The sequence below is a fragment of the Xiphias gladius genome, chromosome 3, assembly GCF_016859285.1.
Source record: "Xiphias gladius isolate SHS-SW01 ecotype Sanya breed wild chromosome 3, ASM1685928v1, whole genome shotgun sequence".
In the NCBI taxonomy this organism is placed as follows: domain Eukaryota; kingdom Metazoa; phylum Chordata; class Actinopteri; order Istiophoriformes; family Xiphiidae; genus Xiphias; species Xiphias gladius.
The window spans coordinates 24,162,951-24,305,134 of record NC_053402.1 but is presented as its reverse complement, the minus strand read 5'-3'; the positions used below and the strand labels follow the sequence as shown (position 1 = coordinate 24,305,134).

The following is a 142,184-nucleotide window of genomic DNA, read 5'->3' as shown; positions in this document are numbered from 1 at the left end:
AATCACCAACTCGGGCAATAATCACATGGCACGGACTCAACCTGATCAGTCCGCTGTTCTTGGCGACGTTTGTCACAGAAACACACCTCCAGCTTCGTGCTGTAAACCTCGGTTAGACTGACGTGTGACCTTGCGGATCCACGGGTCAGTGATGGTCTGTGTTTTAGCCATGCTAGAGGCATTGCTCTAGGCATGGCGGTGTCAGTCTGTCAGTCCACCGCTTTAGTCCAGAAATATCTCGACTGCTGTTGGATGGATTACCATGAAATTTGCTACAGACATTCATGGGCCACAGACAATGCCTCCTAATGACTTTGGTGAGGCATGGACTTCTCCTCCAGCGCCACCATGAGGTTTACATTGACAATAAAATAAAACTAAAAACTATAAGATGGTCATTAAATTTAATTGACATATTCGTGTTCCCCTCAGGATGAATTGCTAGAGCTTAATCAGGTCAAAATGTTAATTTATCCAATACTTTGGTTTATGACCAAATACCTGCAAAACTAATGACGACTGTCATCCAGACGTTTACTTTCACTGCAGAAAAGTCTGTCCACTGCCACTTTATTCAAAGGCCCGTTGCGTCGTATTGACACTGTGCAATATGATCCCTTTAGCTCAGATGGAAGATGTAAAAAAAGCTGTTGTTTAAATTTGCACAGTGAACTATCACGCATGACTAAAAACTACATTGTATATTTGTACTGGTGATAATATGGAGTGGTGTCTATGTAGACACCCAATCTCAATTTCTCATCGTCCTATAATTCATCCACACCTGAAATTTACTTTTGATCATTTAAATCGCTGAAACATGTCACACTTTAAAAACTCCTCCGGCAAAAACATAACATGTTGTCATCTGTTTGGCCACAGTAAGAAGAACTAGAATTACCGCCTTGCGGTTCTACGCCTCCGCCAACCAGTCAAGTTGCAGTTTACATCCATGTCTGTCTAGACTCATGTAATATATGTAGCGAAGACTGCGAAGGACTTTAGAAAAACGGGTTTTGTGAGGTCACAGTGTGCGTGACCTTTGACCTCCAAAATCAGATCAGTTCATTCTTGAGTCGAGAGGAACATTTGTGCCAGATTTGAAGAAATTCCCCTCAAGGTGTTTTCTGAGACATTGCGTCCATGCGAACGGGACCTACATAAGGACGTATATGTCCTATTCGCATACGTACATTTGTACAAGTGTTTTGTTCGTACGTTCGAACGGACAACCCGAAATGCAAAGTGCCTCCGGCAACAGCTGTCACCAGCACGGAGGCATGAACACACACCATCAAAACATAAAACGGACTCATGCATTGTACTGTACCTTCCCGATTGTTTTTTCTTTCTTTCTTTCTTTTTTTTTCGTTAGCACTGTTCAAAGTATTTTGCCCTTTAACGGATACATGTCTAGGATGCAATAAAATGTTTTAACGATGCATCTCATTTTTTAAAGAATGCAAAATAATCTTCCATTTAGGGGAATTGGAGTGACTCCATGTCACTCTGTTTGGGAAAGCTGGACCAGCTTATTTAGCTTCCTCCTCCAAATGAGAGAAAACAGCTCAGCTCCGGTGTGTTGCCTGAAGCAGACACAGCACATTCAACCAGCCACTCCCTGCATGTAGTCTGAGCTTTAAGCACACGGCTGGAACCTGGTGTCGTCCTAATGAGTAGACAGGACAGAAGACAGACAGATCACTTTGATTGCATTTGATTACAGTCGTTAAGACGAACCGCAGGCATGCATGTGTGTGTTCATGAGTTACTGACACACATAAAACTCTGTGCTGTGATTTTGCAGCTATTTTATCTACATCTGGTCATATGTCACACAAGCCGTTTCTCATCTCGGACTTTTTTGGGTGCAAATTCTCATCTTTCAGATTGTCATAGTTTGGTGGGAATCTTCACGTGTTACCCTTTCCCCTCCAAAAATGCATTAAGACTTTGGGTACTCAGAGCTTCCAAATTTGTGTCTGTCTACAAATTTGATAACAGATGTGGACTGACCCACATTGATGATAATGCAAGTCACCAAATTTGCTTTCAGATACAAATATTAATTTTGGCCTTTTTTAAAAGCTGAAAATAAGGAACAGAACCCGATACTATTCAAAATCAATATGTGAAATATTGTTCATTTTCCTGTCAGTTATCAGGGCCTGTATTAATCAAACTTCTAAGAATTACACTTGAAAATGCTGTAAAGAGCCAGAGTAAAAAGGTTCTTTACTGAGTGTGACATACTTACCGAACTACTTACTCCTTCTTACAGAGAAACGTAAGAGTATCCTCTAAGAACAAATCTCAAGTGATCACATGAAAATCACAAGTATGCTCAGAGCATGAATAGCCAAACAGAGGCAAGGATTTTCCCTCCATCCACCGTAAGAATAATTAGATGCAATAAAATAACATGTCAGCTTTATCCTTTTTTGTTTTCCCCTGATAAAATTTAAAAAGTGGTCTAATTTCACTTTGAGTACATTCCCTGATCATAACCCAGATAAAATTCTGTTTGACGTTTAAAAAGTTTATGCAACCGTCTCTTTGCAGTTCAAGAGAAACACAAACACACACATACTGTATTGTTCCATTGACTCACACTGCCTGTGCCTTAATGACGTCACAGCTATCGATGGTGTGCTGCTAATGCTGTGGCTGTGTTATGGATTTTGGCTGGAAGGGCGTTCAAACGGTCACTTTGATGGGAGGACAGTAGAGAACAGATCCGTGTGAGTGTGTGTCTTCTTGCATTTTTATCCTTATGAGGAGTACTCACAAGAACAGAAAGATGAAGAAGAGTCCTCAGGATTAAGACACCAATTCAGTCTGTACCTCTTCGAAGAGGGTTTAGTGGCGCAAAGAAGTAGCTCCGCAAAATCTAATGGGAGTTTACAACAGAGTTCGGTTGATAAGTTTCAACTTTGTTTTTACTTCCAAATGATTTGGTTTAGGTTATAGGGTTTAACTGGGGATTTGTTTAAATCCTGACCTCAGCTTTAAAGGTGTCCGGGGGTGGGCTGTAACCACATTCCCAGATCTCCGCAATTGGGCTTATACACAGTAGAACAGAAATAATTAGTTAATTCATTAATTAACAGAAAATGAATTAGCAACAAATTTGACAAGAGGTTGACCTTAAGAGGCAAGTCTGATATCAGCCATGACATGACCAATCTACAATCAATGCAGCATCTTTATCAAGTGCTCAGTTAGATTCAGACCACAACAATCATTGGCCTCGTGTTACCTTACATAATGTGATTGCAATGAGTTCCACGCAGCGTGATACAGATATAGAGGTATTAAAATCAGTGTCGGGTGAGAAAAAGTTTCACTGGTGCATTCTCAATTCGAATACAACGACTGGGACGTTGTAGTGGCAATTTTTCACCTTTTTCTGATAAATTATAGAACTAAATATTACTTGATAATAAAAAAAAATCATTGCCACCGTTGTATGTGTAATATTATTACAACTGATAGAGTTGATCAAAAATAAGACATAAGGTAAAGAATGATTTTTACCAACTCAACAGGACTGGTCTAGTCCGGAATGACAAACTAGGGGCAAGTAGGCTTTAAATAAGCCAAAGGAACTGTACCAATTTCATGAGCCCAAACCTTGTGTCTTACTGGAGCTGATATTCGGCACAAATCACACATATATGGCTGCAGAGATCTAGAAACTCCATAGAGGTCAAAAACAGCTCACACTTGCTCCTAATTTTCCAGAACCCTGCCGAACTTGCCGATATTCAGCAACAGGCGTGACTCAGATGGTTTCTTGGGAAGGACACAACCGACCCGACCTCTTTAAGAATCGCAACATCTCTGCACCTCTAACAACAGATCAGTCGGCAGTGAGCCAAACACAAGACTGACCATATCCTCCACAAACCTCTTTTCTTTTCTGCTGCAACTACAGTGAGTTAATCATCAGTCAGTATCTCCACTGATCACAGCCAAGCGCTTTAACAATAAAGATCTCCTCAAATCCCCAAGCAGCAAGAGAGCCATTAAAGGGCTCTGCTTCAAAGCTATAGACTCCCAGTCCATGCAGAGTCAATGCACTTGTCGTCTATTGGCCACATAAGCTGATCCGTAAGACCTTAAACAAACCATACACGGCCAACAGGACTGCAAAGCCACTGGTTAGTGGCCATTAGCTGACACGGTCCTTCAACAAATCAATGTGCTGTGTGTTTGGCAGGAGCTTGACATGATTGGTAAATCTCCTAGTCTTTTGCAGTGCTATATAATGAGAACAATTTTTAACAAAACCTTTATGGATCAAAGGCTGTCTGACCAATAAAAGCTCTGTTTAGAGACTATTTCCGCAAACAGTTTTCCAACCTGCTTTAATACTTTTTCTGTACAGCTTCCTTGTTTAAGAAAAAGTAAACAATAACAGGCCTAAAATAAATAATCAGCTACTACGTCCCTTTTTATACTTTTTTTAAACCAAAAGAAAAAGAGAGAGGCCATGGTTGTCAATACTTATTTTAGGCCGGTTATCTTTATATTAATATGTTTTTCATCTTTAGTTTACCAAAGCTGTTATCCAAACATAACGGAAGGCAAAATTTGAACCCTGAACATTTGAACTATTTGCTTGAACTAAAATATGCTTGCAACCAAAAAGTAAAATCAATCACATTACTATAGGTGATTGTTCTGCTGTCTGCATCTTCTGACTGACCCGTTCTCCTACCTGATGGGGTAGTCGGCAGCGCTCAGGTTGATGAAGAAGTCCCAAGACCAGTCGGCCATTTTGAGAAGGTCCTCCATGCTGCGTAGGTACATGGTCAGCAGGCTGGCCCCGCCCCAGATGGTGGCCATCCGCCAAGGAGTTACCCGGACGTTCGGAAACTGGCTGGCCAGAGACAGGATCTCCCTGTGAAGGTAGTTGGACCTCTGAAAAGGAGAGGGGAAATGGGAGTAAAACAAGGAGGAAGGTTATAAGTTCGTTTTAAATCACCATTAATAAATGTGTTGATATCAACTCTAAATCAAACAACTTGAATCTCACAGAGAACTAACACGTCTCAAATATCCAAATTGTCATTCACATCTCCAGTTTTTTTTTCTTTGCAATTCAAATATATCTAACTACTGTTAACTGCTGCTTCCACATTTGAAAAAACAACTGTACCAACTAGAGTTTGGCTGTTTTCTGTTTGGAGGGACGAGGTTATTTTGCTCTAATCCATCAGCAGTGACTGATCCATTAGTGAATCTGTTCCATCGTCAATTTCGACTAAAAAAAGTTCTGACTGACAGTGCTCTCACCTTATCTACGTGGATGTAGTAGTAGTGTGAGGTGTGGTAGATGGCTTTGAAGAGACGCTGAAACTGTCGCGAGGCTCGGCCGTGGACGACCAAGACGAAGGCGATCCGCACCGGCACAAGCTGGGCAGCGTCTAAGGGTCCCTCATTCCACTGTACGTTCACATTAGCCTTACCTGGACAGAGAGGATAAGGACGTCAGCACAAAAAAAGGAATGCATTGTTCAAGGCGCAGTTAACGTGACTCAAATATAACGGTAATTTTAATGATGATCACATCCTGCTGGAAATTCAGTTCATGTCAGCACTCAGGTGGTGAATACAGCCTGAGAACTAATTTCTTTCTGCCTTTTCCTGAATTCTTCAACAAGGCAGTCAATCGCTGAAACTGATTAACGGATTAGTCTATAGACAGAAAATGAACTGGCAACCATTTTAAAAAATCAACCAGGTTATTTTTCTCTGGTCTCTGGTTTCAGCTCCTCAGATGTGAGGATTTACTGCTTTTCTTTGTCTTATACAGTACGATAGGAAAATTAATATTTTTGGGTTTTGGTCAGTTGGTCATACAAAAAAAACCATGTAAAAACATCAAATTGGGCTCTGGGAAATTATAAAGTGCGTTTTTTTTCTTTATTCTAAAATTAAAAGATTAAAGACAGACACTACTTGGTGGATTTTTTGTTTCTTGGTCTCAAGAGTGGGTTGTTAGACAACGACACTATCAGCATTTACCCTGTCCTCCACTCCTCTACCTTCACTTCCGTCTTTCCTGGAAGTTCTGTGTCTTTGGTTGGCTGAGCTAAATCTGCCTCTTGTAAATGCTAACCATATGACAGCCTAATGCTTCTCCATCATCACACTCACTCTAAAGATGGCACGGGTTGAGGCCTGCTTGGCCTAATTAGTGACTTTCCCAGGCTGTGGGGCATGCTGGGATTGGAGTTTGAGGAGAAATAACTGTAATCATGCGGCCCAGTCGAGCACTGCTGTGCAGACAGAGGGAGGCAGGGGGAGTGAAATCGTGTACGGCCATGGATATGCCCTCATGTCTGCATACGCAAAGAAACACCAAACTTTGTTTCAACAACCCTCTTGTTCTCTTTAAAAGACTGAGTGCATGTCAGTCAAACTCGAACATCAGACCAAACCAAATCATCTTTTACTGCTTCTCCAGCCCAGCTTCATTCTGTGGATATAATGACTAGTGTATCATCAAAGCAACCTATAATCATATAAATTAAACCTCAAACGGCCCTGGGTGGTTCTGAGAGCACGACTACAAGTAAATCATTAGTCAGCCATTCCAAAAATAAGAATACAAACTGCTTGTTTAATTAGGGTGCAATTATGCTGGATGAGTATCATCCTTGTGGTGACCAGCCTCACTGTGTCCATTCATGCTTTAAAATCCCTGAAAATAGTATTGGAAACCAATTGAATGTCTCTTCATGGCTCTGACACGTGCCGGGGTTAAAAATGTTACTCGATGGGTAAATTTAGAAGGAAAAATTTTCAAAGCAGCCGCCTGCTTGTCCCATTCCTTCGCTTTCTGTCTGTTGATCTGTCACCCTTTCATTTGTTGACTGACTCAATCATTATGTTAACACGAAGGGATAATTCAGTCCTAAAATCATAGGTTTATACATTTGAACTACGTATAAAATCTCCATATGCCGATACTCTGGATTACTCCCAAAAACATGTTCTACTGTATCTTGGAAATATACTTTATCAGACCTTGTACAAATTTAGTCTAACAAAAAATCATGGAGATCACACACATAATTAGCATGAGGCTCCACCGCGAATGGGCACAGCCATTTTTTTCTTTGACAGACATCTCTCCTGTAGTGTCTTCTTGACTATATTCCACACAAATATTTGGACCATTGTTCAATGAAGAACACACTGTGCCCTCGGGATGTCACGAGAAGAGATAACAAGTTGACGCCAAAATTCTGAAAATGTGATGGTACTAGTTCTTCTACAGGCGCCAAAGGTACCGTAGATGCTGTAGGTACTGGAGGTGTGATTCTTCCGGGACTGAAGGTGGCAGCATAATAACCCTACAGGTGTTCTAGTCCGACGTCGGATGCATAGAAGAAGGAAGTCAGGCACAGTAACAGTAACAAGGGAGATAAGTTATAGACGACCAAAAGCCAGCATGCAAATGGTGTCACGGGAGCATTTCAAACAAAAGGGGGAAACACCTCAAACTTATCTAAGCACCTCAAAGAAAGGCATCCGGATCTGTAAAACAGAACTGAGGGGGAGTTTAATGTCGTCAAAATCTTCATATCTTGAAATGTTACCGTTACACTATTGGTACGTCATCATGTTGGTCAATTTAAACTCCTGCTTGCAGAATGACTATATGGAGGTGTGTGTGTGTTTACTTGCATTTTTATATTTATAAAGACCAGTTTGAGTTATTGCCCTTGTGAGGACATTTTGGCCGGTTCTCTCAACTTCAAAGGGCTGTTTGAGGGTCAAGACCTGGTTTTAGGGTTCAGGTTAGAATAGGGTTTAGGTTAAGGTTAGGGTCAGGGGCTAGGGAATGCATAATGTCAATTAGTGTCCTCACAAGTAATGTACGACACATGTGTGTGTGTGTGTTGCTTTTACTGTGATGCGAGAAAAACAAGCAGAGGCCGTACATCACAAAGCAGAAGCTGCAAATATAATGTGTGAGGCGACTGTTTAAACCCTCTTCTAGTAACTACATTGAGAGACGAGATGCGTCAGGGTTCGTCTGAGGTGACTGATAATACAGTATGTTTGCCTCACAGTGGTTAATCGGAGCAGCACACTGCAATATCAGGAAAGAAAAAAAACTTCTGAGCTTTAACAAGCTGGGAGAAGTCGTAATCAACTTCCCAATCAGTGTCAACCAGAGAAAAAAAACTAATCTCCGCAGGTCAGACACCAGGCTGTAGTTAGTTTGATACATGTTTGTTTGCATAAAATTGAAGTTAGTTTAAAGCCCCTGACAATCTGCTTCTGCTTCTTCAAGATAGCAGACAACTGTCATCACGCAAGATCCGATTGCTCATTGTAAGAAGTTGATTTAGCAAATAGGTTTTCGGGGCCTTTAAAGCTCATATTGACTAACTGGACTTAATGGCTGTGATCACACAGTAGGACACCGTGAAATTTGTACTTGTCTCAGCACTTTTTTGTCTCTGGATCAGTGTACAAAATCACTAATGGGACATGAAAAATATCGTTATCTCAAATTACATAAAGTAATAAATGAGCTGGGAAATATTTTGTTTTCCTGACACAGCAAACGCAACCCATTCGTTGCAGGGTCTATACTTATGGACACATTTTACAGTTTTACGTCAGTTAGACTGTATCTCACAATACAAAAACCCAACAAGTTTATCATTGACTTACCGTTACTGATTATTTTATAATCAATGTTATCTGTATAATGCATCCTCAGGCAGCTGGTCTCACCTTCTATGGGGCAGTAGCGAGGCACTTTCTCAGGCATCAGCGCTCTCTCCTTGTGCTTACAGTAGACCTCCGCTATCTGATGCCGACACTCCCGGCTCTTGGCTCTGGACAGAGCGGAAATGGCTTCCTTCCCACTGATCTCACACTGCGGCCGCTCCTTCTTCGGCTCCAGACTGACCGACTTCTTCGACTGGTAGAACGGTGGATCCCGATTGGACCCCTGGACCAGTGCCGGGACGGTCGGCACCTGGGGGTGGGGTTTACGGATGTGGGTGTGGTTGTGATTGTGCCCGATCGCTTGGGGTTGGACGGGAGGGAACTTGAGGACCTCATTAGCAGATTTTCCCAGCATGCTTTGTACTTGGGCCTTGTCCAGCTTACGTTTGCTGTTCCCGACTGGAACTCGTTGGCGCGCACCCAGGTTGCTGTTGCTGTCGATGGAGTCAAAGTCTTTGGGGACAGAGTTCTCGTTGTTGTTGCTTTCCAGGCGAAGTTTCTCTTTGGGGCGGTGGGAATGGTATACGTCCTGTGAGGGAGAAAAATTAATAAATATAAAACCGTGACACACACACACACACACAGACAGAAAGACACACACACAAAAATCTTAACCCCTTCCCACAGGGAAGATAAACACTCAAACATGGCTGTACTGATATCTAATGAAATAAAACTGCAAATCAAACACGTGGTTAGATATCCAAACACTCCTTTCAAAGTTATGATTACTTCAAGATCTAGCAGCGTGGCTCTAGGTATGGCAATGTCACTTTCACCACCTGCAGACTGATTGGTCATGAAGTTTAGCACAGACATTCATGGTTTCCAGAGGATGAATCCTACGGGCTTTGGTGATCCTCTGACTTTTCCTCTAGCTCCACAAGCAGGTTGATATTTGTTGTCTTGAGTGCAGTGTCTCAACAACTGTTGGATGGATTGACAAAACAGTTTGGAACAGACATTCATGTCCCAGTTAGGATGAGCCGTTACAACACTGACGACCCTCTGACATTCCCTCTAGCGCCATCATCATCAGGTCAACATTTTTATTTGTCCAGTTCTTCAGCTTATGACCAAATACCCGTAAAACTGATGACATTCTCATCAGCCTCGGTTGTATTTTGTGTTAAGAGCTAATAAGTAAATGTCTGGATGTTAACAGGCTGACCTCCGATGGTGAACATGTTAAACATTAAACATGCCTCGCATCAGCATGTCGGCATGCTGATGTTAGCATTTAGCTCAAAACACCACTGTTCCTAAGTACGGCCGCAGCAGAGCTGCTAGCAGGGCTGTAAACTTTAAGTCCTGTTTAAGTATGTTTAATGCAAACTGAACGCTTCCGGCTGCTGTTTCACATTAAAAGCTTTCCATATGCAAACCAAGAAGTGCTGACTTTGTTACAGAGGTCAGGCGCCAACTGCTAAATTCTGGTATTGCTGAAATTGCTCTACATCATTTTTTTTTTTATGTCGGTGTACATTTTATAAATTGGAAAAGAGGAATAGTGAATGAAGAAGCAGCCAAAGGGAAATAGATGTAGAGTACGGATCAAATTATTTTACACACAGGGACATTTCCCCGCTGGTACTTTTCTTAAACCACATCCAGAGAAAATAATTACGCTTCAGCCTGTACAACACATTAAAACTGCCGGCATGTAAGTACATGTATGATATCTGAGGGTGTAAGTGAGCCCTCTTATTTCTTTTGGACTGAATGATTGTCTCGTTCCTGTCCTTCACAATAACAGTTCAGGCTGAAAGTTTGGAATGCAGCTCCACCTGCTTGAGAAGGAGGAGCTGAATCAGTACTGTATATTAACAATGGATCAAATGACTAAGTTTAGCAAGAAATGTGAGGAAAAAAAATTACCTCAGTTTCGGAGGCAAATTATGATTCTAATTTTCATGCAGAACTGTTCCGCTCTATTTATTCTACAGTGTTTATTTTGGTCCTGTAAAGTGCCCTTTTTGTAAGAAATTCCCAGACAATCCCTGAAATCTACATGCGGGGATTTCAACGACGTTTCTTTTCTAGGAAAAAAAAGAAAAGAGCTGAGAAGAGACAGAGGAAAGGAAATGAAAGGAAAAAAATAAAAGAAGTGACTTTTGACCCCAGAGACACAGGCAGCTGTGGCCTTGGCCTTGACCTATTAGAGTCAGGTGTTGATATGTGTATGTGTTTGTGTTTCAGTGGGAAAGCCGCATGACCTCAATGGGTATTTTAATCCCACAGATCGCCCTACATCTGTCTTTTCCAGGGATAAAGCGTGTGTTTCTGAGTGTGTGTTCGTACATCAGCCTCACACATATACACACACACACGCTATCAGAATGCCTGTGGGAAGGCAGTAATATCAGCTCTTGCCACCTGCTCCTCAGACAACCTTTCATTATCTCATCTATAATATCAGCTTAGTGGAATGTATGTGTGGGTGTGTGTGTGTGTGTAGAGACATAGTGAATATTTTCAGCTCTCCTGCTTTTATTGTGAGTGTAAAATACAGTAGAAAACAAGAATAAAACCTACGATGTACAGAGAGAGATAAAAGGCTCTCTTTCTCTCTCTCTCACACACACACACACACACACACACACACACACACACACACACACAAGACCGAATTAACATACAGGATATTTGTCTATTCTTAAAGCCTTACCAATACTGCTGTTCAACATGTACAGTTTGCTTGTGGTACTGAAGGAAATATGTCCAATACTTTTCCAGGAATTTGGGTCAGTCAGCTGATCTGTTGCTGTTGACTAAAGGGTTAAAATCTGCCTATTTTTTCTATTGATCAATGAATCGTTTCGTCTATCAACTGACGGAAAATGGTGAGAAATAACCATCACAACTTCCCAAAGCCCAAGCCGACTTATTGCCATTTCTTTTTTGTCTGGCCAACAGCCCAAAGCCCAAATATATTCTTTTTACTATCATAAAACATTAACTAAACCAGCCATTGTTTTAGATTTGAGAGACTGAAACCGGTGATTTTTGCATCAAAATCGTTGCCCATCAACTTTCTGTTGATCAGCTAATAAAATAATCGACTAATTGCTTCCGCTCTCTCTCTTTGATGTACTCACTAAAAATCTTTTCTCAGCAGTGTCCACTGTCCTGGTGCCATGATCCAGGTGAGAGAAGCTCTGAGTGGATAAAAATGTTGATATGCTCATCTACACTCCCTTAATTTACTGCCGTTTGCTCGGGGCAATGAGAGCTACGAATGCAGGGAGTTTTTGGCTTTTTTTTGCCACGTATTTTTGCCTTTTAGGCTTCAACCAAATGGTTGGTGGAGTTCGTGGGGGCCCCACGCAGCCTAAGAGGAAGATCTGCAGTCACTACTCAGGGACTCAAACATTTTTTTTAATCAACTGACAGACAATCTTTTTCAATGCTTCTTTTGACTGATGTGTTACTGATCTTAGCCTCTCAAATTTGAATATTTGCTTGTTTTCTTAGGCTTCTTTGGGTTTTGGACGGCTGGTTGGATAAAACGAAGAAATTTTGAAGACGTCACCTTGGAATTTCAGTATTTTTGACACCTCAGAGACCAAATGATTAATCGATTAATTGAGAGAATAATCCACATATTAATCAATAATGTTAATTTTCATTTGCTGCAGACCTATTATCGTTACTATCAGTCTTTAAAAAACCCATCCATCAAATTATTATTCACACACATTTCCACTGTCATTCATTTCTCCGTCAAAAAACTGACCGAGTGTACACAGGACACTCGGTCAGTTGAATGTCCTCGAGCGATTCTGGTTGTAATTCGCTCGACAGAATAATACAAACGGGAGTTTCTCTCTCCTTCACAGATCTTTCTAAAAAGCTGTGCGTTTTTCCCAGAAGCCTGTGCATTCCATGGAGACCGGCCACAGCTAAAATACTACCACTTACCTACAAAGACATTATTCTTTATACTCATGCACACACACACACACTGAGCCATTGCTTTCTTGTTTTGTTCTTGTGTGAGTCAGTTTGCTCTCAGCCTCTCTCCTCCTCAGCAGGTTCTTATTTAAGTTGTCTACGCTGCCTTCAGACCTCCTGCTGCTCGACGATAAAGGCGACAGAAAAGAGACAAGAGAGCCTGTTCCCTCAGGCGCCCGGGGCGAGAGACATTAAAAGAGGTTAGAGAGAAGAGAGAGCGATGGGAAGGCTGGAAGAAAGGAGACCTGTTGCTTTGACATCTGTTGATTATAGGCCATGTTCACACTGATGAGGATAAATCTGACGCTAGCATTCTAGATTGTTTCCTATGTTTTATGTCTAAAATGAAATTGCAAAACAGTAAATTTTCTTCTTTTAGCTTAATGGTGGTTTAGAAATGACAGAACGTTGCATCCGTGCCACCATCTGGAGAGGAGCCTGGTTGGACTGATGAAGCGTTTCGACAAACACGGCCAGTTCCTCCTCCTCAGCACAACCAGTCCAACCGTACGTCTGGTGATATTCTATCTTTTTCCTCGTGTCAAAAACCCCAGGTGCAGACTGAAAACAAAACTGAATGAACTCTTCTTCTAACAAGAACCGTGTGTGAATCCAAAGCCTGATATATTCCTCTGAGTCACAGATGCTCCATCGTTGCCCAAAAACGATTAAAAACACATCAGGGAGCAACACTGTTGCGCTGGGTGACATGTTCCGTCATCACCATGAACACACACACACTGTAGTTAATTTCGACTCAGTCCCACACACACACCGTCCTGCTGTCACAAATACTCACTAGCACCAAAGGAAATTAGTCCACAAAAAATGCACTATTTCCTCCTGTTTGAGTAATGTTTGATTGGAAAAAAAAAAAAAATCTACTTCAAAAACTACAGTGAGCAGCTGTTAACAAATTTAAAAAAAATGTAATAAAAAAAAAGAAACTATGTATTAGTGAAGGTGTTTTTAAAGATTTATGTCGACCGTAGGAACCGGTGGATCTGGAGCTGAGAGCCACAGACAGAGGAGGGAAGTCAGAGAGTGTTGAGAGACGAACTGACACGTTGTTGGTTTCGGTCTTTTTGTGAGATTAGTTGAGGAAAAATATAGAAGATTACCAGCTTGTGTCTGACTGAGCTGCCTTGACCTTTCTCCTACCTTGTGAAAACTTTTTCCCCCTGATATCGCAACATCCAGCTCTGATCAATTACTCCTAAATGAATGTACAATGTGATGGATCAATTACTGAGCTGAATCAGAAAGATCCTGACCCACGTTATCGATGTACTTTGATGACATGATAAATGGCTACACGATGTAGTGCCACTGCTCATTTGCCCTTAAGCGACGCACACTTTTTATTTCATAAAAATAAAATGATTTCTTCTGACGTTACCAGAGGCCTTCTTTTTTTTGGACATGGAAGCATGTTTCCACTATAAAAGTCTGCAATAAAATGTAAAAAAAAAAGCAAAGCCTCAGATTTAAGGGGCTGGAACCAGAGAATGGTGGTCGCCTTTGCTTAAGAAAGGACTGAAACAATTAAAAGGTTCTCAAATTCTTGAGTTTAGGGGACATTAGCATGGAGAGTGTTGCTTTTAGTAGAGCTGAAAAAATAAGTTGATTTGATCAATTAGTCGGTTGGTAAACTCAACAATGCAAACACTGTAAAATACATTAGACCCCACAATATGAAGATGTGTGAGGAAAACAACAATATTCTGATGATTTAGCTGCTCCTTGAGTGAAGAGAAAACCACATCAGAACAGCATTTCAGGGATCATGACTTAAATGTCTAATTATCGTGGAGTACGTCGTTCATACACCGGGGTCAAATAAATACGATTTCGCTAATGAACAGAACAGAACAGAGTGAATAGTAAACTGCTAAATGATGTGGCAGTTTCCTCTGAACTTCCTGCTGTCAAACCCCTAACTGTATGTGATGATTGTCATCTCCTTTACCTCTCACCTCCTCCGAAAATGGAGCGAAAAACAGACAGAATCTAATCAGGAGCACCAGGAGCTCCAGGAAAAAAAAAAAGAAGAAACTATGTATTAGTGAAGGTGTTTTTAAAGATTTATGTCGACCGTAGGAACCGGTGGATCTGGAGCTGAGAGCCACAGACAGAGGAGGGAAGTCAGAAAGTGTTGAGAGACGAACTGACACGTTGTTGGTTTCGGTCTTTTCGTGAGATTAGTTGAGGAAAAATATAGAAGATTACCAGCTTGTGTCTGACTGAGCTGCCTTGACCTTTCTCCTACCTTGTGAAAACTTTTTCCCCCTGATATCGCAACATCCAGCTCTGATCAATTACTCCTAAATGAATGTACAATGTGATGGATCAATTACTGAGCTGAATCAGAAAGATCCTGACCCACGTTATCGATGTACTTTGATGACATGATAAATGGCTACACGATGTAGTGCCACTGCTCATTTGCCCTGTTTAAGCACACTTTTTATTTCATAAAAATAAAATGATTTCTTCTGACGTTACCAGAGGCCTTCTTTTTTTTGGACATGGAAGCATGTTTCCACTATAAAAGTCTGCAATAAAATGTAAAAAAAAAAGCAAAGCCTCAGATTTAAGGGGCTGGAACCAGAGAATGGTGGTCGCCTTTGCTTAAGAAAGGACTGAAACAATTAAAAGGTTCTCAAATTCTTGAGTTTAGGGGACATTAGCATGGAGAGTGTTGCTTTTAGTAGAGCTGAAAAAATAAGTTGATTTGATCAATTAGTCGGTTGGTAAACTCAACAATGCAAACACTGTAAAATACATTAGACCCCACAATATGAAGATGTGTGAGGAAAACAACAATATTCTGATGATTTAGCTGCTCCTTGAGTGAAGAGAAAACCACATCAGAACAGCATTTCAGGGATCATGACTTAAATGTCTAATTATCGTGGAGTACGTCGTTCATACACCGGGGTCAAATAAATACGATTTCGCTAATGAACAGAACAGAACAGAGTGAATAGTAAACTGCTAAATGATGTGGCAGTTTCCTCTGAACTTCCTGCTGTCAAACCCCTAACTGTATGTGATGATTGTCATCTCCTTTACCTCTCACCTCCTCCGAAAATGGAGCGAAAAACAGACAGAATCTAATCAGGAGCACCAGGAGCTCCAGGAAAAAAAAAAAGAAGAAGAAGTCATCATCTCCCCAAGGAAAGGAATGAAGTTATCTGTCTAAACAAAATGCTGAAAATAGAGCTGGTGAGACAAAGGAAAGGAAAAACAGAGCCAGATGGAGAGACAGTAAGCTAAACGCACTGTTACGAGGGACGGGACGGTGCTGTGAAACCTGGCTGTAGTAGCCCGGCACCCACAGGACGACCCGGGATTAAAGCGGGGATTTAAAGCTATGCCAGATTTAGCGAGAATTATCCAAAAGAAAACAGGAAAAAGAAAAACCATAAAGCAGCTTTCTGGGTTTAACATCAGTGTGTTGTGCTAAATCACTAATAGAGCGAGTAACATGCCAGCATGATGTTTGAACAGAGGGAAACATCTGAGACACGAAGCCCCGAAGTTCTGACTGAAAGCACTTCGATGCTGCACCTTCATGACGACAGGCCAACGAATCAAACATTATAAAATCATATGGTCGAGAATCACATATTCCTCTGTTCTCACAAACACGGAACTCTGAATGAACACGCAAGTATATTTCAGAAAATAGTAGGAAGAGTTAGGAAAAATGCATTTTACACACATTTTAAAAACCCCTTTTTTCTAGAAAAGTTTCCAACACAATCAGCCAAATTTCACAAACATCCGTTTTTCACAAACTATTTTTATTACCGCTGTCATCCTTATGATCATTATTACTACTAACAAGCCCTGCAGGGTCTTCACCTGTGCGAGGTAACTTGTGATAATCCTATAATTCATTTATGTCTGAAACAAAACCCCATTCCCCTTGGACCTCCTACTCACTGGATAATTTGTAGTTTCATTTTCATGCCATCCTGCTGGCATGGATACAGATGTGCTGTGATAAACACAACTGATGGTGAGGTGAGGTCTGTGGATTTTTACACAGTAACTGGGACAATATTTCCTGAAAGAGAAAAGATAAAGTTTTTCAAAAGCAATTTTTAGGTGCTTCGGAAAACCTTGGAAAACCTTTACAACCGTCACAGCTGCATGCCGGATGCCCCAAAAATATTCCTGCTCCCGAGGTCTAAACATTGATCTAGGTCACTTTTGGGGACATTACGTAGACCTGTAGATCTACCACTTACCCTGACCACTGACCCAAAAATCCACTTTTTCCAAATGGGGACACGACTTCTGTCCCCAGTTGAACAAGCCATCCCCAATTAACTGGTCTTTAGCCTGAAATTGGTCCCAAAAAGGAGCGTGTGACACACACACACACACACACACACACACACACACACACACACACACACACACACACACACACTATTTAGGGATTATTGGACAATCTAAACTAGATTAGAAGGTATAAATCCCATCAGAGAAACCTGATCCAAACCAGTCCTCTAATCTGATCTGATCTGTCTGTTAGGATTTGAATCGGCTCTGATGCACACATGTGGTGAGCACTGTGTGTGTGTGTGTCCGTCCCCTGAAAGGTGTGATGAATGTAAGAGTTGTGCGCCTGTGGCGCCATCCACGACTACTGCAACCACACTCCAACACCTGTAAACACTCCCTTCCTTCTCTCTGTGGTCTAGCTGCTGAAAAGCTGAACACTGCTGGTATTTCAGTGCATCTGTGAGGTGAATGTGTGCATTCAGGAAGCCGCTGCAGCGAAAGCAAAAGGCACACACACACACACACACACACACACGTACTTGTCTTACATGTTTTGTCAGGACACTAATTGGCATAGTACATTCCCTAGCCCCTCACCCAAACCTCAACCATCACAGCTAAATGTCCAACCCCAACCCAGAGCCTAACCTGAACCTGACTCTAACCTCAACCCTAAAACCAAGTCTTAACCCTCAAACCTACCAAAATGTCCTCACAGTGGATTGATGGTTCCAAACCAAAATTTGTCCACACAACCACAGAAAGACATGTACACACACACACAGACACGCACAGGGTGCATAGGTGTTTCAGTTTTACTGAGCTCCTTCAAATGATGTCTAGTCTTTTATTGGAAATACGATGCTCCTTCCTGCCAATAAACACACCCAGGCGCACACATTTATCACACCAGACCATTAGGTGTTTCCCGAATGCCTCAGGCTGTCTGAGTGGCAGATTAATTACAAATTTGTTTGCTAAAATGTTCTGAAGTACAATTAAAATCTGAATTGGTTGAGGGCTCTAAGGAGGCTCCAGTGTTTTCAATGGGTCCGGTCTTACAGACGAGACCTGTGTCAAAATCTAGATTTGATATCATATTTCATGGGAAACAGTATATTCTCTTTTTCTTTCAAGAAATTTGTGTCACAAACTGAATTTTTCTCACTCTGCTCTCTTACTCTGTCGCGTTCTCAAAACCTTAGTTTGAGAAATGTGTTTTTCTACAAAACCCCTATAATTCATTTACAAATTACACCAATACAAATATGTTCGGCGTTGTCATAACACCAGGGTGGCAGCCAACAATTATTTTAATTATGAATCAAGCGGCAGACTATTTTTCCAATTAATCGATTAGTCGTTTAATCTATGATTCATTCATTCTTGTGGCTTCCATGTGATAAGCTCCATTGCTTTACGAGGGTCCCCCCCTCCATGTGAAACGCGAAGTCGCAGGGTAAGCCAATGTGAATCTGATGTCGAGGTCATGAAGTGTCCTCCTGACGTCAGCCAACCTCCTCCTCTTCTCAACCACTTCTTTGGTCCTGCCAGGACAAACGGAGTCATTCCAGATAATTCCCCTCTGGTCTCAATATCTTTGTCTTGCGGCCACGAGCACCCTCTCCCTCTCCAAATAACCGCGACAATGCATAACGATCGACCCCGGTGTCGAGCCTCATCGGGCACCGGAGCCGGGGAGCGGTGTGCCCGCTGAAACTCGGTTTCTGACGGGTCTACTTCCAGTGCTTCTCCCGAACTCCCTTCGTTTCCCCGTTGTCCGAGCGCTCTTTCACACCAACAAGCTAGAGGTTGAGAAGTCTGTCTCTGCTTGCGATGTCCTGCACTGCTCTCTGTAGGTCCTGGCATTGTCGGTCTCTCTTTAACCACTTTATCCAAATCCATAATTGGAGCATTTGCTTGTTTGAGCATGTCGTTGACATTATCAACATCTGTCTCCATTTTGGCCTGCGAGGTTTTCACCACTGAAACATCTGCTCGTAGATCCTGCAGAATACTGCTAACCCGAGCCATTTCACACAGAGCCTGTAAAGTGGCTTGTAAACCTGTCAGGACCTTCATTGCCACAGGGTTAGGCGTGCCCGCTTCTGGGGTCTATGTGGTGTTAGCCAGCTTGTTGCTGCTAGCCACGCCAGCATTACCAGCAGCCTGTTTCGCCATTCTCGTTTCGGGGTTCGATGTCGCCATTTTCCAGTCTTGTCGTTGAATTTAGTGATGCAAATGTACAGGCCTTGTTAGACAACTACTACGTAGGAGAAATAACTACGAGGGAAAGTGAGCGATTCGACGGAAGTCTCGGTCTAGGTGGTCATCATGGTCAACGGTCCCAAAAGACTCCCTGTTCCCTAATGTTTTAAAGTCTAAACATTGAATTAATATGATCGATAATGAATATATCAATAATAATAATCGTTGCTGCCGTACTTCAAATGTCTTGTTTCGTCCAACCAAAAGTCCCAAACCCAGAGATAGTCATCTTCATAGGAGACTAGGTAGCCACGTTCTAGAAGCTGGAACCAGTTAATTTTGACATTTTTGCTTGAAATTGACTTAAACAATTAATCAATTATCCAAAAGCTTCCGTATCATTTTCTGTCATGTCCTGTGCTTTCAAACCAAGGTTTCCGTACGTCACACACATGCTACATTCTCGGTGCCGAGGACACATTTCAGTTGATACTCAAGAAGTTCTGAGGCTCAATGCCCAGGTGAAGACATCTGTGGCTAGAACGCACTGAAAACTGCGAGCGTTCCCCCGTCACTGACCTTCGCTTGAATCTCAAATACTAAAAACTTTTTTGACTAAATAACGGTTTCAACCATCATTTTCCTGAGCCCAAAATGACGACTTCAAATATCTTGTCCTGTCCCACAGTCTGAAACCTAGCCTTCATTGCATCTCCCCCAGACCATGGATGGCTTATGCCAAAGTGGTCCTCTGGGCACAAACAGGTAAAGGCCCCCCAAGACTGAGAGACTCAAAAGGAGGGGGACATTGTTTTTAATCATTTTGTGGTAATTTTTCCGTCTCTCTGTGTCTCTTTGTGATCACTTTGTGTCCTGCTGTGGTTGTTCTGTGTCTCTTTGGGATCGTTTAGCAAGAGGAGAGGACACAGTTAACAGTCACTTCACACATGCTCTGGCCCACCAGTGCCCCAGACCGGCCTAAAAACCCGGCGCCCTTCCTCCTCCCACGTTCACGCCCCCTCGCAGAAAAACAGGTTCATGCCCAGCGACGCTGGTCTTTATCTAAACCAGATATACGGCACCAGTTGGTCTTGTGTACTCACACACTCTCGCTGACTAATAACACACTGCCGCTGTTCCCCTGCTCAGCCATGTCCTCAGATCTTTCTAATTACTCATTTAGCTCTCACGTCGACCTTCTGCACCCACTGCTTTTCTTTCATTACATCCTGTTTTCTCTCCTCTTCCATCTCTCTCACTCTGTCTCTCTTCACCTCCTAAACTCTCGTCCTATGAAAAGTGCATGTGCATGTATCTCTAAGGTTTTAAAAGCCGCCAACTGCCAGGACAAATCAGCGCTCTCACACACACACAGGGAAGATCACAGAGCCTCCGGTTAACTGTAATGAAAGGCCGTAAAAATGGATCCCTGCAATATAACCCAAGTCTCTCTCACACACACACTAACACACACACTGAGCAGCGTGTACAGTATGTTCACGTGTTAAGAACACGTTAGAACACCTGGATCCCACCAGGTAAAAACCAACACACACACACACACACACACACACACACGGATAATATTATTTTCTGTGGAATCCCTTCCAGATCATAAAGGTGTGCTGCACACGAATCCACATTACAGGGACATAAATGTAAGATACACACACACAATTACAGAGCGGGAAAGCTTGACAGGTGATGAGAGGATGTCTGGAAATCAAATGACATGAATGGAAGCGAGAGAGTCATGAAAGTGGTTCGACGAGAAAAAGGAGGAAAGAAGAATTTAGCTTGAATTCGGGGAGCAACAGGACGGAGAGGACCGAGTTCCATTCATAAAAATGTTCTACAGTGTCAGTTCAGCCCGGTAGTTTCTCCGAGACAAGGGTTTGAGTTACCAATCTTATTCTGGTCAGGTACCTGGACACGAACATCTGGGATGGGTGTGAAGGTCTAGAATGAACCGATTCGTAACAATATGTTGACCTCCTACGTGAAAAGCGGCGAAAGTGACGCGCTAAAAGTGAGACGCTCCTGTCGATCGAGTGCGGAGCCGTCGCACCAAACTCCCTTAACGAATCAGACAATTACAAACTTTCGTAGTTTTCGAGAGACTGACACGTCGGAGAACGTGACCGAAGATGCTCTGGGACCGTCGCTCCGTCATTCTCACATTCGGCGGATACATCATCAATTTTATTTGCGTTCATGCTTCTTCTGTCTTCCGTTACGGGGTATTCATGAAAAGTGGGGGAAACCAGCACCTTGACTCCAGCTTAAAGTTATACATTTATCTAGATGCTGTTGGTAAGTCGGATGTGCGTACACACAGACTAACAGTAGCGAGGCGTGAGTCGTTATGTGACCCGGGCTACTGGCCATTAATCGACGCCTTAAATGGACTGATTTTAGAATGAAGTGTGGCCTCCCGACCCGTCTCTCCATACCGGGGACGGTAGCTGGCAACCGCGCTGATGCAAATGCCCGAACAGCGGGCGAGCAGCTGCGGCCGGTCAGTAGCATCTACCACGCGGCTTCCCTCGGGAATATCCGCTCGTTGTCCGCTCGGTGGAAGAGACACACGTGTGAAACGTTTCATTAAACTCACACAACGAGGTTCACCGTGAATACTGAGGCACACGGCAGTCAAACCTACCGCTTGCAGCTTGTGCCTGACGGCCGCCTTTCCGAGCGGCGGCGGCGGGTTGCCCTTCTTCTGCAGCCCCCTCCGCGGGTGCTCCCGATCGGCTTTGTTGAGACCCCCGGCTCGGTCCTCTCTCTTCTCCCGGCTCCTGGCGCCGCCGTCCCCGGCGGCAGAGTCCAGGCTGCTGAAGTTCCACACGATGAGAGTCTGGACCAGCAGGACGGCCAGAGCGGCGAGCAGCAGGGCGGACCTGGAGCGCCGGGCCAGCCTGCGGGCACACGGGTTACCGTTCATCTTTCTCCTCCTCCTCCCTCCGGCTCAAGCCGAGAACCCCATCCGCTAAACGCCGACAGCGGGGTATGAACGCTCCCCTACGCGGACTAAGAGGCGCTACTGGCAGCCAGAGAGGAGGAGGAGGAGGAGGAGGAGGAGAGGGGAGGAGGGAATTTGGCAAAGGCTCGAAATGAGGAGAGAGGTCTGGAGGTCTGCAGGCAGCGGAGAGGACAAAGGGGCCCTCATGCGGCCACTCACGAGTCAACAGTTTGGAAAAAGCCTTTATTTTCTCCTTTGGATCAAATGACGTCGCTGCAGTTTGTGAACCGGCCAAGAGCGGAAGCATCAGGTGTCTCCTCCGGGGCCGGACCCCGCATTTCTACGGCCCCGGGCAGCAGTCCCCGACCCACACAGCATGCAGCCAATGCTCCTCCTACCACCGGCAGTGCAGTAGCAGTAAAACATGAAAGAATAAAAGAAACAGCCAGAAACAGTCTTTTATTTTCAAAATGCTTTATTCATCCCTCAAGAGGCAGTTGGAAACTCACACTCAGACATTTCACGGGGTTCGTGACGGTGGCTCGTGAAGTCCCTAGTATCTACAACCACAAGGGCAGGTGGTGTCAAAAAGTTCAGAAGTGCAAGTGCGTCCATCCATCCAAGGGAGACCGGCAACTTTCTGTCTAAATTTAAGAATTCTTTACCCGGCAACCGAGCCGCCTTCGTGGGAAAACCGCATCAGATGAATCAAATAAACGGACGAACGTAAAATGATGAATAAAGTCCGGTCTCCACGTGCAGCCAGCCTCGAGGCGATTGGTGCAACTGATGGGAGACAATGAAAAGAAACCTAAGAACGACTCAGTATGATACACCTTTGGTCCACGCGCCAGCACACGAGGACCCCCATCGTCGTCTCGTGGTTCAAATGCGAGTGGGTACGTGCGGAAAACGGCGACACATCCCAAGAAAAGCAAGGCAGTCAAACGAAACGAGGGGCCCCCTGCGGAGGCCCTCGAGAGGAAAGTCCTCAAGAAAAGGAAAAACGTAGCGCGGAAGTAAAAGGGGAGACGTGTGCAGGGGGAGCGGTCTGGTGAAGCCACGCGTCGTGCCACAGACGCGGAGGAACCTTTAGAGGTTCACCGGACGACCCGGTAAGTCGGAGGTGGCTGCAGCGGTGTTTGCGTAAGAACGCGCACAGTCACGTCACGACCGGCATGCAAATAAACGAAGCCTCCGTCATACGGGCTCAGGAAACGATCACTGCTCCGAGCATTGTGCGTCTCCAGCCGCGCAGTGAACACACACGCAGATGCAATGGGCTCCAGCGGGTCTGTGCATCTTCCTCTGCTCCGTCACTGCTCGCGCTCGACTACACTTTCCACCAGATGAGTCTGATTTCATGCATATTGCGGAGAAGTGCAAGTGATCTAATCGAATGATGATCTAAAAACAGAGAGGATTCTTGCTCTCTCTGTCCCCTTCTCCTTCCACGTGCCTTCATTCAGACGTCTTGGGTCTGGATCCTCACCCTCCAGGAGACCTGTGTCCTTGGCTTTTGTCTCTTGTGTTCAGTTTTTCCTCTTTCCAGGGCCTCAGGATGAAGAGGAGGTGGTGTGGCTCAGGTCCAACCTGGATTTCCCTCAATCCTTAGTCGTCATATTTGCGATATGCCTACCGGATACTGTCCTTCTGTTTCTCCATAGTGGAACTTTACGTGTGTTATATCCGTCTCCTCCGCACTGACGGCTCCTGTTCTATGTCAGTCCTTCCTGGAATTCGAGATTCAAGTTTCAACACTTCTTTGTTTTGGCGAGATCACGTCAAAAAAAACTTGGCAACAGTCGTATTCTTCTTCTTCCCTCCTGTTGACTTTTTTCCTCCATTAAAAAGCTTTTTTTGGGGAAGTTATTCCTTATCTGTAATGAGGGTCCAAGGTGCCATGTGCTTACAGATTGTTAAACCCTTTGAGGCAAAGCTGTGATTTGTGTTTGATAACTATATAAATAAAAATTTTGAAGTCACTGTCATGTCACGGCTTTTGACCAAGGACTACTTCAATTTAACCACCAGAGATAGTGGTTCAAATAATAATAATAATAATGATAATAATAAAAAAACAAAGTTGGGTTGTCTCGTGAATTTAAATTCCAACTTCAAGTTTTGCATGTTTGCAAGAGCTCATTCTAGTTGGTCTTAAAATGAACTGGCAACTTGCTGCAGTAACACAATCCATCTCCTGTATCTGATACTCAGTGTCACATTTGTTTTATTCTGAGTTCATTCTGACTGAATCTTTTTATTTTGAGCCGAGTTGTGTTTTCCCCAAATCAAAATTTGAATGAACGGACACAAAGTGCTGGTGAAGGAATGGAACGAGGGGTTTGCCTGGAGTGGAGAAGATCCAAAGCGTCAGTGGATCCGGTCCTTGGTCGGTCGTTCGTTCGTTCGTTCGTTCGTTCGTTCGTCTACTGCTGCCCTCCGACATCGCTGTGCTCTCAGCTGCTTACATCCTTTTCTTCCGCAATCCGTACCTTCAGAAATCCGTGCGTGCACCAAAGGCAAATCACCGGTCCCGCAATCAAAAGGGGAGGTCGGTTCAGATTTGGCTCCTTCCTGCAGAAACAGATCGATGTACGAATATGTATTAAGACTTACAATCACGTGCTCATTTTAGAGCAGTAATGATTAGTCAGTTAATCGATCAACAAAAAAATGAGCGGTTATTTCGATCCTCGATAATCGGTTCAGTCATTTTTGAAGGAAAATCGTCAAACGCGATCTTGAATGTGATATTTCTGCTGTTTTTCTTTTCCCCCTTTATTACAGATCATTCAACATCCCTGGGCTTTGGACTCTTGGACGGATGAAACAAGATATTTGATGAAAACGTTTCGGGGCTCTAGGACACTGATGGACCTTTGTCACTGATGTTTCACAGACCAAACGATGAATTGATTAATCACGAAACTAATCATCAAATTAAGAGAGAATAAAGTAACTGCGCCTTAATGTGTTTGACATATATCCAACATCATCATACATGTGATATTACCTATTGTCTCATTTCTCGTGTTTAACAGCACATGCAACCTGCTGGATATGTCCAGGTTTGTACGTGATGTTCTCTTTCTACAGATCTGTGTGATCGGAGGTGAATCCATGGTATGTGACCACATGATTCTATAGTGCTGGTGTGTAAAATAACCTGAATAGGGTACATTCATACCTGAGGGTGAGTAACTGTAGCTGAGAAGCTGGGGGGCAGGTGTGTTAACCATGGAGCGACTGCGCCACCTGGACATAGCGACGTGTATTACACACCTCAGTTTACATGGTCACCAGATGTAGGCACACATACAGTAAAATATAACTGTGCACATTAATATGAAAAGAGGGAATATACCAGATAATGTTTGTTTTGTATGAACATATAATGTATGTAATATTCATGCATTTGTTGGCATGTTTTTTTTTTAAAATATGAATAAACCTACAATAAGCTGACATTTAAAAGAATATGGGATCACTACATATATGGATTCACACGTCAACATATTTCACATCCATCAGGTGTGGCCCCGGCTGTTATTCTAACACGGCATCACATCAAATCACTGTATATATGATGACACATGCAACAATTACTACGTATCACATCGCAAATACAGTATATGCATTTGTGGCTGTTGCAGCCATTGTGTATGAACAGAGTACGGTAATTACCATGATGGTCCTTCACTCACAGATAATTATATTTATGATCCAACGTGTGTTTTATGGAGCTCCGCAGTGTAATTCTACATCATTCAAGCATATTCACTGCCGTCAGATTTACTCCGTCTCCGCGAAAGAGGAAAGTGAGGAGTTTTCTACCAAATTACGGAAATGGCCACGCAGTTTGATGCAGCAACATGGACTACTGTGCAAAAACGTCCTTCTGAAAGAGACAGAGAGACGGCTGTGTTTTGTCATGCGGGCACCACTTTTTTTCTTTTACAATGAATCAAATTCAAGGATTAGTCAGATCTGATCGATTAGTGTGGTGATCATTGTTATTGTTCACCTTCTAATACCATCGTGTGATGACTGGGTTCAGACTGGGCGGTTTAAAAGCCTGATGCTCGTGTTCCTTTGGCCCCGGTAAGGATGATGGCTGAAGTACGACGAGAGATCGACAGACCGATGAGGAAGGACTACATAGTCACAAAGCGGAATATATGAGACAACTAAATCAAGCTACAGCCACCAGTCCGTTATCTTAGCTTAGCATAAAGACTGGAAACAATGGGAAACTGCTAGCCTGGCTTTGTCCAAAGGTGACACAATCCACCTACCAGCGGCTCACTGGTGAACACGTTGCTTTCAATATAAATAGGCAACAACTCAGATTTAAAATGAAACATTTATTTTGAGGGTTGAATTTGACATGGTAACAAAATAATGCGATGTCATTTACTTTTTATCCAAATATATAAAAATACATTTTACCATACAAAATAAATCGGCAACAGCTGGTAGTGCTCACATGTAGCCCCCTGCACCCGATCCATATTTGATTTGGCATGGTTTAATGATATCAATGATCTGGACTCGGTTGGGATCCCAGACACAATCCTCCTCCAATCCGCTCTTCACCATTCCACACCCGGGTGGCACCCAGGCGGTGTCGTACACCTCGCCGTATCTGGGGTCGTGCCAGGTCGTCTGACGCGGGTGGCCCTGATAATTGATGGCGATCACTTTCCCCACGTCGGCCACAACCTTAATGACGACCCTGTCGGACTCAGGGTGGTTGAGTGGATAGCGGCTAGCTTTCTCCAGGTCTCTGCTGAGGTAGACGCCGCGGCCGAGCATCCCGCCCGTAGACTGGTAAAAACCTTTGGCCTGGATGGACTGAGCATTTCTCCTGGTGGTGCCGTGGTACATGAGGTATTTTTTACCATTCACTGGCGCTGAGAGGCCCAGTCGAGACACCCCCGCCGGCAGATTAAAGTCATCCTCAGCCCACTGGAACTGGCTCATGTCGGTATCGGTATCACTGTAGGAAAGAGAGGATTAGTGTTAAGACTTTAGGAGGATTTAATGCAAAGAAACTAAACATCACCGCGAGTGAAACCATACAGACTTGAAACCAGATTATGAGACACGAAAGTCCACCAAGTCCAGTTTGAGTAATAAACCCACGAGTCCGATGGCTTTTCAGATGCAAAAACACTGCAGAGGGGTTTTTATTTTTGGTTTCAATGATGCAATGACTAGGCAAAGAGTCAAAATACAACCAGGTACGCGTGCTTGCCCCTTGACGGAAGCCTGCTGAACATCAGTATAATAACATTGTTGGAACAGATGGAAATCTTGTGAGCTGGTTAACTTGTGAGGATGCCTTAAGCAGGCAGCATCTACTGAAGCTCCATGTGGAGGAGAACCGAGATGAGCACCGAGAACCCAATTCTGAGAGTCATCTTCTACGTTCTGCGTCATGGCTGCGAACTCCCTCAGTCCCGTGCCACCTTGGCCGCCTATGGCAACTGCTATCGGGACGCAGGGCCAGCTGTGCCCTCGCAGCCATTCCTGGGATCAGTGACTCGCTAATATCACCCGAAGGCCCAATGAAGGGAAACATTTAGCTCAAAGCCCCGCCGAGCCAAGTGGGAGTCTCCAGCCTCGGCATGAAATAAAGGCAGAAATGCAGATGTTGCGTTCACTGGGTCCAAAAAGACTTGAAAAGACTTTAATTATTGGTGCCATTTGAAATGCCGCACGATCCCACGTTATTCTTCTGTATTAGTTCGCGGTTTTCTAACCCCGACCTCATCAAACGTCGTTTCCCATTATTTATAATGGCGTATGGCAAAATCTAACTAAAAGCACAAGTTTGGAGAAAATCGCCGTTGGGCTTCTCACCGGGTTTAACCACAGTTTGAACCGGCGATTGCTTAGGCCCGCAAACGCCAGGGTTAAACTGCTTCTCCTCGGTCAGGAAACTCTCAGCTGAGTCGGGCACATCCACGTATTCTACTGAAGGATTAATAGGGAACCTTCCACCAGAATAACTTCATCGGCTCATACGTATTGTATTGATGATATTTACCGTAACAATACAGACTTTTGAAGGACAGAACAAACTGTGTTTACGTACCTTTCTCTCGCTCGCTCGTCCAAGCTGTGGGTTCACTTTGCTTCACGTGGTAATAAGGCATCTTCAGGGACGGAAATACCATAAATGAAAATCCATTTTTCAGTTTCGTTTCACTTCATGCATTGTTCGATGACTTTCGTTAACAGTCAGACACGATATGTTGCGGCCGACCAGAGCACAGATGTTGGTATTCTGGAACCAGTCCCTTCAGGTAGATGTGAACATCGGACTTTACGGGGCTGCCGGTTTGTCTCCCTTTGTGGTTCTTTTATGGACTTTTGACTGGACAAGAAATACGAACAGTCACTTTGAACAGTGGCTCTGGCCTGTGGGCTCCCTGACCCCCTCAGACCCCTGGGCCTGTGCACTGTCCTCAAGCACTTCACAATGTTGGAGGGAACGCCATTTTTAATGGTTTGTGAACACATTTGATAGAATAATGCTAACAAGACATCACATTCTTGTCAAGGTGAAGAAAAACAGAATTTTCCCTCGAGCTGGTCCTGAGGAAGGACCAGGAGGAGAAACATCATCCGTGTCCCTCCTGTGTTGCAGTGAGTACCTGTTCTACAACAAGCCCCCTGTCAACACGTGGTAATTGATCATCGTCTTCAGTAAAACAGAATAAATGTCATTTTACCTGCCCAACAACTACAAGAAGGTGTAGCTGAGACCATCAGCCGCTGCAGATCTGAAGATTGCATGAGAAAGTTGATGAATAAGAGACGCGTCGTCAGGGCTGTCAGGTTGTCTGAGAATCCTGCACATCTGGCCACCGAGAGTTTGGACTTTCCCTCTGCAGAATGTGGACTGTGGAGGTTTACACACCAAGCGCTTCACCTTGGTGCCCATGAGAGAGTCATGTTAAACAGACCGTGGCTGATCATCAGCTGTGACTCATCCTGAAACAAACAATCGCTCTGAGGATGAGCATGAAGTGAACAGATGTTCTTTGCTTGTCTATAACCTGTTTTCACTCCTGCTCCAAGTTGTTTCTGTCTGAACAACGTCCTGCTCTAATTTGATTTCTTAAGCCTGAGATGTCACCTGAACTGAACGTGGAACTGACGAAGAGAGAGAAATTCCGCTCACGTTACGAAACTCAAATAATTTAAAAAAGAAACCTACGATTCCGTGAACAATGACTCAGGGGTCGGGGAAGGACTGATGTTAATTAAACTACCTCTCTACGACCAGTCTGACAGATTTTCCAGCTGGATTTTTACGATTTTCGTCTCACTTTCTGTATATTTTGGGATTAAATGAGATTAAACTTTCCAACGTTGTTTGAGGTCAAACTGGAAGTCAGTTTTTTTTTTTCCTAAGAAATCAGTGATTACACGAGTAAAACACACTGGAACCTAGTTGTTTTATGTGTAATGGTCAAAAAGTCGAACTGAAATTTGAACTGAATTGTTGGAGCCAACAGGGGTACACCTAGTTAGAGCTAAAGCAGTCTACTACGACAGTCCTGGGATAAATCCTCCTTCATGAAGGTTCTAATGTTCAGTTCTTCTGTGAAACTGCTTTGAATCGTATTTAGCGAAACTCAAAGGTGTTTCCATTACTTTGTCTACTCTGTTTATATCAGTGAGTGGGGGTTAAATAGCAGACACACTTCTCTGTATAATGCATTACAGTTGAGCAGCAGCACAAACTACAGCCTCCGGAACTATCACAGTTGACTACGCAGCTCTTTACCACAGTTTAGAAACAAGCCGGACGCTGGAATTTATCGCAGTGCTGTTGGATCAGAGGGACTTGGTTTTAGCTGCTGGGCCTAGTGTTTGAGTGCATATCCTGCTTGCTCCAAGAATTCAGCTCAAATTTCAGCTGGATCTTTTGACCATTAAATATAAAACAAGTAGGTTCCAGTGTGTTGTACTTTTTGTGATGGTGGAGAAATCGGTCTTGCTCTAGAGCACAAGGCCGGACCAAGTTATTTTGTTACAGGGACACTTTATCCATAATCAACCTTTCAAGTGTTGAACTCTCACCTCCTGCATCGTGGCTGTAAAAAGCCTGTAGCTTCCTCCTTTATGTATAACAGCAGCCGTAAACAGCCTGAACCCAGGGCAGGTAAAGTGCATCTGAAAGTAGACGTGAAAACACCAAGAGCAGAGCAGGCGACAACTTCACTTCAAAGATGCGTGAGCAGATGAATGTGATGACAATGGTGACGACAAATGACATTTAAAAAGACATGGTTGATCACACTCCGTGTTTTCTGTGAGTTTCACTGCATCGACCGATGACACATAAACCTCTTTTGTTTCTGCCCGAATTCTCTGCTGCGCATTTACCAACAAGGTAAAATGCGACTGTGATTCATCAGCGCTCAAGTTCAAAAGCCCCTGTTAAAGGTCGGCGATGTCGCACACGACAGGCTATAAATATCCTGGGAACATCGCATGCTTACTCTTTTATTTTATTTTATTTTTTCAGCCCAGAACGGTAGCACTCTGTTCCATGGGGGCCATGTTGTCTGGCGGCCCAGATGTTTACCGTCGCGGATTTGATGGTCAAAACGTTTAGTTCTCCGCATCACAAACTTTCCCTTTAGGAAATATAAAGCGGTGGATTGAGAGCAAGTCACGTCCGAGGTCAAGTCCTGTCTAAAGAGATGTGGCAGACACCAAATGAGCACATCCATTCTGAGGATAGCGAAAGCAATATTTCAGCAGACACAATCTGTTTAAAACGAAATGAACAATCACTGAAGAAACTCAAACAAAAATGCCTGCTTTGACCAGGGACTCTTCTATTTTTTCCTTCCAACGCTGAGCCCCTGCAGGGCCATAAAGGTCTCAGAGACCTCAGTTACACCCCGACAGTCCACATTTCCAGAGGACTTTTATTAACATCTTGGCATTAGCGTGATCTGATGAGATCTTACTGATAACCGTGTTTAAATCCTCGTCGGCCACAGGCACGTTGTGAGTACACTGCAATCAGAATACACAGAACTACTGTAGATACAACATCAGAGTGAACTGTCGGTGTGGGAGAGTTGAACCAAGCTGCAAATAATGTCCTGTTGTAGTGATCTTTAAAGGAATTTCTTCGTTGCACAGTACATAACAAGCATACAGCAGGCGGAGGGTATTTAACATGACGCAAATGCGCAATTTTAACACCAGAAAATGTATAATTAAAGCGTTTGACAACTAATGAATCATGTCGTCAATGACACAGTAGATTAAAAATGAAAGTAAAAATATATTTGCAAGAGGAAAATGTTCCAAAAATATAAAGTATATGCAGTGAAAAATCTGAGTGAAATTATGAAAATAGAAATATAGGCAGTATATAACAAACTGGAAAAGCTGGCACTGCATCTCTTTAACATCGCTAACAAAAATATACAATTATTTTACAGATATAGTGATTCTGAGCTCTAAACTGTCCCCACCCTCTAATTGCGTCATTTTTACAAACGTCAGTGACAGAACGTTGCATCCGTGCCACCATCTGGAGAGGAGCCTGGTTGGACTGATGAAGCGTTTCGACAAACACGGCCAGTTCCTCCTCCTCAGCACAACCAGTCCAACCGTACGTCTGGTGATATTCTATCTTTTTCCTCATGTCAAAAAACCCCAGGTGCAGACTGAAAACAAAACTGAATGAACTCTTCTTCTAACAAGAACCGTGTGTGAATCCAAAGCCTGATATATTCCTCTGAGTCACAGATGCTCCATCGTTGTCGAAAACGATGAAAAACTAATCAGGGAGCAACACTGTTGAACCGACACACGCTGTCGCTTATCTTTACTCAGTCACACACACACACACACACACACACACACACACACACACACACACACACACACACACACACACACACACACACACACACACACACACACACACACACACCGTCCTGCTGTCACAAATACACACTGGGTTACTGCTGTGGGAACCAATGAGCTCTGAGCTGAGATTCAGGAAGTATTGAGAGACGGACTAACACACTGTTGCTTCGTGGGATTTGTTAGCAATAACTAAAACACAGTATATTTCTGGCCTTATTCTTTAAAGCAGAACTGTGCAGTTGAACCAGAACCAGTTTCCCAAAGCATCTTGACTCCAAGATGATCTTAGCCCGCAGACTAAAAACGGGACTGTGGCCATTTTAGCCTTAAGATGCTTTTGGGAAATGGTGCTCAGTTCATCTGGCAAATGTTCAGGCAGCCTGAAGGGCAGCCAAGCCTGTGTGATCTTTTTTTTTTGCATTATTTTCATTTTCCAATTTTGGGGCGGCAACCCGCAGAGACTGGTCACCATGGACAACACCTCTACTATCACACATTGTTGTTTCTGTCATTGTTTATATAAACAACTGATTTAGGGCAGTGTGAAGACGGGTCTTACACCATCAGAGTCTATCGCATGAAAAGTCAGGATAAAAATGCAGGTCTGAGAGGTGAAAGATGGCGAATTTGGCACATTCAACCTAAAAAAGGTTTCGGTACAAAGCCTTGATGTACGCCATATTTTCAGGCCGGTCACTATTTAGTTGTGTGGCTTTTCATGTGAAGCCTCACGTAAGTCTTTCGGTGGAAGCCTTTACCGCAGATCTCGCAGCGGTGTGGTTTCTCGCCGGTGTGCGTGCTGCTGTGCTGTTTCAGCGTGGAGTGGTCGCTGAAACACCGACCGCAGACGTTGCACAGGTACGGCTTCTCACCCGTGTGCGTCCTAATGTGTCGCATCATGTTGTGCCGGCAGTTGAAGGATTTCCCACACTCGCTGCAGAGAAACGGCTTCTCCCCCGTGTGGATCCTCATGTGCATCTCCAGGTTTCCCTGACTGTCGAAACACTTGCCGCACACTTCACAAACCTTCCCGTTTTTGTGAGTTTTCATGTGAAGTTTTAAGTTTTCCTCTGAATCGAAATGCGTCCCACAAACGCCGCAGAGGTCTGTGGAGTGGCTTTTGGCGTGATTCACCAGGGAAACCATGGAGTGGAACATTTTCCCGCACACTTCACATATGGTCCTGGTCTGCTGCTTTTTTGGTGAAGATGTCTTGATCGTCTTCTCGCTTTCGTTGCCACTTTCATTTTCGTTGGCGGATGTATTATTTGGGTCGAGGTTCTTCTTGTGCACATGAACCAGCAGGTGGCGTTTTAGCGTGGAGTAGTCATTGAAGCATTTGCCGCAGACGGAGCAGGGGTACGGCTTTTCTCCTGTGTGTATCCTGATGTGTCGCATCATGTTGTGGCGGCAGTTGAAGGATTTCCCACACTCGCTGCAGTTAAACGGCTTCTCTCCCGTGTGGATCCTCATGTGCGTCTCCAAAGAGCTGGACGCCCCGAAACATTTCCCACAAACGCTGCAGATTTCAGCTTTCACGTGTGTTTTCAGGTGAACTTTAAAGCTCTCCTCGGTCTCGCAACGTTCCCCGCAGACGCCGCAGACGTCCTTGGGGTGAACTTCCATGTGGTTCACCAAAGAGACGTTGGCGTGGAAGGCTTTCCCGCAGACCTTACAGCAGATTCGCGATTTTGTTTTTTTTGTCGGATGCAGTTTAGGGGCCATCGGTAGACGAGGCCCCTTCTTCTTTTTCTTCTTCCATTTGCCCTTGCTGTCGCTGTCGTCGCTCTGAGACCCCACGCTGCCCCTCCAATCTTCGTCACTGTCCTCGTGTTCGGCTGCAGAACAGCTGGAGGAAGCCCCGTCATTGTCCTCCACCTTCGTCTGATCCTGCTCAGCTGAGGTGCTCGGCAGAGGATCCCCTCCGTCTCCTTTAGCACTCTGATAGCTGGGCTGAAGCTGGTCGAGCTCGTTCTTCACATACGGGGGCGTGAAGATGAACCTGATGGGGTTGTCCTCCTCCAGCTCCTGAAGCTGCTCCTCCCCCTGGCTACTGGGGAGCGCCTCCCGGCTTTTCTCAGTCTGCGGAGACTCCTGGTCGTCCCGGTCCGGGCCGGAGCTCCAGTCCAGCTCGCACTGCGCCTCCTGCTGCTGCTGATCGGAGGGGAAGTCCTCGTCCCAGACAGAGAGAGCCAGCTGTGGTTGGTCTGTGGGAAGAAAACAGAGGAATAAAGGTTCATTATTCCTGTGAAAATGATGCTGCAAAGATAAAGGCTAAAGGATAGAGAGAAAATCAATCAGAGTACAACAAACAGCGTGTATGAAAGAGCTAGGATTTCATTTCTAATCTGATTACAGCCAGTGGGAACTGTTGACCTCTTCCAACAGGGATACTGCTAACAACGGTTTTCATTATTGATTAATCTACAAATTACTTTTCCATTTAATCATCAATGATTTTGTCTAAAAGATGACAGAAAAAAAAATCCCAGTGTCCTAAATCCCTGGGTGACTTAAAATGAACATATGTTCATATTTTACATTTGTATTTTCCAATTCTTATTTTTCACACTAGTCTATAAGGACAACCTTATGAGCATGTCACACCGCATTTCAATACACACATTGCTTGTATATGTAAAAAAAAACAAAAACCCTTGAACCTTCCTTAAACTGCTTGTTTTGTCAAACAGTCCAAAACCCAGAGATATTTAGTTAACGATCACATTAGACAAAGAAAACCAGCAAATTCTCAAACTTAAAAAACTGGAACTAGGAAATATTCTGGCTCCTTGCATGAAAGACGACTACGAAAATAACTGCGGATGAATTTTTTTTGTAATTTCGGAAACAAAACAGAGGAATGTTTTTCACGTCTTCGTAAGTTCCCACAAAATGTTCTACTTTGGCTTTCACCTGCGACCTTTGCAACATCAAACCTGTAGAATGTGACTTAATGAAGCCAAACGGTTCCCTTTCAAACAGCCCAGTAAGAAAGCTTTGAAAATGAACTGGTTTTCCCATAAAAGCACCTGGGGGCAGAAATGTGTCGGGAAAATTTGCTTCTGCCAAATCAGTGGGACGCAATCTCTAATTCGGCATAGGAGCCACGTGCCGAGAGACACGTACTGGTCTCTAATGTTTTGTTGACAAACACCACGTCTATTCCCGACAGCCGTCGGTCGCCGCCGATGGAGGCCAGGTACACTACGTTAACTTCTATCTGCAGCTGGAGCCGGAGCTGCTCGGGGAGTCACTCGGATGCCGACGGTAAAGGCGTCCAAGTGCAATCAACACTATATCTCGGATCGCGGCGTATCGGGTAAATCCGGCCGCAGACGAACGAGCAAACGTCGCAGTTTGGGGATATTTCGGCGGGGTTTGGCGTCTGGCGTCTGGGGGGTTCTTTCCATTGGGCAGGTATCATCGTACCCCGGAAGGGCCTGGTTGACACGGGCACGTTAACCTGGTAATGAACCTGCTTTGGCGTCGAGCGAATTCAGCTACCGATGTATTTATGATACTCTGACACTGATAGGAAAACAGAGGGCACAGCTAAGCTAGCTAAAGTAACTCAACATCTCCGACAGCGCGGAGTTTTCGCCAGGAGGGTGCGTTGGCGGCTCTCGTGTCGCGAGCGGTCCAGAACGTGGTCGGACACGGCGAAAGACAGCATGCATGCCAATGATTCACAAACCTGAGTGTTTGTTTATCTTTATTTCAGGTTTTGAAACTGTCTGCAGCATCCTGCGCTGCCGGCGGATCTCACGCTTGGAGAGCAGGATCTCCTCCTCGTAGCCCGCGATGGTTTTTTTAACCGCCTCGAAGATCTCCTCGGCGGCCGCGGACAGCCGCTCGTTAACGAGCGCTCTGAGCAGCTGAATGCTGGACATGATGCGAGGGGACACTCGGCCGTGTTAACGGGCCGAACCTGACAGATATTTCATTACTTTATACGCTTTTATTGTTGTGAAAACGGCAGCACGACATGCTGCGTTTCGCCACTGTCAAGCTAGCGCTTGTGTCCAACTGGTGGTAAACATTTCCGGTCACATATTGTTCTTTTCAAAATAAAACCGGCATTTCTACAAATGTAGGTGATTAAAAAGTGGCTTTCCACCTTCTGCGCAAAACCAAATGATCCATCGTTAAAATGAAGATGTCCAGGCCTTTGACTTGATGGTTACTGCAGTGCGTCTCTGGAAAAAATGTGGAGCTCCTTCATGAACACGAGGCCTTTTAGCCTTGAATTATATTTTCCTTGGACAAATTTATGTATATGTTTACTTATATGTCCGTTTTTCTCATGATGTATCCTGACTGCCTCGGTGTGGGTATTCTTATTTGTACCCTTCGATTTGTTTGTATCTTAAAAAGGACGTGTATTTGTTGAACGTTTGTGTAAATTGAGAGTTTTATGTGATAACGTTACAATACAAAAAAGCCCATATTATACAACTCATCCTTCAGTACTGCTCCGGTACCTCAGTTCTTTGCACTACAGTTTACATACTGTATGTGTACATACATATTTTCCTCTGTAAACGCAGCTTCTTTTATGGATCCTTCAAAGCAACTATTACTGTTGTTTCTTTCATATACTTTTTAATTCTATTCTAATGTAATCATTGTAAAATTAAAATAAAGCTGAACCTTGAATTTTGAGTTATGTGTCAGCAGTCCTGAAACCTATTCTTTTAATGGGACACTAACATTTGTGACTCTTATTTAGTGTAATTGAAAATTCAAAATGAAGACATTTAACGGACATGCATCTGATATGAAATGTAGTCTATATGTGTATGTCTTTTTTTAATTTTTACAATGAGGACTTATGCTGCCAACTACTGCAACACACAGACGGGGTTCAAGTGATAACTGCACAAAGCAGACACTAGCTCTAATGTGGACAAACAGCAGGACAGCTGATTGTCTTGATGTGTAAATTTTCAAATGAGCAACATGAGTCTTGAGGTCTGATTCTGTGTTGATGAGGGATGTGATGTGGTGTGTGTTTGTCTCTGTGTGTGTTTGCCTGACTTCCAGTAGATGGCAGCCTTCCCAAAAGAAACCACACCAAACTCCTTTGATGCAGGGTCTGATTTAAAGCAGCAGCTCAACCTGTCAGAAAAATAAGTAAAAAACAGATGAAGTTTCATTTATATTCTATGCACATAAAATAACCCAGTAGGTATAAAGGCAGTGACGTTGAGCTTATATGTTTTGTAAATTTGAGTTTTATTGTCTTTGTTTTTTTTAATGTTTTTCTTTTTGTGGATTAGTTTTTGTGGTTGTGGTCAAGATCCTGGGTTTCTGTTTTGTTGATATATGGAGATTGTATGTGCTGGGTCGATGTATATTTATTAAATCAAAATAAAATCTTATCCAAAAAAAAGTAAAGAAAAATTCAGTAAAATATTCAGCAGAGACATTTTGACTCCAACATTCAATAGTTTTATTGTGAAAAAGTCTTTCTCTTCATACCCTGGCCTTGAAACTGTACAATCAATAATTTAAAAAAAGAAAAATGTTCAGCTTTGTGTTTGAAGAAATTGTTTCTCACACGCACGCACGCACACACGCACGCACACACACACACACACGCACACACACACTCAGATTACTCAGCAGCTTTAGCCAAAAACAAGAATAGTGTTTTACAGGTGTTTTTTTTTTCTGTAAGTTGTTATCATTATCACAACAGTCTGCTCCTTTACACAAACACGCCAACAACAGGCGATGTTAGAGGGTATCCCTGAAGGGTCCTGAATCAATCTCCCACCATCCTCTACAAACATTTCCATCATTTTAAAAAAAAAAGTCCATGGAAATCCAAAATGGCAACTCAGTTCAGGAGAAACACAATCAACAAACAATGAGGAAGTCCACACAAAACAAAGGAAGAACCACAACCTGGAGGGAAATGGTTGCGTTATCACAGAACACAAAGAGGCTGGATGTACAACACATCACAAAACAATATCATCACACCCAGTGAGGGTTAATATGCTCCATGAGTTGGCAGCAACAACAACAATAAATGCCTTTTCCTGTTCATTTCTGAGCGGGAAACCTCTTCAAAAAATCTTGGCAACAAGCTCGAGTTAAATTCCTTTTTAGCTCATTTTATAGAATCGCTCCTTCTTTCTGAAAACACTGGTGGTGAGGAAACGAACGCTGACACACCGATTCCGTAAATGGCTGGTGTGTGCCTGCTGTTGCTAAATCTCTATCTTATCCTTTAACTCTGGGACACACAGGGACTGTAGCCATGACTAAAATGCTCTTCTGGTCAGTTACTCCAATTCATTTTTAGCCTCCTTAAAGGAACAAATCAGTGTCTTTCGCAGGTTTTAGCCCATTTACTACAAATCACATGGGAATAATGTAATTTTCCAAAGCACGTAGTGCTTAATTTGTCACCATCTTGTCACTAATGACTTTTTAACTGAACTGCTCAAAATTTACAGACGTGTAACCTGTGACGAGGAGTCACAATGAGACACTGCTACATATTAAAGGCTCAAAAACCACTGCTCTAAAAATCCTTCCGATTAAACAATCAAAGATGAAAAAAATCAGTCTCTGGTTGAACCGTTTGTAACTCCAGCTTTAGGCCAGAACCTGTGATGTGGGGACACAAGTCGCAAATGCTTCCTTTTTAGGTGTCAGAAGCTAAATGGGGTTGGGAACCACAGGTTTAGATAATCAACCACAGTTGTGAGCATGCGTTTGTGTATTATTTCGGTCGTATAGTTTTAAGTGCAGACTTACTTGAAGTCTGCACTGCTTTTAGCACGATAACATAAATAAATGCAGACGTGATGTTCACTTCAATAGATTATCTAAGTTAAGTTAACAAAATGAATGGAACCCTGTGGTTGTGTGGAAGGAAGGAAAAACACATTCAACTCCACAACACAAAATAGTTGACTGGAACAAAGAACATGCTAATGTTTGAGCTACTCTTGGAGCCTTACCAGCAATGCAGCTAAAAATATAAAATAAATGGTGGTGCAAGAATAAAAGTTACGGGGTCATCAGAATCTTTACCGGGGTAGCATGAATATTCACCGCAAATTTCAAAGCAATACCATGTTTAAGTTGTAGAGATAGCAAAACAAAAGTCTAAAGGCTTTATGAAATATTTTGAAGTAATGTCAAGCAGTGGTTCGGGAACCCATCAGACGCTTGCAGAATGAATCTGAGGCGTTGTTGGATGAATAGCAGTACAAAAGAGCAGGAAAAACATAATATAAGCCATGTGCTGTTAAATTACTGGACAATTGTGTCTCTACAGGTCACACTGTTTTATCTGAATAAAAAGTATTTAAATAAAACGTGAGAAAGAAAAAAATAACTCTTTGATTGAACTGCTCACCACCAGTAAACATTTGCAACCAGTGATGAAAGGTTGCAAGCAGACACAGTTTTGTTTAAAAGGGTCACAAGCAAAAAAAGTTGAGAGCAACTGATTTAAAAAAGAAATGATTTAGAGGAAAGGGGCTCAAGCAAGTAAAAAACTGATTTGATCCTTTAATGCTGCAGTAATCCGACTCTGGATCAGTGGAAATCTTCCCTAAAACGAGGAGGATTCACCGTGTGAGTCAAGACAGCTTCAGGTCTGGAGGCAAAGACAACTCCCTGAGATAAGAGAGAGAGAGACGGTGGAGAGGAGGGAAGACAAATGGAGAGTCCACCAACTCTCACACTAAACTACACGCTGAAGACGAACAAAGACGCTGAGCTGAACGAACTAAGAGGGCAGTGCCACTGAACACCTGAGGAGAAGACACCAGAGGAAAAGAAAAATGTGGGGGAAAAAGGGTTACAACTGAAAGCCTGCTGCTAATCAGATTCTTCATATTTTAGAGGAGGGAAACAGGACAGAAAACAGAGGCTGAGGAGGACTAAGGAACAAACCAGGCAGCAAGCAGAGCTTCCTATGTGGGGAGCTGGGGCGTACTGATGAAGCCCTCCAGAGATCTATGAAAAGAGCATGTATTATTCAGCAGCTATGAATCATGGGGCAGCATGCGGAGGCAGTGGAGCAGATCAGAGGAAAAGAAGGGAAGACATGCTGCATTCAGGCCCATTGGAGATACAGATGGCGCAGTGTGACGGTTGAAAAGGCAGCGAGTGCTAACTCAGATCAACAGAATAAGCCCAGACGTGTCCACGTTGTTGAACAATATTTACAAGTATCTGCCGTCTGCCTCACCGGACATGAATGCACTACGTAGTGAGAGCATGAGGGGGAAACACATGGCTGCTTATCATTTCTCAGGCCTGTTAATTGTTTTCTCATGATCACAACTTCATTACGTTGTTATCTTGGGATCACAGAGTACTCATATTTAAACCGTAAGTCTCCTGATATTCTGAATTTTTCTCCCCATGAAAAGACCAAAACTAGCAATGAATGTTCCTAATAACTAGTGTTTTTTAATCAAAGCCTGATATATCTTACTCCTCTTTGCCATAGAGCTCCAATGTCGTCCAAAAAAAATTAAAAACACGGCGGTTCGCCACACTGTGTTGCCCCTCAGCAAGCTGTTATGACAGGTGAGCCCCAACCGACAATAAATACATGAATCAGACGTTGTACTATCAACAGCAACATACCCAAAAATATTCAATTTACTGTCACGGAAGACCAAGAGGAGCTGTAAATCTCCACGAATTCGAGAAGCTGGAACTAGTGAATGTTTAGTATGTTACTGAAAAATCATGAGAATGATTCACGGATTATCTAAACCTTCCGTTGATCAACTTCTACAACATTGCTGACAAAAATGAGGACCAAACGTTCAGTCTCATGGATTACCAACATCAAACACGTTTTAACTCTGTACAGGTTCATCTTCGCAGCGTACTCAATAACTAATGATCTGCTTTGGAACTGTCAACAGGAATGTGAAGTAAATCCAACCAATGGGCTTAACATCCAAAATAATAATAATAATAACTTGGTCCTTTTAGTTAAAACTGGGAAATGAGCAGTTGGTCGTGAAGAGGAGTGAGTGACATTCAGAGAGAACTGATGAACGTGGCTCACAGTTTACGACCAACACTGAGAATATTACACCTTACCTGAGAACTTCTGTCTCTGCATAACACGATCCTGTCCAGCTACTCTGACTCGTTTCTGTCGACACTCATCAGACCATCACCGTCACTCTCACCATCATCTGGGGACAAGTCAAACACCGGGAGCTACGCTTTTCAGACAGCCTCAGATATCTGTGCTTCCTGCCCTCTGGGCTCATGCCTGCTCCATGTCTCACACTGAAATGAATGTATGGAAAATACATTAGTACATACCAGGAATGGGAGGGATGGGGGACTCAATATGGACTCCACGCACTACAGTAAAACAAGACTTCGAGGAGCAACAGTGCATATGCGTGTTTACTGGTTTTTAAAACTTGGGAACAGGATAGTTAAAGTGATATTCCACCCAAAATCTTTTTAAGTATCAAACACTCCTCTCTGGGATTCACGTCTGTCACAGTAAATAAGGCCAGTTTCACAGTGGAAGAATGAATCAATATGTCTATAGAAACTTCTCTACAGTCCATCGGTACGTTCAGCTTAGGGTTGCAACTATTAATTCATTAAGCAGTTGATTATTTCTATGGTTAAAGGATTAAACTGTACAAATCTGAGAAAAATGTCCATCACAGTTTCCCAGAGGCCAAGTACACATATTCAAATAACAACTAACAGTCCAAAGCCCAGGCATGTTCAGTTTTAAATTCTATAAAACAGATCATGAGCAGCAAATTCTCACATTGGAGAGGCTAAAAAACAGAAAATATCTAGCACTGTCCCTTAACATTAATCAATCAGTTATTTTTCTATTGACTGATTAATCATTTCCCCTCTAGTTCAGTATGTTCCAACACTCTGCCAAAATACTGTGACTAAATACACTATAACAGCATACTACCAAGCACATGCTAAGCACACAGTGGGAAACTCAAAACATAGATTCGGGTGGAGTATCATGACGAGGGAGCAGATAGAGTTGAGTGTATTGTGTACATGTGTTCATATAAAATTAGCTTGGACTGATTGTGGTGTGTGCATGTTTTGTGATAAACACAAGATAAGCAGAGGAATGCTTTTGCTGCACGTAACAGGCGTATCATGACAGGTGAGGTGTGAAATCTGAAAGCATGAGGAGTAGGAGTCCATAAACACTCGACGGGGAGACGAAGAGACGGGAAAGAGAAAGGAGAAAGAGGAGGAAGGGAGTGACAGTAAAGTTAATCTCTGCCCGGATCCAGACAGCACCACTGGGTGACGCAGATGTGGAGCTGTCCTTCTCCATCTCATCTCAAGGCCACAACTTCCAGAAGCTCTTGGGTCAAAAAGAAAAGATCAACAGTTCCCTAACAGAGGGAAATAAAGTCGTGCAATGTAGAGGTCTTTACCGGCCCAAAAGAAAATTGTACCTGAGGCGAAAAGAACGCATGACTTAATCATCCAAACCAAGATGGACGTGTCTATTTATACAGTTGTGAGGAGTTTTTAGAGAATCTCCAGTGGGAACCAATGGGCTCGGAGCTGAGAGCTGTTGGTTTTGGTCTTTTCATGGGATTTGTTGACAATACGAAAAATACTGAACATTTCCAGACTGCACTCTGTCTTCCCTCACTGTTTTCATTTTGTTCAAGTTTTGGTTTTAGTTTGCTGAAAATTTTCTTCAATCTGCATCAAATTAAAAATTAAGTTTATAAAAGATTTTTAAATGCGGCGAATGGTATCCATAGCAACAAGCACCTCCTGTCGAAGAAGGTTGCTCCGTAAACCACAGATTAATAATAAAATCTAAACCTACTCTAGGCCAAGAATTTGTTGCACGTCAACTGGCTCATTAAAAATACCACGTGTTGTTTGTTGGATGCTGTCAGGTTCAATCAAAGCTTACACTTCTGTCTATACAAACCTCTGACAAATAAAGTTAGACTTGACTTAGACTCAAGGCACACTAACAAGTCTGGACCTGAGACCTGGATCAGGTTGTGTCCTTCTCGATTTTAGGGGTCAGATTTGCTTGAAGACCTCCCCTTCAACCACAGAACGGGATGGGAACCTTCACTTATCTTGTCACCAAGATTTGACTTCAGCAAGTGTTACTTGTAGATCGTATTAAACATTTTAACTTCCAAAGCACAATGAGTGTTCAAACACAACTGTTACAGCCAGCTGAGGATAAACAATGATCCATAAAGGACTGACTGGTTGCTAGTGTCTTGATCATTAGCTTATTGGTCAATAAAACAGCAAATAAACAGAGGTGTGGACAGAAAAGGGTGGAATTATAACCAGACAGACAGAAGCAAGAAATACATGTGCGACATAAAAGTGAAAAGTTGATCCCGAGGTGACGTCTGTGATGCAGACACAACGAGTGCCGTGCATCATGTAGAGTAACTAAATATGAGTTGCTGAGGGATTTCTGTACATGAATTTAACACTCCAGCAGACAGGAGTGAATCTGGAGTCTTTTTCTCTCATTTTAGCAGATGGATATAGTGAGAATCAGGTCAGCAGAGACCAAAAAGTTTTTACTCATTCTCCTCTGATATCCTGAGGCATCATTCGAGCTGCACACCTGGAAAGTACTTCACTCTCTTCATCATGAGTTCATGATGAACTCATTCATCCCTTTATCCATCATTTCTGCTCTTCAGCTCTTCAGGTTCAGGGATATGCTCTTTCCCTCCAACTAACAACATCCTGTGCATCCGTCTCCTGATCCCAATCGTTCGTTGTCTTTTACGGACCCCTCGAGGAAGCTTTTATTTAGGAGATTTTACAGTTGTTGCGGGTGCAGTTCTGCGGAGGGCTCTGCGGTGGACGGATGGACTTGGAGCGCTTCAGGCTGTTGCCTTTGGAGCCGCCAGCCGGGTTGGCCAGCGAGTAGGAGCGTCCGTGCATCATGACGGCGTTCATGCCGTTGGCCATGGAGAAGGATTTGAGGTGGGACTTAATGGCGACGGGCAGCGGGAGCTTGTCTATGAGGTGGACCGGCGTGCACGACACGATGGCTCTGCAACAGAGGTCCTGGAGGCTGAAGACTGAAGGGAGGTGGACAGAGAGGAGGTTAACAATGAGGCTCAGGACATTCTGATTCAGGACAAACTCCACAGCACAGCCATCGAACTCAATACTGAGTCTTCCAACTGTACAAGGATTCTGAAAATCTTGTAATTACTCAGCCTTTTAATATGAGGCTATATATTTATGAGATGTTTTTAAAGATTTACGTGTACAATAGGAATCAGTGGGCTGTGGAGCTGAGAGCCACAGACAGAGAAGGGAAGGTAGACCTCAACTTGACGCCTTAAATGACTTTAGCGTCAACAGGACAAAGCCCTGAAGGCATTAAATTAAGTTCAGACTGAGTTTCGACAGAGTGAGCCTGAGTCTGTTCATACTTAATTCTCTGAGGATGTGCAGGACATCGCTTCCACCAGCTTCCCTCCGTAATTACACATGAAGCAGACAAAGGGACGACAGGAATGAGGGAGAATTACTTTGCGAGTGACAGAGTGTGTCTCGAACAATGACATCCATCCGATGACTATTTTGGTACATATGCACAGAATGTCACAGAATAGCTTGATTCTTGACTTATAGCTGTGCCCTCTGGACTACAGAAAATCCAATGGAGTACAGTTAATCCAATCGAAATTAAAGTGTAATTTAAACAAAGGTCTATCAACATTATAAACAAATATCTACTAGATGCAATTGCTTTAAAAAACTACCTTAATTTTGGAAATGGTGGTCAGGGCCTGTACTTAATTCAATGGTCATTAGTTGAAACAGGCCTACGTTAGAGACAGGGGTTTACTATGTTGTTTTCATAGATTCTGATGTACAGTTGTTCTCTATCCTTATACCGAGGACAGAGGGTGTCGTATGCTGAGCCCCGAGGCAAATTTGTGATTTGGCTATATAAATAAAATTCACTTGTCACTTGTTTTTCAAGAGAAAAAAACGTTTTTATTCACCATGTTATTCCTGTCACTCCACTTTGCCTTCTTTTCTTGTTGTTAAGCTGCCATTAACGAAACCTAACACTCCCTGCAGATTTTTCACATCTTTCAGCGTTCCTTTTATTGGTAATCTTTTAATGTAAAAAGTGCTTCAAGTGCTGAGCATTATCATAAAACGGGGAAAACAGCAAACTGGCATTTATTATTGAATTAAGACAGTGTTTCTGTTTAAAAGAGAAAATGAGAGCAGCAGAGTGGCGAGTATGACATGACTCTGTTATTGTACTGACAGAATTAGTGCTGTGGAAAGGGACATTATAATGAATTTACTATCTGAGCCGTTGTCGTATGCTATAAGTAATTCTATCAGTTTTTTTTATTTTAAAAATACGACCTTCATTTGTTTGCGCTCACTATCAGGAGCTGCTCCGGCACTGTCTCTTTTTAGTTAATTCTTCGGCGTACCCACTGAAACCCCCGGCTCCCCGTCCACTCACCTTTGTTGGGCCTCCAGAACCTCTCCATGCCGTGCCTCATGAGGACGATACGCGACAGCTCTGTGAAGGACTCGATGACGTTGAAGTTGCACAGTGGGCTCACCTCGAAGAAAGTCATGCCGTTCTTTTCGGCGTACGCCCTGGCCTGCTCAGTTGGAACTTGTCGTTTGAAGGCCAGATGTAGCCGGTTACCTACGAGGATTCGAGGGACGCCTGGCGCATGCTAGGAAGGGGAAAAAAAAAAAAAAAAAAAAAAAAAACACAAAACACATCAAAGGACAGAGTTACCCATACTGGAATGTCCTTATAACTAATATGCTGTATTGATATTCAAACTTGGTCTATATTAAAATTAAAATCTAAAATAAATCAATGGAACATTCAAACTCTATCTCTACATTTTGAATTGCGAATTACTGGTTAATTTCACAACTTCAAGTCCCTGAGAAGGTTTTAAATAAAATATTCTGAGAATAAAAAAAATAAAATAAATAATAATCTTGGAACCGGCCTCCACCTGTCAACAAATGCAACCTGAGATGAGGGGTCAAAAGTAGATAATTACCCAGTTTTAAGGGGTCAAAAGCCAAAAAGCGGTGAACCATTGGTGTCATTGATGCTGTAATAAATCAAGTAAACATCTTCTGAACTGGACAATAGCAGCTAAAAAAAAAAAAAAAAAAAAAAAAGAGTAAGACTGTTGGTCTAAGAGTTGTGTTATCAGTCGGTGGTAAATTTGGTGGTGTCTAAGTAAATACAGAAGCATCTCTTTGTCTTTCACACTTTTTTGTAAAATTATTATAATGGAAAAGTTGTTATACTTTGAACAGTAGGAAAACCTCAGATATGCAGGATTGGCAGTTGATTAAAAGCATCAGACAGAGGAAGAGAGCGTGACTGAGAGACCTGACATTCATACAAAGTGACTAGCGGAGGCTTGTTTTTAATCCAACAACCTCCAGGCAGCAGCATGTATCTTCTGCCACTCTGGCTCAGGTCTCTCTAATTTATCCCCATCTGTTCTGACAAACTGAATGAAAGATGATGGCAGTGAGAGGCTGACCTTCTCTCCTCCACTCCTCCCGACTGTCACCACACATCAGCCTCTGCTCAGAGTTTCCTTCCTGTTGCATTTTCATGCTCAGCAACAGTCACAGAGGAAACAGCAGCAGCTGCAGCAGTGGTGCTGGCGATGGAAAAAGCAGTAGCAGCAGACGCTGGGTGTTTCTATAGACGTCAGGGTTTGTGCTTTGCCAATCACCGGTAAGATAAATGGAGTTAAACTGCCTGATCTTTCTTACGTTTACCACAAGAGCGAAACTTCAAAGGCTCAGTCATTTTAGAGAGACATCTCGATACTCTGTATGGAGACTTTGAGCTTTCAGCATACTAAAGACAAGGGGCCTCATTTTTAACCGTTGCGCACGCCCAAAACAGGGCTTGAAACATGTGTAAGCCGATTCCCACGGAAAAGTTGGGATTTCTAAAGACAAACTTGACGGCAGACCGGGGAAACCGGTGACACAGATGGTGAGCTAGTGAACCGAAGCCAGATTTTATGATGACCCTTTCACAAGTTTCATTTCAATTCATATTTAAACGAATAATCATACATTCAGAATGTGATGAACATTAAAGCCAGCTGTGTTATACTGTGTTTGTGCTTGTAAGACACTCATTAGTCCATAAGCACCTCATGGCTGTAAAAGATACAGACCAACTCAGAGCTTAACCATTTACATCTGTGATTTTTAATAGAGAGGTACTGCACACTTAAACATGTGTTTTGAGCTGTAAACTAAATGATATGACTGTACTGTGATGAAACACATCAGTGCTGGTGTTGAATTGTCATTTCTTTCCAAAGTTATAAAAACCGGAATTTGCAATCAGCAATCAGCTGCCTCCATTCTCCACAGGAACAATATGTGTATATCACTATTCACGAGGGATGATTCGTATTGCACTGAGCATTTACAGTTAATTAGGGTAGTGTTTTGAGTGGAATATGCCAAAGTACACACATTTTCAAGCTGATTGTGATTTATCAAGCGAAATTTGCACGGAGGGTGTGCGTGTACACAGTTCTGTAATTCCAATTAATTTTCGCCAAAGGAAAAAAGGCTTAGAATCATCTCAAAGATGATCAAGACAAAGGGGAGGCACCTGAGCTAAATTTCATGTGTCACTGCAAAGGGTCTGAATACTTCTGTCCATGTGATATTTCAGTTTTTACTTTTTAATAAAATTCTGTTTTTGCTGCGTCTTTTGTTGAGTTTAGAATGATGATAGGAAAGAACAACTTTAAGCGATTTTAGCGTAAGGCTGAAACATAAAGTGTGAAAAAAAGCTAATCTTTTATCTCAAATGCTCAGGATGAGTCAGCTGATGCTGAGTCTTTTATTTAAAATTGGTGGCTGATAATGATGATGTTGTTTTAACTATTGATAACCGGGTTGAAATGATGGGTGCATGTTTCAGGACATGCTGTCACTGATGTATATTGTTCTATGTGAGGTGTTGTGGTGGGTTTTAGCGTATGTTTTATGTATTTTATATGTTCAAGTCTGTGTTCTGTGTTTCACCAGGCTGCGAAACAAATTTCTCCCTGGTGACAGTAACGTTAAAGCAGAAGCTGAAGTTGAAATATTTATTGGGAAATAAAAAATGATGTGTATTTGTATCTAGATAAGACCAACGGTGGGTGTGTTTTTTGTCACTGTGTGAGATATTAATGTATTTCAGTCATTACGCTGCTCAACAGCCAACTCTTATCTTGAATTTCACAGCCATGAAGGCAACAATCAGCATTACCCTTCTCCAATGAGACCACACTCTCAACCATTATCATACAATGATGAGTGATGATGATAAAGTGACTTTTCTAAAAATACCATAAAATACAATATATATACAATATATTTATTCTCTTTCTAACACAAGCAAGTTTCAAGTGTCTGCAAGTTGATTTTCTAAGCATAATGGAATATGAAATCTAAGGAAAAAGTAATTCAACTATTTATAGCAAGATTGTACGTTTGGAAAGTATTCAGCAGTTATAAAAAGAATGTGTGATGTTGCTGTTAGTTGTAGAAGAGGTAGAAATAGATCAACAGAAAATTAAGTGTCAACTATTTTGATATTTGAAGTTATTTTTTAAGTAAAAATGCCAAATGTTTTCTGTTTCCAGATTCATTTAAAAAAACCCTCGGGGTCTGGAAAAATTCGAGAGGCACTTTTCACCATTTTATTACTCATCTTATAGACCAAATAATAAATTGATTAATTGATAAAAGTAATCAACACAGTAATTGATAATGAAAATAATCATCATCTGCAGCTTTACACTGTAACAAGCAGAACACTCCATGTCTTGTTAAGTGACCATTGAGTAATCGCTAAAATACATCACATAACCAGTGATTGAGTGATAAACAGCACACTTTGGAGAAGTAAATATCTGCAGATGGTCTGTCCTTCAGATCTGTTTTCATCTTCTCTAAACAGCATTTAACTTTCAACATTCACAGATTTTTCATCCTTCCATCTGTACTTCACATCTGTCCTTAAAAGAAGTGGCCAACCACAGCACATCTGTGGAGGTGGAGCAGGAAAGGCCAAACTGAAACATACATTCCACAGGACAAAAATATCACACACACACACACACACACACACACACACACACACACACACACACACGCACACGCACACGCACACGCACACGCACACGCAAACACACGCACACGCACACAAGGCGGACATCCTCTTTATTTCTAAGTCAGCAGGAAGGACACAGTGTGAGTAGCCTGCAAACACACACACACACACACAGCTTGTCTTAAGTGATTCACTTCTATTGACCGTTTGTCCCAACTCAGACATGGGAGCATTTTCTAATTGCTTAAGTTAAAGAGAAAAAAAGGTCAAATAATATTTCAGTGATCCCTGCAAGATCGTTACAAGATCCAACTGAATTGTTGCAAAGCAAAGCTGCATTGTACTGGAACCAATGATAAGCACAAATTCAGAGAAAAATAAATGTATATCGTAAAAAAATGAATAACAACATGGAGGAATTCTACACCTCAGAAATGCACCAAATCCTGAAAAATGTAATCCCTGAGCGGCACTCTGGCTTCTGAACAGAGCAGCTTTGGCTCGGATCAAAACATCATTTTACAACATGTAGTTTCAATTTTTATATTCTTCCACCTTTGATATTCCTGCCCTCTCTTCAACATTTTCCAGGGAAAATTCAATGTCTATTTACTGTTAAAGATAAATATCTGAGCAGAGTTACTTTTATGATCCAAACTCATCCACAACTGAATGAGAGGTCTATTATAGAAAAGAAAGAGAAGAGTTCAGACCTGCAGCATGTTGTACCAGCTGTGTAAGTCGAATCGTTGTTTGGTTTGAACACGGTGGAGGATTGGTGAGGTCCTTGTGTTTCATTATTTCATGCTTTTTCGTATCTATATTTTTCATTTTTATACACACTCAACATTATTACTGATGTCTTTTCTTCATTATGCCTTATCTACAAATAGGACAAATACATCATTCACTCCCCTGCACATGTAGTGTCACTTCAGCCACTCCACACCACACTCCTGTGCATGAATCTCATGTTTGACCTAAAACCTCGTGTTTAATTGTCTTTTTTCATCATCTGGGATGTGAAAACATTGGATTTCCACTCAGTGAGAGAAAGTAAAAGTTGTCATCTTGGTCATTGCTCAGTTATGAAATCCTACGGCACTGCAGAGTCTCCCTCCTGCCGGGCTGCTGACAGCGCCGTCAGCCAGACACCGGAGCTGAAGGTATCGTAGCGGCCAACAGAAACGAGTCTTGCTGCCCTGCCTTGTGCTGCCTGGTGTTGTGCTGCCCTCGGTTTCCATCACTCGTCTCTAGTTCCACCAGAGTTAATTTTGTGGTTTGGTAATTTTAAGGCAAGACTCGGTTTGTAAAGTTTGCAGCCTGCCATACTCTTGCTCCTGCATTGCTCTGTGTACTGGGAGGCAGCTAAAAAAAGTGCACTGAGTCAACTCTCAAATTGCGAGTACGCTTGGGGTGTTCTCGACCAATCGCTCGACTCATCAACTTTTAAGGGAACTTAACTTCAGCTGGGGCAAAATGCGGCTGGACTTGAGTAAGTCTATCGTTCTCAACTCCTTTCCCAATATGATTGTCAAAAATCCACCCTGCCAACATTCATAAAAGCTCAACATACCAGTAATCCATCCGTCCATCTCTTAAACTCACCTCATCAATCTCTCTGATCCACCTGTCGATACCATCAAAAGACCAGCGGTTGGTGATGTCATACACTAGCAGGATCCCCTAAAGAGAGAGAGAAACAAACAAAATGAAGGGCGAGTTTCAGTGTCGAGGCAGGTGGAGCAGCTGTTTCCTGAAGTGTTTTCTCATATTGTAAATTTACATATGACCAATAAGGTCAACACAGAAACATGCAGTTTGCCACCTCTTTGACCAAAGTGTGGACTTTCAGGTTGCGTCATACTGAGTGCAGCTCTTTCCTAGTAAGTCATCTGTTCTCTCACCTGAGCCCCACGGGAATAAGAGCGAAAGATGGTGCAGAACCTCCCCTGCCCTGAGGTGTCCCTTAAGAGAAAGAGAAACGGTAGAAAGAAAGATTAATTGTCAATTCATAGTCTTTTTGACTCAACAGCTAGAAAAATATTAGGTATCAGCCTTCAGGACAAAACAGTGGTGTGGAAACTGGCCTAACCTTCATCCAAAAATCACATATTCAGTTTCAGAAGAGCCAGCGGTGATCAAACTTTTATGTATTGGCTCAAAGGAGCAGACAGCTCTCCAAACTGAGCACCACAGGGCCAGTGGTGATGTGAAAACATGTAATTCACATTCATGACTAGTATCCTTGTAGTACATTCCTATGAGTAACAAAAATATCAGGGAGAGTTTTTTGAGTTTTGGACACAGCAGTTAGAACTACTTATTGTAATGTCTTAAAACTATAGCAAGTAAACTTGAAAGCAGATGTACTCTGTGTACTTATACCACATGTTGATTGCCCACATCTGGATGACGACATTGCTCTGGCCATTTTTTTCTAACAGGTTTCTTGTCCCTCACATGATTACTTAGAAAATCCTATTTTTAGGAATTCTATTAATACGTTATGCCAACACATATTCTCAGCTTTTGTAAAGCCTACATCACCAGTCTACATCTTATGCTTTCAGCTTTCACAAAGAGAATAATTGAGGATTAACTGAGCCTGACAAATCAGCGATCAAATGATGTTGTAACCCGATGCCTCTCAAAGATCCCACACTCTGTGAACAGCTATTTGAAATAGATGTTACAAATACAAAGATCTCTAAAACTTCATCGCCTGTTTCCCTTACTCAGATTTATTTAGAAACTATTTTTGGCGGAGAGTTTAGAAGAAATATGACAATTCCATCCAATCTGAAAATGAAAAGCAAAGACTAGTGACAGCCCAGTGAGGGGTGTGTTCATCTAGTCAGATGAGGGAAGGGTTCACGATAATGTCTGAGAGACAGTCACCTTTCAGTTATCTACTGTGCAGTCTACCAGACATGATGTCCCTGCTGATGAAATGTTTACACTGACTATTAAAGAGTTAAATGATGTTCACTGGTCTTATTGATGCGGTATAAAACTGACAAGGAGGCTAATATCTGCTTTTTAATAAACGGTGCAATCAGCTAAAGAAATCAGCAAACCAATATACTGGTCTAGGTCTGGTGACGGCTCAATGAATTGATAGTAATCATTTCTATATGTGTTGTGCTATGATTAGGTAACTGGACAAAATATACAGCACGTGGACCGAAATCATGTTAAAGTACTGTTGTTTACATCACTAAGTGCCCCATGTGTATTGCCACAATGACAAGCAACAAACCGATAACACCAAACATATTCTTTACGTTTTTACTTTCTGTGGTTTGTCTCCTTTGTCTCCTCAGACAGAGACTGAGATGAGTCTGAGTCATGAGCCAGAAATGGAAAGGAAGTTGAGAATAGAAGTAGTAGAAGGGAAAGAGTGTGAGCGAGAGGAAAAGATGATATTTAGACAGTAAAATAACACTAAGACAGTGAGAGGAGGAGGAAAGACTGAGGCAGCAAAAATAAAGACAGTTCTGCATCACAGGGCTGCCTTTAAACTTTTCTCTCCACAGGGAAGACGAGGCGTTGGTTCTCCCCTGAGGAGCTGAATTCCTTGGCCTACTTCCACCAAACAGGCCTCACCCAGCACTGCAGTGTGTCTTAACTGACAATTACATGCATCTGCTGCATCTCTACTGATGCAAGATTATTTGTGAGGCATGTACAAATTGTGTCTAATGCATTTGTTTAAGTAGGTGGTATATAATACTGAAAAGTAAAGGTTGGATGTAATACACTTTTGTCAGGATACCTTTTTATGTTTTGTGGATCAAATGTGCTTTAAGGTGGACAGTTTTTTGCTGCCTGTCCGTAACCTGTAATCCAGTTTGGTAACATGCGGTAATCAAAACATCTTTTCATCTGTGTGATCTTTCTGCAAATGTTTTTTTTTTCTTTTGCACAAGTATGCAACCATTATATAACTCTGTGTATTTTTGTATTTTGCTCTAGGTATTTATGCATCTCTTTTGCCTCTCGTCTAAAATGTGACGAATTTGAAGTATATGCAACCCCCTAGCTTTCACTGTCTGATAGAATCAGTGACTCTCTGTATCATGTTGTTCCAACTCTTCATTGAAGCTCTATGATGTTAACACTGAGTCACATACACTACCAGTCAAAACTTTTAGAACACCTACATTTTCCCAGTTACTGAGAGTCGTAGTGTAATGCTTCAGTGTATGCTGAAATTAAAGCATAGAACAAATAAAATATAAAAGATAAAAAAAACCAAATCAATGAATATAAATCCTGGGTGTATGATGTAGTAACACAGTTTGTTCAAACACTGCCTTTGTACATACAGAGTATGTTTTTTTTTTTTTTACCTTGGGCAGTTTACCGTTTACCTTTGTACCATTTAAGGTTATGTACAGGACTGGAGCTGTGTTCAGATGGTATGTGAGGCAAAATGTAGATGTAAACACGTAGATGCTGTGAGACTGCAAACAAAGTCAATGAAAAGATGCAAGTAGGTAAAACTTAATGCGAATTTGCCCAGGACATAATTAACTGATGTGAAGATGTGTCAGTGTAGGTGAGCAAATTTTCTTGCTTATTCTGGAGTTTTAATGAATGTACTTCATAGAAGTACAGAGACAAAAAGCAAAAAAGACTAGAGGGTTCCAGTCATTGTCTGAGCTGTCACACAAACAAAGTACAGGCGCACTCCCATACACACACAGTCAATGTGTATCAAGCTTACAGCTAACGTCTGAACATTCAGTACATTGGCTGATTAGGGGAAACTAACACAAGCGGCCAAATTAATGCAACTAATGCAAAACCAACATTTTTATTGTGTTCAGTACGAAAATACTAAACAGTCTACCCTCAATAACCCAGAGTGACAAAGTAAAAAACATGTTTCTTTCTTGAATTTTTTTCTAATTTATTAGAAATCAAAAACTGAAATCTCTTATTTACAAAACATTCAGATCCTTGATTCAGTACTTTTTAGAAGCTCCTTTGGCAGCAGTTACAGTTTCGAATCTTCCTGGGTAATTTAATGATTGTAGACCGATGAGCAAAAATGGCAGTTTTAGCCATTTAAAATTAAATCTACTACACAATAAAGAGTGCAAAAAGTGAAGGGGTCTAAATATTTTCTGAAAATACTGTACCTCTAAGGGTCTCTAGACAAAAAGAAGTTTGGGTTTTCATAACCTGGGCAGATAAAACCAAAACTCTCGTCATAGTTTGATACCACAAGATCCAACTGAGAAAATATTTTTTAATAATTTGGCCGAATAAACCAATGAATGTGTAGGAGGTTTAGAACGGTGCTATAGTAAGGGATTTAAGTGTGTACACCAGAATAAGAGCAGCGGTCACTCTTACTTTTGTACAGACATGACGGGTTATTCGTTCAGTAGTGATGTCTGCTTACCAAAGCTCCAGCTTCACTCTTCTCCCATCCAGAAGAATGGTGGTGGTTTTATAGTCGATACCTGGACAGAGAGAGAGGGGGCAGGCATTAGACAAATGGATGCATCAGGAAGATCAACATCCATCAAGATTATAAAACCACAGTCAGAGACGAGCTGGTGCTCGACAAAATGACTCATTGTCTACTTGAGCCACTTTACTAAATCAAAGTGAAAATGTACCCGCGACACACAACAGAGGATGAGGTTTGGCTTTTAAAAAATGTGAAAACTATGTATTTGAGGATGAGGCTTATCACAGTGGAAATCTTTAAGCTTTCTCTGAATGTAAAATATTTATAACTGTATGTAATTCTTTTTGACCTGTTTTCATCAAGGGTAACAATTAGTGCCAGTCCTTTCCCATTCCTGCTTTTCACCAATCAGTCATAATGCTAATTTTTTAATTTGTTTGTGAGGATGGTCAAGTCGGACGATTGCTTAGTTACCATCACAGCACCTGAACCAATCATTTCAGTTTGCTTTTAGCCATTCAGTGAATGTAAGAAACGCACTGTAATTAATTTTCTAATGAGTGTTACACAGACCATGTTTACTGTTTAACTGTCAAAATGTGGGTGTAAAGCCTCAGGCGGTTAACAGATCCTTCTGTTCTGGCCTGCTGTTTGGCTCATCACTGACAAACCTGTCTGACTGCTACACCTGTCGCTCTGCTGCTCCATGTCTGGACATGTTTACCTGAGTCTGCTTGCCAGGTCCGTGTGGTTTTCTCTGAGTCTGGTACCACCTGGGGCCAAATAGGTGAACCCCTGCTTAATCAGCGTTTTCCACCTCCGATAAGATGTTTATCTTTAACTCAACAGCTTATATTTGATCGTGTGGAACATGTTCCAAAAATGTGCCCCACCCTACCCCGATTAGGTGCTAAGCAGCTAAATGCTGTTTCAATGACATTTCCACCTCTCCAGCCAGTTGTTAAGGACACAATTAATTCTTTAGGATGTTAACTGGCTTAAAAACTATCATGGGTCTGGAGCTAATGATTTAATTATCATTTCACCTATCGATTATTTTAAAATAAAGCCAGGAGAGCTGACAGTTGACAGTTTGATTCATGAATCAACAGAAAATAATTCTATGGATAATTAGTTGATAATCAATTAATAGTTTGAGTCACTTTTCAAGGAAAAGCACCAACATTTCTCTGGTAGCACCTTCTTAATTTTTAGAATTACATTACTTTTCTTTGTTTTACATAATTGTAAATTTAATATTTTTGGTTTTAGTCTCAAAGAAATTGTGATGGGCAATACTTTCACAAAAGATTGATCAGTTAATTGAGAAAATACTCAGCAGATTAATCGATAATACCAGTAATTGTTAGTTGCAGAGTCCAAAACGATGTCTTTAAAGTGCTTTTAGTCAAAAGACACATCAAAAAACAAAAATCAAAGGTTTTCAAATCAGCATTTGAAAAGCAGTTCACATCTGTAGCACATCTTAAGCTGTTAACAGCTAATGTTTGGTATTTTTACTTGACGGTTGACTAAAATGATTATCAAACATGTCATTGATTAATTATCTGCGAACAAACTGATAATTCAATTTATCATTTCAGGTTTATTGGCCTAACAGCCTTTACTTAGCAGACTCTCACAGCACCACCAATGATGAATTGGATATTTATTAACTGGAAACTGTCAGGAACAAGACTGAAAATGAAGACTCTTGGGAAAAAGACACGGTGGTAATATTTGAAAGACAGCGCAGCAAAAGAGCAACCCTCCCAGTTCCCAGACTCTCACACATGACTGCACCAGACTTTGGCAGGTAGCAGCTGCTGGCTAACAACGTTAGCGAAAACTTCCAATTTTCCAGGAAACATGAAACTGCTGCTGAGCTAAAGTGCTGAGCTCAGGCTAGCCTAATTGAATTGGAGCGAGTGCAGGGCTTCGTACCAAGTGCTTCCTTTCCGCCCATTGCCAGTGCTCACTTAGATTTCCCAGATAATCAATAGCTTCTCTGATGTCTCTGATGTCTCAGCTGAAGACTGCTGCTTCTATTCTGGGAGTCGGCTGACTTTGTTTGTTCTCTGGATGTAGTCAAAGCTGTGAGAAGCTTATGATGTTAAGCTTTTGTTGAGACTGTGTCAGAGAGGCGTTGATTTCACTCTATGGTAATATTACAGATGATTTTTTTTGTCAAAGCCCAAAGCACCACAGTAGGCCTGCGAGGAGGCAACAGAAACTCTCACACACGTTATATGTAATTACCTATTATTACTACATTTTCCAGAAAAAATAAATTGAGAAACTGTTTATGGAAACACTGACCTGACAGGTATGTCTGCATTTTGTTGGACAAAGGTTTCTCATATGTTATCTTTTCTTCCAGAGCTATTTAGCCGTCCTTGTCTTTGGATTTTGGAGTAAAATAAGAGAATAACTCTGTTGTGTTCTGAAAGAGCTGAAGATGGGACACTTTACTGTGATACCAATTGTACAATGCAGAGAATTTATTTTTATAACTTTATTTTTATTTACTGTATAGAAAATATAGTCAAGCCACTAAATATAGTTGGTGCATAACTGCTAACAGTTATCTTAAGAAACAGGGCAGACTTCTTTCCTTTGACCTATACTTCAACATTTCTGACATTTTAAATTAGACATTGGTGTAATCAGAAACATGGGTGCTGCTTCTTTCTCATTCACTGCTCCAACATAATGACTATAGTAGGCTTAACGCATCATATTTCCTCTTAAATATCATTTTATTGTGTCTTTATAAAAAACTGCAGTCCGAAAGGTCCAGAAATTGTTGCCAAAACGGGTACGTACAAGAACTAGACATGTAAATCAGTGGGGGAATATATCAGCCAATAATAGCGACAACTGACAAGTAACAAGAAATTTCAGTATGGGATTGTCAAAGATATATCTGAGGTAACACAGAAACAGGTTCTCCGTGACATTGTTCTTCCACGAGAAAATTCAACACTGTATCAAATGCAAGAAATCCTGGAAAAAAAGATCAGCGCTCTGATTTATGGATAGGCCTGCTGTAGCTGGGAAAAACATCATTTTAAAAGTACCGGCTTTTAACGGAGCTTAAAAAAATCTGGTGGACAATCTTGTTTGATAGACAGCTGGTCCATCAGACTGGGTACAGTCTCACTGTGCACTGTGTGGCTGTATCATGTAGGAACATATACAAACTGGAAAAAAACCCCAGAAAACTAAAGACAAATGCGAATTTATTGTGTAACCGCTGAATGACACCGAATATGAAATAAATCACATCCCCAGGGTGTAAGTTACATGTAAAGGGATATGAAGGAAGCAAGGAAATAAGAAATAAAAGGGAGAAACAAATAGTGGACCAAGTGCAGAAAATCTTATTTGGTAGCAGTGAGACTGCATTTCTCGCTCAGCTCTGTGGTAATATTGAACAGTCTGTGAGTCAGTCTGTGCATCTTTTAAGAGGATTAGACCAGGTTCCGCCTTTCATTTACCTACAAATTCTCCCCCCTACACTCACTCTAAACCCCCCTCTCATCCAGCAGGGCAGTATAGGAGGCTATCTCTGAGCTGGCCTGCATCCAGCGATAACTGTTGTTTATGGATATGCGACTGTCAAAACAGCCAGTCCACTGCCATAGAGAAACAATGGGCCGCCGTGCCTCGTCGACCCCTGGGGAATATTCCATTGTTAGTGTGTGCTGAATAAAAAAAGATTTAATAGTCTCACTTGTCTAGCAGCTGCACTGAAAAACTGTCTTTTAAACCTGTTTTTGCATTTTAATTGGCTTCACTCCTTCAAGGCTGGAGTTATCTGATGGCTACTATCAACCGACCGTGAAATTCAAAACCTTATCGTGGTGTGAAAAATTAATCTCGAAATCTCCTCAGAAATCATTTATAACCTCAACAAACCAAAGCCCCCCCCCTCCCTAAGAATGCCTTGCTGAGGAATCCTTTAATGTTGTCTGTTCTGAATGTGTTAAAACCAAGAAATGTGTCAAGACACGACAATGATTTCAAACAGGAGGGACAACAAAGAGTGATTTAGGGTTGGTTAATTTAAGAGATTTGTCAACCAGTAGAGATACCTTTACACCGTCATTACTGAGAAAGCTATCCCTCCAATATCTCTCCATGTATTAGGCCATTGTAAACAACACTAGAAAGTAATGCAAAGGACTGCTTTATGGTAATTTGGGATTTAGAGGTTTGAGAGCAAGTACCTCGATTTGTCAGGTATTTAATTCCTTGGATTTAACAAAAGACTTTTCTATACGCTTACTTCATCAGCAGTTTTGCAATGGAATTTCCAGAAAATATGCTATACCAGGTGGAGTTAGAGCTGAAATGACGAGTTGATCAACAGAAAACTAATCGGCAACAATTCTGATAATTGATTAGTCGTATTATTAAACTTTCAGTTACTAAGTTTAGTGATTCCAGCCTCCTATGAAGGTGAACTGAATCTTTTTTTTGTATTGGGATGCTGGTTGTTTGTTACCACCTAAAAAGTCATCTCAAAGCACATCATGTTGAATAAAAGCAACCTGACAAGCTTATCACACATTTCTGATCAATACACAAACACTGATTAATGAGGAGGAAATGTGACAGACTGGTCTATCCAATAGTCAGCCTCAAAACAGACAGGGACCAAAATTATAGCCTGAGGACAATGTCATCGAATCAAAAATCTATTCTACTGTCCTGATTTTCATCTCTTAAAATATTTAGGTTCTTCACAAGCATTCCCCATCCTTCCATGTTAACCTCTCTTTGCCAGAGGGATAGAAATCAATCGCAGATCTTCTGTCTACACAAACATCCCAGCTGAAGCGCGTTCACTTGCGTTCCTCTCTGCACTCCCATATTTAATGAAGCCGTTTGAAGGCTTTTGATCTTGCTCGCATCAATTAGGCCAGATTCCTCTTTTAGAGACTCTTTAGAAGCTGGTCTTCACACAAATGCCAGATGAATCTCAAAAATACCGTTAATGTGTCAGATAGGTTTCCATCTAAGGGCAGGTCAGTAGTTTGCTATCATAACGTAAGGTTGCAAATAACAATAACTTTTCTTCTCAATTAATTTCAAAGTTATTTCCTGACTAACTGATTCATTATTTGGTTTATCATTACCTACAGCCCAAGATTAATTGGTTGCTTTGTCTGTAAATTGGTTGTTTTGTCTAACACTTCAAAATATAATTCAATTTATTATCACATGAGACTAAGAAATGCAGCAAATTCTCACGACTGAGAAGCTGCAACCGAGGAATATTTGGCATTTTGCTTTAAAAATAAAGTACCGATTGATAAGTTATAAAAATAGTTGGCATTATTTTTCTGTCAACGGACTAATTAAGCATCTACTCGTTTCAAATCTATTGTGGTTTACAGATGTACAGATAATGGGACTAAGTATACAACTATGTTTAAATACATGTTTATTTTCATTATCAATTAATCTGGCGACTTATAGCCTTCATTAATCGAGTAATTGTTTTGTCTACAAAAGGTCAGAAAATTTTGTAAAATTCACATCAAAATTTCCTTAAGTGCAAGACAAGGTCTTAATGTGTCCAACCAGCAGTCTCAAACTCAAAGGCACTCAATTCACAGTAATATAAAGGCAGCAAATCCTCATGTTTGCGTAGCTGCAATTAGAGAACGTCAGGCATTTTTGCTTGAAAAAGAACTTCAACGATTAATGGGTGCAATTAAAGCGGGACAGACGCCAACCCTGTTGTGTTACACGTCACGCCTCTGATTTCAGGAACTCTGGCTTGCTATCTAAAAATCACACAATGGGGCAGCATTATGCTGGCTTTGTTTGGTTCAGTGTAAACAAGCAAAGCCGGCATAATGAGGGGACTTCTTAACGGCAATATAGCGAGATCTCTGTTAAAAAAAGCTAGAATAGACCAATACTTCCACCGAGATGCAGAGAGTCTTGTCAACTCTTTAACTCATTCTTTAACATTATTACTTATTCGTAATGATGAACTCCCTCACTAAATCACATTCAACTGCTGCAATCGAACAGTCTGGCCTTCAGGAAACGGGGATGTCTGCAAACACACACGACCTGACGGAGGGTCTTCACACTGCTGCCAAATGCCAACAGGCAGCATCAGTCTTTGGCAGAATTCATTAGATAAGCGCTGGTGAAAAGGGGTCACTCTGCTGACTGATGTTTTTTTCATAAACAGTTGCTGTCACTGCTAGGGGGATGAGAGGGTAATCTTCATCTGAAATACTAAATGAATACTCAGCTCAGGGAATCATCTACAACAGCATTTCTGGTGAGGACAGTTTGCTGGGGCAAATGCAGTTAACATATGCAGTTATGCAGTTCACGTTGCACATTCTACATTAAAGTAATCAGTAACCAGGCAACTGATATTGTGATTCCAGTGGTTTAAAGTGAAGAAGGTCTAATTAGGCTGCATGCGTGTGATGGATGTACGCTCTTCCTTTATGTTCTGCCGTGCAGCTCATTACTGTTTCTTGGCAAACTCGTACAACCTCTACTAGCATCATCTGAGTGATTCATATGATACAGGGTTCATTCACTACTGTCTGTGAGCATAGAGGGTGTAACCTTATGCTATTTAAGGACCATGCCAGAGTTTTTGCATGTTTAAGCCAATTTACAAAACGTACGTATTATTTACATTACAGCTGACTACTTTCTAAAGCATACTGCAGCATTTTAGTGCTTTAAAATTATTTTTCCTGTCTTCTGCGCAGCCATTACTTCCATCTCATTCTAGTACATTATTAAAAACAACAGTATTTGAAAGGTTCCCAAGTTGAAGTAATCCATCACAGTGAAGACTGTGTCTGCTTTTTTCAGTGCGGGGTGATTTCCAATACATAACCACACAAACGTTACGTAATTTTGACAGCAGCAGACATTATGTTTATGGTGATAAAGTGTTTCCCATATGTACAATTGATTTGGGTGACCCACCCAATTGATTTATTCCCACCCAGAAAGATTTTCTTTTCTATTTGCACATTTATTATTGCTTCCTTTTCTTTGACAGCCTTTACTGCATTTCCCCAATTATTTGAAGAAACAAGGGGAAGTAATATAGCTACAACAAAGCAAACTTCACGCACTCACAGAGTCTTTATTTTGGTTACATGGCTTAGTGATGACACCAATAATGGCTGTTTATTATAAAAGACTAGATGTGAAAATTATAGCCGTGGATGCAAGGGTATGCAGTGATCCATCCCTCAAGGTAGACCACTTTTAATTCATTCTAAACCTGTGGAATACCAGTGGACACATGTAAAAGTACATTAAAGAAATCTAAACCATGACGACATGCCTTGGAAAATGGTCAAATGTATTTGTGTATGATTTGCACTGAATGGCATTAAAGATATGAAAACAAAGACACGGTCCTTTAAGAACTTCCTTTCATTTCACAGCAGTCACAGACCAGCAGCCTACAGTAGCAGCGTAGTGGCTGTCAGCCCTGGAGCAAAAGCAGTGAGAGAGCCAGGTGATCTGAGCTCCTTCACCCAGGGAGGGATCATCTGACTGGGCAGTTACATTAGCCTTCCATTCCTGGTAGCTAAAAGTGCTGGTGTTCCTGAATACACCTACTCTAAATTTACAAACACTGCTGACTTAGAAATGATCTGTGATCTAATTCATTTTGCCTCAGTAATATTCAAATCTAAATTTTTCTTATGGGTCTGGAAGCATGTTCACAGAGATAGTTAAACATCCTCCAATCAGCTAAAATACATTTATATACAAGCGCCAAAGCAGTATACTTTGGCTGGGTTAGCAGCTTCACTTACTTTTTACAGCTAGGCGCAACTGAAGCTGAGGAACCACTATTATACTGGATAGGATGTAGACTTGAAATATTCACTGTGTAAAAACCAGCATGCGAATCATGTAGGTCTAAAACCTGTGTTTTGTTGTTGGACTATGAGGTCATGAAAAGGACTGTTTAGTAAGTGATCAACTTAGTCAACAACAATGCACATACATTCATGACTGCCTGACTCACTCCCACGAGAATGGCCTGTGTGATCAGCGTTAGGGTGTGTAAATGTGTTTTTAAAGACAGAGAAGAGAGGTCTTTGGAGGATTCTCCTCATTTCACGCTGCAAAATGCCGCTATTATGCTCAGAACATTTACGATGAGCAAGTATGAAACAACCTGATGAGCTCATCAGCACAAGAGGACAAAACTGAGCCAACAGGTTCCAATCAGCTGAGACAGGAGTGACTCACCGCTACTGTAAGCATACGGGGACTCAGCCGATCCATCCTGCAGGCTGTCCAGGATCTCTCCTTTGCCCACATCGCTGTCTCCGACCAGGAGGAACTTGAGCAGGTAGTCATAGCTTTTCACCGGGCTTCCCTGGCTGCCCATGACGTCTCACATCTGAGCCCAGGGCAGATGGAGGCTGAAGATGAGCGACTGTAAACTTCCCCTGTCGACACAAGGATGGGTAACCGACCAACCCCCTTGTGTGTTATCACTCTTACTTGACCCAAAACAAAGATGATGTTTGTTATGTCATGAACTTGCTGAATGGGGGTTCATCAGCTTAAAGTCCTTGTTTTGCCTGTTTCTTTTCAGTATTCCAAATTGTGGGCAAGTAGGTAATTTTCAGACTAAAACCACACTACAGTCTCACAGGAATGTCCTATTTGTATAACACGCTGGGGGCCAAAAGTGTGGTACTGAAAACCAATTCATCCTTATTGCTAAAGTTAAAGATAAGAAATGTATTAGTTAGGAAAAAAAACTTTACCTAATGAAAACAACTACTGCTGTCTTTCTGACAGCTGAAGAAATTATATAACCACAACCAAAGCCAGAAGTCCTTTATCGCAGTGACATAAATATCTATTAAAGATCAAAAGAACAGATAACCAAAGTGTAACTCAAGCTCTAACCGGACGGGAAGGAGAACATGCTTATTGTCGAGTGCTATGTATATTAAGCTGGGTGACAATTGCCACTTTTTTACAGACAATTGCAGATATCTCCGCTGAGATATATTTTCTAGTATGCAAAACAAACAAACCAAAAACCCCAACCAAACCTGGTCGGTGTCAGTCTGTTTTTTTGTTTCTATTCTGCCTAACTTAGCAGGGGAACAACAAGCTAGCACTGCCGGATAGCTAGCCAGCTAGCCTTGCTATTATCACTGCTGCTAACGTTACCGAAGACATGGAAAGCAGTAATTCTTTAAAGACGCGTTACACCACGCTACGCATAGCCAAGTGCTGCACGCGTCACCCCTTATAAAATGACTTCCCAGTGGATACAAAACTTGGTATTTCACGGCAAGCTAAATGCTAACTTAGCGAGCGCAGCCCGTTGCTCAACTTCAGCCGACGTCTGTGTGATTTCAGGCCCGCTTGTCTTTCTTCAGTCCGGGACAAAGATTCCTGTAACTTCACCGCGTCATATCCAGAAAATGCCGACCTCGGCAGTGGGATTAAAACGCTGTGGCATTTTTACGTCCAGTCCAAATCTCTGTAGGTGTACTCAGTAATCTCAGTCCGTGATTTTCCCATTTTTTCTCCATTATTTTTGAATCATAATCACAGCTGTATCTGCTCAGTACCGCGGCACAACACTGAAGCCGCCGTTGACAGATCGGCGGCTCGCTGCGCTGCTGTCTGTGTCCCCGCCCTCTCACCCAGAGCCCCGCCCCCTCCCTCACGCGATTGGACGGCAACTCCGCGGTGACACACGCGGTGCCATAGATTGGCCGCGCAACACGTCGGTCAAGGTTCGCTGTCAACAACAAGCAGATGGTGAGGGAAATGTGGACAACAAAGGTGATTCATTTCTCGCTGAATAGAAAACTGGCAGGGACGGATTACGGTAAACATTGGCTAGGCAGCGATAACTGGTTATGGTTGGGGCGAGCATCGTGAGACACGACCGGTTAGTGACCGGGTGAAGTCCAGGTTCAGGTTAAGCTGGAGGGAAACACGGGGGAACAGACGTGACTCTCCCCCAGAATCTACTCCCCATCGTTGGAATCGAACGACAGCCGATGGAGCCCGGACCGAACGGACCTACGGGGCACAGGCCAGAGCCTCTGTGTAGACTGGATGTTGATATATCTCGTTTGAACGCGACAGAGCTCGGTTACAGGACACACACTGATCAAAAAGAGATACGAAGCGACCCCAAAGGGACGCAAAAACGGCCCCAAGGAGATAAAACAACTACGAGGGGACGAAAAGAGAAAAACCTCTGTCACAGCTCAAGAGAAAACAAAAAAACAAAAACACGTTTGTGCACTTTCCCCATACAGTTTGAACATTGCATAACTGCAATATGAATAACATTATGAAACGTGATGAACAGTAGCAGGCTGAGTGTGTGCATCTGATGCTATTCGTGTCAAACGGGTTTTTGTAGAACCGTGACTCACCTCTTCCTTCAGCTTTGCCAGAGCAATCTTCTGAGGATCAACACCTACACACCTACACACACACACCTACACACACACACCTACACACACACACACACACACACACACACACACACACACCCACACACACCCACACACACACACACACACACACACACACACACACACACACACACACAGTGAATGAAGCATACGGACTTTTATTGGCTGCAGCAGCCTGGATGGGATCATTTGATGTGTAAAGTGCATTTAGAGTGGTACCAGGTTTGAAATGTATCATCGGTTCTATAAAATCCTTTAATCCATTCGGAACTGCATAGATGCTCTTAAAAATCACTGATTGCTTAAGTTACTGGGTTAAAAGTGGATTTATAAGATCTTTGGTATTAGAATTTATACCAATAAAATGTTAAGATCCTTGAGTAACAGAATATTGGGTTTCAACAACATGTGAAATCAACCTTTCAGCTTCTACTATGATAAAAGTATAGTGAATTCAGTTCAGTTCTTTAAGCAAACAGTTAACAGCTCATTTGTGAAACAGGCTTTCCACCATCACAGAATGACTTTGTGCATTTTGTCTTGTTGTGTACTTAACAAAATATGTTTTAAAATTTCACAATTTATAAAAGGTGATTGAACTTTTCGAAGGACGGGAAATAATGTGCCCGCCTTTCTGTGCCTAATCACTACAGTAAAATGAAATCTTTTTTTCTTTATGTTTAGTGGCTAATGCTCCTGCCAGTAAAAACCAGATAAAATAGTAAAATGGATCAAGATACTATTTACATGTAAGTTATAACTTCTTTTTTTACCTTTAAGCTGAGTGCTTTTACTCTGAAAAGCTTCTTAAAGGATAGTATTTTTCCCCTTAATTACTGTCTGTGTCATTAATGAGGAGGAGTCTTTGTGGCAGTGGGCCATTATGAGAGCGTGGACTCCGGAGGCATGCTGGGACATCTGGACCTTAAAAATCTCAAAAACGAAATAACTACTGGCACCATCAAATCAGTCCTTTTATCATCATGGTTTTGCAGGACCAACTTTGTCCATTTTGTGTGAACATCTAATTCTCTATAGTCTAGGACAGATCAATTCGGATTTATGATAACATTGTGAATATAAAAGACCAATCACAGGATCACCGTAGACTGGACGTGCATGCTGCAGCAGTGCCAAAAAAAGAAATCCCATTAAATCTAAGTACAATAATTCTGTTTCAAATGAATTATTGATGGAGCAGCTCCATGATTTGTCTTTTATTGACATTGCAGATTAAATCCTGTAAAGCTGTTGTAATTTGTACCCCATTTCTTTCATTAACTGTGTATGAACACAGAGAAGAATAGACATCGGAATATTATATATGAATGAATTTTATTAAATGAAGGAACATTTAGAACAGATCAATGGAGGATTAAATTAATAGAAAAAAATAATAAAAATAAGCAATATGCAAATTTCCCCAATACAACTGAAATTACAAATTGGTGCTAAGGATGCTAAAGGGCAGGGTGTAAAGATGGATATAAATTAAATTGCAATAATTCACATGAAAGAAATAATCTGAAATCTTGGGAAATTATCTTTGTGCTGCCTACTTAGGAGTCAGATGAGAAGATTATACCAGTTTCATCTATTTGTATCTAGAGAGAGTTCTAGGATGTGTTAAACAGCTAGCCGAGCTGGCTCCACCAAAGGTGAACAAATAACCTTCCGCCAGCTCCAAAGCTTTTTTCACGCATCGTTCACCTACAGATTGTGCTGGACAAGGCAGACAACAAGCCACATTTACAAACTGATGGATTGTTTATTTTAACGAGAGCTAGTTCACGTTGGTTGTTATAAAGAATAAAAGGGAAATGTTTGATTAAAAAGGACACGATTAGGCACATAAATTAAAAAGAGACGGAAAACTCGTCAAAAATGCTGACAGACCGACCGAGAGCAGAATCAGGTAGTGCACGACGGTTCATCTCCATCTGTAACTGACTCTCAAGAGCCAACTTTATCTGCCAGAGTAAAATAGTTCCAGTGTATGGAGGAAATATGGCGACAATTATACCTAAAACACTCATCATTTAATTGAGACTAAAACTCTTTAAAGATTAAAAAACTTTGTATTGAAAAGAGATAAAAATATCATTTTGTCCAGTTAGTATCATTTGAACTACGCTCATGCTAATACTTAATCATATAAAACCTAAAGACTTAAAACTATGTAAGCAGTCAGTGCAGTTGATACATAAGTACCCGATTATTTCTAAGTGGAAATTTTGCCCCTTTGTTAGTAGACCCAGTTCATCCATACGTGAAAATACTGTCTCATCTACTAACCTTTGTTTTAGGGGAAGCTGCAGCTAGTTAGCACTCAAGGTTTCCTCTCAGCTCTCTCTTAAACTGTTAAAGTAAATAAGGTCAGGCTGGTAAAAGTTTAAAGACAGATTGTAACTTTTGAGAGAAGACACGACACATTCTTTCTTTTATAAATAAAAAGTTAAAGTTCAATAGACGCAGAAGTTTTGCTGATACAATCTTACTTGTTCTGGTATAACCAGTAGCTTATGTTAGCAAACTTTAAGATATACAGTGTTAAAACAGACGCTATTGAGTACTTTGAATTAGGATTGGTTTTTTCAAACTACTGTTTCTGAGGTTAAAAAAACAACAACAAAAAAACAAAAATTAACTTTCACACTCCATCATTATATTGATGATTTAAGTAGAGCTAAAAATGTGAGGGAGGCATTAGAGGAAAGGTCATTTGGTCTTTAATATCAAAAAGGCTCAATTAATAAGCATGAATGTGCTCAGCATATTTCGTGGCAATCTGTCTTTTAGATTATGAAATGTATAGTTTAAAGGTCGTCATTTTGTCCTAAAGCGGGTGTTAGAGGAAATCTCATGGAGCGTCTAAAATGCGAAGTGCTTATCCTCTGGGGAGCATGAACGATGCTGAGTAAAGCAGGGTAACATTGAGCCTCAAAAGTTGCTCATGGCATGCTACTTTTGCTCTGGTGGAATATGTTGATTCCGCGTAGTATGTCACTGCAGGTGTTTTTGGTAAGCTGCTGCTGACGTTTTACTGGCTTCTGGCACTTATGAACAGTTAGACACTCACCTTCCACTATCACATTCTACACTTCCCACCAACAAAAAGGACTGTGCAAAGGTTTTCGGCACTTTAGATGTTTAGATTCTTATCCATCACGTAACACTATCAGGGAGGCATCTGATCGGTCCCAAATTCATCCTGCAGCAGGACAACGTCCCCAAACACGCGTCCAGAGACACAGAGAACTATCCTGAGAGACAAGAAGAACAAGGAGTCCTGCAACAGATGGTCTGGCCCTTACAGAGCCCTGATCTCAGCATCATGGAGTCAGTCTGGGACCACATGTAGAGACAGAAGACACTGAGACAGACTGAATCCACAGAAGAACTGTAGCAGGTTCTCTAAGATGCTCTGAACAGCCTACCTGCCAAGTACCTTGAAAAACTGTGTGCAGGTGTACCGAGAAGAACTGGTGCTGGTTTAAAGGCAAAGGGGGGTCACCGCTAATACTGATCTGATTTAGGTTTTTTCTGTTTACTGCACTGCAAGTTAATAAATAAAGTCTTCTCATCTCATTATTATTGAAAGCATCCCCACTTTACAGTATTTTTTTTTTAAAATCTATATCTGTATGCCACTGTTTATTTTGATATGCCGCTACTGTGTGCCACTAGAACTTGTCATTCTAGTGGCATATGTCAGTGAGAACTGTCATGAGGAACTGCATCTGCCAGTGGAACAAAAGAACACAGTTTTCCTGTGCCGTGTGTCAGTTGAGCAGCAGCAACATCAAAGTGGTACACCGAGTAGAATCGGCGTGTGACTGTAAAAGGAGTGGCACACCATTGGTATGCTGATAAAACGTGGAATCAGCCGGTGAAATAGGAGTGATTAGCCATTTTAAAGTTGCACACAGCATCGGCGTATCATAAACTGCCATGGCATGTGAGTTATGGTCTATAAATCCCATGAACCGGTAGAATGACAGCATAAGACAAACTAACAGTGACATATCACCCAGAATCAGAATACACCACTCGTGTGAAAGTGGCTTAATGTCGGCCACTTTGTCATCTCAGCGCTTCTGAGATTTCACTGCAACTTTCCACTTAGATTTTATGGTGTTTGACCTAATGGTGGCGCTAAAGAAAAGATTGGGGGGGGGAGGGGTCACCAAATGCAGCAGGAATTATCCTCTGGGGACCACGAGACGCATATCAAATTACCAAGTGTCTTGAGCTCAAATGTCCAGACTGAACTACAATACACAGACTAAATGCTGGATGTTTGCTGGTCATAAAAAGTGCGATGGAGTTTCCACTGACGTGAAGGGAAGAAACAAGGTCGAAATTCCTTTAAAATAACTCCCTTTCAACTCTTTTTATTATTTATCATCGGTTTTGTTTTTGTTTTTTTCCACATTCAAACACATATTAAGGGGTTGTTTTAGTCTCTTGATGTTTTGTACTGCAGTCATGTCCTAAGGGGAACGCTGTGTGTATAAGAAAAAGTAGTGGTCACTTTAGTTTACAGCTGCTTGTATCTAATGATGGAGTTTTTTTGTTAAATTTGAACAAAAAAGGAAACGGCAGAAATCACTTCAAGGGATGATTTCATTTCAAATAAAATAATAAAAAATAAAGGTTGTTTTTTTTTTACCATGTACTGAAAGTCATTTCATAATCACAGCAGGACATAGCTACTCGCTGTTTTTGACGTTTGTGGCTGACATTACCACATTTGTTGTGCTGTAAAACATGAGTTCAGAAAACTACAAGTGTGGTGACTTGGCAGCTTCAGTCGGGTTACACTCTCTCTGACGTTCTTCCCATCTAACATGAAAGCAGCTCAACTCAAAGGTCTTCCTACCGGTTTCACCCTTGCTTCCCATTTCCCCTCTTTGCCTCCATCTGTCTGTTTCCAACTCATTATTTATTCAGCCTCTTCCCTTTCCTCTGTTCCCTCATCTCTCCTTTTTTTCTCTCCCTCACATTTCTGGCTGGTGTCCCTCAGTCAGCCTTGGTGGTTTTGTGTTTCCAGGGGTAAATCAGCTCCCCGACAAACAGCTTCTTGACCAGCGCTGCCCACGAGTCTTTTGGGTAGCAGCTGTAAGTCGGAGTGCGATAGGTCTTAACCACTGTGCTGCACTTCAGAGGGTTAATCTGAGGAAGAAAGCAAAAAAACAGCCTGAGGACACGAATGAAAAGTGAAAAATGAAAAGCTTTTATCATTTGAATGCTGTGGTGGAAAAGTCCGTGAATTTTTCAATCCATTAAAAAAAAAATGAATGAAAAAGAAAACGTTTTAGATTCCAGCAGATAAAATTATCTATTTTTTCAAAAAACATTTTGTTATGATCACAGTTGAAATGATTAAAGAATTTCCAGCTTCTTTATTGTGAATATGCATTGGCTTTCTTAGTTTTCCTTGATATTAAACTGAATATCTTTGGATTTTCGACAGTTAGTGAGACAAAACTATTTAAATATGTCACCTGGTGCCTGGAAAATGCTGATGGAGATATTTCACTGTTTTCTGACATTTTATAAACTAAACAATTCACTGATTCATTGAGAAAATAAATGTCAGATTATACAATAATCAAAATAATCATTATCTGAAGATGTAGTTACGAGAATAAAAAAGAAGTATTTTGCTAATGTCCCACCAGCAGCAACAACAAGACTTTTCCCCTGAATTTTCAGAATAAAAGGGTCATTTTCAACACGGACTAACCAGAAACTTAAATTTAGCACAATTACTTTATCCTCACACTATCACTTAAACAATTGTGAGTTTACAAAAAAAATAGTGGTAAATAGTAAAAATACAGGTCATCAAAATTAGCGATACTGTGCAATGCTATTATTTTGTGTCCCCTGTATAATTCCCCTTTTACTGTTAATGCAGAAGCCACACACTATGTCAAAATTACATGAAGTCAAGTATCATACTTCACTGCACTTCACTTTAATTGTGGACTAGATGGGTCACAGAGAACTGATCAATACCAACTCAGGAAATGAAAGTTTGAGTAATTTTCTCCAGATGATTTGGATGAGAGGATGACTATGGTAAGACCACTAGGGGATTGAACTGTTCTCTGAAACCAACAAACTTTAAGTTTTACATGTAAACGGAAACAAAATGTGAGCTCTTACCTCCATCAGCAGGTGAAGGGCCGTCCCAGGCTCGTCACACAGCACCCTGAACTTTACACCTTCTGTAACGTACATGATAGACACCACATATAATATAGACCAGCTGTTCAAGAATTCAACTGTGCCCGGATACTTTCACCGTGTCATTTATCCATTCACCAATCCAGAAAACCACCACATTTATTTCAAGATTTTTAAAGACACTTCAAAGACCCTGTGTATACCCTGCATCATATTGTTATCCATTTGTCTGTCCAATCATCCTTCCACATTGCTTTAATATAAAGACATTAGCTTTGTACAGCTTTGTACTTTGTACACATACTTTTACTCCTTAATATGCAAAAATTAAGCAGCAAAGTTGGAGAAACTGTGGTGTTAGCATAGAGTTTTATATTTGTATAAATTCATGTTTGTAATTGGACTCAACTTTGATCTTAGTATGTCTCATTTGAACAGTATTACACAAATAAAGTGGATAGGTGATAAAGGTGATGTACCTGCCAGTCTGTAGGGCCGACAGATGCGGAGACCGACAGCGAACAAAGGGAAGGAGTTGACGAAATCCACACTGAGGTGGAGGACGCCCTGGAAAAGCACCACCACCAGCCGCAACTGCACAACAAAGGGACACACAGGGGTGAAAAACAAACCTATCCTACTGGAAATAATCAGGGTTGGAGTCATATGGAAGTTTAGTCTCGACGTTTTGTTAAATACTGGATATGGACCAGTGTGGATTAAAAAGAATGGCTTCCAATCCAAAAGTCTTTTGTTTCGACATGTTCCCAGATAGCACCTGAGCAATTGTCCAATTACATCAAGTGAACATCAAACATTCATTTCATGATCTAAGTGATACTCCACCCAGGATCTATTTATAACTATCAAACACACCCTGTGTGTGTTTAAAGGGGCAATATGTAAGTATTTTAGTTTAAAACACTCAAAAATGAACTAAAGTCTCAACAGAGAGTGAGGAAATAACAGTCTTGTCATTAAGACATCTTTATATTGTGTTGCAGCGATAACTACTAAAGTTAGCACGCAAGGCAGCCGGCCCCGGCTCGGCCCGTCTCGTAATACCACTTTGTACCCTCTGTGCCCTCAGTCAAATATTAGAGGATGAAGAAGTTGTAACTGCGAGTCGGCTATGACCCTGTGTTGCAGCCGTCCTCTCACGATACATTCCTCCATCTTTTCTCAAGCTCAGCTACTGACGCTGCTGCTCCAGCTGCTCTCCCTCTCCCTCGCGTCTCACCACCTCTCGTGGCTCCTCCTCTACTCCTGCCACCACTACATCTTCTCCGTCTCTCTGACCGGGCAGACTGGGCATGAAATCATGGTTGCCAATCTAACAATAAACCAAAGAGTAAATCTCCTTGTTTCTCTTTATAGGGGCAGACACCCCGACTTTCTGGTAATACGCTGCCCCCTGTGTGTTTGGAGTATGAGTTTGACAGTTGGCCAGTTCTTACACATCGGCCCTTTAAAAGGACTGTGAAGTTTGCAGCATCTTACCAGAGTGAAGACCAGGTAGTAGAGTGCTGTAGTGGGAAGCAGGAACAGCAGGATGGTGAACAGCAGCGTCCCAATGAAGAGCTGGAGCATCACAAACACAAGAACACTCACAGTAAACATCTAAATCTCCGAGAAAGTTATGATTATAGTGTGCCTGTCTGTTACCTGGTCCAGGTCATAGGAGCAGGAGTCCACCCTCTGCCGCAGGACGTTCCACTTCTTCCCTCTGAAGAGCCTCCAGAGAGATGAGAGGCCGTAGATCTTCAGACAGTACAGCCTGAAAGGGACACGGACGCAACAGATAACACTCTCGTGTTTCCCAGCTCCACAGCAGTAAATGGACAGAATGGAGAGGGAATGGGGGAGAGAAGAAATGGACTCATGTGTTTTTAGAAAGTAGAATATGAGAGTTTACTTATGTACTCGGAGAACTGAACGTAGTGGCTGATCAGACAGCAACAGTATTTCATTAGTGTGGATTTAAGTGGACAGTTTGCTCCTTGTTGGATTACGTAAGAGGGTTCAAACACTGAAAGAGAACTGTAAACATGACATCCCACCATCTGAGGATTTATACATTTGCTCACAACACTTACCAATTAACTTTTACCATTTTATTTTTTATTTTTACTGTCAACCATGGGATTTACAAAAGAATTTCTACATATTTCATGGCCTGTTTGGACAATTCAAAGAAAATAAATTCATAGTTTCCCTTCCATTACATCCTTACAAGACAGCCATCGCATTGGATGAGTTATGATTTCCTTTTACAGTACTATGGCATGCATTTAAGCAGGCATGGACTCTGACAGTCGGCTCAATTGCAGATCCAGTTCCTAGTTGCCAAATTAGCTGGATTTGTTAAACACCGACAATAAGGAGACCTTTTTATCGCTCCTCCATCTCTTTTATTAACAAGGAGCATTTGAAAAATTATAAAAATAGCTTCTCATTTTTAGCCGACCGTCACTGTCACCGGTTAAAATAACAGATGCCAGATTAGATCGGCTGCAGTTAACTATTGTTAATCCTGTATAGTTTGTGCGTTCTCTGGTTAATGGTCTCTCTGCAGCTGCTGTCTGTATTCAGACAAAGATTGTGTGTGAAAAGACACATCACTCTGTAGCGTCACTTTTTTGACCAAAAGTTGACTGTGTATCGTTGTAGTTCAACAAAAAGTTCAGCAGAGTGTTGACTCTTCTCTTGAGAAATGATCAGCTGATTTTGTCACAGCAGTTCAACAATCTCCCAGTTTAAACTTTGATTCTGATCATATCAGTGTTTTCTGATGAAACCAACAGTTGTGAATCAGGTGCTTCTGTATTTGGAACCAGTAGCTGGTGAATTGCATTAGGCCACAGCTGCTACATATTCTGCTGCTCAGCTCATTTTCAGGTTGTAGCAACAGGTTATGAACATTAAAAACTGTAGTTTCTCTACTTCTCAGCCAAAAAAAATTGATCAGACATCTTTGTAGTTATTTTAGCCTTTAGTTACTTGCAAATGTTGCAATGAAGGTAAACCCAATAAGATTTAATAAGGGATTCAAAAGGATTCAGAGTCCATAAGTGGATTCGATGCTGGATTTTAATTCAATAAAAATACTGAATCCCCATCACTACCTACAGGAAGTTATCTCACTTAACTTTTAATGTGTATATAAAAATGGGGTCAAAAACAATGAAAGGTTCCTGGTCGGAAAAAAATGGTCACAAAAAAGACTCATCAGCTGTAACCTAAAAAATGTCTATATCAGTTTTCAGAAACAGTTATTCATCACATCCCATTCTAGGCTACAGTATCTAAGAGAAGCTTCCTAAAGCTAATTCAGAAGAATGTGGATGACTTTTATTCATTCTCTCCAGTGTAGACAGTGAATTGGGATCCAAGCCGGAGATATTTTGAGGTCCAGGCATGAAGATTTAAAAAGACACTCTGACAAAGGTTCTCAGAATGAATTTAACACACACACACACACACACACACACACACACACACACTCGCCCATATTCCAAGAGCTGTTGGAGCATAAATATGTAACAAGGAAAGAGAGTAATATTTCATTATGCACCACGGGTGAGGAAGCCAGGCTATCTTTGGAGCAAATGCATAATTTAGTCACTCCTTCTCCTCCAACTGTGTGACCATTATCCCAGCGTTCAGACTTCCACCACACCACGCACAGTCATTGCTCCTGCAGGTTAAAGCAGAAGTGAGTGGAAGGCAAACGAGGCGATTGCAGCTGAGGGTCGACTTCGCAGCCATGATTTAAGAATATTAAGAATTTGAATATAACCAGACTCATAAACAGATAAAGGCATTCGATTCTATTATCCTTTACTCCCCAGACAGGACTCCCCAGTGAAAACATGTTGGGACATGCCCCAACAAGTCACCAAATGAGACGACGACTAACGATATTTTTTAAAAACATTAAGCTGACTACATGACATGCCACAAAGGTCCCCTAGCCAGGAGCCACTTGGGCGCCTGGCACAGGGGATGCTTTGAAATGCTTGCAGGAGCAGGCGAACATGCTAACATGTTGGCGTTGAACAGATACTATTTAATCCATCCAATAATTGTTGAAACATTTCACTCAAAACCACAAATCTCAACCCCATAGTGGCACTAGAGGACAAGTGAGAGACAAAATCTCATGGCAATCCATCTAAAAGTTTTGAGATATTTCATCTGGACCACGATGCTGGTGTGACTAAAAATAAACTTAAAAATCGCTAAATCAAATCTTGACATCTTAAGGATCAAGTGACATAGTTACATGTCCGATGTGCAGCAGACATGTTTAAATGTCACACTCCTCCACGGAGCAACCAGATAACAGATGTTTCAGTTCTTTGCCTTCACGACTCCTACACTTCAGAACATCTTCCTAATCTTTACCATCACTCATTTTTAACAATTGTATCGTCCCAAAGAGCACAGCAAGAGCAAAACTGGGGGGGGGGGGCAGTGTGTGGATACCGAAGCAGACTGAAGGAAGAAACAACTTGAAGCACTACATTATTTCTTACAACCATCTGACCCAGTTATGTAACAGTGACGTAAAACAAAACATCCTGTTCTGAAAGTCAGATTCAGGTGATTTATGTGTTGTTGTACCAGATGTAATTCAAGGGATAATAACATTGTTATTCTTTACTTTCACTTTTATCTCTCTACGAAATAAACAACACGGATACTTTTCATGTTTGCATGAGTTCATGTGTGTTTGAGTCAAAGTGGGTGTGGTTCTGCAAAAATATGCCTTTTCTGTTGTTGTTTATTCTGCGGCTCATTTCCTAAACCACACGGCCGTGTTTTTTTTTTCTCCCAAATGCCACTTCCCACTGAATTATTGTTTACTTTAAGACGAGGCTGCTTAGACTGATCAGGTCTGAACCAATTGGTTTTCCCTCATACTGCAAAATCCTAATACCCTGAAGTGTTGTGACGATTATTTCTTTTATAATTAATGCCCATCATTAATGACACGGTCCACATACGGCACTAAAGTCAGATGGTTTATCCGTCCATCACAATCCAGAGAAAGATAACTTAACAACTACTCACCAAGTTGTTCTAAAATTTATGATGGATAATTATCTTTAATTATTTCATATCATTCCTGGAAGATGCATCCTGCCGTTTTTGGTGACCTCCTGATCTTTTTTCTAAACACCGAAATCAGGTGAAAATGTCCATGTGTACACAGGAAAAAATATCAGAATCTTAGGGCACGCTGCCATGAAACCCCGGGGGATGATTATTTTCCATTTACTGACATCTGATGGTGCACATGCAGCATTGTTCTCAAATACTAACTGCAAAAACAGAATACTATGATGATTAGTATGTAGCACATACTGTATACAATGAATATTCAGTATGAATTGGGACACAGCAACTGCTGCTCTCGCGCTCACTGCTCAGACAAAATCCAGGTCTGAGGCTGGAGAAGGGTCACAGCGCTCCTGTCTGATAACATATGCACAGGAGCGCCTTTAGCATAGTGATCAGCCTGTTCCCCAACAGGTCCAGGTTATACAGATGTGTGAAAGATTTCCTCGAACAATGAAATGGAAACTGTCAAACAACGAAACAAACAATGAAAACTGTCAAACACAAAAGCAATTCCGATAAAATGCACTTGAGGAATGAGAGGGTATGCATGTAGCGATGTAGCCTATAATGACTTACACATGACTGAGATCCTCCCAGTTCATCAGGAGCTTGTTTCACCAAACTTTTGCAACATGTAAGCTGCGATTTGCTAAATTAGATAATTTTTCTTGTTTTAGATATTTAACTAATCCAAGCAAAAACCACAACTGTGACCCATGCCTAGGCATGGAAGAGCCAAACTCACATATTTACCATCATGTTCTGAGTGGCAATCATTTGTGAAATGGGATGCTGCCACCATCTGTGACCTGCGTGTATGAGGTGCTTGCAAATCGCTTGTTTGAAAAAGGTTCCAGAGCAGCAGAGCTGCATTTTCCCAAGCAGAGTAAAAATTGACACCACAAGACTTCCCCTGTTAGCTCGTCAGGCAGATACAGACTAGCCCTACTCGTTAAATTAGAACAAGTGACACACTTTTAAAAGCTTGTGGCGGTTTGATCTCTCAAATCTTTGCCCCCATTAAGGGTTCGCAGCATCCACTCTTAGAACGGTTCGCAATTCAGTCTTCGAAGAAGTTAAATCTACATGGACAATACTTCTTAAACCAAAAACATACAAGTCCCAAGTTTCGGTCTAAAATGCTCGTCATGTTTGTTAGTATAGCCCCTGGTTCTTTGAAAACCGAACTTCAAAAAGAAACCGAAGCTGTGCCGAGGTCTCACCTGGCTCCGTAGACATAGAAGCAGTAGATGTGGAAGGTGAGCAGGGCCACCATATCAGAGAGCAGCGAGAGGGCAAAGGTCAGGCCCAGGCAGGCTGACAGGCCTCCGTACCAGAGGATCCCCTCGATGAAGGGAGACATCAGGTGGATGTAGCCTGGATGGACGGATTATACATCAAGGTGAAAGTCTGACCAGTGCAATGACCGGCGTGATGACCTCTGAGGCCTCTAGGGGCCACTAGCAGGGCTGTTAGTCCTGGTTTCTGAATTATTTTAGCATGAAATTTTTCAGATATAAACACAGGGAGTGTCAGCACAATATAAAGCCCAGAGTGTGTGTTTGCCCTTTGTGTGTTTTGTGGCGTGACTCACTGATCCACAGGTGTATGTGGTAGAGGAAGAAGCGTCCCAGAACCTGGTCCAGGGCCCGGTTCATCTTCAAGCCTGCAGGAGCTCCCATCAGCCACTGCAGCAGCTCCTCCAGCTCTTTAGCCACATGCTGCAGAAAAACCACAAGAGTTTAATGGTAGGACAAAGGAAATGCGTTATTATTAAACCAAATCTGGTCAGTTAAAAATGACTTGATCGGTTCTATTCACAATGTGTCTAGATGGATCAGACACCACTGTGCTTTGTTCTATGATTTATTAGAGGCATGTGTGTAGGAGACAACAGTAATGTGCTTGTTTAGTTTAGTTCGATGCTGTTTCCACACAGAAGTGAGTGGGATGTTTTGATCCACACAGACCATAATAGTCTAGGTACAGAGTAATCAAGGCAATTTAGAGTACTCGACGAGAACACTGATATGAAATGAATCCCTAAACCCAAATTTTCATGCAGTGAAAGCCCTGTTTGAGATTCACAGCACATATTTTCCATTGTATGGTGTCTTTGTATGGAGGCCAAATGTGGCAATAGTTGAAATTATTTTTAGACCCAGTATTTCATGACCACAGAATAAATCTCTCATTATTTTGAGATAATACATTATAGTTTTGTGTCACTAATGTATATCTTAAAAACAGCTGTCCCAAGAAAACAACTGAATGGTCTTGGTTTCTCGATAGCTTGTGAAAAGTGGCAAGCTGTGCATGGTCATGGTCCAACATGTGGCCTGCCACATATCTCAACCAAGGCAATCGCTTAATCTGACAGACTGACCATCAGTCAGTCTGTCAGATTAAGCGATTGCAGAGCCATCCAAAGTATTTTGGAGCCTGACTTAGGTAACACACACTTACATCTGCTGCTGGCACCAGTGTATTGGCTAACATGGTGATGTGGTTGTCTCTGTAGAGCCACGAGATGAGCAACATGCCGAGAGCCACATCCACCAGGAACGACACCGAGATGTTGGCTCTCCTATGACAGACAGAGGACGTGAAGGAAACAACGGGAGAGGAGCAGCCAAACGTGTAGCGTCACTTTCAGTACTGCTTCATCTCTAATTAGCACATCTGTCCCAGGTGTGAGAGAGATGTTCAACTTATCAGAAGCTCCGAACAGAGGAACCACATGCACAGAAGAAATGATTTAGCTTTTACCAGAAACTCACCTCATAAACTGTGTGTGTCCGGCAGCCGGTTTGGGTGAGCTGAGCGTCCGCATGTGCTCGGTTCTGTAGCTCAGCTGGACACATGTGGACAGTTTACTGGACAGGAAGCGGAGCGGGTGCAGACTGAAGATCCTGGAGATGAAAGATAATAATGACAATAGTGATGGCGCCTTAAGTAAAAGTGAAAGTTTGGGTCCTACCATGTCTGAATATGAGTAAAGACACAAAGCAAATATGGGACAGTCGCTATCGTTTACCTCACGCAACTGTTGCAATACAAAACGGTTAGAGATCTATTGTGAAACTGGTCAATACTACATCTGGATTTAAAACAACTGTGATGGGATATTTTAACTCTGTCATTTTTAGTGGCAGTTTCATGAAGACACATTGATTTTTTTCATGATACATGTATCTATCTTTTTTAAAGTAAAAATAGTCAAATTCATAAATACTGAAAGCAGCACAAACCACTGGCTGTAACAATCACGTAACTGTTAGTTTACTGTTCAATAGTTGTGCGCATCTGTGAATGCACGTGCTTGTTATTTGCTACCCCCACACTCAGATTACATCAGTCACTTTGGTGGACACTTTCAGCGTCTTGTGTTCCGAATCACGGATTCAGGCCTCAGGTGTGACTCAGAAAAACTTTCCGACCTGACGAATGTAAAATTCTACATAAAGACAAACCAAAACACTAAAATCTTTAGGAATCCCTGAAATGAAAGTTTCAGGAATTTAATATATGTAATCGGAGACCTCAACAGATTACTTTCGGCCATCAAAAACAGTCCAAACGTTCACTACGACAGTGTGTGTTGGAATGTTACATTTCCTTTAAGGCTGCAGCTAACAATTATTTGTCTTATTCCACTCACCGGATGTTACAGATCCACGTCCAAATGGACAGCAGCCAGCTGATGAGCAGGCAGAGCGGGACAGAGGCCTGCTTGAGCAGCTCCACTATGATGCTGGCCTCTCGACCTTCAGACTGCCAGTGTGTGGACTTCAGCGGCCCGTCGTCGTACCTGTCCAGGAAGAACAGAGGCTGGCTGCTGGCCACCGTCTGGAACATCTGGACCAGGGGAGAGGAGAAGTTTACATCCACCTGTTACCTGAGCTGCATTCACACATGCACTTTACTCTCTACAAGCTCTGGCAACACGTCAACGTTGTATTTCAAACCTTTTTCTGCAAAAGTTGCTCTGGGACTAGGACACAAACTGAAAAAAGTTTATTTTATAACGTGTATTTTCTTCCTTGGTAAAACATCTAATACAATAACTAAAATTAGTGTTGATGCAGAAGACCAGGGTAGAACTTGGGTCACCTCAGGTAAGCAGAGGAAGCTAAACACTAAACATAACAATAAAACTGGAATCAGAGCTAAATATTAAAATTTTAGATGGAAGAATTTTACAAAACGCGTGTAAGTCTAATACGAACTCGTGAGTGTGGAGAGTTTCTGGCTGAAAGAATCAATCACTCCAGATTTAAAACACACAGCCGGGCTCTGCAGTGGCCTGGAGGCAAAAACCCGGCTCATGGTGTTTGGCACGGCACCAAACTAAATGCAGCCATAAAGGACATTATGGGAAATAGGATTCCAAACTGCTCTGAGGGGACTGTACTAGGAAGAGACAGAAACCCGACAAAAACCTGGAACAAGAACTGGTGTAAAGCTGACCCCCCAGGAAACAATCAACTGCTTGATCTTGTTCAGAAAATATATTCAGTGGAAAAGATTGAGAGTTTAAGGAAATATTTTTTTACATAGAAAGAGTTGTCGAACAAGTAACGTAACAGTGTAAATATGATATATTATAGACACTGAGATCTGTTGGGATCTAACAAGCCAATAAAAATAAAGTGATGTCACTTTCTGATGGTGAGTAAAATGATATTTTCATGCTGCATTATTATTCTTTCCCTCTGAATTTTTTTTTTGCTGAAGTGTGGCAGAAAAAAAACTAAATCAGAAAATTGAAAGCTACAAGCAGAGCACGAAGAAAACAAATCATCACATCGTTCAGACCATCAGTCATGTCACCCTGAATTTTGACCTTTCATTCGCGTCACTTTAAAGATAATAGTCAGTTACAGGGATTAAAATGAGAACTAGACCTTGTTTTTTTGCGTTTAACCTCTGTCTTGTACCTGTCTCAGCTCAGACGGTGGATCAGTTTTGGGGTCGGGAACTCCATTCTCGACAGGGTGAAGCTGCGACAGCATCACCTTCTTCTGCTCGTAGTGGACGAAGATCACTTTCTCCTCCTCCTCCTCTTCCTCTTCCCCCTCACCTCCAGCCTCACCATCGCTATTCTCATCCTCCTCCTTCTTCTTCTTTTTTACCTTCCGCTGAGCTGCTCCTCCATCTGGCCATGACAAAGATAAGTTGAACAGAAAATCCTCCTTGGGTCATTAATGATTGACTACAGATAATAAACCACAGTAATTCTATGTGAAATAAAGGAAATTGACGGAAACTGAGCTTTTGTGCCGATAGTTTGGACCCATTTCATGCCAGAAATCCCCCCCCCACGAACCCGGACTATTAAAGTTTTCATTTAAGATGATTCTTGTCAAGTTGGAAAAACCTCTGCAATGGATAAAAGCTGTAACTACATATGAGAATTTCTCATTTGATATTTCTGTCAGTCCTAAACTAACCGAACAGAAACCTCCAGTACTACTGCAGAAACCCAGTGAATATCAATGTAATGGTCTTACTCCTATCCCGGCTGAGGATGTCGCAGGCGAAGCCTGTCTTGCCCATGTGGCGGCTGATCTGGAGCCAGCGCTCCTGGGGGAAGATGGTGCTGAGGTCTCTGAGGAAGCTCTCCATGCCCTCCTGACCCTCTTTGGGTAAACTCCAGGAACCCAGCACTGACAGTTCCACCCCGCTCTGAGCCTGCATCTGGGAGGAATGACAGAGTAGGGCCAGGTGGTTAGGTAGGAGGTCTTCATGAAGCTTTACGTTTGGACTTTTTTGGGAATAGCATTTTTAATTTTGATTCATTCATACAAATTAAATGAGAGTATATATCATCCCCGGCTGTCGTCTTTGTTTGGATTCGGAAAAAGAGGTGCAATGTGAGAACTGGTTTATAAATCTTTTTTATGGTGCAGCTGACTGAATCATTTTTTATTCAGATGGTTAGAATAGTCATTGATAGTTCAGGATAGTGTGATGTTGTTAAATGAACTTCTGGGTTTTTTTACTCATGACCAGGTATTTATTTTTCAGAAAATCAAATGCTTAGTTCTGTGACTTCAATATATGTAATATATACATATGAATATATACATATTAATATATATATACATATTAATAAATACATATTTATATACATATTAATATATACATATTAATATATATTTATATAATATATAAAATTAATAAATGAGAGATATAAAATGGGGCTAAATCTTCCCTTACCTTAAACCTGATGGACACATGCTCAGTATTGGTCAATATCCAGTGTGAGGTCAATATGAGCTATAAGGAAATCCATTTGCAGATTAGCCCTGATCCAGACCTGAGAGGACTCAGAGGCCTGTCTGGTGATGTGCTTACCTGCTGGATGTACTGTTTGACCTGTCCAGGGATGAACGGGTAGTGGATGACCGCCAGCACCACGGCTGAATCATGACTGGCGAACCAGCGGCCCACCAGCAGCCCGCTGTCCGCCCGGTTACAGCACTGTGGGAAGAAGATCTTCAGCACCATGATTTGACTGCTGCTCAATGTTCAGCCTCCAGTAGCTCCAACGATCTGAGAGAGAGGAGAAAAGAGATCTACCAGGTTTGGCTCTTTTATTAAATGCTTACAGAAAAGTAGCGATACAACATTAAGGGAGCGACAGAGGACTTGAATACTTTGTCCATCACCATTTAAAACTGTATTTCATTCTGATTAGTTACAGATAGAAACTTTGTGATCCCAACTGAAACAGAAGACAAAGACCACCGCTATGGCTAAAAATATGAAAACAAAACAAACTGTTCAGATGTCAGAATATAGTTTGCATGACATGATTTAACTTCTTATTTGCAAAAGTGAAAAAAAAAATCTAAAAATGAGTTTATCATGAAGGGCAGTATTTTATCTCATCTGAAGGAACATGCCTCTCAAGACGTCGGGGAAATAACAGAGGAGCCCATTTTAGCTCAACTGCAAGACACAACAAGAAACTAATGGAAAGCTCTGCCTCCAGGGAAGTGCAATGGAAAATGTACTCAATTTAAAATTTCCCTTTTCTTTGGAGAGTTAAAGGAAATATTTTTGACAGAAACTGGGATTATTAACATGATACGAGATGAAAAACAAGTAACTTGACTGAATGTGTACACGTCTGAGTCTGTTGTACTTGTCAAATGTCGCATGTTGTTGCCTCCAGATTTTATACAAAACTTGAAGTATATATAAACAATACTAAAATTCACAATTTTCAAAGGGAGTTTGGCGAACGAAGGGAATGTAATAGGGCTTTACGGTTGTCCTCCTTTTTTGCCCTTCAAATATTGAGTCTGGAGCGGGTTGTTGTGGCAACAAACAAAGCCCGGGGCTTGATTTCCATTGATTTCAGTGACAGCAATGTCAGTTAGCTAGCTAGAATGAGAAAGTAGGTTAGCTGTAGAGTTAGCTGGCGTTCACCACAGTCTTTTACCTGAAAACGTCCAAAATCGAACCTAATTATCTCACTAAAGCGACGGCAAACAGCGGAATCTGAGTGAAGTCAGTACGGAAGCAAGACGCGAGTGTGAAAACAAATTAATTACCTTCTTTATCACCAACACCAGTTTTCACCTTCCATCTGTATCGTCGAGTACAGCCCACCTATGTACAAACCGCCGCCATTTTCTTTGTTGACAGTCCATTGCATAAAACGCTCCGGTGAGAAACAAGACATTCACGATCGTTCCTCTTTTATCAAACTATCCCTCCTGTGCAGTTGTATTTTAAATTTGACCATTTAAAATGGGACATTTCAGTGGGAAAAGACCAATTGTGAAAAGTCTCAGATATATTTTTAAAATTAATTGTTTATTTGAATGTAAAACATTTATCTGACGCTTTTAAGTGTGATCGGATTGCTCCAGTTTGGTCAGTTTAATTTGAAAGATCATGAAGTTTTATTGTAGTATCATGTCTGACTTGACACCAAAAAGGATAATTAATAAATATCTTTTAAAAAATATGATAAAAAGAAAAAAGCACAAGATAAAATATATTATACAACCGAGAGAGGGGGTTACTTAGAATTAAATTAACTGAATTGAATGAAATTAATTTGTACTATCTCAGTGATTTTAAAAAGAAGGCCACTTCGTTTTTAAAATAACAAATATAATGCTATTAACATGGTATATTGCCACAAAGTGTTGCAGTCCATCACTGTGCCCGCTGCAGGGCAGTAAAGGTAAAGTTGCTATATTTATACAGCCGGTGAAACATAAAAAATAAAACAATCAAAAGAGTTTCCAATGGTTATCAATTCAGATTATTCTCAGAAGGTAACCGGAATATGGGAAAAGCTTCAAAGATGGTGAAGACCAAAGAAAGTATTAAGAGTCTCATTTTTCTATCTACTAATTCATATTTCTTGCTACATAACGACACACAGTCACACGAAGACCTGAAAAAATACAAAACCTCTACAGTTAAACGTACCTTTCCAAACCTTGTGCTCAGTTTTTGTTGCAGCTGTCAGACAGGATTTGCTGTTGTCTGGCCTTTGGTTATGTCTCGGTTTATTTAGGCTCCTATAACTGTTTGATCCCCTACTTGTATAGTATGCATTTCGTTTTCAAACCTATTTATTTGTTCCGTTATTTTTGGCACTTTACTCTGAAGCTGTATAGTTTCACACTAGTGCCGCCCACACAATTCTGTAGAACAAAAACAGAAACACATCATAACATAATAATAATAATCTGCTTCTCACTCACCAGTAAATGTTGTCTGTGTGTGTGTGTGTGTGTGTGTGTGTCTGTGTGTGCTGCTGCTACTCTCAGAGTTGTGGGTGAATGAGGAGTTGGCCCAACTGTAAAGACATTTATCTCCTCCTGCAGTGACTCTGCAAGAAAAGCGCGGGATGAAAACCTCTGAGAGACTAAAAATAAATATTCTTGACAGGTTATTAGCATCAGACCCTTCAAGGCTACAATATGCAACCACAAGGACAGAGAGTGCTGGACAATAAAAGCAGATATTTGTGTGTGCCCATAAAAAAAAAAAACAACATGATTAAAACATTGCAATTGTCTTTAATTTTTATAAAGATTTTAAAAGCCTTAAAGCACTTCATGTCTTTTATTAGTATTAGTGTATTAGTATTAGTATTTCATTGTGAGTGTAGGTGTTTAAAGGTAACTCCAACGTTTTCAATACTTACCTTAAATCGTGCATCTTGATTTATCCATACATTTTATTCTGAGAAATCATTTATACCCTTTTTTGTTTATTTATGTATATTTCTTCCAGTTCTTCTCATGTTACTACTGCTTTGAATCTTCTCTGTATGTTTTACACAGATACAAATGTTTGTTGGTTACTACACTACCCAGTAGCTCTAGCGAGAGTGGATCGCGGTGGATTGTGGGTAAGGCGGAAGTAAACAAACGCACGCCGAAGATGGGGCATTCAGAGCAGGGGCCCTCAGACGAGATTAGAGTCAAAAAGACGGATATTTTAAAAGATTTCCAGCTGTTCTTTTTCTCCATGAGTCGCCTGGCTTCATTTCCCTGGACTGTGAGTATGACATCCTGTGTAGAGAGAAAGTCGCGCCAAACTCCATTCAAAAATGTGTCTGTTCGAGCTGCTAAGCTCCGCGGAAGATACGCTCACTAACGGAATAAGACTGATGTTATCTCACAACATCAGTGGACTCCTCCGGACAATCCGGGACACGTCCCATCCACCGGACCGCTCGGAATCAATACAAATAATCCCAGTTTTCAGACAGACCTGCAGCTCCTGCCGTGGCCCTGACATCGGGGACATTTTTTCTTACGTTTGCAATCAAACTGTGGAAATTCCAGGTGACCCAAGGTTCAAGTTTTAAACGAGAGAGGTTTGAACGTTCATCCAAAAAAGGTCGAGTTCAGTTTTTCAAAGGTTTTGTTTGTTACGTACGAAACCAATATGTGTATGTTCAAATACAAGGGAGAGACGCTAAAGACTAAAAAGGTATTAAAGTCGATACCGGTCTTCACTGATGTTCTGAATAAATGAAAAAAATAAAATACATTCTTCTTGAAGTCATTTTGATTCTAAGATTAATATAAAAATGCTGATAATAATAATAAAAATAATAAACATGATGATAAACTTCATTTATACAGCACTTTCAAAGCTAAGTTACACATTGCTTTACATGGTTTTTAACGACTGAAACAGTAAGAACGAGTAATTAGGCAGTAAAATGAAACATTTCCAATGAAATAAAATAAAAAGTTGAGTCAAATCCTCCAGATATAAGATAATAGAAACAACAGTCGCCAAAAAAGAAACAAAAACCATGCTACCGGTTAAAGAAAGGCCTTTTTAAAAAGATAAGTTTTAAGAAGTGTTTTAACAGAAGTTGCTGATTCTCCAAGTCTCAGACCTTTAGGCCCGGTCTCCTTTTACCAGAGCCGGGACTTAGGAAGGGCCAGAAGAGCCCTGGTCCAGCGAGATTAAATCCATAACACTTAGAAAAATGTGAAATTTGTGACTTCTCTCTCTATTTTCTCTACATCCTGTGTATACTGAGCTTCTATAGCAGCCAGTAGACACGAGAGAGAAGTGAGTGTGTTCAGGAGAATCACAACCACTTCCTTATTTCCGACTGATCATTTTCTGCTTCTTACAGTTTCTAGAAAATGACCTCCAGAGCAACAAATCGTCAGAATTCATTTCGGATATCCTGAAACAGGCAAGTGTTCCTGCGTGCAGCGATGAGGAAACAGTCCTCAGTTTTCAGTAAAGCTGACGGTCGTGGGTCTGTCGTGTTGTTTTCAGACGTGTCTTCACTCGCTGTGCAGAAGGTTTCCGCCGTCGGTCAGATACAGGAGGCTGTTCCTCTCCGAGCTCATCAGGCGGGTTGGTGGTCCTCCAGTCTGTCTCTGAATAATTCAATACAAAGTTTTTAGCAACACTCTATCAACGCTTATTTCCAGGTTATTCCCATCCCAACGTCTCATAGCAACCCATCTGATAGATATTTCAGTGCTGGGAGGCCTTCACCAGTCACGGCAGCAGCGCCGCCAAAGTCCCGCCTCTTCCGAGTAACGCGTGTCGTCTCTCCACAGCAGGAGGCTGGAGGCTGCGATCCCCTGGACGAGCTGTACGACGCCCTGGCTGAGGTGGTGGGAGCCGAAGACACGACTGAGTGCTACAAGAGCTACCTACTGGTACCAAACGCGCGCCGCTCGCTGCATCACAACCAGGCTCTTTGTCTCATTCGCTTTTTAGCTGCCTGAAAATGAAAAGTTGTTGAGTCACAGAGATGTGTTTTCTCAAAGAGCGGAGCTCTCATCAAGTCTCTCAAAGGCGGGAAATATTCTGTATTTGTGTTTTTATCAACAAACCCACTTTCTGACTTCCCTCCTGCGTCTGTGGCTCTCAGCTCCGAGCCCATTGGTTCCTACTGGAGACGTAAATTTTTAAAATAATATACAGTTACATTTTAAAATAGGTTTAGAATTGAAATATATAAAGCATTTGTTGGGGACTATTTTCAGGGGCGGATTAATCCACATCTGGCACAGAGGAGTAAGATATATCAGGGTTTGGATTCACACACACTTAGGAGACATTCATTGTTGGTTTGGGTCTGAAAAGTATAGGATATCATCAGACTTGTACTGAAAAAAAGTCGCAGAGGATGGTGAGACGGCCCCTGGAAGGTCTCACCACCCTCTGCAACGTATTCATGGACTTATTTGGCAGTGACGCCAAAATAAGTCACATCTTTTCCTCCTGGTGCAGAACACATAAGAACTGTAGTACACACGTCTTCCTCTGATGCCATTAGCACAATCTAAAACCATACAAGTACACCCCACTCTTGTCAGTAACATCTTGGTTGATGTCCTGCAGCCCTGCGGTGATGCTGTCAGCCTGTCGGAAAACGTTGCTCTGATCTCGGAGGGAACCACTGGTCTGGTGACCTGGGAGGCCGCCCTCTACCTGGCCGAGTGGGCTCTGGATCACCAGCAGGCCTTCAGCGGCAGGTATCACCACCCCCGGCGTTAAAGGAATAGTCCGACATGTGCTCGTTTTGAGGATCGACGCCACTCTCGTGTCTGTTAGCTAATTGTGAAGCGAGAGCGAGCAGCTGGTTAGCTTAGCTTAGCATAAAGACAGGAAGCAGCGGGAAACAGCTGGCCTGGCTCAGTCCAAAGGTAAAAAAAATCCGCCTGCCAGCACCTCGTGAGCTCAGTGATTAACATGTTATATCTGGTTTGTTCAATCCATAGAAAAAAAACTGTAAAAATGGACGAGTTGTCAGGAAATTCCAGAGTCAGCACACCCCGGCCGAAATACATAAACCCTGTAAATCCAGAAATGGCTGTTTTTACATTGTTTTTTTTTGGTACAGATTAAACAAAGAGGATATAAGACATTCACCAGGGAGCTTTAGAGGTGCTGTTGGTGCATTTTGTGCCTTTGGACAGAGCCAGGCCAGCTGTCTCCCTGTTTGCTGGCTTTATGCTAAGCTAATTGTCTCCTGGCTGTGGTTTCATATTTACCGTACTGACATGAGAGGTATCGATCTTCTCATCTAACTCTCTGTAAGATGAAAAACAAATTGCACAAGTCATCTCATGCCCGGGCTTTGGTTTGGACAGAAAATGTTACTTTAACACAGCGAAAACGCACCAGACCCCCCCCCAGACTCGGATTTCTCTTTCATAAGACTGTGTTCTTTAACTTTAATGGGGATCGTGGATCCTGGATCCACATTAAACGCGGGATTTTCCCTCTCTCTCCTCCTCCTGTCTGCAGGACGGTTCTGGAGCTGGGCAGCGGCGTGGGGTTGACCGGTATCACCATCTGTCGCTCCTGCAGCCCCGACAGGTTTGTCTTCAGCGACTGTCACCCCAGCGTCCTGCAGAAACTGAGAGCCAACGTCCAGCTGAACGGGCTGACTGAGCAGAAGTCTCCCAGGGTCAGTGTGGAGGAGCTGGACTGGACGGCAGCGACGGAGGAGCAGTTCAGACAGATCGGGGCCGACGCCGTCATCGCTGCAGGTCAGGGTTCAGTCTTATCATCTGCCAGGAGGAAAATGAGCTGTCTGGGTCACTACCCAGCGACACAGTGGATTACAGGATAACCAGCCACGTCCAATCATCAGTGGCAGAGTGTAAGGATAAAGTAGCAGCATTGGCTGGTCTCTGCGATACCGCGTGAGATGTCTCAACAAATACTGACCTGATCGCCACGAGACTTGGATTTGAATATTCTTCTTCTTCCCAAGAGTACGAGTCTTAATGATTTTAGACCCCCCTGACCTGTCCCCTGACCTGTCCCCTGACCTGTCATCCGGTCAGTAAAACTTGTACACTGACTTTAGAACAAGTGTCTCAAACTAAAACTTACTACTCAGGTTGTTCTCTTCTGGAGTGGCTGCTTGCACACACAGCAGAGTATCGTGTAGAGTAATGTTGCTTAAAATTGTATTTCTGGAGAACAACAGGTTTCTCCTTGCACACGGGACAAGAACCCCCCCCCCAAAACAAACCTAAACAGATATGGCTTTAGAAAGAATGGTGACAGGTGTGAGTGCTGAAGTGTTAAAGCTTGTTAAATGTGAAATAAATAGACAATGTCTTGATTTTGCAGAGCTGCAGGCTGTATTTAACAACACATGCTCTAAACGATTTCTACATGTTGAGGGTCCTAAAGATCAGGTTCACATTGTGTTCGAGTTTATCTTAAATCATTCTAAAATTCATACGAGACTCAAGTCTGAGTGGATGTTTTCCAAACTTCGTCTGTGCCTCCACAGACTGTGTTTCTGTGCTGAGCTGCAGTGGAGGGAGAGTAACAGAAAGAGGGAACGCGGGAATGCGTTTACCAAAGAACGAGGACTGTGGATTTGTTTCATTTTTCCATCTCTTAAATTGGAACCGCTTGAAGTGATCTCTCTGTGTCCAGTATGGACAGGAGGAATAACCACAGTGACCAATAACTCTGTACAACTTTGCTTGTGATTTTAGTTTTTATTGAAAAAGTGTGAACCAGTCCTTTAAAAAAAAGTTTGAGAGCCTTGTCCCAGCAGACACAATGTTGATTCCAGCCCTGGGAAGCATGAATATCCAGAGTTGACTGCAGAGCGAGTACATGGGCGCTGACATGTTCATCAGTCTCCTGTTAGTTTAGTTGAACCCGTTTGTGCAGGACCAGGTGTCGAGCAGAGAACCTGTAGACGACCTCCTGCCTTCTTCCACAGTGCTAATGATGAAACCATCCAGATGTTAAATCCCTGTGTTCCAGATGTGGTGTACGACCCCGACGTCGTGGGAAGTCTGGTGGAGCTGCTGTCCAAGATCCTGAGGAGTTCTTCCCCTGACGTCCTCATCTGCTCCACCATAAGAAACCCGGAGACGTACAGCGGCTTTAAGCAGCAGCTGGGTAAGAGACACGAGAGGAGCTTTCGCTGGGTCTCGCTGCACAAAGATCTGTCAGAGTGGAAAGACTAATTTGAAGTCTAACTGTGGGATATTGTTATTCTCCTAAAACCAGCTGCTCTGAGTAACCACAGCCTGATGTGGCTAATGACTGTGACATACAGTACAGGGCTTTAGCAGGACACATTTAGGGTTCGCTGCTCTCATACATCTTACCTGTGGAATAAAAAGCAGAATTTGTCACCATTTAGCGTTTATTGTGGTGTCTGGGTGCATTTTAATGACCTGCCAGCTTGGCCAACATCATGCACAGTTAAGTTACGTTCTGTTCACTTCTTTCCAGCCTGACCTATTGTGAATTTACCTGTGACTTATTACTACCATTTGCTTGCTGGAAACTGTTTTCCAGCGTCACTGAATTGACCGATTGTGTTTGTTTCGACAGAAAACGCAGGAATCAGCCATCACGTGATCACAGGACCCGTCAGCCACGTGTTTCCCTACAACCGACTCTCCTCCATAGAAATGATCAAGCTGTACAGGTGACGAGTGCAGCGCAATAAAGATTTTATTTACAAATGTACATCGTATCAGAGTTTCTTTTATACATTCAAGTGCTCCGAAGTAGAAAAAACCCACTGGATTTATCTTTATCACTATGAGGCATCAAAGAAAAGTTGTTCCAGATATTCTAACACGACTTCCCTGTGCTTCACGGCCCCGTTCAAAAGTACTCAAACACAGGCCTGAACTGAACAGTTCACTGCCAAGAATGAAGTCAAGGCAGAGAGTTTCACGTATCCTCGTCTGGAACTTCTGCTACTGGTGCCTATAAAACCGAACCTGGTGTTTATCTCGGGGCGGTGATGAGGGGCAGGACGTTCTGGTCCCAGTTGTCATCCCAGCGCTGCCCTCTGCTGGTGCGGAGGTTCCTCCTGAACAAACCCAGTCGGCCTTCTGAACTGGGAAACTCTGACAGGAGAGACTGAAAACGCACAAATCCACATCAGTCATTTAGAAGAAGCTTAAAAAAGTGAACGCAGAGACTCTGTGGGTCAAAAAAGGCGTGAAATGATCAAAGGAAGGTGCAAAACTCAACAGATGCCCTTTACAAACGATTACTATGTCTGATATTCAGGCAGGGGAGTTCTTTCTTCTGTCATCAAAGACTGATGGTCTCTCAGGGACTATAACAATGACATTAAAACCGGCAGAGTGAAGCTGTGACCTCTCACCTCCAGCTGCTCGGCAAGCTCCCGAGAGTCTCTGAAGATCAGCCCGTTCTCCTCGTGTTTCACCAGCTCATGTAAACTGAGGAGAAAAGACCGCTGAGTGAGACTAGATAGAGATATACATACACGTTTCAGGTTTACCGATTAATTGAAAGATCAGTTTGTTCCTAGCGGGTCAGCGAGGAATTCCAATCTCATCGTTTGGGAGAATTTGACCTGAAAACCTTTTGTCTGCAGCCCCGCTGATCTGTCACTGTCCGTTCATTTTTGACTTGTTATGTCTCATTTAATTCATAATTTACTAAGAATATAAATGTCACCAATAAATATCTTGATTCTTTTGGCTAAATGCATGACGACAATTCTGAAATGGATTTGTAATTTCCTAAATACTCAGACTGTTCAAAACTAACTAAATAAATAAATGATTTCTGCCCAGGGACTCCGTGGAACTATGGAATGGGGGCACTGTAGTACATGATTTCAAATATAAAAAAAGATGACCCAGGTAAATTAAAATAACTCTTGAAATCCTGAAGAAAATAGATTTCTCCCCAATCTTGAGGAGGCTTTTCCTGAAAATTGGGCCACAAAAATACCGGTCCATTTCCCGTTTCATTATTTTCTCTAGATGCTTCCAGATGAGCAATAATTGGACCAAACAACATCAACTAAACACTGCAAAACCAAACCAGACAGACAGAACAAATCAGTGTGGCTGCACCTGGCTCAGGTCAGGTCTGGGTAGGTCAGTTTAAGTCTGTGCGCATTTGGACGCGTAAAATCTAACCGAGCCCCCTCCTCCCCGAACGGTGCTCACCAGTCAAAGTGGATGGCACAGACGGGCAGACAGCAGCCGAACATGTCCACCACCTTCATGGGCAGGTCCAGACCGCTGGACGACTTGTGGAGACACACGCCCAGGTCGGCTGAGCCTGGAGGACAGAACTTACACTCGTGAGTCTGACTGAAAAGGTTCAAGTGGTGTTTCAAGCAGCGAGTTTCTTTTTTTTTTTTTAAAGGACATTCTGAGGTGAAAATAAAAGTGAAACAAGGAGTTCTCTGCATTTCGAGGCAGGTGTGTGAACACCATACACGTTGTAAATCTTTGGAAATTCAAGCTACATCCTGTTGTTATCTTATTTTTGAATCTGAATGTGTCTTATTACAGGATGTTGTTCAGTCTGTCCTGCGCTTACTTTGCCCTTGAAGCCTTGAGAGCAATCGCTAGTCACCAACTAATAATTTTACATTCATATGTTATATTATATATTTTTTATCATATGTTAGATAAAGAATTTCTTCTTTTTTTTTTTTAAACGTGCGACAATGCACAAGCAAAGACCAGAAAGACGTTACGTTGGGACTGGTTTGATTGTCATTTGCTTACATGCTGTACATCATGTGAAGCGTTCTGTTGGATATCCATACTCTCATGCAGGTGGCATAAACGAAAATTGAAATACAGATGAGTTTTGTGATAATGATAATTATGGCGGTTGCTAAGGGATATATTTTTTTGCCTGAAGAGAATCTCATTTTTACAGGCTGATCTGATATGAAAAGAATCTCCTCAAGTGATTCATTCATGGTGTTTCGCGGTTTATTACACATTTGTGCATAAGATGATAATCTAGAGATAAAAGTGATAAATGCATTAGGCGTCTCTCGATAGGGCGAAGGAGATGAGCATTTAATCTCTCCGTACTTAACCCAGTCCTGCTGCGGCCTTTAGGTTGTTCCCAGTTTCGACCTCGTCAGACCGAGACTCTGACGCTTATTCAACCACGAGACCAACACGTTATACCGTCTTCAGATTAGCATTAAAAGGTGCATGTTGGAAAGGGGCTAAACACAAACACAGTAAGTAAAGGATGTAGTGTTTGTATCAGTCTCACCTAATAAAACAGGATAGTCTTCTGCCTCCAGCCAGGGAGTGCAGATCTTCACATGTTCTAAATGCAGAGAGTCTATCAGCTTCCTGTAGTGCTCTTTCTGAGGGCCTTTACCTGCGCACACACACACACACACACACACAAATACACTCAATAACAAACTGAAACCGCTTTGATATCAGACATTTGGACAGAGAGTGAGGCAGCAGAGCAGTTTACCTGTGATCGCACAGACTAAAGGTGGTAACGAAGCTCCTTCTTTAATGAAACCTTCGTACTCTGTGGAGAACAAACCGGGGTGAGAACTGATGAAATGAGAATAACAATAGTAGCTATAGGTAGCATACGGTTTAGCAGGGTAGCCAGTCGTACCTTCAAGGGCCTTCAGCAGGATGGAGAAATCTTCATCCTCTGTGGAGAGAAAGGTAAAGTGGCTCATTATAAACAGTGAAGTACAGACGGTGTTGGACCAGTCTGAGGTCACGATGTGTAGAGAGACACCTGACAAGTTGTACGTTCCCAGACTGTAACGGAGGCTAACAGAGAAGACAAACAAACCCCGCAAACAAACCCCAAGGCAGAGGGCGGCCAACAGCCAGGGGCCAGTGAGTAACTTGCTCGTTAGCAAAAATTGTCTAAAATTTACGATCTTCTCCTACAATTTATGTGACTTTGTGTGTTTCCTGGAGGAGAGGGACGATCAAAACAGGGATCCCAGAAACTACAACAATAAACTTCTCTGCTTTGAAGTTACTGATATTTATCCACAGCAGGTAAAGTCTATGGCTGCAACTAACAATTATTTTCACGCTCAATTAATCAGAAAAATATCAGAAAAAACTTGTGAAAATGCCAGTTAGAATTCCCCACAGCCCGAGGTTCAATTCAGCCAACCCAGAAATCTTCAGTTCATATATGACAGAGGAAAATGTCCAATCCTGACATCAGAGAAGCTGAAAAATGACTAAGACCATTAATCGGTTGTCAAAGAAGTTGCTGACTAATTTTTTGCTGATCAAATAATCGATTAATTGTTGCATCTTTAGTAAATAAGGCACTAGTAAAGACTCTCTGACCCACCCAGACAAAACTGTTTCAGCATATTTCGCCCTCATTTGCATTACGTTGAACATTTACAACTTCTGACCCATCGCATTTTGGGCCGCCTGGATTCCCACAGTGCATTGCGAATCGAGCCGCTCATGCTCCGTAGAAAATGAACGGTGTGAACGTCACTCTGCTGCTGGTGGTCCTTCACTGTCAGAGCACAACGCCTGCTGACCGTGTTGCTATTTAACTGTTTTTCAAAGCCCTTTATGAGCCTTATGTTGCTATCTTCACATTTACTGGTGCATTAATTTGGAACTGCAGACAAACACATACACTCGCTTGTCAGTTTATTAGGTACACCTAGCTAAAACAGTCCTCCTCCATGAGGGTCCTAAAGTTCAGTTTTTGCTGAAACTGTGTTACAGAGCTGTTGATTCAACTGTGTGATCGTTCTGGAGGCTGCAGGTTGTGCTGCTGTTTAGCCCGCCCCCATTGATTTGAACGGGGGTGGACAAATGAATTGGAATACCTGTCAACATGATGCAAGGCAGGTAAACAGCACCACAGAGACAGTTGAATCAACACCTCTCTAACACAGTTTCAATAAAAACTGAACATTAGAACCTTCATGAAGAAGGATTTATTGCGGGACTGCTAGTCTTAAGTAGGGGTTCCTGATAAACTGCCAGCTCAGTGAATGCCACAGGTCCTCCGGTCATATTGTCCAGTTACTAAAACTTCAAATCGAGGATGTCAGTGTTAAGATCTCATAATTTATAATCTACAGTTAAAAATAATCTTATACAAGGAAAAAACACCAGAACTAAACCTGAACTTATCAGGACAATGATATAGAAAATGCAGATCCAGGTTCAGGTTTAGTCAGTAAGTCATCTTAATGAGCGTCATCACTTCCTCTGACCCGTCCAGCTGGTGCTGCTGAGCAGCAGCGCCGGTCGCTCCGTCCCCAAGGTCACCGAGTTGTCGGCGAGATCGCGAGCCGAGAAGATCGTCCGCTCCACCTCCACATCCTCCGACCTGAAAACACACAACAGGTCGGTAAAGGGGTGTAGTACCTCAGCCAGCTGACAATCTGACCTTTCCCCTGAATTTACTTCAACGTCACATACAGTAGTTACTCTGTACCAGCTTGTTGCGACAGCTGATTGTAATGATGTCTACGATAAGCTCAATAAGCTCTGGGGCTTTAAACAGGGCTTGTCAAAATAACCTGTTTTTGTAAGGATGTTTTGTACAGGCTGCTTCTTTTAAAGGGTAACCTGTAAGTGAGATGTTTACCTAACAAAACACCTCGACGAGACTTTCACAGAGAGATATGAAATGGTTTTGTGGTGTTTTGTATCTGTTCGTGAACCTCTCACCCTCCGTGCTGGAACTGAGGATAGGTGTTGGCCAGTCTCATGAAGAGCTCGTGCTGCAGCTTCAGTGGAGCCTCTCTGAAGATGGAGGCGGGTCTGTCGTACAGAGTCGTCGCCCTGTGAAGGTCAAACACACAACAATGTCCGTGCAATGTCAGCTAAACAGAATCTGTGTCAGTATTTGTATAAGAGCATCTATAAAGTGCAGGTAATGAAGAACGTTGCCTTCTGTGGACCAGCTCGTTCCCTCATTTTTGCACTGAATCTAATGGTCACTGAATCCCTGCAGCGCTGCATGTCAACAGATCAAGGTGCTCTGCTTGCTTTTACCCAGAAACTTTTACTGTATTTTAACCTCAACCACTGTATTAATTATCATTTAATTACTGTTAATTATATTTGTTCTCTCTTTGATTTGTCTTTTTTTCCTGCTGTTTGTAATGTTCCTATTTCTTGAATCTATTTTACTATGTGTTTTTTCACCTTTGTGAAGCACAATGTTTTGCATCTTTCTGTATTAAATGTCCTATATGAATAAAGTTTTATTATTATCACCACTGTAATCTGCCCATTACAAGAAATAAATATTTTTGTGACTATGATCCAACACTGTGTGCTTTGAGATGTTATGTCTGATGGGAGATCAAGGTGACGGGTATTATTACATATCAGTTTGTCCTACTTTGGATGAAGAAAAACATATTAGTTGGAGGATAGTATGGGATTAATCCAAGCAATGTTAAACCTTTGTTAAAATGATGATGCTACTTTTAAGTAACTACTCTGTATTTATCAGAGTTTGCCTGTTCGCTTGATTTCAATGAAGGGAAACAAGCGTCCGTCCACATATTGAGTTTCCTTTTTTTTGCAAGGCCATTATGGAATAAAGAAAGTTTAGCGTAAGCCATGACATTTGCAAGAGATATTTATGGTTCCTAGAGAACGAAGGTTAATGATTTTTCTATTAGAAAAATTTGACATTTCTAGCTTCATTACTGATGAGGCTCCAGCAACAGCTAAACAAAACAAATCATACTTGATGCCCCAGTTTTTCTGCAAGTCGTCCTTCATCGCGTTGGTAACACACAGGTTGTGAGTCGCCAGAGGGCCGAAGAAGTGCTCGTACCTGGAAGACGACAAGAAAAAAAAAACAAAGATCCAAACTGCGTCACTATTGGGCCTGATAAACACATTACAAACCCAGGAATTACACAACACGAGATAACACAACATAACAGCCATAAAAAATATGAGCCACCACAGACAACGCTGACTTGTGTAGTCGCTATTAATAAACTCCAAAAAGTTCCGTAAACCGTACTGACCACTTCGCCAGTCGGACCACTGGGTGTCTCTGGCCGTGACTCAGGGCCATGATGGTGTAGCCGTAGTTGTGCCAGTCGACGATGAACCTGCTGCCACGCAGGACGCACACGAACCAGGCCACGGCAATACCGGGCAGGCCGGGGGGATTCTGGGATACGAACGGAATCACTAACATTAACAGAGAGAGATGTCTGCAAGGAATCCAACTGAGTGGATTATGTTCCATTTATAAAAGCCGTATGTACAGTACTGTAAAACTGATTAAAGTGGAAGTGAAAAGTCTAGAAGCCAGTCAAGAAAAGGTCTCCTCTTTAGACTCTGAACCTGGGCATAGTAGATTTTAAAACCAGACAGAATAATGAGTAACAGGGCTACAACTAGTCATTATCCATTTTTTTTATATTGATCATTATTTTGGATTCATCATATAGTCTATCAAATGTTTACAAAGAATAACCCACCTTCCCCAGAGCCCAAAGTGAAGTCGTCAAACTGCAAATTTATTCTGACCAACAGTCTAAAAACACCAAAGATAAATCATTTAAAAGGTATGAAAATGAGAAAAGATCAGTGATTGATGTTTCGATTATTTTTCTCTTGACTGACTAATAAATTTAGAGTGTGACTGGTTGAAAGAATAAATATTTTTGCAGGGACAGCGGAAGGAAAAAATGCACTAAAGAAATCATTTCCATCACAGTCTGAGCTGCTTTAAAGATCCATGCTGGGATTTTTTTTTTTTTTTTCAAAGGCCTACCACAGTGTTTAAGGTTTTTATCCTGACAGAAGAAAACACAAAAACACCGGTATGGGGCTTTTATAGTTCCCAGTTTGGATCCATTGGCAGGTGCGTTCACATAGAAACATAATGTTCAGCACAGGTTTTCAACTTTAATCTTGACTCCAGACATCGGGATGTAACAAACCTGCATTAGAATTTGAGACTGCAGCTCCATCCTCAGCAGCACGTAAAGAAGCTGCAGACACTGCATGATCACCTTCGTCGCATATGTGAGCGCTTTTGGTCCCACTGAAAAAAAGCCACACGGCACCTTGTGAAAACTGCAGAATAATCCACGGAAACCAGTTCCAGAAAGACAGAGTGCCAAACACATCAAACACACATCCCTGCTAAGTTGGTGCCAGTTACCTCCAACACCTTTCACCTCCGCTATGGGGACCATCCGGATTTTCTCCTCTCGCAGCACGTCTTGATGAGGTTTGGTGTCTGAAATGAAAAGAGAAAAAGAAAAAAAAACATTTCAGAGAAAACACCCACCACTTTCTCAGCCCACCAGATGAGGACTTCTACATCAATAATGTCTTATATGCTTGTGCTGCCTGACCTGAACGACGACGTGCAGATGATGACAGAAAGTGCCTGGTAGTTTATAGGTGACAGAGATGCACGTTAAAAGGATCTAGATGGCCACTTTTTCTACTTCTGCCGTGTATTGGACTGCTGAAATTTTGCATTATTATCGTGTGAATTACTAATGAATTGCAATAAAAAACAAAGTACAGGAAGAAAGCAACTGTTTTTTCTGGTGGCGGTCTTTCATCATTGCAGACAGTATCGTCAAAATGACTGTTTTTTTGGTTTTTTTAAATTAAACTATGTGGTGTACAGGTTTTACATGCATTTCCCCATCTCGCTACACAGCAGGTGGTGTATGACGCTATAACTGATCAGTAACGCACCGGACACACGACGCAGATCCTTGGCTCCGTCCTGTAGCAACTCACGCGTTTTCCAGCGTGATTGACCATCATTGGGATTTTTATCTAGATCGTTTGTCATCGCGTCCAGTTTCGGGTTCACCTGTTGTTTCTGTACCTTTTCAGTTCCGGTGTGTGTATGAGTCCGACACATTTTGGAAACAGTACCGGTGTTATTGTTTCTTGCGTTTCTTTCTGTACTCACGGTGATGCTCGCGGGGCATGCAGCATTCTAATGTGTCTGAAATCAGTTCGTTTTGAAGTTTTTTGCCGCTTCGACACCGTAAACGGTGAAGTTCATTTTGTCTTATCTCGACTCATGAGCAGCCTCGGGAGCTAACGGACACCTCGGTATGAGGGAAACATTCTGTTGTGTGCGGCAGTCTCACCTAAATACCCGACAAAAGTGACAGTATATCCATGTTTGCTGAGGGACAAGGCGTGATACTGCATCCGAGGACTGCGACCGATGTCCCCCAGCACCAGCACGCACACCCGCCGCTCGGTCACACCGTCCCTCTGCCGCAACCTCCGCCACCACAGCGACACCAGCACGGTTATAACCGTCAGACACACAACCGGCCATGGCGCGTTAGTTCCCGTTACGGAGAATACAGCTAACAGCGCCGCAATTAGCGCAAAAACCGTCAGGCGAGCGGTACCGGTGTCAAGCGGCGCCATGTTTGTTTGTAATTCGTGATGACGTGGCTCAGCGAAGGGGGAGGAGCTTCAGGCTTAAAGGGACCGCAGGCTTTATGATGCGTTCAGGTCCAACAGGGGAAAGAGAATCGTCCCTACTGATACACTTATTAGGTTCACCTAACTCATGGCTGCATTAACCTTCTAAAGGGGCCCCGGGGCAAAGATTTGTCGTTGGGCCCCCACTGTACGTGCCAGTTTCACTGTTTCACCAGGCACCCAGGAGCCAGGCAGTACTCTGGAGCTGAAATTATTAGCTGATTAACCAATTAGTTGATTGAAAGAAAATGAACGACAACCGTTCTGATAATCGATTAACCAATTAAATTTTTTTAAAAGGAAAAATTCCAGCTTCTCAAGTGTAATGCGAATATAAACTAAAAAGTTCAGGTCTTAAAACTAGATTTTGACACAGGGTCCAAGACAGAGGAAGGACCCGTCATAGTTGATATTGTACTTGGAGTGGTAAACGTTTAGAATAAATCCACAATTAATCGAATTCTGTTGACCCAAATCATATGGGGTGAACCTGGGGCATCTGGGGCCTCTGGGGCCACTGGGGCCCCGGGGCGGTCGCCCACCTTACCCAGTTGGTAATCCAGCCTTGCTGGAAGCCAACAATCCTACAACATGTGTACAAACGTGAGATGTTCAAAGGGGCAAATCACTCACTTTGATGGATGAATTTGTCATATTCAACCTGTGACAAGGAGGCACTTCTTCAATTTTTGGGTCACACATCAACATAAAGGTTATTTTATGAAAATAATTTTTCACTTTAGGTGGTTTCAACTTCCTATCTAATTTAGAATGTTGTAACCTTTCCATTAATGCAAATGTATTCAATTCAGACCAAAGCTGTGTGGGAAAAAAAAAAAACAGACAAACCCGATAAGGTCAAATTCATATCAGCACTGTTTCGTGAGTCAAACTGGATTTTTAATTCCTAAAGCTTTTAGCTTTTGAAATATCCAGGTAAATGGTGTGAAGTTATCTAAAAAGTGTACTGTAAATAAATCTTATTCAGAAAGGTGCATTATCATCCATCTGAAGACTTCTCACATTATCTGATGTTGATATAGATCACACATTGTTCTTTTTGTGGCTTAATTTTATCATTTTTTTCTGAACTTATTCTAAGAAATTTTGGTTTGATGTCTGCAACTTCATTGTTTATCAAATTCATTCTGTTTTCTCTCATTGTTTTATGAACATACTGTACAGTATTAGTGATATTAGTAACAAGAAGCTGTTATTATCATTTTAAAAATGAGATTACAGACAATACATAATTCTAACTACTACTTTTTTGTGCTGTGCTATGTGTCTCTGTTCAATTTCTATCCCTCCCGTGGCATTTTACTTAGTTTCCTTGATTTATAAGTGTTTTGTTCAAATGAACTTTCAAAATCATGTTTATTAAAAAACACAGACCTCTGATGAAATCCAAAAGCTGTCTCATCCTTCCCTTCATTAGGAAAAAACACACACACACACACACACACACACACACACACACACACACACACACACACACACACACACACACACACACACACACACACACACAGTGTTTCCTGTTTATTTCCATAGTAACTTATTTTCTTGGCATAACTTCAGAGAAATAAATAACTGATTTTACAAACTGAATTAAGAATATTTATCTTCAAAAACTGCAATTTTAAATTCATTTTGAAATTCCATAATTTATTTAAGTATTCTGTATATTTATTTTTAAATGAGGTATTGATTGTTTTAATGTAATGTTTTTTTTAATCCCTTTTGACCTATGATGGATTACTATATTCATTTGTGCCACTTTTTTTTTTATAATTATTCTTTTTAATTGCCCATTTAAATATTACTTGATGAAATACTGCGGCTATTAGGCCACAAAGTCATTATTTTGTGTTTGTAAATTTTGTTGTAGAAAGTCTATATTAGAAAGCAACAGGGAAATAAATAAGGTGGTCTCCTAAAACAATGGGAGGCTACTTTACTTCACCTGATCTCCCTTGAAAAGTTTACGGGGTCTTGACAGAATAAGAAGAAGAATTGATGTACGTCGTTTTGAGGTTGAATCATGGGGTGTGAAGATGTATGGCCAACGAATATTAGTATCATACGTCCCAGAAACAGTGGTGGAAGAAGTACTCAAAATCTTTTCTTAAGTAAAAGTACCAACACAACAATGTGAAAGTACTCCACTACAATTAAAAGCTTTCACATTCAGAACTGTACTTGAGTGAAAGTACGTAACCATTATCAGCAAATTGCACCTAAAGTATTGTGACTGATGAATTATTATATAACGAGACTGTTAGATGGTTAATACTGACACGTCAGTGTGTCAGCAGCATTTCACGGCTGTAGCTGGTTTCCTGGTTATCGGGTCAGCTGATAAATCCCCTCCAACCTCTGCTCTTTGTACAACATTAGATCATTTTACCTGAGGCAGCTACTTTAAATGAAACCATCGGTTTGGTGGAACTGACAACAGCTCACACACATCCGACACCTGTGGGAAGGGGCTCGTCTGTAAGGTGTGTTGAACTGCGTTTTACAAGCTTATCATATGTTTTCGAATGTAAGATCCAAATCTCAAAACTAATGAGTAATACAGTCAGTTACATATAGAGGAGTAAAGAGTACAATTTTCCCTATGACTTGACCTTGCGGAGTGGAAGTAAAAGTTCCTCAAAATTAGGCACCTGAGTAAAGGTACTCTCTATCACTGGCCAAGAATAAAAGAGTTTAAATATGTGTGTGTGTATATATATTCATATACCATTTTAAGCTTGGATTTGGTAATAACAGCCCCCCTGACGTCACATCTGTTTCCTCCCCCCGTCTCATCACTTGCCCCCCCCCCCCCGGTTAGAGGAGACACAGCCCGTCCTCCCCGCTCCTCTCTCGGTTTCTGTCGGAGAAAACTGTCCCGGAGCCTCCAGAGTGGACTTACCCGAGTGAGAACATGCGGGCAGCGAGGCTCCAGCTGGCCGCGGTGCTGGCTCTGTTTGCCGCAGTGTCCGGGTCGCGGGCGGAGGTGATCGACGACGTCCTGAGCAGCCTCTCCAGGGGAGCATCCTTCCTGGAGCAGCAACACGAGCACATCAACCTGGACGGGGTGGTCGGGTTCCTCATGCTGCAGGGTGGGTGAGCAGCCTCTGCGCGGTACGCAGGCTGCAGCTGCACGAAACATCTGGAAAATAGCTGCACTTTTCTGTTTGTTTGTCACTGGCGGGTTCGAGTTAAAGTGGGACAGTTATTTCATTCCTTCACATCATTAGTCCGGGAAGAGCTGCGTCGGCAAGTGACTAGGTAGATTTACTCAGGCTGCGTGCGCTACCACTTTCTGATACGGGGTCTGAAGCTGGAAGTCATTGGTGGCTTCATTGACGGTTCCTGATGCTTTACAGATCAACTGTAGGCCACTGAGAACGACAACGTTTGGGTTGCCAGGTTGTGGAAAATCCTCCTCCAGCACAACGGTTTGCTAGCACTTCCACTCCCCTCCAAGCCGTCAAGTCTGCAGTTACAAATGACAGCAAGTCATCAGGAAATAGCCATTAGGAAAAGTTACACGTGCCAAACACCTATAAATGACGGCCGCAACTAATGATTATTTTCATTGTCAATTCATTTGATTCATTTTTCAATTAATCAATTCATTGTTTTCTCCATAAAATGCCAGGAAATAGTAGAAAGTTCAAATAATTTCCCACGAACCAAGAGACCAACAGTCGAAAACCCAAAGATCCTGAGTTTACTAGCATGTGACAAAGGAAAGCAACAAATCGTCAAGTCTGAGAAGCTAGAAACAGCAAATCTTTGATTTTTATGCTTAAAATGACTAAGATGATTATTTGATTATCGAAATAGTTGGCAGTTCATTTTCTGTCGATCGACTAATCGTTGCAGCTCTACTGTTGTTAAAAAATGATCCATACAGAGTTTTCCTGCTGACGCAGATGTAAATAATCAGTTTCTAAATGGATTTTGGTCCAGATGTCCCACAGCTCTTTTCCAGAAGACCAGTGGTCAAACAGTCCACTAGACACGTGTCCCCAAAGAATTAAAAAGATAAAAAGAAAAACGTGGAGCTGGAGGAGGATTTTCCACAACCTGGCAACACAAAAGTTGTTCTAATTAATGGCTTATAACTAATCTATGAGGCTTTAGTAAATGATTTATTAACCATTATTAAAAGGCTCAATGGCAGCTTATAAACCCTTTATAAATGGTGCAAGAGTATTTCCATTCAACGCAACTTTGTACTTCTTCTACTCTACGACATCTCAGACTGCATTTATTGGCAGCTGTAGTTAGAGTACTGGTTGCTGTGAGGCTGTACTTAGACACAGCGGAGTGTCGAGCTGCACAGTGGCGATTCTGACCTGTTGATGATTAGCAGGTGTAAAGCGCCACCATCTTAGTTTAGGGTGTCGGCATGCCAACAGCTGAGGCTGATGGGAGGGATTTCGTCATAAACCAAAGTATCGGACAAAATGAAATTCTGACCTGATGATGGCGCTGGATGAAAAGTTAATAAAAAACACACAGGAGTCAGAACAGTTCATCCTGAGGGGAGCATGAATGTCTGAACCATGTTTCACGGGGATTCATCCAACGGTTGTCGAGATGTTTCGCTAAAAGCCAAAAATGTCAACCTCACGGAGACGTTGGGGAAAAGCCCGGGGATCATCAAAGTGGCCAGGATTCATCCTCTGGGAGACAGGAATCTTTTCCAAGAGTTTGTGGAAAACTTCATGGCAAGGCCTCTGATAGTTATTTAGATATTTCTGTCTGGATGATCTCAGCGTCAATAACTAAACAATAACATGTTTAGTTAGTAAATCGTGTGCAGCTGCCATTTGCATCACATAAACTAACATTTTTTGTGCTAAGAATACGTTTTGCTCCTGATTCTTCTCTGAGTTGTCTGTTGTGTGTCTCAGCTGAACTGAAGGAGGCAGTTCGGACATGGCCTCACACGGACCCCGTCAGCTGGGCTCAGAGAACCTCCGCCGTCGCGCTGGTCAAACGCCTCGATCAAAGCTTTGACAAGGCTGTCGCCGCCCTGCAGCAGAACGACCCCAAATACTTCAGAGGTGAGACGTTTACAACTGCAGAAAGGCTCCATCTCCCAGAAATCCTGGGGCAATGACGGCAGCTGTGGTGGAAGGAGTACACAAGTTATTTACCGAACCAAAGTGTCAACACCGCCTACAAGTAAAAGACCTGGATGCAAAACTTCACTTTTAGTAGGAAAAGTCACGTCAGCAGTCAATCTACTCAAAAGGCATGAATTCACCCCAAAACAGATTGTCTCAGCTGAATGGTTTTTATAGACTGAAGAGGTAAAACTGTACAGAAAGAGGCCTCCTCGAAACTCACTTTAACAAGATGGCCTACATATTTTATGGTGTTTTACTCTGTTTCATTTTATTTAACTGGCAAGATTAATTGCGCTTTCACTGGTGTCATCATCCTAGTATTTTGTTTTGCACTTTTATATTCGAGCTTTGTTCTTTTACTGGTGTTATCTCTGCTTTATATGAGCTTATTGATTTTCATTTGCACGTGCACTTTCACCTGTTTTCTCTCTGGTAGCTCTCACAGGTAGACCGCTACAATAACAACAGCGGTGAACTCCCTCGACAGATAGTAGGACACTTCACGACTGTAAAGACAAATTTAATTTGTAAATGTCATCTTATGGTTTTTTAATTATTAGACTGTAAACTTAAATGAAAGACAAAGCACAGCTGAGGCTGATGGGAATGTCATCCGTTTTGCAGGTTTTGGTCACAAACCAAAGCATCGGACAAATGAAACCTTTGACCGGTTGATGGCTTAGCATGGCTAACAGACGTGCAGTTTAATGATAGTGGAACTGTAAATGTTAATAATGGTGAATAAATCATAACTAAATAGATGCCCCACCTGAAGAGAAGTGAGCAGGGAGGGGGTGAGAGACAAAGAGGACTCTCTTCGCTGATACAGAAACTGCTCTGTGGCACTGTGCCGTCTGCCAAGTCCTTCTTCACAAACATCTCCCGGCACACGGCCTGAAGATGTGTTTGAAGTGAGCACCTCTCAGGTGACGGTGACAGGTTCCCTCCTGCTCTCACTCGTGTTGTGTTTTGTGCAGAGTTTGAGCCGCTGCTGTCGTGGAGTTTCTGGTTGATTCCTCAGGAGTGGAGCTCCACAGATCCCAGCCTGGTCTACCCCTCCACCCTGACCACCGAGTGCTACGACGAGCAGCTCAGCGACAAATGTCTGACCCTGCTGCTGGGAACCTGGTACGAACGCACACGCTGTAGCATTAGTCGATTTCACCACAAGAAATCTTACGGAGAAGGTACGTGGCCTTCGACAGACCCGGGTTCACGTCCCGTCCGTGACCGCAGTCTTTAACTAACCTTAACCAAATAGTTTAGTTGCCTAATCTTAAGCAGACGTAAACTGAAGAGCTGGCAGATCAGAAACTGACCTGGCATTTCGGTAGGGACTGACAAATCACCTGTTTTCTTGTCGAGCTGTGAGGACTTGTTGAAGTAGTGGTGTGATTCCCACTGGGGATGGGGAGGGGACATGCCCCCCCTCACCTTTTAACTCTGTTATGTCCCCCAGCTTTTACAGTTTCAGTTTGATTTACTCACCAGAATCTCTCTAAACGCTGTGATAGGAGGAGCTCTGAGTACATTTGAATATTGATTTTCTTTTCTGGGTCACCTTGAGTTATTACCCTACTCTCTGCAGACGTACTCAGGGCTAAAAATATTATGTCATGTCCTCAGCATGTTTTTCGAGTTAATAAACAATGTTAATCCGAAGTATATTTTGATTTTCAGTTAATAATCTCTGCAAAAGACATCAGGTTTTAGGGTTTAGGTGAAACAATTATTCGATTAGTCAATCAACAGAAAGTTAACTCACAACAACGTAAGCAATAACGTCTAATTAAAATGGAAAATATTTGCTGGTTCCAGATCCTTAAACGTGAAGATTTGCTGGTGCTTTTCTGTTTTATCGTCATTGTAAATTTTGATTTGGATTTCAGACAGTCAACAGAATGACCATCTCTGTCTCCTGACATTACGGACTAAAAGACTAATTAAGAAAATTATTAAAAATAATGTCAATGCATTGTGAGGAAACTCACCCGTCGAACTCATGTGTGTCTCTCTGAGCAGGAAGATGAACGGGACGCCCTGCATCGTCACCAAGCCCTGTCGGGACACCATGACCCGTTTCGGTTGTCCACACTACTCTCTGTCCCACCAGCTGCTCTACTTCATGATCGGAAAAATGGTGAGATGTACAACAAATCCTCCAAAATGATTCAGTCACTGAAAAGCATTTAGAAAAACATATTGCTTACTTTGACTCAGTCCCACACACATCGTCCTGCTGCCCCAAATACTCACTACAGCAACAAACATGGATTAATCCGCCGCTGAAAGTAGTCCCCAGCAAATGCACTTTTTCCTCCCGTTCGTTTGATTAAAAACTACGGTGAGCAGCTGTTTTAGGAAGTTGCTGAGTGTTCAATACCTCGACTCCACTGACTAAACAAGAGGATCCGGGTCAGGACCTGACTGGTTTGTGTTTTCCTCTCAGAGAGGCTGCACCAACCTGCTGAAAGGCGACACGCGAGCGTCCCGCGCCAACATTACCGAGCGAAACTATCAGAGGATCTTCTGCTCCAACATGATGAAAACCAACCAGGACATCATCAAGGACGGTCTGACCGAACAAACGGTCGACATCTTCATTGAAAACAGTGAGTGTCTCCCACTCTCTCAAAAAAGTTGAAAAAAACGATTTATATCTCTGTGAGTTTAGACTGCAACAACTTGGAAAAATGAAAAAAAATGTGTTGTCTTCAATAGAAATGTGCATATTAATATTTTTTATGAGATATTGAGGTTCATTTCTAGAATATTCCTCAAACAGAGGAATCTGCACTTGCAAGCTTTTTCTTGTTTTTAGAACAAAACAAAAAACATTTTAAGGTTTAATCTGAAGCTGAGGTGGCGTTGGAGAATCAGCAGAATGGCAAACAGTTTAGAAAAATGAATTTGTTTCTGACTGAGTTGAGTTCCTCTGCTCTGTCTCGACAGTCCTGATTTGTGGGTTGGCCGGTTTCTCCGACTTCTACAAAGCTGACTGGCTGCAGCACATCCTTAGCCTGCAGGATGAGGAAGTCGGCTGCTTTGGGAGAGACAGTAAGTGTTTGAACAGAATTATCATAATCAAAACCAGTAAAAGAAGAAAAAAAGTGAAATGCTTCTGAATCTGAATCATTATTATCTCATCATTTACAGGAAGCACGGTTGTCGAATTTCATTTTCAAGCCCAATATCTTGTATTAATTTTATCTAAAAAACAAGTCAAACATTTATACCCGTTTTTCTCGTACTGTCAGTTGTATTTATCCATAAATTAGTCTCATAATAGATCTAAAAAATTTGAGATTCCATGTTCATTTCATCCCACGCGAGCCACAAATATTGGATTTTAACAGGTGGTGTAAATGTAGACTTACTTCTTACTTGGAAGGCGCCAACAGCCTGGACCAAAGTAGGCAATCATTTGAGATGCCTGATGCAGGAGATGGATGGATGGATGAACAGGTGACATTCTCTGCTCTTTCCTCCCTCAGAGAGCATCATCTCTCAGATCATTGGAGACGAGCTGCTGGAACAGCTGCAGCCTCACCGGAGAGTGAAGAGGAGGGAGAAGATTCTTCCAGGTCAGTTGGCATTTGTGTGAGGTTCTGTGAGAGACTGACAGATATCACAGAGGATTTCTCTGCTGGGCATCATTAAGATGGTGATACATCATCTTATCATTCTGACGATGATGATGACAGATTCCCGCCACGGTCAAAGTCACTGAGATCACATTCTCTCCTCATTCGGATGTTTGATGTGAACATTAACTGAAGCTACTGACCTGTAGCTGCGGGATTACTCTACAGTTTGCCAGTGTGGAGATCCTTAAGCATAACTTCAAAGCTCTTTATCCGGACATTTGATTAGAATGTTTTATCGCCATTATTCAAATTTTATTTATCTTATTGTTCTTGCTTAAACTGTTTAATTGCCTTTCATCTATTTGTTATTGTTTTTATCCGTTTTATTATTTCACCTTCATCATTTCAACAACGCAGCCAATCCAAAGTGCTTGATGGCTCAGAATTCGTCTCCAATTGTTTTACAGTTAGTATTTGTCTTACTGTCAGCCCCCTCTAAAGCACTCTAACCTCTATGAAAACTGCTTTACAAATGAAGTTGGACGGATTAAGAAATTGATTGATTGATTGATTGGTGCAGTCTGCTCTGACAGTCTCAGATCCAGCAGGGACATTAAAGCGTTGTCTCTTCAATACACACAATTCCATATTAGTCTTAGCTAACTGAACAGAAATAACATGAATTAATAATAAAGTTGGACAAGAGTCAGGGACCACCGATGCTGTGGGATGGGTTTCGTACGAGTCGAAGTAACATCGTTTTGCTTCTTTCCTTCATTTCCTTCTTCGAGTGATCTGAGATCAGCTCAGCGACATTAAACTCTTCTTTTCATCACTATCTCTGCCTTTACTTGTGAGAATGGGTCTCTATTTGTTAATTTTTCTGTATGTAGATTTTGATTGCAGAACTTTGACTTGTAATGTGGTGTACTGGAGTATTTTACAACTGTTGTTTTGGTGTTTTGCTGTTGTATTACCGGCATGTTTACATGAAGGATTTGAGTATTTTCGTTCATTTTTCTTTCATGTTTTTCCTTTTCCCCTTCCATCCGCTTCTCTCCGCTCTTTCCATTTTCCTCTCTGTCATTTCTTGTCTCTCAGACGGCTGCTCCAGTCACATGACAGCGGTGGCTGTCGGTGCTCTGGGTGGATACCTGAACTATTACCTGACAGAGCAGGACATAACGAAGAGGCCGCTCTCCTGAATGTGCAACCCCCTCCCCCCACCCCCCACCCCTCCTCAGCCAGGGGTGTGCGCTCACGCGAGCAAAACGTTGTAGATCATCAGGTAGAGACTGACTCCCGACACAGTATGTTGTTTTATGAACATAGTCGTAAGATGATGAAATACTTAATAGAATGCTGGGGTGTGGCTGTTTGGCACAAAATGGAAACTAAAGAAATGTTCTTTTCCTCATTGTATCCTATGATTATACTGAGGAAGATGTTTAATTCCCCATGTACTGACTCCTTCCTACAGCTATGGATGTAATTAATCTCAAACGTTTATGATTTGGTGATGCTCGCTACAAATAACTTGAATGATTGCGAAGTGGCCATCGTGGTTGTCTGATCTTCAAGAAAACAGATGTCTGAGGCAGTTCGAGTTTCTGTCCAGCTCCACATGGTCAGCCGGGCAGCATCTCCAGGCTACTGTCCAGCGATAGCTGATTGCAGCGAGCTCACGCATAAAGTTAAGAATCAATTTTTTTTCTACATGAAATCAGGGTCTTGGAGAATTATTCCTTGGATTTATCACAGTTACATAATACCGGAGTGGGCCAGTGTGTCAGAGTAAGATTTTGCTTTTTGCCACACAAGTACTTAATTTATTTTCGTGATGCGCCAGGTGTGCAGCCTAGTTACGGTCGAAGGGATAGATAGCGATGACAACAGTAACAGAGATGTCATCTCCTGGTTGGTAGTTTTTGTCTGAATGAGACGCTAAGATGTTTTAATAATTTGATGTTTCAAGCTGCTCTGTGCTCATTCAGAGAGAAAAAAGTTTGCAAAGGAGAGAGACATGTCCGGAGTAGAGGCGAGACAGCTGTTATAACAAGATTTAATGAACTAAAGGAAAATGATTGTTCTTTATAACCGGGTTTTTATTCTCATAATTTTGGTCGTTCTAACTACGGGTCTTAATAACTTTGCACTTGTCACCTGGATTATAGAGATTCAGCAAATACAACAGCAAAAAATGTCGGCGTTCGCAGAAAACACAGGTGGCAGGTACAAAGTTAATATCAACTACAGTCCGAACAGCCACGGTTATGAAAGTAAGACCACAGTTGAAAAATACTGTCATTTCCCTCTACGGGCAACACCTGCGTCAAAACACTGCCATGTATAATTTGCTATGTAAGCCTGCACCGATCACTGGCCTATTCCATCGTGACGACGTGCGTCAACTCTTCAGCAAAGCAGCAGTTTCATCACGTTTGCTGCACAGATCGGCACATCTGGGCTACCCCCGATCACTTCTGTCTGTGTGGTGTGTCTGATTAGGGCTACAGGCATCAAATTACACCTGTCAGATGTGTGTTGCAATTTACTCCTCAATGTGAAAACATCTGATCACTTTAAGAGTCCAACTATAAAATAATATGTATAATATGAGGATTAGAGCATTTAAATCTGTTCTAAATGTCAACATTCAAAGGAGGGGTGAAAAGCGGTCCATCAGTGAGAGGGGCCAGATGTGTTTAGTTGTAAAAATGGAGATAACACTGCACAAATTTTAAAAAAATCTCTCATTAGAGTTGTTCATGGTGCTGCACTAAGTTGTTGACATGAAAAGTGACAGTGGTTGTGTGAAGAATGAAAAAAGAGAAAGAAGCTGAAACTTCACCCACTTTCTTGCCTCCACACAGCTGACCAATCACTGCGTAAAGTGGGCGTGAGTGTCAAATTGTTGATTTTGCAAAGTTACAAAGACGCAGTTGAAAGGTGTGGGGTCAGGGGGTCCCAGGCGCTGTTTGACCATGGGACAAGCAGTTCTGTTGAAGCATAGTGAGGCCCTTTAGACAAAGTGCTGGTTTACAGGGTCTTGTCTGCAAGATCTTGCTGCAAAAATGCTTAAGGACAGGAAACAATCAGTTAATGATATTGGCCATTAAAAGCATGACTGGAGCATCCCTATTTGAAAGGCCAAGAAATTTTTACTGTAGCATTAAATAAAAACATCCTAAAAAGCTGATACTATTATTTACAGAAAGAAAAAAAAAACTTTGCAGGGGACTATTTTCTTTCGAAAAATAACAATCTTTATTGTCTTTAAAATTATAATTTTGCTTTTCACAAACTTTTTATTTACCAAATATAAAACCACAAAACAGGGTTGGAATATTAAGACGGCTGTACAACCAGAACTCACCAAAGGAGGATATAAGCATGAATTATGAATGTATGTACATGAACTTACATACAAACTGTTATCTTGTATGTTATGTTAGCAGAATAAACACAACTAATAAAACATAGCCTGAAAATCTGCTCTACTTCTACAAAACTTTTTAACTCTATACATTGAGTAGTAATGATAATAGATGCAGATCATCTCTGACTATAAGATTTTGTAAAGTGGAGCTGAAGCCTCCTTTAACAGTCATAATGTGAGAATGTGACACAAACAGATTATGTATGATCTGTCGGAGTACTCTGGGATTTTATGTTTCTGCCAAAACTCCCCCAGCTCAACTCAACCTCAAAATAAAAGCTTCCCCTGGGGTGTGTGTGTGTGTGTGTGTGTGTGTTTCTGTTTGTTTGTGTGTGTGCGCTGACAAGAGACAGTGAAAGATGGAAAAGAGTCCAAACGCTGCCCAGAAATACTGTGTATAGCTGCACTGCTGGCCTGATTTGAAATACATCAGTGACTGTGTGTGTGTGTGTGTGTGTGTTATGTGTTATGTTAATTATCCTTTGAGCGGTAGACGTTGACAAAATGTCATCTCTGGCTGCAGTCAGTGATCTTTCTGGGATGAGCTGACGTCAGACATTACATTGACACCTGTGTGCCGATGTCACTTGTTCCAGCCAATGACCTCGTAGAACAGTGCCTTGAGTAGTCGAGCCTCGTAGGTGACGGTGTTCTTGCCGATGTGAATGCGGCTCTCCTCCAGAGGCTGCTCGATAATAGCTGGAACTTCCTTCCCGTAGACTACAGAGGAAACAAAGGAAACAACCAGAATTATAATCAGCGTCAACTCAAACAGAGCAGCTAGTGTGTCCTATAGGCTGCAATGTTCATAACACCCACATCATGACCGGGCTGGAATGGTCGACCTAAAGGCGGTGGTAGGGGAAAGGTCATTGGATCGTTAAAATCTAAAGGGTTCATCCTCTGAGGATCATGAATGAGCTCAGAAATTGTTATAAAAATCTGGGTTGTGATGCACCAGCTATTCATAAATACATCACTAAGTTTATGTGTAAAGTGTTTCCTAAGTTCTTAGTAACCTCTAGTTAGTTTTAAACCCCTGATTTACTAAATTGGGTTGGGCCATGAAAACTTAAAGGAAATTCCACTGGTTTTACTCATCAACGTTTATACTATATGTGTGTGTAGAGTACTACTGCATATGTAGAAAAATGTATAAAGCCTTAAGTGTCTCTAGAGGTAGCTGTATGAAGTTTGATAAATGTCCTCAAGTGATGTCACTTGAGTCAGTGTCGGTTGGGTCTGAAGACTAGAGGTCTGACCGTGATAAAAAACTGGGGGTGCGGGGTGAGAAGGAAGGAGCTAACCAGACCTATGTATCCTGCTCCTCATCTCTGCTGCAGGCTCCAGGCTACATTAGCTGCTATTAGCTTAACACATTCGAATCCGAACAGTTGGTGGTCGAGTTGCATTGTGGGTAATGTAGGCGGCAGATTTTGACAGGGAAGAAGAAATATGCGGAAGAAAAAACACAGTATCTCTGGTATCTCAGTTTTTTAAAACTGTGTATTGTGAGTTTGACAATGTTACAGCAGTGTGATTCTAAATTAGTGGAGTTCTTTTTAGCTATCAAGAGTTGGAGCATAACTTCCAAAATTAAATTAAAATTAAAAATTAGTTTTAGGAGACCAAATAATATATTACACGTACTTTGTACACCTGTGTTAATATAGGTATTACTAACAAATTAATACCTATATTTAAACAGGTTTTTATATTTTCATACACGTAGAAATATGTGTGTTTCAGAGTTAGCGATATTCATACATTTTAGAATAATTGTAATTTGAGGTATACCCAGACAAAATTATTAAACAGCAATTTGACCAAGTATCTGGATTTCCCATCACATCTTTTCTCTTCATTATGAGTGGGTCCTTTATTAGCAGTGGGTTAGTTCAGTTCCCTACAAAAACAGTTACACCAGGAAATTAGTAGGTGTAAAGATTTAGTAATAACTAATCTCAATGTGAGAACTAGTTTGTGTGCAGCAACTGCTTTCATTTAGTGTTCTGTAAATCTCAGATGAAATGGTATTCTGGAAATTTGTTTCAAACTGACTTGTCGATCATTAATAAAGAAATGATGCCTGATATCACACTGATAGTTTAGACTTAAAACAATGGTGCTGCAGTGCAGAGGTCCAGTATTTTTGCAATTTTGTGTGTGTGTGTGACCACTGCTCACCCTCACAGTGCTCCAGGAACTGAATACACTCCTGTACCACAGCGTCCCTCAGCATGACCATGTGTTTGGACATGTTCTCCAGCAGAGAGAGGAAACAGCGCTTGGCGTAGAACCATGTGTCCGTCCCCAGCTACACACACACACACACACACACACACAAACACGAACATTCATCTTAATAAAACAACAGTAAAAGCTTAAAGTCCTGCGAGTTTCTAAACCTCATAGTTATGGTTCAACTACATGAGATGGTGCATGGCAGTGACACCCTTGTGTGAAAACTTGTGTGTTTGAAGGAACCAGAATTCAGAATTCAGACATGATGGTCAGGTTGTGAAAAGCTGGCGTGACTGTGTGTCTCGCCAGGCTTCGCATTCCTGAGCTCCTCTCTGCTTTCACTGTGAATGTGACTCTGTGGCGGTGATTGTTGTGAGGATGAGAGGGGAAACACTCAGGATGACGGCTTGTGTTCTCAGCTGGAGGGTAGTGGACTCAGCTGCAGCCAGAGTCTGGTGTTGTGACTGGACCAGATCAAAGGTCCCAAAAAGAGCAGCTGAACCTCAGAGAAGACCCTCAGCGAGAGATTCCTGCAGGACTCAGATGTTTATTTGGGGTTCAAAACTCACAGTAACCGATACTTGTCTTTTGAGTGTGACATTTTAATGCTTATCACTAAAATGATTCTTGTAGATGTGTTTATGATCTTCTGTCCATCACTCAGCCTGTGAAACAATGAAAATACTGCCTGCTGCCCTTGAAAAATAAAAGACAAACATCTTTCCTTAAAAAATATGCGTTGAATGTAACCTGTTACATAAGGGTGACTGGTCAGGGAGAGGGGGGGGCGACTTTCTTTGTCCAATTACTACTAACTTTCTGTAGAAGAGAGCAAGAGCACATAAAATGGCTGACCTTCTTATTGTACGGCTCCAGGCTCTTGATAACACGAGAGATGCCAAAGTCATAGTTGCCCTTGGCACAGTACAGCGTCCTGAAAGGGAAACGAAACTTCAGACGTATATATAAAACAGCGATAGAGTCAAAAAGCTCATTTTAATCATCAGCTACCTCAAACAGGTCTCATATAATTAAGCAGATTTAAATTTATTTTCGACACCCACAGTGTCAAATCGGTCGGACAGCTTCAGTGGAAAGCGACAGAATTTACGGCCCACCTCCTAAATATATGACTACTTGTTATCATATCACTGAAGTTTCACAATTAGGTCACGTCATGACAACTTCCACTTGCTGAGGAAAGCTGTGGGATAAAGTTAAAAGCTCATTTAGTTTAGAATATTTTACGCCAGATTTGTTTTTTGGATGGTTTTTGCTTTTTTTGTTTTAGTTTTTCCAAGGATTCAAAGGTTTATTTAGGTTTATTGTCACATACTCAAACAAAATGTGTGGTGAAATACAATGTGATGTGCTCTTAAGGCTGAGCTGAAAAACTCTGAAAAATAAGAATTAGAAAAAAAAAATATGAGTGATAAAAATTCAAGATTAAAAATATAACTACGTAAAAATGTAAAATGTACGTATGTCACAATGTTTAACTGTAAACTGTACAATAAAGGTTTGTACAATCTTTAGTGCAAATATGCAAAGAAACTGACTTTATCGTTTAAAAAAAAACAACAAAAAAACCTCCCCCACACAAATCACTTACTTTAGCCAATCATGATGGACTTGGCTGAACATATTATAACTCTCCTTAGTCCATTAACATTAATTCTTAGTGTCATTTCACTTTAACTTAAAACAGCTGAAATACGCCAATGATAGTACAAAGGCACATGCACACAAATACTGTATTATACACATAATGTTCAGTTATTTTATTTAGGGCTGCCGAAGTGGGGCCTCCTTCATTTTTAAGTCCTGCATCTACAACCAGACAGGAGCAATGTAAACAGTGGATTGAAGGCATGATCAGTGTCTTTCGCTGTTGTGAGTTCTATCGCTGTGACGGCCTTATCGTTGAGGTCTGAGATGTTGGGTGTAGAGCGGCTGATAATTTGGATACACAGAGTGAATGAGTGATGAACGCTTAAACGCTTAAATATTTTGATATTCATGGGGCTCCTGGAGCCGAAAAAAAAACCATGAGGAACTTTGAAATAAGAAAACAGTTTCACTCACAACCGTCTGCTGCTAAAAACCCCTTCTATGTAATCAGGCCCTCAGTCAGTTTTTCCAGCAGGATTAGTGAAAGGCAGCAGCAGCTGAAACTCACCCGATGACCAGGTTGACGATGCAGAGGTGGAAGACCTTTTTGTCGGGGTCGTCGTAGGAAATCTGCTCCTCCTCTTTCTCGATCTTCCTCATCAACTCCTCAGCCTATTAAACCAGGATGACGTGAAGAGGAAACAGAGGAGAAAGGAGACTAACTTATGCTCTGTACTTAAATAACACCCAACAGAGACACCAAGGAAACAATATTTAGAGGCAATACACGAAAGTTCACCAGATTCCAAACTAAATAAGCACAACAACATCAGCAACGAAATCCATACAAAAGCTGTTTGATGTACGCAAGAAAATATCCTTTATTGTAGTGTAAGTAGGCCTCAACCAGAGGTGGAAATAGTATTGTACTATTTAATTAAGTAACGTTTGCAAAAGTGCCTCAGTATTTTCAGGAGAATGTACTTACCGTAAAGTATCAAATGTAAAATCAGCGGTGGAAGAAGTATTCAGTGGTAATGCAAACCCATAATAACACTCATTACAAGTAAAAGCCATGCAAAGTTAAATTAAGTAAAAGTACAGAAGTATTATCAGCAAAATTTATGTAAAGTATTAAAAGTATAAGCAGTCATTATGCAGAGTTGGATACTGTGTTTATATAGCAACAACTTTCAGTGGAATCACATCATGAGAATACAGACTCACATTGTCACTGAGCTGAGTTGATTATTCTTCTTAGTTACCGCACTTTTTCATTTACAGGTGTGGACTGATTTGTCTGATGAAATGCATAACAGTGTAACACAGTTCATTACACTGAACGTGAATTTTATTATTCAACATGTAATTTTGCATACATTTATTACACTGTGACCCACTGTATATCATTATTGGAAAAACACTGATAAATATCATGGCACTGATTTCAAATATCAAGAGGCCCAAAAGATGCATTATCGTGTAGGCAGCGTTTTAATGTTGTAACTAGTAGAGGTAAAGCTAACTCTTTTATTTCTGTGTTGTTTATTATAAGAAATCATATTTTAGAGGCAGATACGTTGTATGCAAAATCTAAATCTGAAAAGTAACAAGCAATTATAGCTCAGAGATAAAAAAGTACGATATTTCCCCCCTGACGTGTAGTGGAGTAGAAGTATAAAGCAGCATAAAATGGAAATACTCAAGTTAAGTATGAGTACCTCAAAATTGTACTTGAGGAAGTGTACCTAAATGTTACTTTCTGCCACTGTGTAAAAGTAATCATTATGCAAAATGAGTTACATTGTTAGATATAGGAACAGAGAGAGGATGGCTGCTATCAGACAGGACAACAGTGTTGTGCTAACTTCTTTGTACAGTACCTCTTCATTCTGGCTGGTCATGATGTAGGACACACACAGGTTGGCCAGGACCACAGCGCTGACGTTCAGGATCTACAGTGGAATACAGACATTTATTTATCATCAGTTTGTTAAACATTGTTTAATAACTTCCAAACTTGCAGCTACTACCACTCATTTTTGGTTTATTTTACAGAATATTTCCAGGACCTTTAAGAAACCTTGTTGAAACTAACCAAGGGTGCTTGCAAAATTCCATAAAATGATTTTGAGGAATCATCTTAAGGTCTTTTGATGCTATTCAGAATGGAAAATAAGGAGAATTTCTTCAGTGTCAATCATTCACATTAGAAAATGAAGGCAGCTGTTGAGATTGTAGAAGATAGTTGACACATCTGGTCTTATTTCTCACCAGAACAGCAACAAGAAATCAAGATTAACTATTAAAATGAATTTAAGATGTAAACTGCTGTATTAGACTGTACTCAATAACATAACGTTGCTTTAGGCATTTAAAGTATTCCAGGATGTGAAGAAACCCTGCTTAACAAATACAATCAAAATAAAATGAGTAATTTTCTCATTTCTTGTGCCTTTTCCGTGAGGAATGGTAACACTTCAGGACCCGAAGCCAAGTTTATTGTGACTTAATTTTCTGAAATTGGGCCAAAATCTGAAACGTCCAAATTTTTGGATGCCAGAAATGTCAGAAGCACCACTGCAAACAAACAAAATAAAAAATCCAACACAAACGCAGCAACAGCAGAAAATCATCCAAACAGATGTGAGGCACAGATGTGAAGATACTGCAGAGGAATAAAAACCAAGCTGTTTGGTCTCTATTTTTACCGAAGGTTTGCACCTGCAGGGACACTCCTGAATGTTACACTGCTCCACCTGGACAGAAAGTCAAACTGTCAACGTTTAATCCTGACCTCAGACTGTCAGTGGTCATTGGTGCTGATAGGTGAAAGATATTCTAAGTCTCCCTCCACACATGAACTTCTTTCATGAATGTGTCCAGCCACCCTGAAGCACTCACGTTATCGTAGTGCTTCTTGACGATGGGCTCGTAGAAGCCGATGGCCTCCTTGTACTTGTTCTGCATGAAGAGCACGTGGGCCACGTTCAGCTTCCAAGTATCGTCCTCGTTACAAACCTCCACCGACTTGCGGAAAATCTTCTCCACCATCTGGAAGTTCTCCCGGTTCCAGTAGATCTTGGCCTGGGCCATCAGGACCACGATGTACCTGGGAAAAGACCCCGCCAATCAGACAGGAAGGATGGAGTGGGAGGTAATCAGGTGGAGAATTGCAGTGGAAAGCACTGATGGTGTTTTCATGTGTAGTGAGATGAAATGAAATACTGACAGATGTTTTAATAATAGCTACCAGGAGTTCCTGAGATTTGTAGGAATTTTCAGTATGTTTCTGTCACTCTGAACTAGTTCCTTTTTCAGTCTGTCAGCGTAATATCTTAAAAATGTTTGAGTGAATTTAAATACAATCGTGAAGAGAGGAATTTTAAGCCAAAGAACTGCTGAACTGGTTCTTCTATTTCCACTATTAAAGGATAGTTATTTATTTTCATTTAACTAATTGGATTGAGGGTTTCTATGTATGGAGTACTGATGTCCCATGATCTAAATTATAAGTCAAAGGTTTCCTTTCATGCTTCCAAGAAGACATTCCTTCTTCTTATTATTTCTTGAAGGACATGAATATTGTTTCATTAAAGATTAAAGATTCAAAGGTTTTTTTGTCAAATGCAACTATATGTGCAGTAAAATAGAGGCTGGCAAGCTATTGAGGCTGTGCAATAAATAAAGATAATTAGAACAAAACAAAAACACAATGAAATAGAAAAACGGTAAAAATTAAAAGATTATACATTTATGAATTATAAGATAAGATGCTGACGTGTATATTGGCCATTTATATAGGTGGGCTGGGCAATTGTTCAGTATATAAAATTCTAAATGTACATATTACATTTACATTTTTATATACAGGCTGTGTGTGTGTGTGTGTGTGTGTGTGTGTGTGTGTGTGTGTGTGTGTGTGTGTGTGTGTGTCTCTCTCTCTCACTTCTCCTGCATCAGGTCGTAGTCCTGCAGAGCTTTCTTCTGTGCTTCATCGTCTCGAGCCATTCTGGCTTCCTGTACCTTAGAACAAACAACAAAAACAATTTTCAACCAACTGAGCTTCCTCATATCATAATCTAGCTTTTATTTTGGCATCGTAATTGAGAAACATTACTGAGAACACCATTTGTAATTGTAAAGTGGCCTTTTCACAATTTCCTTTATGTACTGTAACTCAGGATGCAGGTCAGTGTTTCATTATTGTTGTCTGGAATGGATCAACAAACAGAGGAAGCTGTTTTAGCAGGTGTTTGCCAATTACAAGATGACATATGTTTGATATATAATACTTTAAAATTAAATATGAAATAAAGAAAAAATAAACATACTGTATGTACAGTACAATACATATGAAATAAAAAAGGAAACAAAGAAAGGAAGGAGGTAAACAACCTGCTTGGCCAGCTTGCGTAGCTGCTCGGTCAGTTTGGCGTTCATCTCTTCAAACTTCCTAAATGCCTGTGAAAGAAACAAAAAATATGAAAACAAAAGAGTGAAAATGGTGGTAGAGGATTTTATTCATGGATAGAAAACAGAACTAAGTAGTCACACAATAGAACTTTTAGATTTGATATAGAAAAAGTTTGATCTGAAATCTTGAGTATAAGTTGCACTGAGCAAGTAAAAATACTTGTCAGAATAAAATACAACATGGGTTATGAGCAACACCTTTCCCAATACACTTGGTTAGTTGATCCACTGTTAACATTAAAATATCTTCAGCTTTTAAAGTTTTTCACTTTTTTTATCTTTATTTTACCTCCTCTGGTGCTGTCTGGCAGGTCAACAAGGCATCAAGAAATTCATACATGTACTGTAAAAGGACAAAAACAGGTCAGCTTTCCTATGGGTTCAGTAACTGGAAACCTTTAATGATTATAAGGTAAAAGAAAATTTAGCAGTGTCTATGTGCTGACTTTTACTTTTGCAGACACTTGATGTAATGAAGAAAAAAAATTGCAATTGAGTTCTTGCCGCGTGAATTAGGACCCAGTGGGATTTTTTGAAACACTCTCAGAGTGTCACTTACCGGGGAGAGGAACTTGTAGGTAAGATGGGCGTTTTCTGCCAGGACGTCAGCTGCCAGGTCAAAGTACTGAAGGGGAGAGAGAGGGAGATTGAATCCAGCAGAGAAATTAATACCATTTTAATGAAAGACCCGAGCCTTTCTGCAGCGCTCTCTGCATTTTTAGTTCATTCCACTATGAATCACACCATGAGTCCAAACTCTTTTAAAAACATTGTTACTCCCTGCTTAGACCCCCACTGGTGTACAGTGTGGTAGAAAATGCTGACACCGTCCCTCATGTAGCAGAGGATGTCATGTGTTTGAAGGAGAAAACCATGATAATTCTCTGTATAAGGGAGACAGCTCCATGGGGATGACATTGAAGACCTGTACTATCTAACATCATTCAGTATAATAAACCTGGTATAGGCAAGGTTATTATATGAAGTTGTTGGTTTATGTAGATACCAAATAAGACAAACTGAATGGAAACTTTTTATTTACTCAGGGAAAGGAAATTTAAAAACAGGAAAAAATTTATTGTAGAACTGTCTGTGCGCTTCAATACACAAAGAAAAACATGGTGACAGGTAGTTTATTATCATGAAACAGTTCAAAGCAGAAAAACACATATCTTTCGCTGTAGAACTGTACATTGATGCCTTGTAATTCTGCACCTCCTTAACCGGATGACAGCAGATGGTCTAGTTGTGTTGTTCCCTTTGACTACTTCTACCTAACTCTTTAAAGTGTAAAAATGCCAGTTGTGCATCGCTGTAAATGGCTGTCTTGCCTTCAGTGAGCTGTGTAGATGCTCCATCAGAAAAAGGCCAAATTTAGATCACACAAAGCGTACAAACTATACCAAACCCAGTTTTTGATACTGGTGGACATACTTGCACTGAGAGCAACTGTGACCATTCATGTTGTGCTGGCACAGTGAAAATGGTTTTCCACAGGGCAGCATGGCAAGGTAAAAGAAGCTGTTTCCCTTGATGAGGTGTAGGAGGTGTGCTGGTTTGCCCATATGGCATCAAGAGTCTAACAGCTGTTCCTTCTTCTACTATTCCTCCCTGCAATATCTGAAACTGATTCAAAGATCAAATAGTGCCAGATATGTCCATATCTGTTTGTGTTGACCATTTCTGTTTTTAAGAATAGCGCCAACAAAGTATCACTAACTTGGTGACAAATGCACTGGGTTTTCTATAGCTTCTTCAAAATAAAAGCCTCCTGCTGGTTTGCCAATGGAACACTTTAAATATAAGCTGCAGCAGCAGGGAATGTTCAGTTTGCATCAGCAGTGACTTCACAACCCTTTAAGCCTTCATGGCTATCAGTAAACAGAAATATAAGGCTAATATCTGAAAGTACGAACAGGGACGTAGGAATGAAACTAAACTCCACACCACAGAGATTCAGTTAGAAGCTACATATGCACTGGGAGGGGAACACAGAGAGACAACACAGTCTCCAGCAAGCCTTTGGGGGTGCTGGCTGCAGTTGGAGTGGCATGATGAGAATATACTCCGTTGTGAGGACGACAAAGGAAGCCTGACTGCGATACTATCTTAGTCATGTGATGCATGGGTTGTTGAACAGTTTGCGATTCATTACCCATCGCTGACAGAGTCTGGCACCTTCCAGATACAGTGCGGCCGGCTGTGTACCTCGTGTTTGCAGTAGAGCAGCAGCAGGTTCCCGAAGGTCACGGGAGGAAAGGATGGCTGCTGCAGCAGGAAGGCCAACTTCTCAAAACCCTCTGACGGCTTTGTGTCCATGTTCACCAGAGCCTGGTTGTGGAGTGTCACTGGGTCCAACTCCTGAAAGAGTATATATAGTATGTGATAGACTATGTGTCATGTCTCTGTAAAATACTGCATTCTATATATACACTATATGATGAGAAAAAGAGGACATTTTGATAGGATTAAGGAAAATGTTGGATGACTAAGACTTTATGGACAGAAACATGCTCTAGTAATTTGTTTAGACAAAGCATGAAAACTGTGACAACTTTAGTAGATTTATAACACACATACATAACAAAAATCATTCGTAAAGTTTATTTAACGGTACTTGTGTTTCCATGGTACTGACAGGATGCATGCAGTAATTGTTTCCACTAGGGGGCACTAGATGTGCACTTCTCTCAGATATCTCCCAAGTTAAAAAAACAATCATGACTCAGTGGCAGTGACAGACTGGACCAAAGGACAGTGCCCCATCTGTACATTAATTTTAATGAGGCAGTTTCAAGATGATACGACTATGATCATTACCTCCATGTAAGCCTTCACACTTATGTCTCTGTTCTAATTTTCTATTCATCTCTTTTATCTCCAGGCTGTTAGCGGGACAGGTCCAGGCAGTTTTAATTCACATAACTGAAGAATAATCATACACAGCTGAGAAGTGTAGAGAATACATACACACACGAGCACACGCACACGCTCGCACACACACATGCACGCAGGCACGTACGCACGCACACACAGAGCACAGTGGGAGTGAATGGTGGTTACCTCCTCTGATCTGGGGGGCATGTCTGTCAAAGCCTCCTGAGCTCCTTTTACTGGAGGAATTCACATGAAACAGAAAACAGAGAAGAGACCAGTTCATTTGAGTCTTTATCAGTTTTTTTCCTGCACACTTTTCTTTGCAGGATGAGCTTCACAAACCAGTGCAAATTAAATAGAATAGAGCCTTAACAGTGGCTATGAAGGAAATCTGTAATCGACATCTAAATTGGCTCTGTGGAGTGTTTTCATAAACAAACAAAAGTTATGTTTGCATTCAGTGTTTCTCACCGAAACCCATAGTGTGTATCCTTGATTTCTGACACGGGTCAGGTGCATTTCCTTCCACATAAGACATTTACTGTTTTACTGATTATTGATTTACTGCATTGTTTACACTCATGTCTGCCAGCTTGCAGTCTTCTTCTTTGCCTCACAAAATCATTGCTCCACAGCACTACTAGTGGTCACAGGGTACTTTAAAGTTGACTTACCAGTTATCAATGAACTTCTTTATTTTCCATTGTTATCATTTACATGATCCTTTGTGGACATTTGGTGGTAAAACCTTGCTACTCTGCCACTGGATATAAAAAGATCTGTTATTAGACAGTTGATGGGGGAGGCACAGACAAGAAATGTCTGTCAAGGAAGGACCCCCCTATAATTTCTTTAACTTATGTATATGAATTATGTATACATATGAGTTCATCCCTACAACCTGTGTTCAGATCTGACCTCCTGTCTTGTCTCATTGAGGACAAACTGCCGGGGATGTAGCTCCCTGTCCTTTTGACAGAGCAGATGTTTGATGTGGGCTTCAGACATCCTCCTTCCTGTTCGTTATCCTGTGATCACTATTCTTTAGAGCTTTGTTCTGATAATGTGTCAGGGGGTAGAGGAAAGGAGGGAGGAGAACTCTTCTTTTGAAGATAAAAGGAGGCTTTACAAGTTATTTTTGAGGTGATTTCATCTCTTTCTACCAGTGTCTCTTTCTATCTGTGGCTAAAATTACACGCTTTTCAGTTCTTTGACAGTGACCTGATTTTGTGTTGAATCATACAACCTGTAGTTGAGGAAGAATAACCCAGATAAACACAAAGTATACCAATGACCACTGCTGCTGTGATGCCTGGCTGGGCTACAAAAAAATTATAGTAAATCTGTAGAGGTAAATGGGAAATACTTGTCCAAAACCAGTCCCACAATGTTGCCTGGATGCAGGCAGTAGTGTATTGGGGGATGCAGTGAATGAGGCTAAGCAAGTTCTGCTGAAAACATTTGAAAATTTAAACTTGTTTAAACTACCAGCCTCACAACTGTAATCAGCAGTTGCAGAGTTCCTGTCTTATAAAAATGTGTCTTTATCTTCTTTCAAAATATCCATTGTTGGTTATTCCAGGGAGAAGGTTTGCTTTTCATTTGGCATTTCTTTAGCATAGAAATTTAAAAAATGCTCAAGAGCCAGACTGCCTGATCCCGCTGGATAAGATCATATGAGCAGGGTCTTAAGGAAACAAAGACTTTATTTTATAGTTCCCATTCGACTGATATCAGGTGGGTCTGGCCATTCTTTTTTGAAAGAGCTACCAGATACTGAATAACAAATGTGCAAGCTTTCATGAAACAGCTATAGTTTAAATCACTGTCGTGATATATTAGCGGAGAAAGAGAGAGCGCAGTCTAACAAAAAATTTTGATGAAAATTTCTCAAATTATTACTTTAATAATTTGACTTTAATGTGACTTCCTTATGCCTGGGTTGCTCTGTGAATATCAAGCTCTCTGCCTGTTAAGCTTCTTTCTCATCTCTCCCTTCATCCTTCTTTTTTTTATGTGACATGCCAAGTTTCAGAGGCACTGACTGAGGTTCTTACAGTTCTTCAGCTGGTATTCGATGGCAGCTTTTAGGTTGAAGGCTTCGATCAGAGCTGTCTGATGCAGCACAAGGGTGTTGCCCACACTGTGGACGTCGATGCCTTCAGTTGTCATCCCGACGCTCAACTCTGGCGCAGAAAAACCACACACCAAAAGACTGTTATTAGATCATCAAAAAATGTAGCTCTAACAGACTGCTGATGTTGATCTAAGCCAACACAGATGAGATAAAGGCAGTTCCACTGAGATGTGTTTTTACCTGGATGTTCCCTAATGCCTCGTTCTATGATCTCTCCGATGTATTTGAGGGCCTGAGCATAGTTCTTCAGGCTGTAGTAACACAGGGCGATGTTGTAGGACAATGCTGAGAGAGAGGAGAAACGGAGATTAACTTTAAACGGTGCCTGTGTCCCAATCAAAGATTGGATTTTTAAACCCAATCCAATGATTGATAGCCTTCCAAATTTATCCTTAAATATGTGATAAAATAACTATTTAAAATTGAAATCATATTATTGATATTTAGTATTTTTTCATGTTCAACAACAATACAGTCTGTTTTGTACGTGAAAGGTTTTAAGCACAACTACAAAATACATGCATTCTGGTCTACAGCCAAAGTCAGTGCTGTTCTCTATTCACTACAACACACGAACATGGGTGTTTTATTCCACAAATGCATGGTTAGGAGCAGTAGAATTAAAAGTAACCAAAAAAATTTAAGATAAACTGAAAAACACTGAATGGTAAACAGGAAACTCTTAAATTCTCAAATCAAGCAGAATATATGTAGACTGATGTTTAGCATAACAGTACTTTTCTTGTGTACAGCTACCTACACATATACATGTTTTACATACAGTACACAACACAACTGAGTACACCCCTTTGCAATATCACAAAAAGGTTAAATGACTCAAAACTCTGTTATCTCGCAATAATTGTACTATTTTCAAGTTGAAGTGTAGGGTATTTGATCTTATGTATGATTAAAAACAAACAGGTTTGATAGACTACAATGAAAACACAAACCCCACAGTATAACCTCAGTGCAACAAAAGTAAGTACACCTGTGATTTCCAATTATTTCTAACTGCTTGAACAAGGTTATTAAAGAACATGTGAACACCACAGCTTCCTCAGTTTTGGCCTGGGTTGTGTCTAGCGCAACACGGCACCACATGGTGAGGACCTGCCTGAACAATAATAAACCAGATTGAAAGACTTCACAGATGGGAGACGGTACAAGCATCAGCAGGCAACTGAACATGAGCCAAAACACAGCTGCATCAGTTTTTAGGAGGTACAGTAAGAGCCATGCTTCCAATGGCGCAGTGTCCGTCCTCAAAAATATGACGCCACACGCAATTCACTATCTACACAACCTCGCACAGAAAAACAGGGTAAGTGCTCCTGACTTGGCACAAGGATCATCTGTGGAAATTGGAGTTTCGGTGACTGATCAGTGTGAAGGACGTGACATGACGTCAGCCTCTACGGTCGGCGTCCGAGAAGAAAACCGTTGCTCACAAAACTGCACAAAACTGCAGATTAAACTTTGCCAAAGAACATGAAAAAAAGCCCGATGAATGTTGGCAGCACATTCTCTGGTCAGATGAAACCATCATAAATTTGTTTGGATCAGATGGGTCCAGCATGTTTGGTTTGGACCTGGCCAGGACCACCACAGTGCTGACTGTGAAACGTGGAGGTGGGAGTTTGCTGATATGGGGCTGCATGAGAGCAAGAGGTGGAGGAGAGATGACTTTCATAGATGGCAGGATGAAAGCAGATTTGAACCCAAATACTGACTGAAAAGATGACTCCCAGTCTCAAGAAGCTAGAGACAGATGACTTTTGTTTTGTTATCTGTCAAATTATCTAATTATCTATTTTCTTCCTTCACACAACACCATCAAGGAGGCATCTGATTGGTCCCTGATTCCTTCTACAACAGGACAACAAGCCCAAACGCACAGCCTGAGTCATAAAGAACTATCTTCAGAGACAAAAAGAACCGGAGTCCTGCAACAGATGGTCTGGCCCTCACAGAGCCCTGATCGCAGCATCTTGGAGTCAGTCTGGGATCACATGAAGAGACAGAAGACACTGAGACAGACTAAATCCACCTGGGCAAGTTCTCCAAGATGCTCTGAACAGCCTACCTGCCAAGTACCTTGAAAAACTGTGCAGGTGTACCGAGGAGAACTGGTGCTGGTTTAAAGACAAAGGGGGGTCACAGCAAATACTGATCCGACTTAGGTGTTTTCTGTTTGCTAGACTTTGTATGAGGTTAACTAATAAATAAAAACTAACTAAAGTTTAACCCTAACCGTGGGTTAGGGTTAAACTTTAGGGTTCACTTTACTTACCTTACACTTTTGCACAGTAATGTACACATATAAATATTACAATATAATTGTAAGAACAGTTCTTTTTTTTCCTGCTGGTGTGGTCACATTTATACAGCCGGTTCCTGTATTTTCTCTGTGTGGAAAGATGATGGATTCACGGGATGTTCTGGAGGAGCAGACAGAGCTGCGCTGATTTGGATTAACTCCGTGATCAGAGTCAATGATGTAAACAGACCTGCAGTACTGATGTAGGTTATTCAGTAGATGGTAGTTGGTCAGCTGAATCCAGCCGATCAATACCGACCTTTAGATCATCTTCAACTTGATCAGACCTTACTGACTATAACATGTTCAGCTGTTGATTATCAGCCTAACTTCAGACTGGTGTATGACTCCTTGCGCTCTTCTATTTGTGCGGTGAGTTTCTCCTCCTGTGTCTTGGGGAACATTACCTGGCACGTATCCCAGCATTTGCATGGCAGACATGAACTTCTTGCAGGCCTCCTCATGCTTTCCATCCTGGTAAAGCAAACAACCCATATTGTAGACGTAGTCTGTATCGTCCTGGGGCAGCTGCTCCAACAGGGACTGCACACACACACGCACAGACGCACACACGCGCACACACACACACACACACACACACACACACACACACACACACACAGAGCTGCATTAAGTGGATGAAAGTGTGTTTGGCTGCAGATAATAATGATTCAAACTGTCCCCATATTTAAGAGAAGTTGTATAATTTGTTTGTATCAACAAATAATGTGTTAGAACACTGCACCTTGGCAGCAGAGTAATCTTCCTCACAATATTTGATACACGCTTGAAGCTTGACCATCTGTACCAGAGAGTCAGAGAGAGAGAGAGAGAGAGAGAGAGAGAGAGAGAGCGAGAAAGGGAGAGAGAGGATAAACGAAAGGTAAAACAGGGACATAATGTGATGAGCCAAATGTTGTTTTGACTTTGGGGCAAAAAATTAAGCAAGAACATCGGCTTCACACTTTGATCCAAACTGTCATCCATAATTCATTTCCATAACCTGGAACCTGTTTTTCCACAACAAACTAGCATGTATTCTGTGGAAATTACATAATATTTCTACTTGATTTTATCACATTGACAAAATGAACTTAAATCCCATTTAAAGGCAGTATTAATTTGACTTTCTGGTAAGTGTGTTCCCTGCTGCTGAGCTATACACATTTTTGATTGTTAGACCACTTCCGTTGAACAATTGCTCCCAGTGATGAAAAGTATGTAACAGATGGAGGGAACAAAGTGAAAAATGTCAGCGTAAATAAGGTGGAGTTGTTCTTAAACTGCAAATTTGAAGCAGTGATTGGACACCTGGACCAAGACATTTTCAGGTCCCCATAAAACAATACGGTGAGTCTAAGTGGAGCTGCTGAAAAGTTGGGATGTTGGAGTATTATTGGTTTCACCTACCAGCATCATCATGCTTGTCTGAGCCCGGTAGTGTGTGTGTGCGTGCTGTACCTTCGTGTGACTGCTTGGGTTGTCCAGTACAAAGGAAGCCTTGGTGGCCTCAGGATAAGCACCAGCTTTGTACAGGGACTGGGCATAGTACACCTTGTACTCTTCCACCTCCGGGTGCAGCTGTGTGAGCTGCTCGTAGCACTCTGCAGCGTTGGTGAAGTCCTGGATGTGATAGTAGCAGTAGCCCAGCAGAGACAGTGCTGCCCTGGACTGGGACATAAAGTAAGAGTGAGTAAGACTGACGGTCGTCAGTGATTGTAACAGAAGGCTGTATGGCGAAACAAAACACCAATCGCACCCTCTCACAAAGTATTCAAAACACAACAACAAGGAAATATAAATCAGGATGTCTGCTCTTATCGCAGCACAAAATGTTATACTTTGAAAACGTTTCTAAACTAAATAAAAATCATAAATCAATGGATAAATATAAATCAGTGTAAAGAAGTAGTTGTTCTTAAATTGTGTTCAGCTATCAAGGAGTAAATCCCATCATTTTCACTATTTTCTTGATTATTTGATTGATCGTTTTGTCTATTAAATGTCAGAAAGCACACTTTGGCAACAAATCACAATTTCCTGAAGGAGCAATGTGACGTCTTCATATGTCTTGTATTGTCAGACTGATGGTCCAAAACCAAAAGATAATCAGGTCACAATTAGGGCTGCAACTAGTTATTATTTATCAATTACTGATTAATCTGCCAATCATTTAATCGATTACTCCTTTGTCTCTAAAATGTCAGAAAGCAGCAAAAAGCAAGAAAAACACACACTGAAGAAACTGGTATGGGCAAATGCCATCAACTAATCAATAAAACTGTTTCAGCTCTGTGATTTAAAACAGAAAAAAGTGGTAAATCTTCACATTTGTAAAAGCCAGTGAATGTCTGGCATTTTTGTTTGAGAAACAACAATTTGAGAAACAAATACTTGATCATCAAAATTACTGACACAAAATTAATTTCCTGTCAATCGAAAAATCGATGAATTTGCTAATTGTTACGGCTGTTGTTGATATATATGATTACAATTTAAGACAATTCAATGAGATTTTAGGCCCAAATTTGTAATATAAGATTAATAGACATCTCGGGAACATATACTCTATACAGTGTATATACGGTACTTTTTCGGATAGTATTGGTTATTTTACAAATGAACAATACTATCCGACACTTACCTTGGTGTGTTTTTGAAGCTGGCCGTTTAGGATGTGAACTGCCTCTACATACTGGCCGTCTTTAATCTAAAAGACAGATGAGAATGAACTGAGATGGTCTTGTACCGCATTCCCCATCATTATAAATTATTAGCAATAACATGGAGAACGCTCCTGACAAAAGCTATTGTTAATATGCAGTTTAAATGAAGCTATGTGCTAAGCTGGGTTTACCTTTATTGATAAATTCAACTCGCTGTCTGATTCTGAACGGTGTCGCGTTACCCTGAACTGTGGCACTGACAACAGGTTAAAATTACTTCGTAGACACAGATGCAGGAACGGACGAGCATATTACACGGTTTAAATTTTATCAAATTAGTTGGTGGTTGTTGTGTTTCATATATGCTGAATTTACGGAAAAATGTTATCCGTCGTGTGTATGTGTTTAAGTAAGCAAGAAACGCTAAAATGAGCGATTTTTGAAAGGGATACCGTTAACTGTTCTATCGACGATAGCTTAACACTGGGCTAGGCAGCTAACCTAAAACATTATTCTCACCAGTTTGTAGATGGTAGCCGTGTACTCTCCATCTTTTATAGCTGTCATGGCTTCAAATGAGCAGTTTTAAAAACTACAAATTACTTGAAACTTTGTATATTCTCAAACTCTTAAACATAGCATCTGGCTAACTTCTGCTTAGCGAACAGAACGCATAGGAACTGTAACTAAGCAACGGAACACAACGGAAATGGATAATTTGACAGACGTTTGTAACAGCCAATCAAACAGGAGGATAAATATACGTAGCCAACAGTTTGTTTTTTTCCCCCCGAAACCTTTATTTTAAATTTGAACACTACCTATAATTTTCTTTCTTTCTTTCTTTCTTTCTTTGTGTTAAATATATATATATATATATATATATATATATATATATATACTTATATATTAAAAACGGTAACTTGCGTTAATGTTGTGCCTGATCGGTGTTAATCGGTGGGGAAAGGGATATTGTGAAGTAAAAACTGCTGGAAAGAAATAAAAATGATGTGACTTGTGTGCTTGTGATGTGATGTGTGCTTTTTTGGGATCACAGAAGTTAGTTCACTGCATGTCTAGAGAACCAGCCTGGCACTGGAAACAAATAAATCCATTCCGTAAAATGGAATATTTCTTAATTTGACATTGAGATAGTTTTCTTGTCTGAAGTGCCATTGTGAAATAAAAAGATCAAAAGATGAAGTAATTCTGAAAAGAGACTGTCTTTTGCTCTTTCTTTCAGAGTTCAGACCACAAGCACAGACTTGTGAAATCCCCCAGTGTTCTCATATTTGAAGGATCCAGGACGTGAATTCATCCAACAGAAAAGAAGAAAGCGCGCACACACACACACACACACACACACACACACACACACACACACACACACACACACACACACACACACACACACACACACACGCGCACACATACACTCACACACAGTGGTCAAAACAGATGAAACCAACCAAGGTGCTGGAGCTTCGCCTAAAACCTAAACCACACTGCTGAACAATCGGCCCCTATAATGATGGGGGCAAGAGTATATGCTGTTTGTGTGTGTGTCTCTATGTGAATGTTTGAAAGTGAGAGTTTTTTTTGTGTATATGCATGTGCATGCATGCTTGTGTGCATCTGGGGTGTGTTTTCTCTCTCTCTCCCTCATTCTGTCTCTTTCTGCAGTTTTTGCATGCCTGTCACTGCCTTTTGTTGGGACTATTGGGAAGCTTTGCAGTAGAGGAGCTGCAAAACATCAGGTACACACTATTCTTACACAGGTATGTGCAGAGAGCAGGATTGTATTTAAATATCAGTCTTACTGATCAATGATTTAACATTTTTTTTATCCTTAAACGATTAAGAAAATACAGGGGAGAGAGATAGAAACGGAAAGGTGTCTGCTTAGCAGTCTTGACTTTCTGGCTCTTCTTGCTTTTCGAATTGCTTCGAAAGTTTTAAAAACTGCCTATGAAATAAACCATCAAATAATTGCAGTTTAAAATATTTTTTCTCTGAACTTTGTTGCTTTTTTTGTAAGAAAATATGACTGTATCCATGCTGTATAAAAGCACAAACACTATAAGTGTAATGCATGCTTGAGATGAAACTGAATGGGACTCTTTATAAATGTTGAGCATGAATTTTAAAAAAGCATCTGCAGTTAACATATTAAATGACTTTGGGAGAGTCTGTGATTCGTCCATGCGCTTTCCTTCACCACAGGACCAAACTTATTTCATGGACGCCAGATTGAGCGTGGTTAGAGCTGATGAGATTTTGGTTTCATAAAAGATTGCTGTGCCTGTACAGAGAACCTGCAGCAGAGAGGGACGCAGAAATACATGTGAAATCTCATTGTGGTTCAGTATGTGTGCGTTTTTGTGAGCAGTTGCATGCGTGTGCATACCTGCCGGGACAGCGGGTGTTCATGTACGCTTAATTGAAGTTTTTGGGAGTGGTTTCATTTTGCACTAAGAAATTATATCACAGACACAAAAATCTTCCACATGTACATAGAAAACCTTCAGCATATGCTGTATTAAATAATTGCAGGAGGCTTAAGTCAGCAGACTGATGATTAAGTAATATACAGTTTGCAATTTTGATAACACAACCTGCCATTTCACACAATTAGAATATGATAATTTTTGCTATTTTAGTGGTCAATGTGGCTTTGTTTAGGTTTAGACAAGGTTACAACCACACTGTGGCAGTGTCTTTCAATTCCAGTAGTAGCCACACACATCCTCACAAACTAACTGTATATAAACAATTAATTGATTAATAAAATTAATTAATTTGTTGTTTGGCCCCTTGGGAGCAGCGCAACAAGCTTGTGAACATAACATTATCATATTATCAGCTTAAAAAGTTGTTATGGCAAATGTGTTTGCAGTTGCCACCTGTATTTACACATCCTGCAGTTATGGAGCAACATCAGCATTCATCTGGAGTGTTTGTGTCCGCTTGGTGAATATAAGTCCAATATTCACTCTCCCTTTTGGTCTCCACCAGCTCCTGATGGAAACATCTGGCTCTTTCGCTGCTAAATGCTCCACTATGTTCACCAGCCGCTCTCTAACTGTGTCTGTCGGCTGTTTACTGCTAATCAGGTACTGGACAGCTGTTTAGAGCTAGTTTGCCATAAGAAAACCCAAACACCAAACAGAAAGTTACTAAAATGTTCTTTATACTTGTTGCCTCCTTTTCATTTTTTTGAATCCATTCTGACGGAATCCAAGCTACAGCAAGTGTTTTCCCTTAGTGACAAAACTACAAACTTTTTACAGCCACTTTAATGATAGCAATTTTCTTAACTGTCTTAAATGTCTTGCGGCAATCATTTCCCAGTTTGAGCTGACCAGCAGGTTCATCTCTCAGATATATTAAACTCATTTAAACACACGTCTAAGATGACCAGCACTATAGTCTATTAGATCCTCTGTGTATTATTGTAGGTGTGTGTGAGTGTGTGTGTGTGTGTGTGTGTGTGTGTGTGTGTGTGTGTGTGTGTGTGTGTGTGTGTGTGTGTGTGTGTGTGTGTGTGTGTGTGTGTGTGGGTGTATCACTGGAAAAACAAGAAGTTGCTGAAGTAGTTTGTACATGCTGCATGTCTCTGCAGCTCTCTTCCCAGTTTTCCTTGTCGCACTGTCGATTCAGTTTTGTGAAAACTGTGAAAGTTCTCTGACTGGAGCTTGGACTCTTTCCTTAATTTGAGCTGACTGCAGGAGCTGAGAGTTTTGCCTTGGGGCTCCTTTCTTTGTTCCACCCTCTGACAGGCCTGGAAAACTTATAAAGTTTGTTCCCAGAAGAGTTAGATCTCCTTTTTCTCTGCTTTATTAGGATTGATAGCGTCAGTGGTAGGAAAGCCATGCAAGGTTTTACACAGTGCTGAGATACAGTGTAATCTATGCACCATGCTGACTCAGGCTGTACAGAACAATATTTTTAAAAAAAAGAAAAAAGTATGTCATAAAGAAGTCAGAGGATGTACTTCAGGAAGGGAAGAGGAGACATCAGCAGAAGGCAACATCTTAGGCTTCATGAAGACTGAACCCAGAGAAGGAGCTTAGATGCATCACGGTCATGCGTTAATAAAGTGCAAATAACTAAACTTACTGTTTCTGAGTCATTTGAATCTGATGAAGATGCAAGAGATGCTGAAACATTTGTGGTTTGCAAGTATAACTGAATTACTACAGTGCCTGCTTTGGGCTCAATCTTCATCAATTATTTCTGAAAGCAACTGATCAGTCAGTAAAACAATCAGTTTTTAAACCGCACAGTGCATGAGAGACGTAATTCAAAGTGCTCAACAAAATATGAGTTGACATAAAAAAGAAGGTCTGCATGTACGGCAAGAGGGAATAAAAAAGGATTACATTACACAAGCGAGGCAAGTTTAGTCTATTCATATAACAGTAAATTAAAGTCTTACACAAGACCTATAAAGGTGTTAAGACAATATAGAAATGAATCACAATGTGCTATAAAAAGAGACATGTAAACAGGAGTGAAGATTAAACTGGAGAATAAATATTGCAGTTGAGTTACACTGCACGGGAAGATATGAATGAATAGTTTAATAAAATGCAATGGAAAACAGAAAAGTTTTAAGCTTTGAATTTAAAACGTAAAAGCAAGGTTAATAAAACCATGCTGAGGTTTTCCTGAGGTTGAGTTATAAAAGAATCACTGGGGTTTGTAGTATCATCACTATATAGAAGTTGAATGACTGTCTCCTGATGATGTATGAGCCGAGTATAGAGCCGTGTGGAACCACAGGTCATTTCATAGCTCTTTCATAAAGATTGTTTAAACTTTTTTTCTACATAAAACTACCTGTAATATTTTTGTAGTCAAAACAACTTTTTTAAACACAAGGACTCCCCATAGTAGTCTTAAACCTGCAGCAATTTATATTTTGGCCAATCGTGGGCAGTAAACACAACATTGACGTACCACGTTTTAAATTTCTTATGACAAGTGGTTAACTAACACTTACTTATTTACTTATTTAATTTGAGAGGTGTTTGTGTCCACCTGATGAATTTAAGCCCAATCTTTTCTCTCTTTTAGCTCAGTTTTTGGTCTCCACCAGCTCATGATGGAAACATCTAGCTCTCTCGCTGCTAAATGCTCAGCTATGTTCACCAGCTGGTCTCTGACTGTGTCTTACTGCTGTTGGCTGCTGAGCAAGTAGTGGACGGTGGGTTTATCAGAGCTTGTTTGCCGAAAACAGCTGCTTGCTGCTGCTACTGAAAATGAGGCCTATGAGAGCTGTGAGTGAACCAAAACAAAAAAGTTTTGGGCTGTAACTGTGTTGTAGGTTGTAAAACCAAAACATGAAAGAAGAAAAAGAAAAGCTGAAAGAAGCTTAAACACTCAGAGCTGAGGGTAACTGCAGAACTGTCACAACAGGAGACACCTTTTTAAAAGCCTTTTTAAAAATGTCATTAATATACTTTCTCTCAGGTGCTGGTCTGATCATGGCCTCCAAACTGAGCGTGCTGCTGCTGTTGCTGGTCGCTGCCTCGGTTACGGTGCTGGCCCAGAGGCGGCGTCCGACATCGACGACCACTGAGGAGTGGAACTACAGGGATGGCTGTGAGCACCCAGATTACTCTATGTTTACTCTGGGTCAAAGGTTAAGTTCAGGGCTCATCATGATGATGTCAAAACTAGAGGTGAAAGTCCATGCTGCAACCTCGCCATTCAGAGCAAATCTGTCTGTAAATGTGTTAATGTCTTATTTGTTTTTATTTTAAGCTTTACTGATCCTGCCTGAGGATTAGGATCTGTCTCTTAAGGAACATGTGGGGAAACACAAAAAGTGCAGACCTCCAAACATACAACAACGTCCAAATACACTCACCACGTTTGATGGTATTAAAACAGTTAGTAATGTGGAATCTACAAGACCTTATAAGTTTAAAAAATTTGATCAAATCTGAGCTCTGTAAATGAAAAGTTTGACATTTTGGGGAATTCATGTATTGACAAAGATCTGAAAAACGATACCATTCTTATGCCTGTACAAGAAATATGAAGCTAGTAAGCCAGTTAGTTCAGCTTAGCATAAACACTGAAAGCAGGGGGAAACAGCGAGTCTGGCTCACACAGTGTATCTTGTTTGGTTAATCTGTACATAAAAATATAAACGCGACAAGTCCTTCTGCTTTTCATCAAGAAATAGTTGCAGCATGTGACTCCTTGTTTTTCAATCTTTTTAATGTGCAAGTTGCTCAAATGCAATACAACTTGTAAATTAATGAGCTTTAGAGGTGTCGGTAGGTGGGTTTTTGAACTTCTTTGAATAGCCTGGAGCAAAATGGGTTCAGTTTTGCCTAAAAAGATTCTGACTTTATAAGGGTTTTAGACTGATGAGCCTTAATTTGTGCCAGATCAAAGACTAATCAGTTGTGCATGAACATCAATCTTTACAGTGGTGAACCTCATTATTTTTTTTGCAGTAATTGTAAATGTCTTCTTTTTGTCCCAGCTGAGAGGGTGAACATGCGCAGTGTGGCTAACCTTACTCAGGTTCTGGACAACTGGAGGTTCGACATCCTGAACCAGATGAGAGGACTCCTGCAGAACGACCACCAGTCTCTGCTGCCCGACTACGCCAGGTATGTATGGGGGGAGAGAGAGGACAAGAGAGGCAGAGAGTCCAAGGCAGAGTTTGAACCGGGTCAGAGCTCTTAAAAGGAAAGGTTCGATGAGAACATTGATCTGTGGGATAAATGCAAATGGTGACAGCCAACAGCTGTAGCTTCATATTCATATTCATATCTGAATTTATGTATTTAGTTTGAATTCTGTTCTTTGAAATTTCCAGAATTCCAAGCTGCTATTTCAAATACCAATTTTATCTTTTGGCAGTGGGTTTACAAATTCAGAAATTCAAATGGCCTAATTCAGTTTCATCTCAAAGTTTGAGCTAAACTGAATTTTAACTACCTGAATATACTTTTTTGAACACTGGATACTTGAAATTTCTATCTGGCTTTGTGACCCTAAAGAAGTCCTCAGAAGTCCCCCCTGGAAATCTCAAACATGGGGGTTTAAACCATATACATTATTCCAATTTTAACATGAAGGATTCAGTATGATTAAATTTCACAATTAGCTGTTCAGTGGCTTATTAGATTCAAATGGTCACGCCCTTTTTTTTCTCCCCTAGAGGAAGACATACTGTGTAAAAACATTATGGGGAGGAGAAATGTGAAGAGAAGACACTGTGGTAAAGATAATAGCTGAGTTTAGTTTAGTGTAAATCATCTAAAAGATCTCTAAACTTTAGTCACAAATGACAGAGCAGACTGTGTCTTTGTCCTCCTGTTTGTTTTGAATGAGCAGCATATTCTGCATGAATGAAATTAAACAGTCTGGGAATAGAGAATTGCCACGGGAATTTGGTTTATGCTTCAGGCTGAAAATAAAGTAAGGAGTTTGTGGCCGTTGCTGTCATAAGAAACCACAGCTGAAACTGCAATTTAAAAGTCAAAATAGAAATGTGCTGTTGTGCAGTGTGAAAGAAACAAGCTCGAGATTTTTCCACAAGGAAGTCTGGTGTTTCCTGCTCCTCACCACAGTTTTGAAGTCCAGACATCATTAGAGCCCAGTGGTTAAATACACAGCACTGGAGCTAACACATTTAAAGTCTCATTCTCTCACTCGGTTGCTTTTCACTTGGTCTCTCCAGCCATAATTATTCTTCTGTTTCTCACTTTTTCATTTGCGCTCTTCCTTCATCCTTCTTTTCTGTCTCCACTTCTTACTGTAATTCTGTAATGAATTCTGAGTTATAATGATAAAAAATATCCATCGAGTTTTAAAATTCAGGCATGATTCTAATCTTGTATTGATGTGTATTTATGAGCAGCTTTGCAATATTGTACTGTAGATACTGGACAGACTGATTACCTGAGTGATATTGGTGTTTACACAAAGTCAGATATGATCCTCTGATATAGTTTGTTTATGTTGTATTAAAGGTAGAACTGACCAGTGCGTCAGTGGTTCTTCTTACACCCATAAACATCTGTGTTAGCTCTCAGAAACTCTGATGGGTCACGCCACAGGGTTTTTTTTCTTTTTTGGGAACATCTCTCCCAAACTATAATGAAACTGATCTTCTAAACACCAGAGAGACAGAAAACATCCCAAACCAAAATTACATCCTTGAGCAGCTGCAGTCTGGCTGTTTAGTCACAGAGAATAAAAAGTAAATCAAAACCTTTAGCATGGGGGAAAAATGGCGGTGTGTATAAATTCCTGCAGTATTATGTGGTTGCAATGGGGTCACAATTCGGACTTGTGTTCTCACAATTTAGTCTCAGCCTGAATAAAACTGTTTGGTGTGTTTTGAATTCATGCAAAGAAATAAAAAGAGAAAAAAAAAAATCATTTTTTGAATAAAATCGTAATGGGACAAAAAAAAAATTATTTACTGAAGTTTTAACCTTAAGAACGTTTCTACTGCGCCTGTGTTCTTTCACTTGGGCACAGAGCGACTGGAGCGTGTACTGGACTTTCTTACATTATTGGTGATAACTCCTCCACTGCTGCTAACTTCTGTTGCTTTAATGACATTATTCTCAATTTTTTAATCATTTATAATGTATATTGTGTGCAGCTGCATTCACATCTTTTACATATGCCTCTCAGGGACCTGTTTTTATTGTTTCTATTGTTCATGCATGTCTTTGTTTCCTGAACCTTGGGACCAGAGAGAAATTTCATATTGTTTAAACGTGGGTTAAACATGGGTGAATGAGAATAAAACTTGAGGCTCTTGTGCTCTCTGTATCTCCCTTTTCAGGATCCAGCCACTGTCTGAGGCTTTAGACGACCTCTACAAAGAGTTCAATGCCCTCAAAATTCACCTGGGCGACCTGACCGAGAAGTTTGCCGCCATAGAAACATTCATCGACGAGGTCAAGGCCAGCCGCGCCAACGCCAACGCTGGCCCGGCCCCCGGCCCAGCCGCTATCCCCAGACAGGGCACGAGGAGGGTGGTGAAGAAGAAGGTCACCACCTCCTCCTAAGCAGCCAATGACGAGCTTCTTCCGTTCTCATGTTTGCTTCTTCTCAGGCCTTTCTGTGTCTCTGTTTGTCTCATCTGACAGTGCTGGCACTTTAAAGCTGATCTTTTTGTAAGTTCATTATTTTCACGTTATATGAGATCTAAACTTCCGAATTCCGCACAGTAAGTCTCACCTTTTCACATATCAATCACACCACCAGGTGACAAAATATACACAGGAATTGGTGAACTGTAATGGGGGTAAAACTCTTGGAATGCCAAATTATCCTTAAAATTTGATAAGTCATCAACATTAATTTGCAGATGTGGACTAAGCATTCGTGGCAGGCTTCACCCACTGGGGACGCGAGCTCATTTGTGTGCACACATTGATAATTCATGCGCACGGCTTAATAATCTGTGTGCACGGTTTACTAAACAGTGTGCACATCATTTTACAGTTTTGTAAGTCGGTGGACAGTTGGTGGACACAGATTGGTAAAATATGCACTTGGTTTAGAAATCCAAACACATGTTGTGTCTGAAGTCCCACTTTCTATCACTCATTCACTCCTCCCTGTTATTTAGCGACATCACTGACAGGTGAGATGCCATATGACTGAAATTTGTCGCTCCTCTAAAATGCAATGTTTTGTAAATGCTAGGGACACTAATTTTTTCTCCGCTGTGGAGATTTTTGGGGGTATATAGAGGGTATATAGCGGATACATTGAACAATGAGAATTAGGACATGGGAATATAGTGGCGGAGAGTAAATGTATTGCACGGTATAGTAAACAGGGGTTTTTTTCGGTGACGGCCACAGTTTGCTCATTCAGTTTCCTCATCAATATTATCTATGTGGTGACCCCTGGGACCTTTGTACCTCACCGCCACCAACTCTACAAAATTCTTGGACGGGTGTGCTGGTCTGCGTAGTGCAGCTGAGCTGTTTCTTCTCTTGCTCGTTGGACTAATATATTTGTTGATTTGGTTGTAGGGTTTGCTGCTGCTTTTTATAAGCTCCAAATAAATTCACTTTTTGCAATCATCCATAGTTTAAGTTCTTTCCTTCAAAAATAAGTTCACTTTGATCAGAAAGGAGAGGAGCTGAGGATGATTAATGATGTCAACATGTTTGAACATCAAGGCTGGTTTGTATGAAGCTGCTCGGAGTAATATTTTGGTCTTAATTGCATCAAATATCTAAGAATCAAATAATTTTGTTCATATTGAGAATAAGTCGCATTCATAAATGGTCTTCAGTGTTCCAGTGGTGAAAGAAGTACTCGAAACCTTTACTTACGTAAAAGTAAAAATACAACAAGGTAAAGTACTCCATCACTAGTAAAAGTCCTGCTTTCAAAGTTGTACGTAAAGAAAAAGTACATTGGTATTATGAGCAAAATGTACTTAAAGAATCGAGTACTTGTTCTGCAGTAAAATGTCCTGTGTGACTCATATATTTGATAGTTTAGTCCAGTGGTTCCCAACCTACGGGTTGGGCCCCTCCACACGGTCAACAGGTAAATCTGAGGAGTTTGTTAGATGATTAATGGGGGAAGTTCTGATAGACAGATCTGTTTTCAATCTTTGGACTTTTCTCTTTTCTTTCTTTCTTGTTAGTTTGAAACTTTGGATAATTTTACCTTTCTGGGCATCAAACTGTTAAATTTAGAGCGGAAATATTCTACCACCTCAGAGACATCTGATATGTGACAAGGAGACACAACTTGACGATGCTCTTTTGTACTTTTGTATTGTATTTTATAAGATTACTGTATGTTTTTTAATGTAAAATCTTAATTTGAAAAGTAACTACAGCTTGCAGATAAAAGTAGTGCAGTAAAAAGTACAATACTTCCCTCTGAAATGTGGTGGAGTAGAAGTCGAAAGTACAAGTACCTTAAGATTGTACTTAAGTACAATACTTGACTTAATCCACTAAGTTATGTTCCACCACTGCATTGTTCAGAGTTGGTCCTGGTTCCCAAATTATCTCAGGGAGCTGCAGAGGTCTCCTCAGTCAGTCAGGAGCCACCAGCGGAGGCAGCAGCTACACACTTAATACACTTTGGAAGGTCTGTTAAGGCCTGTCACAACACTCACACGACCTATACAACACCAAAAGGTTCATGACATGAAATCAAGCAAATGTTGACGTTACTATGGTTCCTCCTCACGTTAACATTAACCTCATCTACATCAGTTATGAAAAGTACAATATTTATATTAGATGAATTGTGAAATACGGGAGTTCTGGCGAGTTTGAAAGAAAATGAACAACACAGAAATGACTAATTTTCTAAATTCTTGGGTCAATCCCTGAGTTCTCTGAAACAGATAAAAACATGTATTTGATTCAAAGACAAACATTTCTTGTAGGATCTCCAGGTTACTATATCATTCATTAAC

General features: G+C 41.4%; 9 protein-coding genes across 17 annotated transcripts in view; 3 read left to right on the top strand and 6 right to left on the bottom strand.

Moving 5' to 3' along the window:
* Positions 1 to 22,348, bottom strand: part of LOC120788188 (xylosyltransferase 1-like) — a 36,874-nt gene extending 14,526 nt beyond the window's left edge. For both annotated transcript variants that reach the window (XM_040123758.1, XM_040123759.1), the window contains exons 1-4: positions 21,884 to 22,348; positions 8,764 to 9,289; positions 5,302 to 5,474; positions 4,724 to 4,926 (exon numbers count right to left, since the gene is read on the bottom strand). In XM_040123758.1, coding sequence (XP_039979692.1) covers positions 4,724 to 4,926; positions 5,302 to 5,474; positions 8,764 to 9,289; positions 21,884 to 22,165 — 1,184 coding nt within the window. In that variant the 5' untranslated portion in view covers positions 22,166 to 22,348. The remainder of the gene's footprint in view (positions 1 to 4,723; positions 4,927 to 5,301; positions 5,475 to 8,763; positions 9,290 to 21,883) is intronic.
* Positions 22,349 to 32,111: 9,763 nt separating this feature from the next.
* On the bottom strand, positions 32,112 to 36,017 carry LOC120788189 (gastrula zinc finger protein XlCGF57.1-like). The gene is made up of 2 exons (XM_040123760.1): positions 35,796 to 36,017; positions 32,112 to 34,305 (listed from the first exon to the last, which is right to left on the bottom strand). Exons 1-2 carry the CDS (start codon positions 35,989 to 35,991, stop codon positions 32,795 to 32,797), a joined length of 1,707 nt encoding a protein of 568 aa, XP_039979694.1. The 5' UTR covers positions 35,992 to 36,017; the 3' UTR covers positions 32,112 to 32,794.
* Positions 36,018 to 37,543: 1,526 nt separating this feature from the next.
* On the bottom strand, positions 37,544 to 64,340 carry rab40c (RAB40c, member RAS oncogene family). Its single transcript, XM_040118862.1, has 6 exons — positions 62,968 to 64,340; positions 54,685 to 54,745; positions 51,176 to 51,236; positions 50,877 to 50,954; positions 45,609 to 45,831; positions 37,544 to 44,187 (listed from the first exon to the last, which is right to left on the bottom strand). The coding sequence occupies exons 1-6, from the start codon at positions 63,107 to 63,109 to the stop codon at positions 43,913 to 43,915; spliced, it is 840 nt and encodes a 279-aa protein (XP_039974796.1). The 5' UTR covers positions 63,110 to 64,340; the 3' UTR covers positions 37,544 to 43,912.
* A 4,153-nt stretch (positions 64,341 to 68,493) lies between these two features.
* On the bottom strand, positions 68,494 to 84,179 carry pigq (phosphatidylinositol glycan anchor biosynthesis, class Q). Its single transcript, XM_040115621.1, has 14 exons — positions 84,068 to 84,179; positions 82,863 to 83,060; positions 82,016 to 82,202; positions 81,443 to 81,660; positions 80,164 to 80,360; positions 79,283 to 79,414; positions 78,969 to 79,089; positions 78,097 to 78,223; positions 77,726 to 77,879; positions 73,041 to 73,152; positions 72,876 to 72,956; positions 71,855 to 71,969; positions 71,355 to 71,416; positions 68,494 to 70,355 (listed from the first exon to the last, which is right to left on the bottom strand). Exons 2-14 carry the CDS (start codon positions 83,013 to 83,015, stop codon positions 70,203 to 70,205), a joined length of 1,812 nt encoding a protein of 603 aa, XP_039971555.1. The 5' UTR covers positions 83,016 to 83,060; positions 84,068 to 84,179; the 3' UTR covers positions 68,494 to 70,202.
* Positions 84,180 to 85,848: 1,669 nt separating this feature from the next.
* On the top strand, positions 85,849 to 91,481 carry eef2kmt (eukaryotic elongation factor 2 lysine methyltransferase). 3 transcript variants are annotated; one of them, XM_040115681.1, is made up of 8 exons: positions 85,849 to 86,039; positions 87,142 to 87,204; positions 87,291 to 87,371; positions 87,584 to 87,682; positions 88,371 to 88,504; positions 89,280 to 89,524; positions 90,771 to 90,908; positions 91,350 to 91,481. In XM_040115681.1, exons 1-8 carry the CDS (start codon positions 85,923 to 85,925, stop codon positions 91,448 to 91,450), a joined length of 978 nt encoding a protein of 325 aa, XP_039971615.1. In that variant the 5' UTR covers positions 85,849 to 85,922; the 3' UTR covers positions 91,451 to 91,481. The 3 variants fall into 3 exon arrangements, with proteins under 3 accessions (XP_039971615.1, XP_039971623.1, XP_039971608.1); XM_040115674.1 differs by having other exon boundaries at positions 85,851 to 86,039; positions 87,581 to 87,682; XM_040115689.1 differs by lacking the exon at positions 90,771 to 90,908 and having other exon boundaries at positions 85,850 to 86,039; positions 87,581 to 87,682.
* On the bottom strand, positions 90,849 to 100,241 carry alg1 (ALG1 chitobiosyldiphosphodolichol beta-mannosyltransferase). 4 transcript variants are annotated; one of them, XM_040115644.1, is made up of 14 exons: positions 99,895 to 100,241; positions 98,937 to 99,014; positions 98,713 to 98,816; positions 97,786 to 97,934; positions 97,497 to 97,586; positions 96,464 to 96,577; positions 96,004 to 96,119; positions 94,404 to 94,442; positions 94,251 to 94,310; positions 94,035 to 94,145; positions 92,957 to 93,071; positions 92,140 to 92,215; positions 91,748 to 91,889; positions 90,849 to 90,955 (listed from the first exon to the last, which is right to left on the bottom strand). In XM_040115644.1, exons 1-13 carry the CDS (start codon positions 100,184 to 100,186, stop codon positions 91,755 to 91,757), a joined length of 1,479 nt encoding a protein of 492 aa, XP_039971578.1. In that variant the 5' UTR covers positions 100,187 to 100,241; the 3' UTR covers positions 90,849 to 90,955; positions 91,748 to 91,754. The 4 variants fall into 4 exon arrangements, with proteins under 4 accessions (XP_039971578.1, XP_039971596.1, XP_039971568.1 ...); XM_040115662.1 differs by lacking the exons at positions 90,849 to 90,955; positions 99,895 to 100,241 and adding exons at positions 99,133 to 99,167; positions 99,488 to 99,525 and having other exon boundaries at positions 91,455 to 91,889; XM_040115634.1 differs by lacking the exon at positions 90,849 to 90,955 and having other exon boundaries at positions 91,455 to 91,889; positions 99,895 to 100,240.
* A 2,937-nt stretch (positions 100,242 to 103,178) lies between these two features.
* On the top strand, positions 103,179 to 110,173 carry c3h16orf89 (chromosome 3 C16orf89 homolog). The gene is made up of 8 exons (XM_040123918.1): positions 103,179 to 103,356; positions 105,163 to 105,315; positions 106,359 to 106,509; positions 107,404 to 107,521; positions 107,831 to 107,993; positions 108,334 to 108,438; positions 108,876 to 108,965; positions 110,070 to 110,173. Exons 1-8 carry the CDS (start codon positions 103,179 to 103,181, stop codon positions 110,171 to 110,173), a joined length of 1,062 nt encoding a protein of 353 aa, XP_039979852.1.
* A 2,050-nt stretch (positions 110,174 to 112,223) lies between these two features.
* flr (fleer) lies at positions 112,224 to 131,446 on the bottom strand. 3 transcript variants are annotated; one of them, XM_040154703.1, is made up of 20 exons: positions 131,258 to 131,446; positions 130,717 to 130,782; positions 129,534 to 129,743; positions 128,818 to 128,874; positions 128,480 to 128,615; positions 125,933 to 126,037; positions 125,673 to 125,801; positions 123,802 to 123,851; positions 122,947 to 123,099; positions 121,298 to 121,363; positions 121,028 to 121,081; positions 120,661 to 120,726; positions 120,212 to 120,288; positions 119,167 to 119,374; positions 118,974 to 119,021; positions 118,146 to 118,217; positions 116,831 to 116,934; positions 115,507 to 115,585; positions 114,595 to 114,724; positions 112,224 to 113,127 (listed from the first exon to the last, which is right to left on the bottom strand). In XM_040154703.1, the coding sequence occupies exons 1-20, from the start codon at positions 131,303 to 131,305 to the stop codon at positions 112,991 to 112,993; spliced, it is 1,995 nt and encodes a 664-aa protein (XP_040010637.1). In that variant the 5' UTR covers positions 131,306 to 131,446; the 3' UTR covers positions 112,224 to 112,990. The 3 variants fall into 3 exon arrangements, with proteins under 3 accessions (XP_040010637.1, XP_040010646.1, XP_040010653.1); XM_040154712.1 differs by having other exon boundaries at positions 120,212 to 120,282; XM_040154719.1 differs by lacking the exon at positions 118,974 to 119,021.
* Positions 131,447 to 136,227: 4,781 nt separating this feature from the next.
* Positions 136,228 to 139,791, top strand: si:ch211-76l23.4. The gene is made up of 3 exons (XM_040117720.1): positions 136,228 to 136,345; positions 137,241 to 137,370; positions 139,566 to 139,791. The coding sequence occupies exons 1-3, from the start codon at positions 136,228 to 136,230 to the stop codon at positions 139,789 to 139,791; spliced, it is 474 nt and encodes a 157-aa protein (XP_039973654.1).
* Positions 139,792 to 142,184: the final 2,393 nt, after the last annotated feature.

Bases quoted from the DNA above. Each gene is read 5' to 3' on its own strand.
- LOC120788189 (XM_040123760.1), bottom strand. From the start codon at position 35,991: ATGTCCAGCATTCAGCTGCTCAGAGCGCTCGTTAACGAGCGGCTGTCC. The intron at 34,306-35,795 runs GTTTGTGAATCA...TTCTTCCCACAG, and splicing joins AAAGATAAACAAACACTCAG to ACCAACCACAGCTGGCTCTC.
- rab40c (XM_040118862.1), bottom strand. From the start codon at position 63,109: ATGGGCAGCCAGGGAAGCCCGGTGAAAAGCTATGACTACCTGCTCAAG. The intron at 51,237-54,684 runs GTAAGCAGACAT...CTTTCTCTTAAG, and splicing joins AGAGTGAAGCTGGAGCTTTG to GGACACCTCAGGGCAGGGGA. The intron at 45,832-50,876 runs GTGAGTTTAAGA...TCCCCTTCCTAG, and splicing joins GGATCAGAGAGATTGATGAG to CATGCGCCAGGCGTCCCTCG.
- pigq (XM_040115621.1), bottom strand. From the start codon at position 83,015: ATGGTGCTGAAGATCTTCTTCCCACAGTGCTGTAACCGGGCGGACAGC. The intron at 80,361-81,442 runs GTACAAGACAGA...CCCCTGGTCCAG, and splicing joins CACCGTCTGAGCTGAGACAG to ATGTTCCAGACGGTGGCCAG. The intron at 70,356-71,354 runs GTAAGAGCTCAC...TTTCTTCCTCAG, and splicing joins CCCTTCACCTGCTGATGGAG to ATTAACCCTCTGAAGTGCAG.
- eef2kmt (XM_040115674.1), top strand. From the start codon at position 85,923: ATGGGGCATTCAGAGCAGGGGCCCTCAGACGAGATTAGAGTCAAAAAG. The intron at 86,040-87,141 runs GTGAGTATGACA...TGCTTCTTACAG, and splicing joins TGGCTTCATTTCCCTGGACT to TTTCTAGAAAATGACCTCCA. The intron at 87,683-88,370 runs GTACCAAACGCG...GATGTCCTGCAG, and splicing joins GCTACAAGAGCTACCTACTG to CCCTGCGGTGATGCTGTCAG.
- alg1 (XM_040115644.1), bottom strand. From the start codon at position 100,186: ATGGCGCCGCTTGACACCGGTACCGCTCGCCTGACGGTTTTTGCGCTA. The intron at 98,817-98,936 runs GTAACTGGCACC...GCTTTTTTTCAG, and splicing joins GGAGGTGAAAGGTGTTGGAG to TGGGACCAAAAGCGCTCACA. The intron at 96,120-96,463 runs GTGAGAGGTTCA...GTGTGTTTTCAG, and splicing joins CCTCAGTTCCAGCACGGAGG to GTCGGAGGATGTGGAGGTGG.
- c3h16orf89 (XM_040123918.1), top strand. From the start codon at position 103,179: ATGCGGGCAGCGAGGCTCCAGCTGGCCGCGGTGCTGGCTCTGTTTGCC. The intron at 105,316-106,358 runs GTGAGACGTTTA...TGTTTTGTGCAG, and splicing joins CGACCCCAAATACTTCAGAG to AGTTTGAGCCGCTGCTGTCG. The intron at 106,510-107,403 runs GTACGAACGCAC...CTCTCTGAGCAG, and splicing joins ACCCTGCTGCTGGGAACCTG to GAAGATGAACGGGACGCCCT.
- flr (XM_040154703.1), bottom strand. From the start codon at position 131,305: ATGACAGCTATAAAAGATGGAGAGTACACGGCTACCATCTACAAACTG. The intron at 120,727-121,027 runs GTAAAATAAAGA...TTTCTTTCACAG, and splicing joins GCCAGACAGCACCAGAGGAG to GCATTTAGGAAGTTTGAAGA. The intron at 116,935-118,145 runs GTACTGTACAAA...CTGGTTTAATAG, and splicing joins TGACCAGCCAGAATGAAGAG to GCTGAGGAGTTGATGAGGAA.
- si:ch211-76l23.4 (XM_040117720.1), top strand. From the start codon at position 136,228: ATGGCCTCCAAACTGAGCGTGCTGCTGCTGTTGCTGGTCGCTGCCTCG. The intron at 136,346-137,240 runs GTGAGCACCCAG...TTTTTGTCCCAG, and splicing joins GTGGAACTACAGGGATGGCT to CTGAGAGGGTGAACATGCGC. The intron at 137,371-139,565 runs GTATGTATGGGG...CTCCCTTTTCAG, and splicing joins CTGCTGCCCGACTACGCCAG to GATCCAGCCACTGTCTGAGG.